This window comes from Neoarius graeffei, chromosome 15 (genome assembly GCF_027579695.1).
Source record: "Neoarius graeffei isolate fNeoGra1 chromosome 15, fNeoGra1.pri, whole genome shotgun sequence".
In the NCBI taxonomy this organism is placed as follows: domain Eukaryota; kingdom Metazoa; phylum Chordata; class Actinopteri; order Siluriformes; family Ariidae; genus Neoarius; species Neoarius graeffei.
Window position 1 is genome coordinate 58,376,592 of NC_083583.1, and position 118,668 is coordinate 58,495,259.

At 41.2% G+C, this 118,668-nt stretch overlaps 2 protein-coding genes across 7 annotated transcripts; both read right to left on the reverse strand.

Moving 5' to 3' along the window:
• Positions 1-19,712: 19,712 nt before the first annotated feature.
• Positions 19,713-33,237, reverse strand: si:ch211-69b7.6 (neuroblast differentiation-associated protein AHNAK). The gene is made up of 5 exons (XM_060941711.1): positions 33,151-33,237; positions 28,942-28,973; positions 28,606-28,705; positions 27,636-27,787; positions 19,713-27,454 (listed from the first exon to the last, which is right to left on the reverse strand). Exons 2-5 carry the CDS (start codon positions 28,942-28,944, stop codon positions 20,111-20,113), a joined length of 7,599 nt encoding a protein of 2,532 aa, XP_060797694.1. The 5' UTR covers positions 28,945-28,973; positions 33,151-33,237; the 3' UTR covers positions 19,713-20,110.
• A 4,380-nt stretch (positions 33,238-37,617) lies between these two features.
• On the reverse strand, positions 37,618-105,178 carry abcc10 (ATP-binding cassette, sub-family C (CFTR/MRP), member 10). 6 transcript variants are annotated; one of them, XM_060941715.1, is made up of 22 exons: positions 104,888-105,097; positions 100,659-101,505; positions 100,270-100,469; positions 89,047-90,394; positions 80,170-80,397; positions 72,962-73,118; positions 67,238-67,386; positions 67,025-67,104; positions 65,539-65,710; positions 65,215-65,313; positions 64,780-64,969; positions 59,193-59,255; positions 58,913-59,101; positions 58,691-58,820; positions 58,367-58,553; positions 52,609-52,952; positions 52,327-52,496; positions 43,242-43,402; positions 42,896-43,149; positions 42,432-42,762; positions 42,211-42,323; positions 37,618-38,593 (listed from the first exon to the last, which is right to left on the reverse strand). In XM_060941715.1, the coding sequence occupies exons 3-22, from the start codon at positions 100,455-100,457 to the stop codon at positions 38,455-38,457; spliced, it is 4,692 nt and encodes a 1,563-aa protein (XP_060797698.1). In that variant the 5' UTR covers positions 100,458-100,469; positions 100,659-101,505; positions 104,888-105,097; the 3' UTR covers positions 37,618-38,454. The 6 variants fall into 6 exon arrangements, with proteins under 6 accessions (XP_060797698.1, XP_060797700.1, XP_060797695.1 ...); XM_060941717.1 differs by having other exon boundaries at positions 42,432-42,529; positions 42,617-42,762; positions 100,270-101,505; XM_060941712.1 differs by lacking the exon at positions 104,888-105,097 and adding an exon at positions 105,151-105,178 and having other exon boundaries at positions 100,270-101,505.
• Between the last annotated feature and the right edge of the window lie 13,490 nt (positions 105,179-118,668).

The following is a 118,668-nucleotide window of genomic DNA, read 5'->3' on the forward strand; positions in this document are numbered from 1 at the left end:
AGATAAAACTTTATTGATCCCTTTGGGAGGATTTCCTCAGGAAAATTAAGATTCCAGCAGCATCATTACAGGATAAACAGAGAATAGAAAATAGAGAAAAAACTTCTAGATAAATTAAATTAAGTATTAGATTAGATTAGATTAGATTAGATTAGATAGAACTTTATTGATCCATTTGGGAGGGTTCTCTCAGGGAAATTAAGATTCCAGCAGTATCATTACAGATAAACAGAGAATAGAAAATAGAGAAAAAAACTTCTAGATAAATTAAATTAAGTATTAGATTAGATTAGATTAGATTAGATTAGATTAGATTAGATAGAATTTTATTGATCCCTTTGGGAGGGTTCCCTCAGGGAAATTAAGATTCCAGGAGCATCATTACAGGATAAACCAAGAATAGAAAATAGAGAAAAAACTTCTAGATAAATTAAATTAAGTATTAGATTAGATAAGATTAGATTAGATAGAACTGTATTTATCCCTTTGGGAGGGTTCCCTCAGGGAAATTAAGATTCCAGCAGCATCATTACAGGATAAACAGAGAATAGAAAATAGAGAAAAAACTTCCAGATAAATTAAGTATTTAATTAGATTAGCTAGAACTTTATTGATCCTTTTGGGAGGGTTCTCTCAGGGAAATTAAGATTCCAGCAGCATCATTACAGATAAACAGAGAATAGAAAATAGAGAAAAAACTTCTAGATAAATTAAATTAAGTATTAGATTAGATTAGATTAGATTAGATTAGATTAGATTAGATTAGATAGATCTGTATTTATCCCTTTGGGAGGGTTCTCTCAGGGAAATTAAGATTCCAGCAGCATCATTACAGATAAACAGAGAATAGAAAATAGACAAAAAACTTCTAGATAAATTAAATTAAGTATTAGATTAGATTAGATTAGATTAGATTAGATTAGATTAGATTAGATTAGATTAGATAGATCTGTATTTATCCCTTTGGGAGGGTTCTCTCAGGGAAATTAAGATTCCAGCAGCATCATTACAGATAAACAGACAATAGAAAATAGAGAAAAAAAAACTTCTAGATAAATTAAAGTAAGTATTAGATTAGATAAGATTAGATTAGATAGAACTGTATTTATCCCTTTGGGAGGGTTCCCTCAGGGAAATTAAGATTCCAGAAGCATCATTACAGGATAAACAGAGAATAGAAAATAGAGAAAAAACTTCCAGATAAATTAAGTATTTAATTAGATTAGATTAGCTAGAACTTTATTGATCCCTTTGGGAGGGTTCTCTCAGGGAAATTAAGATTCCAGCAGCATCATTACAGATAAACAGAGAATAGAAAATAGACAAAAAACTTCTAGATAAATTAAATTAAGTATTAGATTAGATTAGATTAGATTAGATAGATCTGTATTTATCCCTTTGGGAGGGTTCTCTCAGGGAAATTAAGATTCCAGCAGCATCATTACAGATAAACAGACAATAGAAAATAGAGAAAAAAAACTTCTAGATAAATTAAAGTAAGTATTAGATTAGATAAGATTAGATTAGATTAGATAGAACTGTATTTATCCCTTTGGCAGGGTTCCCTCAGGGAAATTAAGATTCCAGCAGCATCATTACAGGATAAACAGAGAATAGAAAATAGAGAAAAAACTTCTAGATAAATTAAATTAAGTATTAGATTAGATTAGATTAGATTAGATTAGATTAGATTAGATTAGATAGAACTGTATTTATCCCTTTGGGAGGGTTCCCTCAGGGAAATTAAGATTCCAGCAGCATCATTACAGATAAACAGAGAATAGAAAATAGAGAAAAAACTTCTAGATAAATTAAATTAAGTATTAGGTAAGATTAGATTAGATAAAACTTTATTGATCCCTTTGGGAGGGCTCCCTCAGGGAAATTAAGATTCCAGCAGCATCATGACAGGATAAACCAAGAATAGAAAATAGAGAAAAAACTTCTAGATAAATTAAATTAAGTATTAGATTAGATTAGATAGAACTTTATTGATCCCTTTGGGAGGGTTCTCTCAGGGAAATTAAGATTACAGCAGCATCATTACAGATAAACAGAGAATAGAAAATAGAGAAAAAACTTCTAGATGAATTAAATTAAGTATTAGATTAGATAGAACTTTATTGATCCATTTGGGAGGGTTCTCTCAGGGAAATTAAGATTCCAGCAGCATCATTACAGGATAAACAGAGAATAGAAAATAGAGAAAAAACTTCTAGATAAATTAAATTAAGTATTAGATTAGATAAGATTAGATTAGATTAGATTAGATAGAACTGCATTTATCCCTTTGGGAGGGTTCCCTCAGGGAAATTAAGATTCCAGCAGCATCATTACAGATAAACAGAGAATAGAAAATAGAGAAAAAACTTCTAGATAAATTAAATTAAGTATTAGATTAGATTAGATTAGATTAGATTAGATTAGATTAGATTAGATAGAACTTTATTGATCCCTTTGGGAGGGTTCTCTCAGGGAAATTAAGATTCCAGCAGTATCATTACAGATAAACAGAGAATAGAAAATAGAGAAAAAAACTTCTAGATAAATTAAATTAAGTATTACATTAGATTAGATAGAATTTTATTGATCCCTTGGATCAATAAAGTTAAATTAAGTATTAGATTAGATAGAACTTTATTGATCCCTTTAGGAGGGTTCTCTGTTGGTTCTCTGTTGGTTCTCTCAGGGAAATTAAGATTCCAGCAGCATCATTACAGGATAAACCAAGAATAGAAAATAGAGAAAAAACTTCTAGATAAATTAAGTATTAGATTAGATAAGATTAGATTAGATAGAACTGTTCTTATCCCTTTGGGAGGGTTCCCTCAGGGAAATTAAGATTCCAGCAGCATCATTACAGGATAAACAGAGAATAGAAAATAGAGAAAAAACTTCTAGATAAATTAAATTAAGTATTAGATTAGATTAGATTAGATTAGATAGAACTTTATTGATCCCTTTGGGAGGGTTCTCTCAGGGAAATTAAGATTCCAGCAGCATCATTACAGATAAACAGAGAATAGAAAATAGAGAAAAAACTTCTAGATAAATTAAGTATTTAATTAGATTAGATTAGATAGAACTGTATTGATCCCTTCGGGAGGGTTCCCTCAGGGAAATTAAGATTCCAGCAGCATCATTACAGATAAACAGAGAATAGAAAATAGAGAAAAAACTTCTAGATAAATTAAATATTTAATTAGATTAGATTAGATTAGATTAGATTAGATAGAACTGTATTTATCCCTTTGGCAGGGTTCCCTCAGGGAAATTAAGATTCCAGCAGCATCATTACAGGATAAACAGAGAATAGAAAATAGAGAAAAAACTTCTAGATAAATTAAATTAAGTATTAGATTAGATTAGATTAGATTAGATTAGATTAGATTAGATTAGATTAGATAGAACTGTATTTATCCCTTTGGGAGGGTTCCCTCAGGGAAATTAAGATTCCAGCAGCATCATTACAGATAAATAGAGAATAGAAAATAGAGAAAAAACTTCTAGATAAATTAAATATTTAATTAGATTAGATTAGATTAGATTAGATTAGATTAGATAGAACTGTATTTATCCCTTTGGGAGGGTTCCCTCAGGGAAATTAAGATTCCAGCAGCATCATTACAGATAAACAGAGGATAGAAAATAGAGAAAAAAACTTTTAGATAAATTAAATTAAGTATTAGATTAGATAAGATTAGATTAGATTAGATAGAACTGCATTTATCCCTTTGGGAGGGTTCCTTCAGGGAAATTAAGATTCCAGCAGCATCATTACAGATAAACAGAGAATAGAAAATAGAGAAAAAACTTCTAGATAAATTAAATTAAGTATTAGATTAGATTAGATAGAATTTTATTGATCCCTTTGGGAGGGTTCCCTCAGGGAAATTAAGATTCCAGCAGCATCATTACAGGATAAACCAAGAATAGAAAATAGAGAAAAAAAACTTCTAGATAAATTAAATTAAGTATTAGATTAGATTAGATTAGATTAGATTAGATTAGATTAGATTAGATAGAACTGTATTGATCCCTTTGGGAGGGTTCCCTCAGGGAAATTAAGATTCCAGCAGCATCATTACAGGATAAACAGAGAATAGAAAATAGAGAAAAAACTTCCAGATAAATTAAGTATTTAATTAGATTAGATTAGATTGAACTTTATTGATCCCTTTGGGAGGGTTCTCTCAGGGAAATTAAGATTCCAGCAGCATCATTACAGATAAACAGAGAATAGAAAATAGAGAAAAAAACTTCTAGATAAATTAAATTAAGTATTAGATTAGATTAGATTAGATTAGATAGAACTTTATTGATCCCTTTGGGAGGGTTCTCTCAGGGAAATTAAGATTCCAGCAGCATCATTACAGATAAACAGAGAATAGAAAATAGAGAAAAAACTTCTAGATAAATTAAATTAAGTATTAGATTAGATTAGATAGATCTGTATTTATCCCTTTGGGAGGGTTCTCTCAGGGAAATTAAGATTCCAGCAGCATCATTACAGATAAACAGAGAATAGAAAATAGAGAAAAAAAACTTCTAGATAAATTAAATATTTAATTAGATTAGATTAGATTAGATTAGATTAGATTAGATTAGATAGAACTGTATTTATCCCTTTGGGAGGGTTCCCTCAGGGAAATTAAGATTCCAGCAGCATCATTACAGGATAAACAGAGAAAAGAAAATAGAGAAAAAAACTTCTAGATAAATTAAATTAAGCATTTAATTAGATTAGATTAGATTAGATTAAATTAGATAGAACTTTATTGATCCCTTTGGGAGGGTTCCCTCAGGGAAATTAAGATTCCAGCAGCATCATTACAGGATAAACCAAGAATAGAAAATAGAGAAAAAAACTTCTAGATAAATTAAATTAAATTAAATTAAGTATTTACATATACAAATATAAAAAGAATAAGATATGGGGAAGAGAGGAAGGGGGGGAAAGGGGCCAGCAGGAGAGAGATTGCACTTTATATTGCACATTATTTTGCACATTGTCCAGTATTGCTTATTGTCAGGCTCGGCTACTGCTCCTTCCCGTCCTCTGTCCTCCTGTTACCCTTCCTCCCCCCCAGAGAGGAGTTGTACAGTCTGATGGCATGAGGGACAAAGGAGTTTTTAAGTCTGTTAGTCCTGCACTTTGAACAGACTTAAAAACAGAAAAGCATCTCAGCATGGAACAGCAAAAGAACACACTGGGTTCCACTCCTGCCAGCCACCTGTTCTTGGCTGCAGGAGTGGGACCCAGTGTGTTCTTTTGCTGTTACATGCTGAGATGCTTTTCTGCTCAGCACGGTTGTAAAAAGTGATTACATCCTCCTGAGAACCAACCCATAGACTTGTGTCCTCTGTAGTTGACATTTGTTTTACGTGCACACCCTCTTACTCTTTCAAGCTATTCACTTGAATCCTGGTGTCTTGTAAACAGGGGCGTAGCTAGGATTTTTCAAACGGGGGGTCACACACTGACTGGCAGCCTGAGTACATACCCGCAGGTTTGTAAATGAAAAAATGCATTGAATAAATGAGAAAATAACGCGGTTTTTGCATCATTCTTTCATCTCATGTTGCGAGCTGTTGAGATGTCGGGCAATGATTAGGCCAAATCAGCTTTATCCGGCAGTGTATGGATAGCGGCTCAACATCTTACCCTCGTCAACCGACGCAGATCTCTTTATTCTTGTTGTCTTACTGCTCATCGGCCAAAATGTTTCTAAGTAAAAGGCGTTGTCGATGACGAATGACAAAGATGTCAACGATCTTGTCAATGTCGATCGCTCTGCCATAGTGTATTCTTCCACGTTTTCTTGATGTTGTGCTCTAGAAACGGCACACTAAAACTTAGCTTCGAAGCCACAAAATACAACTTTTATGGAAAAAATATATATATACACTGAGTGCAGAATTATTAGGCAAGTGAGTATTTTGACCACAACATCCTTTTTTTTTTTTTTTTTTTTTTTAATATTTTTATTAGGATTTTTTTTTTTTCATACAAACAAGAACATTACACAATTCAAAAAAAAAAAAAATAAAAATTGATAACGAGATTCTTTTATGAAATAATTAAAATATTAAAGCTACACAGTACAAATAAAACAAAAAGGGGAAAAAAAAAAAAAAAAAAAAAAAAAAGGGAACGAGAGGGTCCGTCAGTTAGGGGGCAGAGACTGGAGAGAGTGGAAGAATGTAAGAAAGGGAAGCCACTTGTTATAAAATTTAGCAGAGTTACCGTTCACTGAATATCTGATCTTTTCCAACTTTAGAAAAGACATGACGTCACTGAGCCACTGACGACTCGAGGGAGCTTTAGTCGACTTCCAGTGGAGTAGAAGGTGGCGTCTTGCCAGTAAGGAAGTAAAAGCTAAAATATCCAATTGATGAGAGGTAAACCGGTTATGGTCCTCTGGGAGCCCGAATATAGCAACATGGGGGGAGACTTTTATGGTCACTGATAGTATTTTAGACATGGTATCAAAATAATTCAACCAGAAGCAAGAGAGTAGCGGACAAGAGTAGAACATATGGGTTAAATTGCAGGATGAGGCATGACATTTGTCGCATTTGTCAGCAATACTGGGATAGATTTGAGACAATCGAGCTTTGGAAAAATGGACTCTAAACAGTACTTTAAACTGTATAAGTGTGAGACGAGCACAGGATGAGCTTGTGTGAATTTTCTTAAGAGCAGTGTCCCACCAGTCATCCTCCAAGTTTAGATCCAGTTCATCTTCCCAGGCAGTCTTAACTTTAGTAACTGGTGAGCAATCAAAAGAAAGAAGTTCGTTATAAACTTTAGAAATAAATGATTTTTGAAGTGGATCGCGGTTTAAAAACACCTCCCAGTGTAGAGTAGGCGGTAAGGAAGGAAAAACTGGAAACAAAGCTTTAGCGCAGTGTCTAATTTGAAAGTATCGAAAGAGATGAGAAGGTGGGAGATGAAATTCTTTTGAGAGATCTATAAAGCTGCGAAAAATACCATCCTTGTAAAGGTCTTTAAAACATTTCAGGCCTTTATTATGCCATGCAAGAAAGGTTGAATCTGTAAACGGAGGTTGAAATAAATTATTCTTCAGTAAAGGAGCTAATGTAGACGCTGACTTAAATTTGAAGTGCTTCCTAAATTGATACCAAATTTTAAGTGTGGAGAGAACCACTTGATTATTTGTAAAGCCAGAGGGGTTAGATGGAATAGAAGAGGTAAGTAAAGCAGGTAAGGAGGATGAAACACATGACTGTGCCTCCAAGTTGCACCATGGCAGATTGGTAGATTTGAACCAAAATGAAATTTTATGAATATGTGCCGCCCAATAATACAGTTGGAAATTCGGAAGTGTCAATCCACCATTGAATTTACATCTCTGAAGTATGGATTTACGGATCCTGGGAGCCTTTCCACACCATAAGAAATCAGAAATAGTTTGATCAATTGTTTTAAAAAACTGCTTTGGCAGGAAAAGTGGGAGACAATGGAACAAAAATAGAAATTTGGGCAAGATGTTCATTTTAACTGCGTGAATTCTTCCAATTAACGAGAGAGGCAAGCTTCTCCATCTTTGGAAGTCAGATTTAATTTTAGACATTAAAGGTAAAAAATTAGCAGAAAAAAGTGACTTTAACGTTCTAGTAACGCTGATCCCAAGATACCTAAAGCCAGACAGATTCATCTTAAAAGGGATATCTGACTGTGTAAGCTGTGATGCTGAAGCATTAATAGGATAGCATTCACTTTTAGAGATATTCACTTTATAGCCTGAGAATGATCCAAATCTCTGGAAAGCAGATAAAATTGTGGGAATGGAAAGGACAGGATCTGAGACATATAACAATAAATCATCAGCATAAAGTGACAACTTAAATTCTGTGCCCAATCGTGAGATCCCTCTAAAAGTTGAGGAGGACCTCAGAAAGATTGACAAGGGCTCTATAGCTAGTGCGAACAATAGAGGAGATAGGGGACACCCCTGTCTGGTACCACGGGTTAGAGTAAAAAAACTGGATTGGATGCCATTAGTGGAGATGCTTGCTTGTGGAGATGTATAAAGGAGACGTATCCATGAAATGAACCCATTTCCCAGTCCAAATTTCTTTAGTACAGTAAATAAATAGTCCCATTCAACCCTGTCGAAAGCTTTTTCTGCATCAACCGAGATTACTGCTTCGGGTGTTGTTGTGGTAGTTTTAGAATAAATAATATTTAGGAGTGTGCGGACATTAAAAAATAACTGCCGCCCCTTAACAAATCCAGTTTGCTCATGTGAGATAATAGTTGGTACAATGTTTTCCAGGCGACAGGCCAAAGCTTTAGCAAGGATCTTAGCATCTACATTTATTAATGAGAGAGGTCTGTATGAGCTGCAGAGATTTGGATCCTTATCTTTTTTTAAGAGGAGACTTATGGAGGCTTGCCTTAAAGTGGGAGGGAGAGTGCCATGTTCCAGTGATTCTTTATAAACAGCATGCAGTAAAGGGAGCAGTTTTTCCTGAAATCTCTTAAAAAATTCAACTGGGAATCCATCAGGGCCAGGAGCTTTGTTATTTTGCATGCTACTCACAGCGAGAGTGATTTCTTCTACCGTTAATGGGGAGTCAAGTTTTTTAGCAGCATCTAAGCTTAACACAGGAAAATTGAGGCTATCCAGGAATGAATTCACTTCAGTGGTGTCAGGTGAAGATTCAGATGTATATAAAGAGGAGTAAAATGAGTGAAAAACAGAATTAATGGTAATGGGATCCTTATGCAATGAGCCAGATGAATCTTTTATCTGAGGGATCATACGTGAGGCTGCCTGGCGACGTAGTTGATGAGCCAGGAGCCGACTTGCCTTGTCGCCATGTTCATAATATGTGGAGCGTGATCGTAAGAGAAGTCGCTCTGCATCACTAGTGGTAATGAGATCAAATTCAGTCTGTAAATCAACACGTTGTTTAAGTAAACTGGGAGAGGGGCAAGTAGCGAGTTGTTGGTCCAATTTGGCGATATTAATAGAGAGTTCTTGCAATTTGGTTTTACGGGACTTATTCAAGTGGGCAGAGTAGGAAATAATTTGTCCCCGCAAGTATGCTTTTAATGATTCCCACAGCAATGAACAAGAAACAGGTTCCATATCATTCTGATTTATAGAGATATAATCATCAATTTTAGTTGCAATAAATTCTGTGAACTTATCATCTGAGAGAAGTAATGTATTGAACCTCCAAGGTGTTGAGTAACGGGGTTGTGAAGAAAACTGAATATCTAAAGAAAGAGGAGCATGGTCAGAAATAACAATCGGGTGGTAATTGACAGACAGTACTTTGGGAATTAGTTTGGCATCAATAAAATAATAATCAATCCGAGAGAAAGACTGATGCATCTGAGAGAAAAATGAATATTCCTTGGTACAAGGGTTATAAAATCTCCAAGGATCAATGCAACTGTTCTTAGACATAAAATCTGAAAGTGACCTTGACATTAAAGAAGGGATCAGAGTTTGTGGGTTAGAGCGGTCTAGGTTGGGATCAATTACACAGTTCATGTCCCCTCCAATTATAAGAAGGCTGTTGTTCAATGAGGGAAGACATTCAAAAAGTTTATTCATAAAGTGTGGATCATCAAAATTGGGGGCATATATGTTAACTAATAAAACGGGAGTATGGAATAGCGTGCCTGTAACAATTAAGTATCTGCCGTTTTTGTCTGATATCACCTTAGAAGCTGAAAACTGGATTGACTTACCAATTAAAATAGCAACCCCCCTGGCTTTAGAGTTGAAATTAGAGTGAAACACCTCAGAAACCCAGGAACATTTAAGTCTGACCTGATCTTTGACGCGCATGTGGGTTTCCTGCAGAAACACTAGGTCAGCTTTAAGACGTTTCAAATGAGCAAATATCCTTGATCTCTTAATTGGACTCCCCATGCCTTTAATATTCCAGCTCAAAAATCTCACAGAGGACCCAATATGTGGAATATCAGGAGTACGAGCGTTGGTGGACATATGTTAAGTTCCTAGAGATAGAAATAGACTGAAAACGGACCCCCAGGGAAGGAAGGAAAAGAGGGGAAAAACGCAAAAAATAAAAAAAACCCACAAAAAAGAATAAAATAAAAATAAAAAAAAAAAACACCACACTTACAAATTGAACCCCCCACCCCGCCCCATTGCACTTACAACGACCCCATCCCCAAACGATGGAGAACCCAGTGCTAACTCCACAAGGAGTCAGATCCCCAAAACGAAAACTTGCGGCTTTGAGCATGACTATCGAGCTTCGGATTGAGCTCCTGCAGTCCTAGCAACATTTGACAGATCGGTACAACCAATCAAGTCCAAGTGAAAACTGAAAACCACACATTGTGCGTATATGAGAATAATAAAGAGGAAACAAATGAAATAAAGTAATAACTGTCAATATTAACTGACTCTGCTTCCTCAAGGTTGTGTATCATTTCTCGGTTCTCTCACTACTGAGCGATCTGATGAATGCACTGGCCTCTTCTGGTGATTTAAACTCCTTCTCTGCACCGTTATGAGTGACCCGGAGGCGCGCCGGGTACAGCAAACCAAAGCGAATCCCCGGTATTTCGCGGAGCTGGCGTCGGACCTCATTAAAGGAGGCTCGGGCACGGGCCGTCCTCGGAGTGTGGTCGGGGAAGACAGAAAAACTCATGTCTCCAATCTTGATCCGTTGCTGAGCCCTGGCTCGGCGCAGTATGTCCACACAGTCTGTATGGTAGTGCAGACGAGCGATTATGGGGCGCGGGCGCTCTCCGGGCTTCGGTTTCGGCTGGAGAGTACGATGAGCGCGGTCCACGAGAGGCTCCTTCGCGAGGTTAAAGGCCTCCTTGAGCAGAGAGGAAACAGCTGTAGCAGTAAAGGAGGTGGAAAAGTCTTCGGGAATGCCCACTAGCCGTATGTTGTTGCGCCGCGATCTCGCCTCCAAATCCTCGCATTTATTGTCCAATCTCGTCAGTTCAGTTGTCAGATGCTCCACTTTAGCCTGTAAGGTAGTAATGTCGTCGGCGCAGGAGGACAGCGATGTCTCCATTTCACCTACGGTAGTCTTCAGAGTGCACACATCGGACTGGATGTTTGTAATGCTACTGGATAATTCAGTCTTCACTGCCTGTAGCTCAGCCTTGATATTTGACAAGTTTTCGGTCAAGGCAGCCTGAAGCTCAGTTTTAAAAATAGCCGACATCTCAACACGGAGTGACGAGAGCAGCTCGGCCTTAAAGTCGTGGAAAGCAGCGCCGCCTGCGGCTTCAGCCAGACCAGAAGAAGAATCACTACGAGGCGGGGATGTAACGTGCGAAGCAGGCCGCGGTGGCTGCACAGGTACTTTAGGCTTTGGAGGCATTTAGATCGGCAAAAAAAACCAGCGTTAAATTCAAATTATGGTGGTGGAGAACACACACACCGAAAAAAGATACAAAAGGTGTACCTAAAATAGGGTTTTTTAAAGGTTGCTGCAGGAGCTCGGAGAAACGCGTCCTACTCCATTAGTCGCTACACCGGAAGTCCACAACATCCTTTTAATGCATGTTGTCCCACTCCAAGCTGTTTAGGCTTGAAAGCCTACTACCAATTAAGTATATCAGGTGCTGTGCATCTGTGTAATGAGAGGGGGTGTGGTCTAATGACATCAACACCCTATATCAGGTGTGCATAATTATTAGGCAACCTCTTTTCCTCTGGCAAAATGAGTCAGAAGAGAGATCTGACAGACTTTGAAAAGTATAAAATTGTGAGATGTCTTGCAGACGGATGCAGCACTCTTGAAATTGCGAAGATGTTGAAACGTGATCACCGAACAATCAAGCGTTTCATTGCAAATAGTCAACAGGGTCGAAAGAAGCGTGTGGGGAAAAAAAAAGGCGCAAAATAACTGCACATGATCTGCGGAAAATCAAGCGTGAAGCTAACAAGCAGCCATTAGCATCCAGTTCTGCCATATTCCAGAGTTGCAACATTCCTGGAGTGTCAAAGAGTACAAGGTGTGCAATACTGAGGGACATGGCCAAGGTAAGGAAGGCTGAAAAACGACCACCACTGAGTAAGGCACACAAGATAAAACGTTAAGACTGGGCCAAGAAATATCTTAAGACTGATTTTTCTAAGGTGCTGTGGTCTGATGAGATGAGAGTGACTCTTGATGGGCCAGATGAATGGGCCTGTGGCTGGATCAGTAATGGGCACAGAGCTCCACTCCGACTCGGACGCCAGCAAGGTGGAGGTGGAGTACTGCTATGGGCTGGTATCATCAAAGACGAGCTTGTTGGACCTTTTTGAGTTGAGGATGGACTCAAACTCAACTCCCAGACCTACTGCCAGTTCCTGGAAGAAACCTTCAAGCAGTGGTATAGGAAAAAGTCAGCATCTTTCAAGAAGAACATGATTTTCATGCAGGATAACGCTCCATCTCATGCGTCCAAATACTCCACTGCGTGGCTAGCCAGTAAAGGTCTGAAAGGTGAAAAAAATAATGACATGGCCCCCTTGTTCACCTGACCTAAACCCCATAGAGAACCTGTGGTCCATTATAAAACGTGAGGTCTACAAAGAGGGAAAACAGTACACCTCTCTGAACAGCGTCTGGGAGGCCGTGGTTGCTGCTGCACACAATGTTGGTCGTGAACAGATAAAGAAATTGACAGAATCTATGGATGGAAGGCTTTTGAGTGTCCTCATGAAGAAGGGTGGCTATATTGGTCACTGATTTTGTTTTTGTTTTGTGTTTGAATGTCAGATATGTTTATTTGCAAATCTGGAGTTGTCATATCAGTGTACCTGGTGAAAATAAATAAGTGAAATGGCTACACATTTGGTTTTTATTAAGTTGCCTAATAATTCTGCACAGTGAAAGTTACCTGAACACATACATATTCTCCTAAAATGGCCAAAACTAAAAACACCCCACTCTAACTTCCATACATATTCAGCTTTGATATTTATGAGTCTTTTTGTTTGATTGAGAACATAGTTGTTGTTCAATAATAAAACTAATCCTCAAAAATACAACTTGCCTAATAATTCTGCACTCCGTGTATAATAAATTTCTTACCTCTCTTCACGTTGAAAGAAGGAGGAAAGTTTCGCTTGTTTTGACATGGCGAATTATTAACAGGAGGAAATATTCATAATTTGCAACTAAAAAGACTGCAGCTACACTGGCAACTTGACCATGCTTTCTAGGGCGATCGTGTTGCGCTTGCACAGAACTGGGTTTTCGCGACCAAACCACAGGAAGTCCATACAAGGTTATAGAAACCCTAATGAGGCTGAAGGCCTCTGCATGCTCTTGCGACAAGGCTTTCGCAGATAGCTTTTCGCAGACAGTTGTAATTTATCGTTGAGTGGGGAGTAATAGGCGTGCGCTATGTTATTCACCGCCACAACGCAAGGGGGCGCGAAGTCGCGAAATCGCTAGGAGTAGTTGGTGGGTGTGGTTAGTGGAGTGTTTATCCTCCGGTTACTTATAATGACTAGAACTGGAGTCGTATAGATGTACGTACTTCCTCACTTCCTCGATCAACCGCTCTTCGTGCTGCTCCATCTTCGCTCGTGTTTTTAAAAATGGCGGTCGTGAAAACAAAACAAACCGGGAAAGTAGGGAAGCGGAAGTGCGTGTACAGCGGATGTAGAGTGGACCAATCAGAGCCCTCTTGTCTGCGACGCTGTCTGCGAGGCTTCTGCGGTGGTCACAATTTTTGGGAGGTGCGCGCAGAGCGTCTGCAAAGGTGGGGGGGCTACGCAGGCACTGTCTGCGACGCTATCTGCGAGGACTGGGTTGTCAGCATAAATTGACCTTGAGGTGACAATCTAGTTAAAAAAAAAAGTTAGAAAAATTACAGTGGGCGCTTTTCTAATATTCTTATGCGGCTATTGAAAAAATGTATGGTCCGACAAGGGAGGGGGTCACAGGCACCCCAGGACCCCCCCCCCAGCTACGACCCTGGTAAAGAGTACATCCTGGGCTTTCCAATGATATATCATGTGACTAGGATGGTTGCTGGGAAATTCCTAGCAAGGAAATCACAGCAAAAGAGAAATTGAGAGACACGTTTTTTTTTTCTTGGGTCTGTGTGTTAGCCCTGCGATAACCTGGCGACTTGTCCAGGGTGTATGGCCTCTCGCCCATAGCCAGCTGGGATAGGTTCCAGCTTGCCTGCGACCCTGTAGGACAGGATAAGCGGCTACAGATAATGGATGGATGGATGGATGGATGGATGGATTTTTTTCTTGGTTCCCAGGAGGTTACGAGTTCCTATATTCTTCCTGGCAGCTCGAACCAATCTGGTCGTTTTCCTCTGACCTCTCTTATCAACAAGGCATTTGTTTCCACCCACAGAACTGTCGCTCACTCACTGTTTTTTATTTGTTTGTTTGTTTTGCACCATTCTATGTTGTGTGTGTGAAAACCCCAGGAGATCAGCAGTTTCTGAAATGCTCAAACCAGTCCATCTGGCTCAAACCGACACCCATGCCACAGTGAAAGGGGGTCACACTTTGAGATCACAATTTTTCCCATCCTGATGTTTGAAGTGAACATTAACTAAAGCTCTTGATTTGTATCTGCATGATTTGATGCATTGTGCTGCTGTCAAGGGATCGGCTGATGAGGCCTAAATAGTCACCCTTTTATGTAAGGTAAGTTTTGAAGAGTTGATTGTATGTGTCCGGCAGCATGGATTGTGTGAACGATACCTGGCATCATCCTGGTGAAGTGCTGTCCTGAGTTCTGCCCTAGGTGCTCCACTGTCAACAGCGAGGGTTTCATCAGCTTTTTCACAAAGGGATTTATAGTTGTGAATATGAGCGCTTAGTCCAATACAAGCAGCAAAATTGTTTGTGAATTGCCTGAATGTGTCAAGTCATCAGACCTCACCAGAATGACTAGCAAGATGGACAAAGAGGTGAGCATTGTACTGAGCAATCGGTTCCTAGCTAACCTGTAAATAGCTTGGAAGTGATCTGTAATGATTTAAACTCGTTAATCACATTTTATAATGTTTATAATTTCATAATGCTTGTAACAATTTACACTGATCAGCCGTAACATTATGACCACTGACAGGTGAAGTGAATAACATTCAAGTTCAAGTTCAGGTTTATTATAAAGCCCTTTAAAAACAACAACAGTTGACCAAAGTGCTGTACAGTCCATCTAAGATGAGAGTAATTAAATAAATAAATAAAAATAAGTAAGAATGAAGTGAATATACATAAAAATCATATATAAAACCTAAAAGCAGATAAAGGACAGAGACATAAAATCACACATAGACCCTAAAAGCAAATCATGGACAACAGACATGGATCTTCACTATACCAAGTCACACCACTCATAGAGAGTCAAACGCCAGGGAGAAAAAGTGTGTTTTCAGGCGGGACTTGAAGATGGGCACTGAGGGGGCAAGCCTTACATGCAGTGGGAGGTCATTCCATAGTTTGGGGCCTATAACTGCAAAAGCACAATCCCCCCTACTCTTTAGTCTAGAGGGTGGGACAGTTAGCAGTAGTTGGTCAGAGGACCTCAGTGATCTCAGGGGTGTATGATGATGAAGGAGGTCTGCTATGTAGGATGGGGCTAAATGTTTCAGAGACTTAAAAACAAACAACAGAATTTTAAAATGTATCCTAAAACGCACAGGGAGCCAATGGAGAGCCTTCAGAACAGGTGTGATGTGCTCACGCTTGCGTGTTCTGGTCAGGAACCGTGCCGCAGCGTTCTGAACAAGTTGGAGCCTTGACAAGGAAGAGCAGCTAAGACCAGCATACAAAGCATTACAGTAATCAAGGCGGGATGTAATAAAAGCATGTATAGCAGTCTCCAGATTACTAGGAGATAAAAAAGGTTTGACCTTTGATAGGAGTCTTAAATGGAAGAAACTAGATTTGACAACAGTATTTATTTGTTTCTCCATTTTGAATAACATTGATCGATTATCTCATGACAGTGGTACCTGTCAAGGGGTGGGATATATTAGGCAACAAGAGAACAGTCAGTTCTCAAAATTGATGTGTTGGAAGCAGGAAAAATGGGCAAGCGTAAGGATCTGAGCGACTTTGACAAGGACCAAATTGTGATGGCTAGATGACCAAGTCTGAGCATCTCCAAAATGGCACATCTTGTGGGGTGTTCCCGGTATGCAGTGGTTAGTATCTACCAAAAGTGGTCCAAGGAAAGACAACCGGTGAACTGGTGACAGGGTCATGTGTGTCGAAGGCTCATTGATTTGCATGAGGCACGAAGGCTAGCCCATATGGTCCAATCCTACAGAAGAGCTCCTGTAGCACAAAGTGCTGAAAAAGTTAATGCTGGTTAAAACAGAAAGGTGTCAAGATGAACTTATTCAACACTTTGTGCGACAGGAGCTCTTCTGTGGGACTGGACCATATGAGCTCATCTGAAGCAGTGAACATGTACATGCAAGTGACCACACACACACATACCCAGAGCAGTGGGCAGCTATGCGCCTGGGACAGCACCTGGGGAGCAGTTGGGCCTTGCTCAAGGGCACTTCAGCCCAAGGCCGCCCCATGTTAACCCAACCACGTCTTTGAACTGTGGGGGAAACCAGAGCACACAGACACGGGGAGAACATGCAAACTCCACACAGAAAGGCCCTCGTCAGCTGCTGGGCTCAAACCCAGAACCTTCTTGCTGTGAGGCGACAGTGCTAACCACTACACCACCGTGTCACCCATGGCGACAATTACAGTAGAAAATGATAGTTAATGGTAGTTAGTTAACTGTGGTTGTATAAACATGTTTTAGGTTTTAACACAAGCCAGTAGTCACCATGCCAAGCCAAGACCTCCCACAAAGTCATGCCATGACAATAATGTAGTACATACTATCAGTACAGACTTTCCCATCAGGAAGAGATCAGTTCTTATCTAACCTGTAGATAGCATGGGAGTGGTGATTATTATATAGCAAACTAGCAATGAAAACAAACTTAGCAAGTCTTGCTGTGTCTGAAGAAATGATAGGGGATTCAGAGATGATGGAAATCTATCGTTAGCTTTGGAGAACAGTTTACACCTGTAGCTCCAACCCAAGTTACAAGCTGTTTCTCAGATAGCGCCAAGATCATTTCATAAAGATCTGAAATGGTTTGAGGCAAGTAGCATAAAAGGAGCCAAAGTGATGGTGCACTGATGCATAGATACCTTTTTTTCTTCAGTCCTAGTATAAGTACATGAGTTTGGCACTCATGTATACTGATACTGAACCCAAAATGAGTAATCTACTGTATAAGTGCAGCATCAAGACATCATCAGTCAGTCCACAGCAGCGTGCCTCAGCTGGGTTTCAGTACTCAGTAGGCAGGAGAAAGCATAACAGTACACAACGATTTTAATCTGTAACTCCAGTCCTCAGTTATCAATTCTGAGTAGGTGAATTCACATTTCCAGCCTTTTTTGTTTGTTTCGAGAGAGAGAGAGAGATTAACTATTTGTTTAAAAGTAAATGGAATAAGCCTTGTTTGAGAGCTATGAGAATCCCCCACTGAAAATCATGCCCCCTTTCAGGCAAGCCGTGCACAGTTTGCAGTCTGCTTTAATTGACATCATTAATTTAAATATATCGGTCATAGGGCGGCACGGTGGTGTAGTGGTTAGCACTGTCGCCTCACAGCAAGAAGGTCCGGGTTCGAGCCCCGTGGCCGGCGAGGGCCTTTCTGTGTGGAGTTTGCATGTTCTCCCCGTGTCCGCGTGGGTTTCCTCCGGGTGCTCCGGTTTCCCCCACAGTCCAAAGACATGCAGGTTAGGTTAACTGGTGACTCTAAATTGACCGTAGGTGTGAATGTGAGTGTGAATGGTTGTCTGTGTCTGTGTCAGCCCTGTGATGATCTGGCGACTTGTCCAGGGTGTACCCCGCCTTTCGCCCGTAGTCAGCTGGGATAGGCTCCAGCTTGCCTGCGACCCTGTAGAACAGGATAAAGCGGCTACAGATAATGAGATGAGATGAGACATCGGTCATGACATTAAGTGTCATCTGTTCATTAGCATGACAACATACACTAGCATTATGTAACCTGGCATTGGGGCATATTTATGAGTAAATATTGGGTTGATATCGATACCAGTATCAGGACTGATGCATCTCTAGTACTCACAGTAAACATTATATTACTGTAATTGCATGACTGGGAGTTCTCTGGATGGTGTGCATGTGTGCTCGAGGATGTCGACATGTTATAACACTGCCCCTGGAGGTTAGGAGAAGAGAAGAAACCTTTATTTGTCACATGCACACTTCAAGCACAGGGAAATTCATCCTCTGCATTTAACACATCTGAAGCAGTGAACGCACGCGCGCACACACACAGAGCAGTGGGCAGCCACACTAGAACGCCCGGGGAGCAGTCAGGGGTTAGGTACCTTGCTCAAGGGCACCTCAGCCCAAGGCCACCCCACGTTAACCTAACCACATGTCTTTGGACTGTGGAGGAAACCGGAGCACCCGGAGGAAACCCACGCAGACACGGGGAGAACATGCAAACTCCACACAGAAAGGCCCTCGCCGGCCGCTGGGTTTGAACCCGGAACCTTCTTGCTGTGAGGCGACCGTGCTAACCACTTCACCACCGTGCTGCCCCACGGTCGGAGGTTAGCAAGGGTGAAATACACAAAAGGTTAGTAACATTTTTTATAAGTATCCATGCACGGGGCATTTTGAAAATCATTTAACTATAAATATACAGTACTTATATGATTTGAAATAACATTGTTTTTTATTTTGGTACAGTAGTACAGCTTATGCATATACACATCATAAATATGTGTAATATATTACTCATGACAATTTCTCATCTCATCTCATTATCTGTAGCCGCTTTATCCTGTTCTACAGGGTCGCAGGCAAGCTGGAGCCTATCCCAGCTGACTACGGGCGAAAGGCGGGGTACACCCTGGACAAGTCGCCAGGTCATCACAGGGCTGACACATAGACACAGACAACCATTCACACTCACATTCACACCTACGCTCAATTTAGAGCCACCAGTTAACCTAACCTGCATGTCTTTGGACTGTGGGGGAAACCGGAGCACCCGGAGGAAACCCACGCGGACACGGGGAGAACATGCAAACTCCGCACAGAAAGGCCCTCGCCGGCCACGGGGCTCGAACCCGGACCTTCTTGCTGTGAGGCGACAGTGCTAACCACTACACCACCGTGCCGCCCCATTACAATTTTATAACCTTAAAAAAAATTAACCAAAGAATGTCATTTTTCCCAACCTCAAACTGTTTTGGGGTTAGCGTCCTGCTGATACTTATCACAAGCGATTTGATTTCACATGAAGTATGTCGTATTGCTTTTATCAGAAAACGGATGTTGCTAAGGTATACTGCGCAAATTGACATTTTCCCAGCGTACTTGAATTTACACTATTTGGTAGGGTTTTCTTTCTTTTTTATTTTTACAGAAGTACAATAAAATAGGGTTCAACTAACAATTTTATAAACATTTATATTAACAATTTAAACATTTATTTAAAAAAACAAATGCAAATACAAAAGCATGAAACAACTAAAATTATTTATAAAAATAATTAGGAAACTAATGATTTAAAGAATTTACTTTGATACAACAGATACAAAGTCATGACTACGAAAACAATTTCTCAAACAGTTTTAGTCAAATACAACAAATATATAATACATATAATAAAAATAAAGCATAAATTAATAATACATCACTGTCATGTGTTTGATATTAATTTTAGCCATTTACACTGATGAAGGTTTTGAACATTTAAACTTCATTTAACCATGTTAAATATTAATATATTAAATGTCTAAAATATTCAAATGCATTGTAACCATCATTAATATCCCACTCAGTGCAAGAATGTATAAGGATCTGTTTAGTGATACTAAACAAACATACAAAATGTATATACACAAGTTGCAACAAAAGATACTATTATATAATGGTTTCTGTGTATATTCTGTGTATACATGATGTAAAATATTTACATGTGAATATTAATATAACCCTGATACATTTTCACAATGTACATGAAATCAAATATTTTTGAATAACCTGCTTTTCTTTGATAAATAGGACTACCATCAATATGAAAAACCACTGATCATACTAGTGTTAGCAGTTTAAACTTTGACCCCTTTAAGGATTGTTCTGGTACTTCAAGTTCCATGCCTGACGCTAAAGACTCCAAGTCTTTCGTAAATTTCAAACTGCCATATGATGCATTTCTAGTCTTATGATATTTTATGTCAGATTTGTGACGACTGTTTGGGCCACTGCCAGGAAAGTTTACTTTGCCTGATGGCAAGTTGGTGTCTGAAAGTGTAAGGTTTGATTTGAGGCCTTTAAGATTAGTTATTTGTCTCTGACAGTCATATTCAGGACTCCCAAACTCAGAATTCATTGCAGATAAATTCAAATGTGGCCCTTCCAGGTTGTATTTAGCTTTTATATCAGGCTCGTTAAATCCTTGAACATCAAATTTTGATGTCGTGAATTTTGGTAATTTGAGTTTACTTTCTGTACCATTAATGTCAGTTTCAGGAGATTTCATGTCTAGTTTTGGAGCTCTGATATCAGCTTCATGGATGTTCATATTTATGCCTGAGGATTTTGACCCCTTAATGCCAATGTCAGGACAATGAATATGATCTGGCTTAAGAGATGAAAAACTGAAATCTGGCCTTTCCCAGATGCCTTTACAATCAATATCCCTCTCTTTAAAGCCAGGGACATTAAATGTTGATGTTTGAATTTTAGGTGTTTTTAATTTACCTGCTGGACCTTCAACGTCAATATCTGGAGATATCAAATCTAGTTTGGGACTCTTCATCTCAGCTTCAGGAAGAGTTAACTTAATGTCTTGGCCATCAATTGGCCCTTTCAGTTTTGGGCTTTTTGCCACATTACTTGAAAGTCCAAATTTGGGCATGTTCAGGTTTCCTGAGGTCAGATTGTTTGATGGCCAGTCCATGTCTGGAAATTTAAAGTCTGATTTGGGGCCTTTTAAACTAGGTTTCTGTGCATCAATGTCAATATCAGGAGCACAAATTCCTGCATTCAATTTTTTGGATGCCAAGGTCAAATCTGGCCCTTCCAAGTCTTCTTTGATATCTATGTCATGTCCTTTAAAACCTGGAAGGTTAAAATTGTGTGTGTTTACTTTGGGCGTTTTGAATTTCCCTGTAAGACCATCAATATTAACATTAGTGGCAGGATCAGGACCAGTAAAATCTGCAACAAATTTAGAAGACATGTTCAAATCCGGCCCTTTCAGGTCTCCTTTGACATCAAAGTCAGGTTCTTTAAGACCAGAAATATTGAAATTGGATGTTTTCATTTTAGGCATTTTGATTTTTCCTGTGGGACCATCAATGTCAATATCAAGGGGTTTCATATCTAGATTTGGCCCATTCACATTTGCTTCAGGGAAAGCCAAATTCATATCTGGTGGACCGATGTCTGGCTTAATGTTGGGACCTTTGAGATTTGGCATTTTCAGTTTTCTTGAGGGAGCATCCATGTTTAATTCAGGTGCCCTGATATCAACCTTTGGGTCTTTAAGTGTTGGTCCTTTAATTTTACCTGTTGGAACATCAATATGTAACTGTGGGACAGTAAGGTTTGGTGAGTTTAGCTCTCCTTTCATTTTAGGCAGTGAAAGATCCGCCTCAGGTGCCTTGACTTTAGGTCTTGAGAGTCCAAAATCAGGTAAGTTAAGTTCAGGTGTTTTTGTTTTACCTGATGGTAAGTGCACATTTGGAAGGGTCATGCCATTAACGTTAGCTTTGGGTCCAGCAATGTCAGGGTCAGGACCAGTAAAATCTGCAACAAATTTAGGAGAGGACAAGCTCAAATCTGGCCCTTTCAGGTCTCCTTTGACATCAAGATCAGGTCCTTTAAGACCAGAAATATTGAATTTGGGTGTTTTCATTTTAGGCATTTTGATTTTTCCTGTGGGACCATCAATGTCAATATCAGGGGATTTCATATCTAGATTTGGCACATTCACATTTGCTTCAGGGAAAGCCAAATTCATGTCTGGTAAACCGATGTCTCCCTTAATGTTGGGGCCTTTAAGATTTGGCATTTTCAGTTTTCCTGAAGGAGCATCAAAGTCGAACTCGGGTGACCTGATATCAACCTTTGGTTTTTTAAGAGTTGGTCCTTTAATTTTACTTTTTGGAACATCAATACCTAACTCTGGGACTGTGAGGTTTGGTGAGTTTATCTGCCCTTTCATTTTAGGTAGTGAGTGTTCCACCCCAGGTTTCTTGACTGTAGGTCCCGAGAGTTCCAAATCTGGAAACTTAAACTTGGGTGTTTTTGTTTTCCCTGATGGTAAGTGCACATTTGGAAGTGTCATGCTATTAATGTTAGCATTGGGTCCATCAATGTCAAGGTCAGGACTAGTAATATCTGCACCAAAGTTAGGGGAAGACATGCTCAAATCTGGCCCTTTCAGGTCTCCTCTGACAACATCAGGTCTTGTAAAACCTGGAATTATAAATTTAGGTGTTTTCATTTTAGGCATTTTGATTTTTCCTGAAGGACCATCAATATCAGGGGATTTCACGTCTAGTTTTGGCCCTTTCACATTTGCTTTAGGGAAAGCCAAATTCATATCTGGTGAACCGATGTCTCCCTTAAATTTGGGGCCTTTGATATTTGGCATTTTCAGTCTTCCTGAAGGAGCATCACTGTTAAATTCAGGTACCTTGATATCAGCCTTTGCCCCTTTAATTTTTCCTGTTGGGACATTAATATCTAAGTCTGGGACAGTGAAGTCTGGCGAGTTTATCTCTCCTTTCATTTTAGGCATTGAAAGATCCACTTCAGGTCCCTTGACTTCAGGTCCTGAGAGTCCAAAACTAGGCAACTTAAACTTAGGCGCTTTTGTTTTTCCTGATGGTAAGTGCAAATTTGGAAGTGTCATGCCCTTAGCTTTGGGTCCATCAATGTCAATGTCAGGATTGGGAATATTTGCATCAATTTTAGGAGAGGACATGCTCAAATCTGGCCCTTTCAAGTCTCCTTTAACATCAGTGTCAGGTCCTGTAAAACTTGGAATACTAAATTTGGGCATTTTCATTTTAGGCATTTTTAATTTTCCTGTGGGACTATCAATGTCAAAATCAGGGGATTTCACATCAAGTTTTGGCCCATTCATGTCTCCTTCTGGGAAAGCCAAATCCATGTCTGGTAAACGCATGTCTCCCTTAAACTTGGGGCCTTTGATATTTGGCATTTTCAGTTTTCCTGAAGGAGCATCAATATTAAATTCAGGTGCCCTGGTATCAACCTTAGGTCCTTTAAGAGTTGGCCCTTTAATTTTACCTGTTGGGACATTGACATCTAACTCTGGGGCTGAAATGTTTGGTCCTTCCATTTTAGGCATTGAAAGATCCACTTCAGGTGCCTTGACTTTAGGTCCTGAGAGTCCAAAACTAGGCAAATTAAACTTAGGCTTTTTTGTTTTTCCTGATGGTAAGTGCATGTCTGGAAGTGTCATGCCATTAAACTTACCTTTGGGTCCATCAATGTCAGGACCAGGAATATCTGCATCAAATTTAGGAGAGGACATGCTCAAATCTGGCCCTTTCAAGTCTCCTTTAACATCAACATCAGGTCCTGTAAAACCTGGAAGGCTAAATTTGGGTGTTTTCATTTTAGGCATTTTGAATTTTCCTGTGGGACCATCAATGTCAAAATCAGGGGATTTCACATCTAGTTTTGGCCCTTTCACATCTGCTTCAGGGACAGCCAAATTCATATCTGGTGAACCGATGTCTCCCTTAAATTTGGGGCCCTTGATATTTGGCATTTTCAGTTTTCCTGAAGGAGCATCAATGTTAAATTCAGGTACCTTGATATCAGCCTTTGCTCCTTTAATTTTTCCTGTTGGGACATTGACATCCAAGTCTGGGACAGTGAGGTCTGGTGAGTTTATCTCTCCTTTCATTTTAGGAAGTGAGAGATCCATCTCAGGTGCTTGTAATTTAGATCCCGAGAGGCCAAAACTAGGCAACTTAAACTTCGTCTTTTTTGTTTTGCCTGATGGTAGATGCATGTCTGGAAGTGTCATGCTGTTAAATTTAGCTTTGGGTCCATCAATGTTAATGTCAGGATCAGGAATATCTGCATCAAATTTAGGAGAAGACATGCTCAAATCAGGCCTTTCCAAGTCTCCTTTAACATCAATGTCAGGTCCTGTAAAACCTGGAATGCTAAATTTGGGTGTTTTCACTTTAGGCATTTTGAATTTTCCTGTGGGACCATCAATGTCAAAATCAGGGGATTTCAAATCTAGTTTTGGCCCTTTCACACCTCCTTCTGGGAAAGCCAAATTCATGTCTGGTGAATCTATGTCTCCCTTGATGTTGGGACCTTTGAAATTTGGCATTTTCAGTTTCCCTGAAGGAGCATCAATGTTGAATTTAGGTGCCTTGATATCAAACTTTGGTTCTTGAATTGTTGGCCCTTTGATTTTACCTGTTGGGGCATCAAGATCTAACTCTGGGGCTGTGAGAGTTGGTGAGTTTATCGCGCCTTTCATTTTCGGCAGAGACATATCCATCTCAGGTCCCTTTACATTAGGTATTGAGAGTCCAAAATCAGGCATCTTGAATTTGGGCATTTTTGATTTACCAGATGGTAGGTCCACATTTGGAAGTGTCACACCTTTAATATTTGCTTTGGGTCCATCAATGTCAAGATCAGGAACATCAACATCTGCATCAAATTTAGGAGAGGACCAACTCAAATCAGGCCTTTCCAAGTCTCCTTTAACATCAATGTCAGGTCCTGTAAAACCTGGAATGCTAAATTTGGGTGTTTTCACTTTAGGCATTTTGAATTTTCCTGTGGGACCATCAATGTCAAAATCAGGGGATTTCAAATCTAGTTTTGGCCCTTTCACACCTCCTTCTGGGAAAGCCAAATTCATGTCTGGTGAATCTATGTCTCCCTTGATGTTGGGACCTTTGAAATTTGGCATTTTCAGTTTCCCTGAAGGAGCATCAATGTTGAATTTAGGTGCCTTGATATCAAACTTTGGTTCTTGAATTGTTGGCCCTTTGATTTTACCTGTTGGGGCATCAAGATCTAACTCTGGGGCTGTGAGAGTTGGTGAGTTTATCGCTCCTTTCATTTTCGGCAGAGACATATCCATCTCAGGTCCCTTTACATTAGGTATTGAGAGTCCAAAATCAGGCATCTTGAATTTGGGCATTTTTGATTTACCAGATGGTAGGTCCACATTTGGAAGTGTCACACCTTTAATATTTGCTTTGGGTCCATCAATGTCAAGATCAGGAACATCAACATCTGCATCAAATTTAGGAGAGGACCAACTCAAATCAGGCCTTTCCAAGTCTCCTTTAACATCAATGTCAGGTCCTGTAAAACCTGGAATGCTAAATTTGGGTGTTTTCACTTTAGGCATTTTGAATTTTCCTGTGGGACCATCAATGTCAAAATCAGGGGATTTCAAATCTAGTTCTGGCCCTTTCACACCTCCTTCTGGGAAAGCCAAATTCATGTCTGGTGAACCTATGTCTCCCTTGATGTTGGGACCTTTGAAATTTGGCATTTTCAGTTTCCCTGAAGGAGCATCAATGTTGAATTTAGGTGCCTTGATATCAAACTTTGGTTCTTGAATTGTTGGCCCTTTGATTTTACCTGTTGGGGCATCAAGATCTAACTCTGGGGCTGTGAGAGTTGGTGAGTTTATCGCTCCTTTCATTTTCGGCAGAGACATATCCATCTCAGGTTCCTTTACATTAGGTATTGAGAGTCCAAAATCAGGCATCTTGAATTTGGGCATTTTTGATTTACCAGATGGTAGGTCCACATTTGGAAGTGTCACACCTTTAATATTTGCTTTGGGTCCATCAATGTCAAGATCAGGAACATCAACATCTGCATCAAATTTAGGAGAGGACCAACTCAAATCAGGCCTTTCCAAGTCTCCTTTAACATCAATGTCAGGTCCTGTAAAACCTGGAATGCTAAATTTGGGTGTTTTCACTTTAGGCATTTTGAATTTTCCTGTGGGACCATCAATGTCAAAATCAGGGGATTTCAAATCTAGTTCTGGCCCTTTCACACCTCCTTCTGGGAAAGCCAAATTCATGTCTGGTGAACCTATGTCTCCCTTGATGTTGGGACCTTTGAAATTTGGCATTTTCAGTTTCCCTGAAGGAGCATCAATGTTGAATTTAGGTGCCTTGATATCAAACTTTGGTTCTTGAATTGTTGGCCCTTTGATTTTACCTGTTGGGGCATCAAGATCTAACTCTGGGGCTGTGAGAGTTGGTGAGTTTATCGCTCCTTTCATTTTCGGCAGAGACATATCCATCTCAGGTTCCTTTACATTAGGTATTGAGAGTCCAAAATCAGGCATCTTGAATTTGGGCATTTTTGATTTACCAGATGGTAGGTCCACATTTGGAAGTGTCACACCTTTAATATCTGCTTTGGGTCCATCAATGTCAATGTCAGGTGCATCAACATCTGCATTAAATGTATGAGAGGACCAACTCAAATCAGGCCTTTCTAAGTCTCCTTTAACATCAATGTCAGGTCCTGCAAAACCTGGAATACTAAATTTGGGTGTTTTCATTTTAGGCATTTTGAATTTTCCTGTGGGACCATCAATGTCAAAATCAGGGGATTTCACGTCTAGTTCTGGCCCTTTCACATCTCCTTCTGGGAAAGCCAAATTCATGTCTCGGTCATCACCCCCTCCTTTGGGTAAACGATCTGATAAACCAAATTTTGGCATTTTTAATTTTCCTGAGGGAGTGTCAATATTAAAGGCAGGAGCTTTAATGTCATTGCTGAGTCCAGCTGTATCAATATAATCAATATCTGGAACTTCAGTGTTGAAATGTGGCTGTTGGAAATTTGGTAGGTTGATTCTATCTGGAATGTGTGCATTGAGATCTGGGGTTGTGATGTCTGGTAAATGGAATTTTCCCTTAACCTTAGGTTGTGAGAGATCAATGCCAGGTGTCCTTATTTTCTGTGGTGACAGTCCAAAATCGGGCATGTTAAAGCTGGGCACGTTCACGTTGCGTGATGGTAAGTCCACATTTGGACTTGGAAGTCTGGATTTGGGATTAAGGCCATTTGTTTCTCCATCAATATAAGTTTCAGGATGACTATATCTTGTATCCATTTTGGGGGATGACACACTAAACTCTGGCCCTGTGAAGTCGCCTTTACCATCAATATCAGGTCTGATCAAACTTGGAAGGTTAGATTTTTCAGATTTCCAGTCTTGTCTTGAGATTTTCACATCAATGTCTGGGGCTGTAGTCCTCCCCACTCTCAGCTGGCCAGTTCGGGAGTTGCTGACATCTTCTTGGCTTCTTCTTTGTTGGTTTCCTTTAATAAACCTCTTGACCTTCTCATTGAAAAGCTTGTTGTAAGCATCCTTATGTAACTGCAGAAATATTTTGTTAACAGTTAATTTTTTTAAAAATATTACTTCATTTGAAATGTATATCAAACACATTTACCACATATTCATCTGGCACTTTAATTCTGTTTTATAAAATTTCCCAGGGTCTTACTGTATGTTACATATGTAAAATTTAGCAACGTAAATTACAGTTGAAACACACCTCGCCTGGAGCTTTGATCCTATCCAAAGTTTCCATGCTTTTACTGGATCTCATGCCTGGATTTGACACCACTTGTGTCTTGCCATTGTATGGTGCAATTCGTTTCAGTATGTCAATCACGTCATTCTTGATGGCACCAGCAGTTTCATCTCCTGTAATGGCAACAACTTAACACTTGTAGGCATATTAATTAAATAACATTTTTCATAGTAAGTATATCTACATTCTGTATATTAAGAACACCTTCCCTTTTTTATACTTAATATACAGTACAGGTGTACCATGTAGGTATGAAATTAATGTGTAGATCCCGTCTGTTTCTATAAACAATTTGTCATCTCCCTTCTAATACTAGAACCCACCTATAGGACCACGGCTGACTAAATATTATTTGGGTGATGGACTATTCTCATCTCAAAAGTAATACTAATGTGGTAGTATATGTGGTCCTGGTATGAGTGTATGAGGCAAAGCAATGTTGCTGGTATCTTTGAGGACCTAAAGAATTAGAATCCTAGAGTATGATTAACGCAACTGGGCATAAAATACTAGCTATAGTCTCTGACAGTACACTAACAATGTAGGTGTGTCTAAACGGCCAATAAGTGTACACTGTGTTTACAAACCCTAACAGTGCTGTTGCACCTGACACACTTGTATCAGCACCATACCATGCCATTGTCACATCAGTGTCACTGCTGTGTTAAGATTAGCCAAACATTAAAATATATGATCCTAAATGGTCCCTTTCCTTTGACGGATAGGGTATAACGTAACTGACCAATTGTGTATAGCAGCAGTTGGAGGAGAGTGATTTATTAAATACTTACAAAGTGCACCAATATGGTAGGTGTATCTGATAAATTGTCCAGGTGTGTACTTATATGGTAGCTCTAGCTGATAAAAGGTAGTGTGCATTGTACAGATCTCTAAATCTACATAGTTAATTTACTACAATATCTTTATTTACCTTCTAGATGCTCCTCAGAGTTGTTTCCAGAGACATGCACATATCCGTTTTCATTACCCTCAAGCACAAAGCTCTCAGACAGGCTCCTTCGGTGACCAGCCTGAAGAATATAAATACGCATTTACAATGTATTATTATGTAATTTTGATTTGCTTATTTACTAAAACAATAAAAAGCAGTTAACATTTGGGAATTTTCTATTGCTCTAATGTCACAGGGTATACCATCAGTAAGAAATATTTTTAAATGATTAGGCCCATTTGTAAACAATCCCAATCGACCTTGGGATTGTGAAAGGCACTATATAAGTTATTATTATTATTGAAATATACATACCATATTTTTAAAAAGAGAAGTATGGCCTAAGCCTGTAAAGTAGAAAGAGGGAAGAAATCAGTTATTCCAATATTTTAGTACGTTTTTATAAATATATTGCTTTTCAAAAGCTATTTTATTTGAGTTTTCAGTATAGACACTATAAAACACAGCTTCCACTTCGATGAGCAAACCCAGTACAAACAACAAACAAAGGAAGAAAACATAAACAAGCAAACAAACAAACATCCTTCACATAGTACAAAAATTTTTTTATTTAAATGGAAATGAATGTACTGTCTCATTTGAAAATTAGTGCGACCAATTAGTAGTATAGCCATTTATTATTGGCTACATTTAAATTCCTAAATCCATTAATTTAGCTTGTTGTGCCAATCCTCAGGTCTGCTGTTATTTTTAATGTAACGAAATACTTTTGTGTTGCCATTATTAGGAAATGCACATAATTAATTGTATACATGATTAATTAATTAATTTACATGAGTTAGAAAACAATCTCTTCAGAATTGTGCAGGTTAAAAAATTGGTTTGGTCAAAATAAATTATCATTAAATCTGTCTAAAACAAAAATCATGTTATTTAATAATTATAAAATAAGGCAATAAATGTACAGGTAGATGGTGTTGATATTGAAAGAGTTTCTAATAATAAATTTCTTGGGGTAATAATAGATGATAGAATTACTTGGAAATCACATATAAAATACATACTAATTAAACTATCAAGAAGCATATCTGTGTTGAGTAAAGCTAAGCACGTCCTGGACTATAATTCACTCCGCATGCTTTACTGTTCCCTGGTTTTACCGTACTTAAAATTACTGCTCAGTGGTGTGGGGAAATACGTATAAATGTTCACTTCATGCAATAACTATACTTCAAAAAAGAGCTATAAGAATAATTCATAGTGCTGGTTACCGAGATCATACTAATTCATTATTCTTAAATTAAAAATGTTTAAAATTCAGGGATATTATAGAATATAAAACTGCCTTAATAATGTACAAAGTAAGGAATTATAAAGTACCAAGGAATATCCAAACAATGTTCTCGGATAGAGAGGGGGGATATAATTTTAGGGGGAAATTGAAATTTAAAACTCGCAGTGCTAGGACAACGTTAAAAATGTTCAGTATTTCTATTTGTGGAGTAAAGCTATGGAACAGTTTGAATATGGAGCTCATGAAATGTACAACTATAAACCAGTTCAAAAAAAGCTATAAGGAACAGATCTTTATGAGGTATAGGGAGGAGGAATTACAATAACATGCTATTGATAATATAAGTGTATATATGTGGGTATGGGTACGTACGGATATATATATATATTATATAAAATGTATGTATGTGTATATATATGCATATGCGTAATTGTATATAATATATATGCATAATATGCATAATTATGATATGGGTGTCTGTGTACGTATGGATGTGTATAGTTATAGGTATGTGTGTATATATGTACTGTATATATGTACTGTATATGTGTATATATGCATAACATAAGTATCTGTATATATGATTTGGTCGATATTATACCATGTTGGTATGTCATGGTATGTTGGTATGTTTTCTTTTTTGTTTGTTGCTTTTGTATATATATATATATATATACACTCAGCAAAAATAAAAACTTGACACTCATTATTTTTCAAATAGTGTTTAGAAACTTTTCTTGAAAGAGTTCTTGTTGTGATTATGGTTAAATGCATTGTCAAGGGCATTACGTCACACATTCATTCTACTGGTCGGGCCTGCGTAGCACGTGCAAGAGCACTGCACGCTAAAATCACGTTTCCACGTGACACAAGTGACGTGACCTATTGATACATGTGCAATTGATCTCACGGTAGCAGAGTAGAGTGTCATCTCAGAAAAACAAGGTTTTATGGTTAATTATTCGTTAATTTGCAATGCCACGACTGTCAAACATTCAGCGTGAACGTGCCATTGGCATGCTGAATACGGGAACATCCGTCACTGACGTTGCGAGGGTTATGGGATGCAGTCGACAGACCATCCATAATCTCCAGACACGTCTCCATCAAACTGGCACCACAGCCGACCGCCCCCGTCCTGGTCGACCACGTGTGACGTCACACGCAGAAGACCGACAGATTGTCTTACATCATTTGCGTAATCGGTTTGTCACTGCCACATCCACTGGGAATGAATTGGTTGGAGGTCAAGTGACTGCCCAAACCATTCGAAATCGCCTGCACTCTGCTCTGCATTAAGTTGTGACTCACAGTTTTTGATCATGAACATTGTCGTCGCATTTCCGGTGGAACCGATTCCATGACGAACATGATCTGTATGCTATAGCATCTTTAATGACAAGATAATTGAATACAATCGTTATTTCAAACCTATTTTCCAAAATGTTCAAATTATTGACTTTGAAACGAGTGTAAAGTTTTTATTTTTGTTGAGTTTAGTTTATTATGGCGGAAAGTGACGTTTATTAGCGGTGGTATAGAGGGTTAGGATTTGATAAGTTATTTACTTCTTCCTAATCCTTTCCGAACATTTTTATGTTACTGCCTTGTGGCTACGCTATTCTGTTTGTTTATGATGATGTTTTGATTATTGCATTTTTTTTATATCTTCTTTACTGTTCGGAATAAAGCAATCAATCAATCGTGTTGTCGTGATCTAAAATGTTTAACATAAGAAATTTTCAGCTAATTAAATATTCCTCTATTTACAGTCCTGTGTAAAAGTCTTAGGCACATGTAAAGAAATGCTGTCGACCAAAAATGGCTTAAAAAATAATGAAATGAAATGTTTCAACATTAAAAAAATACTATAAACAGTAAGCAGTAAGCCATAATAAATGAAACAAAGTCAATATTTGGTGTGAGACGACCCTTTGCTTTAGTCTCAGGTCCAATGAGTGCAGTTTTATGCGGAAATGAGCTGGAGGTTTTACTGAGCGTCTTACAGAACCAGCCGCGGTTCTTCTGGACACTTTGACTGTCACATTTGCTTTTTAATTTTGCACCAAAACCCAGCAGCCTTCGTTATGTTTTCTTTTTTAATCTGAAAAGTCGTCTCTTATGTAATATGCTGCTCAGATACGTACAAACTTTTTTTTTTCTGTAACATTTAATTTTGTGCTGGAAAACGAACGTTTGGACTCTAAAATGTTTTTGTACTGACTCAATGTAGACGTCGTCATAAAATAGAAATCTGTAACAAAGCTTGTATGGGGAAAAAAATAGGATGCCTAAGACTTTTGCACAGTACTGTATATTTTTATTCTAGTCAATTGGTTGTTATTGTCGAATAGAATCACAGCTATTTAGCTGCTTACTGCTGCACTTTTATATTTGTCCAGATATCATTACGTACATGATAATCATCATTCCAGCGCTGAAACTAATTCGCAGCCAGCTAGAATGTACTGAGAAATATGAGGAGTGGAGTGGATTAACTACAACAGCTCTATGCGGACAATGCAAAAAATAAACAAAGGTAAAAGAACATACGAAAAGATTATATCGGGTCAATTGTTAAAATATTAAACAGTTGAAGAGTTTCTGTGGTTATGTGAATTTCCTTATAGCTCTGAATTCATCACACAGAATGACAGCGAGTAAAACGCAGACCCGAAACCTTAAGGTATTTGTGTTGTGGTTAAGAAAACGGGTTTTACCAGAACAAAGGAACCACACCTTCTGACTTAAAAAAAAACAACCCTGTATGCAGTGAGAAAAGGTGCTGCTGGGATACTCTAAGTACTGACACTCTTGCATATGAGGAGGATTTTATATAAACTTTGCTTTGTCTATATATCTATTAGTTCTAGTATCAATATATGGTAAGATAGTAACAAGCGATCAGTATCTGACACCAAAAGCGTTATTTTTTCACGACATCAAATAAGAAAATTAATTGTTTGCACGTTTTACAAGGCTGCAGTCTACGCAAGCATTAAAACCACAAATAAATGAGAATTTGAATCCGTATCCGTACTAGGTTCCTGGTTGCCTTTTTATCATTTTCCATTTCGATGTTATCTTATGACCATAGATTGCGAAATACTTTCAAGACTACATTTGATCCAGTGTATTCATTTCAATTCCAAAGCGTACACTTTGCTATAATTGGAAATTAACCGTACTTGGCTCCTAGTAATACGACATGATTAATCAACAACTTCTATGCAAGTCATCAGTGGACAAATAAAGTAGTCTTACCCGACCTTGTGTTAAGACTGTGTTGAACTTCGCTTCAGAGCTGGATGTGTCAACTTTCCATGTTGATACGCCACCACCAACAGAGCGGTACGACTATGTTTACCTCCTCTATCCATTGGCTGTATAAGGGAGGCATCTTTAAGGCAGCAGACACCTCAACAGCCAACAAAACAGGTTTAACCTCAATTACACAGCCTCGGACGCCCTGCCAAACCCGCAAATTCCTTCTCATGACATCTTTCCTTCCAGGAAAAAAAAATCTCATAAAATATTTCCAAAAAAAAAAAACATATAATAATAATTGTCCACACCTGTATCGTCCTGTATGACTCACGTGTTCACCTTTCACTAAAACACACCCACTACTGTTCAGTTCAGCAGCATGGATGATCTAGGTGTGGATGAACTTCTCAGAGAGAGAGAAACACCTTCTGGTATGCAGATTAAGTATCTGTGTTGACAACACATAGTAAACACAAATACTGGGCCACTAAGGAGGTCAAATAATTAAAATATTCCAAGATAACAAAAAAAAAAAAAAGACATTATCGGGTCAAGTAAAATACTTTATTAACTCTTGATTTGTGGAAAAAAATGCATTTTTGATTCTCATGATGCAAATAACAGAAATTGTATTCCTGCTTTCACAAAGTTAAAATGCTTCAAAGAAGTAAGTGAACATTTTTCCCCATAAACATTGACCGAGGTAGCTAAAAAAAAAAAGGAAATAAAACACAAAAGAAAACTAGTGCATAAATGCCAGATAGCAACAGGCTCCCTATAAAGGATCCAGACTTAAATCCTGTGGTGTGAAAGGTTCAGTATGGAAGCTTGAGCCCCATATTTGTTTCTGTGTAATATACAGTACCAGTCAAAAGTTTGTACACCCCCACTCATTCTGTATTTTGACTGTTTTCTACATTGTAGAACAATATTGAAGACATCAATGGGATTGAGATGCTGGCCTCTTCTGCCCCTCGGACCTGCTTGATCCATCCTGGTGCCCTGTGTCTGGTCGGAGTTTTATCGCACCGCTCCTGTGAAGGACGGCCCCATGAGGACAGTTGAGGGTTATACCTGGAGGACGCTCTGGACTCTTACAGTAATGCTTTTGTGGCTGAGGACTACAGTTGTCTTGCTAACTTTAGGACTGCAGTTATCATGAACAGTTTTGCACTCAAGTTTCCATCAATGAAGAGTTTATAACATCAATGAAACTGTCCTCATGTTAAAACTGTTAATGTTATAGTCATGCTGTCTGTTGTTGCCCAAATGAGGATGGGTTCCCTTTTGAGTCCGGTTCCTCTCGAGGTTTCTTCCTCATGTCGTCTGAGGGAGTTTTTCCTTGCCACCGTCGCCACAGGCTTGCTCATTGGGGATAGATTAGCTCATGTTTTAAGTCGTTCAAATTCTGTAAAGCTGCTTTGCGACAATGTTTATTGTTAAAAGCGCTATACAAATAAACTTGACTTGACATCAAAACTGTGAAATAACACATGGAACATGTACAGAATTATCTCATCTCATTATCTCTAGCCGCTTTATCTATCCCAGCTGACTACGGGTGAAAGGCGGGGTACACCCTGGACAAGTCGCCAGGTCATCACAGGGCTGACACATAGACACAGACAACCATTCACACCTACGGTCAATTTAGAGTCACCAGTTAACCTAACCTGCATGTCTTTGGACTGTGGGGGAAACCGGAGCACCCGGAGGAAACCCATGCGGACACGGGGAGAACATGCAAACTCCGCACAGAAAGGCCCTCGCCGGCCATGGGGTTCGAACCCGGACCTTCTTGCTGTGAGGCGACAGCGCTAACCACTACACCACCGTGCCGCCCCACAGAATTATCTGGGAAACAAAAATGCATTTAAACACAAACAAGATCAACTGTGAGCTACTGCTCACTTATGTATACCCCGCTAGCAATCGAAGGAATAGGACACTTATTATGAATGTCGACTTCAACAAATAATTAACCCTGAAACAAGTAAAGAGCAGTGTTCTCCCCAGGGATTTCAGATAGCATCCTGATAAACTGTCATTTTGAAAATTAGCATTTTGCTTCTTGAAAATCCACCCGATATGTTTTGTAAATACATTAAGTTGGTAAACAGGAAGTCGATATGGGACAGACCTGAAAACGGTATGCACGGTATAGAACCCCAAGCTGAAGTTTGGTACCAAGTGGCTATGATTTGTGGTTGCTGAGAAAAGGGGGTTTTCGGACGGATGGACAGAGGTAAACCAGTAAACCCCCACCCCTGGAGCGGGGGTATAAAAATACGCTTCATATTTTAGATTCTTCATAGTACCCACTGTTTCCCTTGATGACGCTTTGCACACTATTGGCATTATCTTAACCAGCTTCATGAGGTAGTCACCTGGAATGCTTTTCAATTAACAAGCGTGCTTCATCATAAGTTAATTAGTGCAATTTCTTGCCTTCTTAATGTGTTTGAGATCAAACAGTAAATAGTAAATAATAAAAATACAGTAAATAGCCCTATTCAACACCACAACTGTAGTAATCCATATTATGTCAAGAACCGCTCAAGTAAGGAAAAAGAAATGACATCCATCATTACTTTAAGACACAAAGTGACTTTTAAATAACAAAAATAAAGAAAAAAACATTGAAGTAGAAGGTTTGTCCAAACTTTTGACTGGTACTCTATTTTTTACTTATTTAAAACGGCGTTTTATCATGCATGACAAAATTCTCAAATTCAGAATACACTCTCAGTAAATAAAGTACATTACTGTACCTTTAGGGGTACAATGGCTTGTCACTGGGGCAGTATCCTCTAAGGTATTTATTTGTACCCTTTACATACTGATTGGGAACACACACACACACAAAATATATATACAGTGGGGCAAAAAAGTATTTAGTCAGTCACCAATTGTGCAAGTTCTCCCACTTAAAAAGATGAGAGAGGCCTGTAATTTTCATCATAGGTATACCTCAACTATGAGAGACAGAATGAGAAAAAAAATCCAGGAAATCACATTGTCTGATTTTTAAAGAATTTATTTGCAAATTATGGTGGAAAATAAGTATTTGGTCAATAACAAAAGTTCATCTCAATACTTTGTTATATACCCTTTGTTGGCAATGACAGAGGTCAAACGTTTTCTGTAAGTCTTCACAAGGTTTTCACACACTGTTGCTGGTATTTTGGCCCATTCCTCCATGCAGATCTCCTCTAGAGCAGTGATGTTTTGGGGCTGTCACTGGGCAACACGGACTTTCAACTCCCTCCAAAGATCTATGGGGTTGAGATCTGGAGACTGGCTAGGCCACTCCAGGACCTTGAAATGCTTCTTACGAAGCCACTCCTTCGTTGCCCGGGCGGTGTGTTTGGGATCATTGTCATGCTGAAAGACCCAGCCACGTTTCATCTTCAATGCCCTTGCTGATGGAAGGAGGTTTTCACTCAAAATCTCACGATACATGGCCCCATTCATTCTTTCCTTTACACGGATCAGTCGTCCTGGTCCCTTTGCAGAAAAACAGCCCCAAAGCATGATGTTTCCACCCCCATGCTTCACAGTAGGTATGGTGTTCTTTGGATGCAACTCAGCATTCTTTCTCCTCCAAACACAAGTTGAGTTTTTACCAAAAAGTTCTATTTTGGTTTCATCTGACCATATGACATTCTCCCAGTCCTCTTCTGGATCATCCAAATGCTCTCTAGCAAACTTCAGACGGGCCTGGACATGTACTGGCTTAAGCAGGGGGACACGTCTGGCACTGCAGGATTTGAGTCCCTGGCGGTGTAGTGCGTTACTGATGGTAGCCTTTGTTACTTTGGTCCCAGCTCTCTGCAGGTCATTCACTAGGTCCCCCCGTGTGGCTCTGGGATTTTTGCTCACCGTTCTTGTGATCATTTTGACCCCACAGTGTGAGATCTTGCGTGGAGCCCCAGATCGAGGGAGATTATCAGTGGCCTTGTATGTCTTCCATTTTCTAATAATTGCTCCCACAGTTGATTTCTTCACACCAAGCTGCTTACCTATTGCAGATTCAGTCTTCCCAGCCTGGTGCAGCTCTACAATTTTGTTTCTGGTGTCCTTTGACAGCTCTTTGTTCTTGGCCATAGTGGAGTTTGGAGTGTGACTGTTTGAGGTTGTGGACAGGTGTCTTTTATACTGATAACGAGTTCAAACAGGTGCCATTAATACAGGTAACGAGTGGAGGACAGAGGAGCCTCTTAAAGAAGAAGTTACAGGTCTGCGAGAGCCAGAAATCTTGCTTGTTTGTAGGTGACCAAATACTTATTTTACCGAGGAATTTACCAATTAATTCATTAAAATTCCTTCAATGTGATTTCCTGGATTCTTTCCCCCCATTCTGTCTCTCATAGTTGAAGTGTACCTATGATGAAAATTACAGGCCTCTCTCATCTTTTTAAGTGGGAGAACTTGCACAATTGGTGGCTGACTAAATACTTTTTTGTCCCACTGTATATATATACACACACACACACAGTGCCTTGAAAAAGTATTCATCCCCCTTTGTGTTTGTCCTGTTAGGAATGGACAAAAATCCGAGTGGCTAGACGTGTTAAGCTACTAGAGACATACCCCAAGAGACTTGCAGCTGTAATTGCAGCTCTACAAAGTATTGACTTTGGGGGGTGAATACCGATACACACTCCAGATTTCTGTTTTTTCATCTTAATTATTGTTTGTGTCACAATAAAACAACAATGTGCATCTTTAAAGTGGTAGGCAAGTTGTGTAAATCAAATGGTCCTAACTCTCCAAAAATCCATTTTAATTCCAGCTTGTAATGCGACAAAACAGGACAAACACCAAGGGGGATGAATACTTTTGCAAGGCACGGTGTATGTATATATCTTTTTGACCCTAAAAAGGTATGGTACACAGTTACTCTGAGGTCCAGTAATGAGCTCTAATGGGTACATTAGTATAGACTGTATCTTGGGGGACAGAAGTGGACTCCTACTGTACCCCTAATTCTGACAGTGTACAAATTTCTACTTTCTAGATAAATTATACAGAAATACATATGTGATGAGAGCATAAAACAAGCAGCAGATTTCTCATAAACTGTGGTAACAGATCAGATGGCATTTAATTTACCTCTAAACTGCTATGACACTGTTGTCAAATTCCCAACACAAGTGTGATCATGTAACCATGATGTAAAGAAATCCCAGTCCATTTGAGGTTTTTTAATCAAACTGATACAAAGTCTGTAAAACCACTGAACAACCGCTCAAGATCAGCGCTTCTATTTAAGCTTATTTAGCATTACCATTATTTGGATAAAATCAGTCATTCGTCTCTTCCGTGCAGAAGTTTCTGAAAAACTGAATTTCTTTTTTGCGGAGAGCAGATGGGCTGTCAAACTCCACCACCTTCCCCGCATGCATCACCAGAACTCTGTCAGAGTCCATGATGGTGTTGAGTCTGTTGGATGACAGAGAGAGCACAATGGTGAGGTCACTCTAATTCATGTAGTCTTTTACAAACATCAACATCTCCACATGAATGGATTTCCAAACCGATTTCCATCTGTGGGGTCCAAGCACCTTTGGAAATCAGTGCAGCCAGTTCTCAGTTCTTACCAATAAAGGGACCACTCAGGGTCCCATCTAGGGTGAATGCTAGTCCTCATCCTACCTTGCTGGTAGCCGTTGAGCTAGCTAGTGGGTAGGAAATGGCAAATAATCAAAATTTAGAGAAAATGGTGTCCAACAAGAGACAGTAAATGATAAAAGCAGGAGGACTATATAATATTTTTATTGGCCAAAGGCAGCTGCTGTGTCTTGCTCAGGCTCTTCCGACTGAAGCTAACGTACATGTATATTCAGATTGTTGTTTGGGTTGTTTTGTTAAGCAGACCAAGAAAACAGTACTGCACAGGACATCGCTTGAATAGTTTATTTCCTTCTTTGTAGGTTTTATGTGTCGATGATGCTACAGCCAGCATAGATCCAAAAACAAACAAACAAGTATCCAACCCTCCTAACAAATAGGAAGGAAAGAGGCAAGACTAAATGTGCATTCATATAACGTTATTCATCTGAGTCAGCACATACTCATGTTTTTTTGTTTTTTAAATTGTATCTCGTTGTTACCAGAGGACTAGCCCCCCACTGTAACCCCAGCTATGCAATAGGAGAGAGGCCGAGGGCTACAGAAACGGAGACTGGCGCCGCCTAATGCACCATACGGCAGGGGAAGGACTTTAAACTTTTTATGTCTCCGCCACCGTAAAGTGCAGGAGGCATTATGTTTTCGGGTTGTCCGTCTGTCCGTCCTGAAACCTTGTGAACGCGATATCTCAAAGGCTAATGAAAGGAATTTCACCAAACTTTCACCATTTGTGCACTTTGGGACAAACATGAACTGATTAGATTTTGAGGTCAAAAGGTCTAAGGTCAAGGTCACTGTGAGGTCAAATGTCTGTCCGAGAACCTTGTGAATACAGTATCTCCAAGGCTAATACAAGTAATTTCACCAGGTCAAGATTACTGTGAGGTCAAATGTCCATCCCCAAATCACAACTTAATAAGGCGTGTAGTCTTCCAGGCGGAGGCATCGCCATCAACACCGTTGGCGTCGAGTTCTATCTAGTTTTTAATTATATCTCAGTGTTAACTATAAGAAATGCCTGTTGAAAGCTGATTAGATGATGGTGGCTATATTTTTGAAGTAACCCAGTCATCACTAAAAATTCACTTACTTTTATCATAATGCACTTGAGATCTATCAGATTTAAGTTTCCCAAGAAACATCTATCTAAACTAAGAACCGTCCCATATGAATGACCACACACACCCTTAGCAACCTGCCTCAGAATCTACTCCGAAACGACATTCAAGTTTATTGTGAATCAGCTTGAAATACAGTGCCCTTACAGCCTTACAACCACGAACTTAAAAGTTTTTTTTATTGAGATTTTATGTGATAGACCAACACAGAGTAGCACATAATTGTGAAGTGAAACGAAAATGGTAAATGGTCTTCAAAATTTTAAATAAATAAAAATCTGAAAAATGTGGTGTGCATTAGTATTCAGCCCCCCTGCGTCAATACTTTGTACAGCCACCTTTTGCTGCAATTACAGCTGCAAGTCTTTTGTGGTATGTCTCTACCAGCTTTGCACATCTAGACGCTGAAATTTTTGCCCATTCTTCTTTGCAAAATAGCTCAAGCTCAGCCAGATTGGATGGAGAGCGTCTGTGAACAGCAATTTTCAAGTCTTGCCACAGATGCTCAATGGGATTTAGATCTGGACTTTGACTGGGCCATTCTAACACATGAATATTCTTCGATCTAAACCATTCCATTGTAGCTCTGGCTGTATGTTTAGGGTCATTGTCTTGCTGGAAGGTGAATCTCCTTCCCAGTCTCAAGTCTTTTGCAGCCTCCAACAGGTTTTCTTCCAGGATTGCCCTGTATTTAGCTCCATCCATCTTCCCATCAACTCTGACCAGCTTCCCTGTCCCTGCTGAAGAAAAGCATCCCCATAGCATGATGCTGCCACCACCATGTTTCACAGTGGGGATGGTGTGTGCAGGGTGATGAGCAGTGTTAGTTTTCCACCACACATAGTGCTTTGCATTTAGGCCAAAAAGTTCAACTTTGGTCTCATCTGACCAAAGCACCTTCTTCCACACATTTGCTGTGTCCCCTACATGGCTTCTTATGCCTGTCTTTCAACAATGGCTTTCTTCTCGCCACTCTTCCAAAAAGGCCAGATTTGTGGAGTGTACGACTTATAGTTGTCCTGTGCACAGATTCTCCCACCTGAGCTGTGGATTTCTGCAGCTCCTCCAGAGTGATCATGGGCCTCTTGGCTGCTTCTCTGACCAGTGCTCTCCTTGCTCGCTCTGTCAGTTTAGGTGGACGGCCATGTCTTGGTAGGTTTGCAGTTGTGCCATACTTTTTCCATTTTTGAATGATGGATTGAACAGTGCTTCTTGAGATGTTCAGAGCTTGGGATATTTTTTTATAACCTAACCCTGCTCTAAACTTCTCCAGAACTTTATCCCTGACCTGTCTGGTGAGTTCTTTGGTCTTCATGATGCTGTTTGTTCTTCAGTGTTCTCTAACAAACCACTGAGGCCTTCACAGAACAAGTGTATTTATCTCATCTCATTATCTCTAGCCGCTTTATCCTGTTCTACAGGGTCGCAGGCAAGCTGGAGCCTATCCCAGCTGACTACGGGCGAAAGGCGGGGTACACCCTGGACAAGTCACCAGGTCATCACAGGGCTGACACATAGACACAGACAACCATTCACACTCACATTCACACCTACGGTCAATTTAGAGCCACCAGTTAACCTAACCTGCATGTCTTTAGACTGTGGGGGAAACCGGAGCACCCGGAGGAAACCCACGCGGACACGGGGAGAACATGCAAACTCCACACAGAAAGGCCCTCGCCGGCCACGGGGCTCGAACCCGGACCTTCTTGCTGTGAGGCGACAGCACTAACCACTACACCACCGTGTCGCCTCGTGAGGATAACATAAAAGAGGTAAATGACTGGGCTTCAGTGTGTCACAGCAGACAAGTTTTCACCCAAGAGATTGTGAGATTTGAGTTCGAACCCTGACGAAGCCACAGCCATCCGTGGCCGGGACGCCAAGGCAGTACTTTTGTCTTTTCAAGCAGCAGGTCGAAAAACATACAGCAGCTGGCTTCCTGTGTCTCAGAGGAGGCGAATGCTGGCCCTCACCCTACCTTACTGGTAGCTGTTGAGCTAGCGAGTAGGAAATGGCAAATGATCAAAATATGGAGAAAATAGTATCCAAAAACAAACAAACCAACCCACCCAAAAGCAAATTTAAAAAAAACATAGGAGAGACAGTAAATGATAAAAGCAGGAGGAATATATAATATTTTTATTTATTTAATTGGCGGTTTGAAACTGGGAAATAAGTGTTTCTTTTTTCTTTTTCCACTCTGTAATAAACTTCTGTACTCAGCTATAGTTATATTTTTAACGAAGCCTATCAATGACTTTGGTAAAACACGGTGCTTGTTCAAGTAGAAAATAATATGGCACTTACCTGTGGGCAATGGTGAGCACTGTCTTGTGCTTAAATCTTTCTCGGATAGTTTTCTGTAAAAGCATGTCAGTCTTGTGATCTACGCTGGCTGTAGCTTCGTCGATACATAAAACCTACAAAGAAGGCAATAAACTGTTCAAATGATGTCCTGTTGTCTTGGTCTGCTTAACAACAACAACAAAAAAAAACCCCACCAAGCAACAATCTGAATATACACCTACGTTAGCTTCAGTCAGAAGAGCCCGAGCAAGACACAGCAGCTGCCTTTGGCCAACTGAAAGAGACTTTCCTCTCTCTCCGACTGCAGCATCCAACCCTCCTGACAAACAGCAAGGAAAAAGGCGAGACAAAATATTTTCTGTGCACTCATTCATGCACATAAATAACATAAATATGACGCACACACCTATTCTTCGAACTATGTCTCCTAGGTGACATTGCTCCAAAGCGTCTAGTAGCCGATGTTCGAGCTGACGCCCACAGGGGTCGAGGTTCTCTCTCACCGAGTGAGAGAATAAAAAGGGATCCTGGGGGATGATGGCCAGCTTGGACCTATAAAGGACATCACATGTTTGCGACTTATACAGGGTGAATTTAAAAAAAAAAAAAAAGGGAGAAATGTCGCTTAATGAATTTCAGTCAAATACTCAAAGTGTCATCATGCAGACTACACTGCATGGCTCACCTAAGCTGAGAAAGCCCAACTTGACTGATGTCCTCTCCGTCCAGGAGTATGCATCCTTGCTTCAGTTCCACCATACGAAACAGTGCCAGGAACAGACTAGACTTCCCCGAGCCAGTGCGTCCAATGATACCCACCCTTTCACCTGGCTTCACCATAAAGCTAACGCCATCCAGAGCATTGGGCAATCCAGGCCGATACGCCAAAACAGCTGCGTCAAACTCCACTCGACCATGCTCCGGCCAGGAAGCTGGAAGCTAGTTAGAAATGTACACAATTAGGTTACGTTATAAATATAACACAACTCTCCAATACTCTATGTAGAACTGAGGGTGACTGTTTCTCTCACCGTTGCTTTGCCATGCTGTGGTTCCAGAGGGATGGAGGTGGAATACTCCTCAGTACGCTCCACGCTCACCAGCTGCATCTCAGTCTGGGCGAAGCTAAAGATCAGTCCTGACAGCAGGTTAGTGATGGTCAGAGCATAGGACAGAGCCAGACCCACCATACCTAGACCAAACACAGACACAGCAACTTCAGTATTAAGCACTTGCTCAAACGCCAACAACGTGGCATCAGTTTCAGTTTCCTGGAGCTAAAATGTTTTCAGACTTGTGCACAGTTTGTAAAGCAATTTAAATGTCTATATTATTTCAAAGGCTTCCTAATACTGTCTCCTTCACGTTTTATACTTTCTTCGTCAAATGGCTTCAACAAAGGTAAAAAAAAAAGAAAGGCTGTTGACAGAACGACTGTTTAGAGCTGCTGGAATGGACGCAATAACAGGAACTTGCTTGTTTATTGGTTGTTCCACAACAGAAAACATTAAAGGTGTTTGTAATTAAAATTGATGAGGAGTATTCACCCCTTTCACATATCCCACAATCCACTGCGCGGTTGGGAATTTCCAATGGCCAGGCCCAGGCTGCTGATAACGGTACAAAAACCAGTACTGGCCTATATAATCAGTTTCAATGTTCAAATATTATTACAGTGGTGCTTGAAAGTTTGTGAACCCTTTAGAATTTTCTATATTTCTGCATAAATATGACCTAAAACAACATCAGATTTTCACACAAGTCCTAAAAGTAGATAAAGAGAACCCAGTTAAACAAATGAGACAAAAAAATATTATACTTGGTCATTTATTTATTGAGGAAAATGATCCAATATTACAGATCTGTGAGGGGCAAAAGTATGTGAAACTCTAGGATTAGCAGTTAATCTGAAGGTGAAATTAGAGTCAGGTGTTTTCAGTCAATGGGATGACAATCAGGTGTGAGTGGGCACCCTGTTTTATTTAAAGAACAGAGATCTATCAAAGTCTGATCTTCACAACACATGTTCGTGGAAGTGTATCATGGCACGAACAAAGGAGATTTCTGAGGACCTCAGAAAAAGCGTTGTTGATGCTCATCAGGCTGGAAAAGGTTACAAAACCATCTCTAAAGAGTTTGGACTCCACCAATTCACAATCAGACAGATTGTGTACAAATGGAGGAAACTCAAGACCATTGTTACCCTCCCCAGGAGTGCTCGACCAACAAAGATCACTCCAAGAGCGAGGCGTGTAATAGTCGGCGAGGTCACAAAGGACCCCAGGGTAATTTCTAAGCAACTGAAGGCCTCTCTCACATTGGCTAATGTTAATGTTCATGAGTCCACCATCAGGAAAACACTGAACAACAATAGTGTGCATGGCAAGGTTGCAAGGAGAAAGCCACTGCTCTCCAAAAAGAACATTACTGCTCGTCTGCAGTTTGCTAAAGATCACATGGACAAGCCAGAAGGCTATTGGAAAAATGTTTGTGAACGGATGAGACCAAAATAGAACTTTTTGGTTTCAATGAGAAGCGTTATGTTTGGAGAAAGGAAAACACTGCATTCCAGCATAAGAACCTTATCCCATCTGTGAAACATGGTGGTGGTAGTATCATGGTTTGGGCCTGTTTTGCTGCATCTGGGCCAGGACGGCTTGCCATCCTTGATGGAACAATGAATTCTGAATTATACCAGTGAATTCTAAAGGAAAATGTCAGGACATCTGTCCATGAACTGAATCTCAAGAGAAGGTGGGTCATGCAGCAAGACAACGACCCTAAGCACACAAGTCGTTCTACCAAAGAATGGTTAAAGAAGAATAAAGTTAATGTTTTGGAATGGCCAAGTCAAAGTCCTGACCTTAATCCAATCGAAATGTTGTGGAAGGACCTGAAGCGAGCAGTTCATGTGAGGAAACCCACCAACATCCCAGAGTTGAAGCTGTTCTGTACGGAGGAATGGGCTAAAATTCCTCCAAGCCGGTGTGCAGGACTGATCAACAGTTACCGCAAACGTTTAGTTGCAGTTATTGCTGCACAAGGGGGTCACACCAGATACTGAAAGCAAAGGTTCACATACCCTTACTTTTGCCACTCACAGATATGTAATTTTGGATCATTTTCCTCAATAAATAAATGACCAAGTATAATATTTTTGTCTCATTTGTTTAACTGGGTTCTCTTTATCTACTTTTAGGACTTGTGTGAAAATCTGATGTTGTTTTAGGTCATATTTATGCAGAAATATAGAAAATTCTAAAGGGTTCACAGACTTTCAAGCACCACTGTATGTTCAAATATCGGATGTTAAAATATTATTACAGGGTTACATGGTCTCACAGATTTTTTTTTCAAGATTAACACTGCTCGAAATGATTGCACGTTTACAATTTGTCATCAGTGTAAATGTACACTGTTAATGTTGTTGGCCAGAGTTATAGTGCTGAGTAGTTGGAATGTGCATTTCGTGTAAACAATGCAGAGTGTGAAAGAGGTGTATGGGTGATGAAATAACGATGACTGATTAAAAGCTTCTGCGCCAAAATTGAAAAATACCACGAAGCCAGTAACTAGACATGTAAAAGCAATCTAATAACACCACATTTCAGCTTGCATCCGATATCTGAACACTGAAACTGATTATTTGGCCCAATATTGTTTTTTGTCCTGTTACCAGCAGCCTGGGTCTGGCCACCAGAAGTTCCCAACCACGCAGTGGATTGTGGGATATGTACGTAAAAGGGGCGGATGATGCTTTACACTAGGCCCAATTATCAGCAGTTAATTTTTGCTGAATCATACAGGAACAGGATCCGACACCTCTCGAATTTTATAGTGCCTGCGTTCTGGAACTTATTTATGTAGATCAGGCACCTCGGCAGCTTTTTTCCCTTTTAATAAAATAAAATCCTTTTAATGAATGATCGTTTTTTATGTGTCACCTCCTTTCCAAAAATACAATTGGCTCATTTCCATCCATCCATTATCTGTAGCCGCTTTATCCTGTTCTACAGGGTCGCAGGCAAGCTGGAGCCTATCCCAGCTGACTACGGGCGAAAGGCGGGGTACACCCTGGACAAGTCGCCAGGTCATCACAGGGCTGACACATAGACACAGACAACCATTCACACTCACATTCACACCTACGCTCAATTTAGAGTCACCAGTTAACCTAAACTGCATGTCTTTGGACTGTGGGGGAAACCGGAGCACCCGGAGGAAACCCACGCGGACAACATGCAAACTACACACAGAAAGGCCCTCGCCAGCCGCTGGGCTTGAACCCAGGACCCTCTTGCTGTGAGGCGACAGTGCTAACCACTACACCACCGTGCCGCCCCCGGCTCATTTCCATGACGACCAACTGGTAACCAGTAATCATAAAGTAGCGATATCGGTTACGTGCTCATATTATGGATTTGGTGAAATCTTGTGAATTCAGAAAGAAGTAATAGTCGGGCTGTTAAGGTGAGAAATTGTTCACTTTGTGACAGAAGTATGAAATATGGCACACTAGCTCAAGTTGACACATATAATAAATCCAGAAATAGGGGCGTTTCAAATTCGGCTTCTCAACCCTGGAATACGCATGTGCAAAATCAACCCAACATGAAAACGAGGCTAAACGAATTTTCTTTTGCTTTCAAGGTATTTTTATAAGATTGCTTACAAAAAAATGACACACTGATTGAATGTCTACCTCACAAATAGAGAATTTCTTGTTCTCAAAGACATCAAGTGATTAGTCACATGACATAGGGATACAGTATTAAGTAAATAAAAAGGCTGCCAGAAGAGCATTTTTGCAGTTCAAAGTTTTAGCTGTTAATATGGGGGCAGCACGGTGGTGTAATGGTTAGCGCTGTCGCCTCACAGCAAGAAGGTCCGGGTTCGAGCCCCGTGGCCGGCGAGGGCCTTTCTGTGTGGAGTTTGTATGTTCTCCCCGTGTCCGCGTGGGTTTCCTCCAGGTGCTCCGGTTTCCCCCACAGTCCAAAGACATGCAGGTTAGTAAATGTGTTACGTTCATTATGTCTTCTTCTTAAATCAAAATAATTAGTTTTTCTTTTGTTTCAGACATGTAAAAGCTTTTTTACCTTTACCTGACATGTTTCGACGGTGTAACTTCCGTCTTCATCAGAGGGTCCATCAGAGGGACCCTCTGATGAAGACGGAAGTTACACCGTCGAAACATGTCAGGTAAAGGTAAAAAAGCTTTTACATGTCTGAAACAAAAGAAAAACTAATTATTTTGACATGCAGGTTAGGTTAACTGGTGACTCTAAATTGAGCGTAGGTGTGAATGTGAGTGTGAATGGTTGTCTGTGTCTATGTGTCAGCCCTGTGATGACCTGGCGACTTGTCCAGGGTGTACCCTGCCTTTCGCCCGTAGTCAGCTGGGATAGGCTCCCGCTTGCCTGCGACCCTGTAGAACAGGATAAAGCGGCTAGAGATAATGAGATGAGCTGTTAATATGGATTCATGTGATATCAAAATATTGCAAAAAATACCTCTCTTGTCATTACTGATTACAATCCCTGCCACAGAAGCATAAAGAAAATTCGTTTAGCCTCGTTTTCATGTTGGGTCGATTTTGCACATGCGTATTCCAGGGTTTAGAAGCCTAATTTGAAATGCCCCTATATCTAGAATTATTACGTCAACTTGAGCTAGTGTGCCAAATTTCATGCTTCTATTACAAAACAAACAATTCCTTTTTTTTGCTTAACAGCCGGACTATAAGTGGAAGTGATGAGGCGTTCACAGATTTTACCTCTGTGTCGTATGTGTAGTTTTGGATTTCTAAAGAACAACGAACAGGCGCAGGTGAGCAGAGAAAACTGACACACTTTGGGAGGAGACTCATGTTTGTTGTGAAGTTCAGCGCATACTGTGAAGCTTAAATATAACAAATGTTCAGCTGACTCGTCCAGTCCTGCCACTCAATCACCGAAGCATTTTAATTAGCACTACGTCTAAGACAGCATTCGACACTATTGTCAACGCTTGGAACACTGTTGTGTCTGTATGTCGCGGGACATTTTCCCTCCCTGCCCTTTTGCAGGATCACCTCTCCCTTGGAATTAAGAGCTGCCCATCGATACATCATCATCGTTACATGGTTCAATTTTCCTGATATTTGATCAGGGTCAGACAGAAGGGCATGGTGTCACTGAGTAGTACAGATGGGTTCAGTGTAGGTATAGTTTTATGGCGTATTCACACCTACGTTGTTTGGTCCGGACCAAACAAACCAAATTTCCCTTGGTCCGGACCTTTTGGGTTGGTCTGAATACAAACCACCGAACTCTGGTCCGGACCAAACAAGCGGACCGAGACCGAGCTGCAAGGTCGGACTCGGTCCGGACCAAAGGAACCGTGGTGCGGACCTTTTGGAGGTGTGAAAGCAGACCGGACCTAATCTGACAGTTTTGCTTTTTTGTACCTCGGGAGCTTCCGTCGTTTGTCGAGCATTATGGGAAACAGAGTCTTGACACTCCACTGCAAAGTGCAAACACTGTTTCGGTTGTCAAGGGAACCTTACAACAGTCGTTCAGTCATTCAGCCCAGTGGTAGGCTAGACTACAGAGTACAAAAAATGAGTAGGGGGCAAACGTGGGCCGAGGAAGAAACGCGTACCCTTGTGGATATATGGGCAGATGTCCACATATCTGAGCTTTTGAAGAGAACACACAAAAATGCCGACGTGTTTGCTGTATTCAGTGAGAAAATGAAGGAGAAGGGGTTCACGCGCTCCCCAGAACATTCATTATCTCTAGCCGCTTTATCCTTCTACAGGGTCGCAGGCAAGCTGGAGCCTATCCCAGCTGACTACGGGCGAAAGGCGGGGTACACCCTGGACAAGTCGCCAGGTCATCACAGGGCTGACACATAGACACAGACAACCATTCACACTCGCATTCACACCTACGGTCAATTTAGAGTCACCAGTTAACCTAACCTGCATGTCTTTGGACTGTGGGGGAAACCGGAGCACCCGGAGGAAACCCACGCGGACACGGGGAGAACATGCAAACTCCGCACAGAAAGGCCCTCGCCGGCCATGGGGCTCGAACCCAGGACCTTCTTGCTGTGAGGCGACAGCGCTAACCACTACACCACCGTGCCGCCCTCCCCAGAACAATGTCGGCTAAAAGTGAAGAGACTCCGTCAGACCTGCATTAAAATCAGGGACATTCTTTCAAAAAGTGGCGGTACTAGCGACGCAGAAAAGAAATTCATCTAATGCGTGAAGAGCCAGAACTGTCACAACATGATGTGCGCTCATCAGCGCTATCCTCCGTAGCCGCCTTGCCCTTTGTCGTCGTCGTTGATAAATTACTTGTACAACAGCATAGTAATCGCACAATTGTGAAAACAGTAAAAACTGGAAAAAACATATAGCTTTGATGACATTAAAAAGAATAACAGCACGGAAAGCCTCCATGACTACTTTTGAACTTAACGCTTTGTGCGCGTGTCGTCTCTGACCAATAGCTGAACGACCTCAGGGCACGTGGCTTTGTTGACAGATTTTGGTCCGCTTACTAAAATGTACAGTGTGAAAGCGAACCGCACCAAAATGAAAAAATAAAAAAAACATTTGGTTCGGACCAAAGCAAGTGAACTATCAAACTATCCTGGTCTGAATACACCCTTAGAACTGCAGTCAAAGAACTTTTCTGAAAAATCCTCATATGTAATTTCACGTTAGGTGTCTATCTCGCATATTGTAGTGAAAAATTATGAACATTTTATGAAGATCACGTCGAAATGATGTCAGAAATCCTGTCAGAGTACCTCAAATAGCCAGTAGTGATTCTGGACATTTATTTACACTCACTGGCCACTTTATTAGGAACACCCCTGCTGTTTTATGCAGTTCTCTAATCAGCCGATCCCATGACAGCAGCACGATGCATAAAATCATGCAAATACAGTGGTGCTTGAAAGTTTGTGAACCCTTTAGAAATTTCTATATTTCTGCATAAATATGACCTAAAACAACATCAGATTTTCACACAAGTCCTAAAAGTAGATAAAGAGAACCCAGTTAAACAAATGAGAAAAAAATATTATACTTAGCCATTTATTTATTAAGGAAAATGATCCAATATTATATATCTGTGAGTGGCAAAAGTATGTGAACCTTTGCTTTCAGTATCTGGTGTGACCCCCTTGTGCAGCAATAACTGTAACTAAACGTTTGCGGTAACTGTTGATCAGTCCTGCACACCGGCTTGGAGGAATTTTAGCCCATTCCTCCATACAGAACAGCTTCAACTCTGGGATGTTGGTTGGTTTCTTCACAGGAACTGCTCGCTTCAGGTTCTTCCACAACATTTCCATTGGATTAAGGTCAGGACTTTGACTTGGCCATTCCAAAACATTAACTTTATTCTTCTTTAACCATTCTTTGGTAGAACGACTTGTGTGCTTCGGGTCGTTGTCTTGCTGCATGACTCACCTTCTCTTGAGATTCAGTTCATGGACAGATGTTCTGACGTTTTCCTTTATAATTCGCTGGTGTAATTCAGAATTCATTGTTCCATCAATGATGGCAAGCCGTCCTGGCCCAGATGCGGCAAAACAGGCCCAAACCATGACACTCCCACCACCATGTTTCACAGATGGGATAAGGTTCTTATGCTGGAATGCAGTGTTTTCCTTTCTCCAAACAGAACACTTCTCATTGAAACCAAAAAGTTCTATTTTGGTCTCATCCGTCCACAAAACATTTTTCCAATAGCCTTCTGGCTTGTACACATGATCTTTAGCAAACTGCAGACGAGCAGCAATGTTCTTTTTGGAGAGCAGTGGCTTTCTCCTTGCAACCCTGCCATGCACACCATTGTTGTTCAGTGTTCTCCTGATGGTGGACTCATGAACATTAACATTAGCCAATGTGAGAGAGGCCTTCAGTTGCTTAGAAGTTACCCTGGGGTCCTTTGTGACCTCGCCAACTATTACATGCCTTACTCTTGGAGTGATCTTTGTTGGTAAACCACTCCTGGGGAGGGTAACAATGATCTTGAATTTCCTCCATTTGTACACAATCTGTCTGACTGTGGATTGGTGGAGTCCAAACTCTTTAGAGATGGTTTTGTAACCTTTTCCAGCCTGATGAGCATCAACAACGCTTTTTCTGAGGTCCTCAGAAATCTCCTTTGTTCATGCCATGATACACTTCTACAAACATGTGTTGAGAAGATCAGACTTTGATAGATCCCTGTTCTTTAAATAAAACAGGGTGCCCACTCACACCTGATTGTCATCCCATTGATTGAAAACACCTGACTCTAATTTCACCTTCAAATTAACTGCTAATCCGAGAGGTTCACATACTTTTGCCACTCACAGATATGTAATATTGGATCATTTTCCTGAATAAATAAATTACCAAATATAATATTTTTGTCTCATTTATTTAACTGGGTTCTCTTTATCTACTTTTAGGACTTGTGTGAAAATCTGATGATGTTTTAGGTCATATTTATGCAGAAATATAGAAAATTCTAAAGGGTTCACAAACTTTCAAGCACCACTGTACAAATCAAGAGCTTCAGGTAATGTTCACAATGTTCAAACATCAGAATGGGGAAAATTGTGATCTCAGAGTGCGACTTTCTTTCACTGTGGCACTGTGGGTGTTGGTTTGAGCCAGATGGACTGGTTTGAGTATTTCAGAAACTGCTGATCTCCTGAGGTTTTCACACACAACACAGTGGTGCGGAAAACAAAAAACACAGAGTGGGTGACAGTTCTGTGGGTGGAAACAAACACCTTGTTAAGAGAGGTCAGAGGAAAATAGCCAGATTGGTTCGAGCTGCCATGAAAGATATAGTAACTCATATAATCACTCTTTACAACCGTGGTGAACAGAAAAGCATCTCAGCATGCAACAGCAGAACAGCACACTGGGTTCCGCTCCTGCAGCCAAGAACAGGAATCTTAGAATCAAGAACAAGTTCCTATTAAAGTGGCCAGTGAGCGTATGTAACTTGCGTTCCCAAAATCCTATAAGGTTGGCTAGCTGTTTAGCATTAGCAGTGAAATTCATGAACAATTGTGAATGTTGTGAAAACAAAGTAAGAGTGAGGAAAGCAGAGGACCAACCTGGATCAACGGATCTTATCTGGTGCTGGACCACGGCGATTATACTAATGCCGGTCACTACAGCGACGCCAATCATCTGCAGCCGAATGTCTAGCCACTGCATGGCGGCATTACTGATGAACACACAGCGCTGGTTCTGATCCAACCGCCTCTCATTCTCCTCCTCAAACCTGCATGAGTATAAATTGAGTGCTGACAGTTAAGTCTAGCGTTATAAAACGAAGTTGACTGGAAGACTTAGAGAGGAAACACAGAGGCTGCATTAAGAGACATCACTCTAACCTGGCAGTGTGTCCACTGGCCCGCACTGTTGCCAGGCCACTGAGTGTCTCGGAGAAGTGTGAATAGACTGGTGAAAGTGTGAGGCTGCACAAACGTTTGAGCTCACGGGAGGAATGCCGATAAAACCTCTGAGTTTGGTAGTACAGCACCCCTAGTGGAAAGAGAGGGAGCAGCACCCAGGGGAGCCCATAGCTCATCACCACCAGCATGCCCAACAACCCGAAAACATTGGCTAGAAGGATGTTGAGGACAAAAGGCAGCGAGTCATCTATGCTATAGATGTCAGAGGAGAAGCGATTTAGGATTCGGCCCAGAGGAGTGGTGTCAAAGAACGTCACCGTTGCCTGGAATTAAGAATGAAATATAGCAATATTAGCTGAATGAGAGATGAACAAAAGAAATAAGATCAATGAAAAAATAATAGGAATTAATTTCAAGGCTTTATATCAGACACTGCAATGATTCCTAGTCAATTCTATTATTTTCTTCATATGGGATGCTTGAAAGTTTGTGAACCCTTTAGAATTTTCTATATTTCTGCATAAATATGACCTAAAACATCATCAGATTTTCACACAAGTCCTAAAAGTAAATCAAGAGAACCCAGTTAAACAAATGAGACAAAAATATTATACTTGGTCATTTATTTATTGAGGAAAATGATCCAGTATTACATATCTGTGAGTGGCAAAAGTATGTGAACCTCTAGGATTAGCAGTTAATCTGAAGGTGAGATTCAGGTGTTTTCAATCAATGGGATGACAATCAGGTGTGAGTGGGCACCCTGTTTTATTTAAAGAACAGGGATCTATCAAAGTCTGATCTTCACAACACACGCTTGTGGAAGTGTATCATGGCACGTACAAAGGAGATTTCTGAGGACCTCAGAAAAAGTGTTGTTGATGCTCATCAGGCTGGAAAAGGTTACAAAACCATCTCTAAAGAGTTTGGACTCCACCAATCCACAGTCAGACAGATTGTGTACAAATGGAGGAAATTCAAGACCATTGTTACCCTCCCCAGGAGTGGTCGACCAACAAAGATCACTCCAAGAGCAAGGCGTGTAATAGTCGGTGAGGTCACAAAGAACCCCAGGGTAACTTCTAAGCAACTGAAGGCCCCTCTCACATTGGCTAACGTTAATGTTCATGAGTCCACCATCAGGAAAACACTGAACAACAATGGTGTGCATGGCAAGGTTGCAAGGAGAAAGCCACTGCTCTCCAAAAAGAACATTGCTGCTCGTCTACAGTTTGCTAAAGATCACGTGGACAAGCCAGAAGGCTGTTGGAAAAATGTTTTGTGGATGGATGAGACCAAAATAGAAATTTTTGGTTTCAATGAGAAGTGTTATGTTTGGAAAAAGGAAAACACTGCATTCCAGCATAAGAACCTTATCCCATCTGTGAAACATGGTGGTGGTAGTATTATGGTTTGGGCCTGTTTTGCTGCATCTGGGCCAGGACGGCTTGCCATCATTGATGGAACAATGAATTCTGAATTATACCAGTGAATTCTAAAGGAAAATGTCAGGACATCTGTCCATGAACTGAATCTCAAGAGAAGGTGGGTCATGCAGCAAGACAACGACCCTAACCACACAAGTCGTTCTACCAAAGAATGGTTAAAGAAGAATCAAGTTAATGTTTTGGAATGGCCAAGTCAAAGTCCTGACCTTAATCCAATCGAAATGTTGTGGAAAGACCTGAAGCGAGCAGTTCATGTGAGGAAACCCACCAACATCCCAGAGTTGAAGCTGTTCTGTATGGAGGAATGGGCTAAAATTCCTCCAAGCCGGTGTGCAGGACTGATCAACAGTTACCGCAAACGTTTAGTTGCAGTTATTGCTGCACAAGGGGCTCACACCAGATACTGAAAGCAAAGGTTCACATAGTTTTGCCACTCACAAATATGTAATACTGGATCATTTTCCTCAATAAATAAATGACCAAGTATAATATTTGTGTCTCATTTGTTTAACTGGGTTCTCTTTCTCTACTTTTAGGACTTGTGTGAAAATCTGATGATGTTTTAGGTCATATTTATGCAAAAATGCAGAAAATTCTAAAGGGTTCACAAACTTTCAAGCACCACTGTAAATAATTGCAAAATACAGCCAAAATTTTGAAACCTCCTTTTTTGTCATGCAAGTTCGAGCCTTTGCATTAGCATTATGAACTCCCTTGAATACTTCAAAAAAATCCAGTCTCCCTCAGATTATCTCTTGTAAACTGTTAAGCTTACGGACCTGTCAAGTTAGCTCATCTTAGCTAGCTAGCTAATGTTAGCAGTGAATATTAGGATCATGAATGAATGTGACTTAAATTCCTGTCAGAACATTTGCTTGTTAGCTCATATAGCTATCTAGCTAATATCAGTAGTGAATATTATGATTGTTTATGGAACCCCTGTCAGAATTTTGCCAGGTTAGCTAAATCAGCTAGTGTCCGCTATGAAAATGATAAATAATTATGAATGCCACTGAAACTTTCTCTCAGAAATCCTGTCAGATTGCCAAAGTTATTTAGCTATCTAATGTGAACATTATAAACATATATGAATATGACTTAAAACTTGTGTCATAAATTTTGCAGGTTAGTTCATATGCTTAGCTAGGTAGCTAATGTTATTTGTGGATATTATAAACATTTATGAATATGACTGTCAGACATTTTGCCAGGTTAGCTTATATACCGTAGCCTGCTAGCTCGCATTAGCAGTTAAGTTTATGAACATTCATGAATGTTAACAGAAATCCTGTCAGGTTCGGTTGCTGGCTAATTAAATCTGCAAAACAGATGTATATGCGGATTAATTCCTTTTGCCTACTTGAATATCTGCATATATGAGCTCAAAGACGCATCTTCATTTTTATCTAAGATTTTAATGAAACATCCGCTCCTTATAATCCCCGTTATAATAAGGATGTACATTTTAAAATTTAAATTGCCATCTATTTTCATTCGTTAATTCAATAACCATACATCGATACAATTTAAAATTAAGCACTGCTGTTATACTGTGTTATACTGCAAACACTTTCCATCTGTGGTACTAATACTGTACATCTTCACTTAGACTTGCAGTAATCAAAGAAAAGGTTGAAATTTGGCATAACGTTCCAATATTTGTAAAGATTTGCATAAGCTTGTCTAACTACCTCCGCCAACTTTGTTGTAGGAGGTTATGTTTTCACCTCCGTTTGTCTGTCTCTTTCCAACGTAACTCAAAAAGCAGTGAACGGATTTTGATGAAATTTGGAGGAAGGGTGGACCATGGGCCAAGTAACAAATGATTAGATTTTGACGCAAGTCTAGATATGTATGTGGATCCAGGGTTTTTTTTTTGTTCCCAATGTAACTCAAAAAGTAGTGAACGGATTTGATTAAATTTGGTGGACAGCTTTAGTATTGTCCTAAGTTCAAGTAATTTGATTTTAATGTTAATGATATGCATATTTGCCAACCTTCAAAAAATGGAAAGCGGTAGATCAGATTGGCGATGTAGTCACACCCTTCTAGAGGGGTCTGGAGGCATACCCCCCCTGGAAAATTTTGGAGAAAAAAAAAAGGGTGTAAAATGGTGCATTCTCCTGCATTCTGAGTGCCATATTTGAAGACAACTGATCAGGAAATCGGACTGACATACTTCAAAAAATGCATGCTCCTCACCTTGCCTCGATGCTTTGGTGCTGGATGATCTGATGACTAAGTCGCCTCGAACTTGTTTGGTTTTTACAAATACTGACACGATTAGTTGTAACATGTGAGCTCATTGCCGATTGACTAGAACTATAACGAGAACCAAAGGAACGGCGCGATAGAGCGATACAATTTAGATTCAACATCATTATCGTGATTTTACATACTTGGGGTCAGTAATCAGCACAGAAGATGCCACAAAGAAAGACATCAAGAACAGATGGCAAAGGCAAGAGCAGCATCTCATCAGCTTAAGCTCATTTGGAAGTCCAAGCAGTACAGCCGCAAGACCAAGATCCGCATTTATAACAGCAATGTCAAGGCCATCCTTCTATATGGGAGTGAATTAGAGCCCTGCATTCCCGCGGGAGTCCCGCGGGACCCGACGCAAAGCAGTGCGGCGCGGGACAAATTTTGAAAGCTCATTGTGGGCGCGGGTGGGAGGGGGAGTGCACAATGCGGGCGCGGGCGGGAGAGGTGATAAGCTGCAGTCCCGCTAACTAAAAACATGTTTAAAATAAAATTTATAAATTATTAATTTATGTCTATCATATATAATTTGTGCTGGATATTTTATTTGGCATTAATAAAAACATTTTAAGATGCCTAAATTTGCGGATGTGGTCTAATCTCGCGTACGTTTCCGATTCCTTTCCGCTCTTCCGTGTTTGAGATCTCTGATCATGGCAGAAGAGCAGAGCTCCTCTAGTGAAGCTCACAGTGATTCAGAAGTAAGTGCTGCTTTAAAAAGAGGTACATTTACCGTTAAAAAGTCGAGTATTAGTTCTAAGTATTAAAAAGTATTAACTAGTATTAAAAAGGACTGTGTATCGCACAGATTGTTCAATTTAAAGCTAGAAATAGACAGTGTATAATCTGAAGAGCTGGTTGTGGTTGCGCAGCACTTCATATGAGAGGAGAATGAAATCGCGGTTGGAATCATAACGCCACAGACTCGGAAGTGGGAGTGCGAGTGCACAAAGCGAGAGCTGTCAATCATGAGCGCATGCAGCGCTCAACTTGGAATGTGTCAGCAGAATGTCAGAGTCTAAACAATAAATGAAGGATCGGTCAGTGGAGAGCTCAGCTAAGCTCAGCATGTTTAATTCCCCAAGCCAATGACAAGAACTTTCGTGAGAAATAACGCGAACGTCTGCATCATGCGGGATTTGCGGGCGGGAGCGGGACAAAATATGGCAGGCGCGGGCGGGAGCGGGACTGAAAATCATAATTCTTTGCGGGAGCGGGACTGCACAATGTGGGAGCGGGAGGGCGCGGGACTGAAAATTCTGGCCCGCGCAGACCTCTAGAGTGAATGCTGGAGAGTCACCAAGTCCGACATGGAAACATCGTCCAGTTTCCACCATGGGTGTCTCAGGAGGATAAACAGAATATTTTGGCCAAACAAGATCTCCAACAAAGACCTTCTCCAGCTCAGCCAGACCACATGCATCGTCAGCAAAATACAGCATAGACGACTTCGATGGCTAGGACTTGTGCTGAGGATGCCACAGACAAGTATTGTGAGGGTTGCACTGCGATGGACCCCCCCCCAAGACAAGAGACCAAGGGGCAGGCCAAGGAACACCTGGTTAAAGACAGTTGAAGCAGAACTTAAGCAAACTGAGATCACCTGGAGTGAATCTGAGACCAAGGCAAAAGACCGTGCCATATGGAGGGATCTTGTGGAGACCTTGTGCTCCAGTGGGAGCGAAGAGGATAAGTTAGTAAGTAAAATCATTATCGCGCTGTTCCATTGGCTCTCAGCTTCACTTAATACAACTGTTTGATGCTATATACTTGTATCCCTTGTGCTGAAAACAGCTGAAGCTAGATCAGAAGAGTGAATCCAACAGTGTTCACGGATTATTTTGTAATGCGGTAGTTTTTAGAACTAAAAGTGGTAAGCGGTATTCACCTGTCAGAATCGGTAGACTATTGTGTGAACCGGTAGAGTTGGCAAGTACGAACACGTAGCTTGGCGGAGGTATGCACTCTACCAGGTGCCCTTCTAGTTTGCTTTCTGTTATTAACACACACACAAATCTACAGCTCACCTTAAGCACACTATCCAGCAGTCTTCTGTGGATGACCGTGGCAGCGTGGATTGCTCCATAAGCAAACAGGAAGGCACGAGCAGCAGTGAAGACGGTATTCGCTACAGCTAGAGAACCGTACACAGTCATGTAGAACTTCAGGTCTGAACTCATATTGCCAAATGAGTCTCTGACTGGTAAAGGAAACCTTAAATGAAATGAATAAGTTTCAGAAAAAAAATTCTTAACAACAGTTAGAACAGAAATCAAACTGTTATTTACAGCGTTCCAGAGGATTATACACCATTATTATGAGGGTATTATTAATTTTTAATCCTAACTTACGCAAGTGTGTCTGCAGAGAGAAGCACTAGGGTAGAGAGAGGACTTGCTGTTACAGACACCAGTTGAGACCCATTGGCTTTTAAGTTGGAGATCCAGTGAGACAGCCACCAATCAGACACGTTCTTAGAGCCTGCAGTGAAGGTAATGTCATTAGAGCATAGGTATTAATTACAGGAGTAATTACAAGACAGTCCATCTAACTAGAAGCTCCGTCATTCATACCTTGCATGAGGAGCAGGGATAAAAGGACAGACACAGCCATACACCTGCCAACTGCTTTCCAATAGGACTTATAGACTGTCCAGGCAAGCCCACCCATCTGCTTCTGCTCCTCCCCTATTGTGCGTAGCCCCTCCTCTGAAACTGTCTCATTCGTCAGCTCTTTTTCTTCTTCTTCATCTTCAGTGCCATCTAATTCAGTATTTATTAACGAAAGAAAATCTCAGCTCTGACTGGATTAAAATTTTAATATGAGTAACAGATAATAAAATGCAATAATTACCTTTCTCCTTCATGCTACCCACAGATACATCTTTCACCAGAGATAAGACCTCCTGTGGTGTTCCTTTACAAAGCAAACAAGACCAACAAGAAACCTGACCCAACATTTGAAACATTTCAAACAACATTTTTCAAGTCTCAAGCAACAGCATTGTAAATGACATATATACTCAAGAACTACACTACCGTTCAAAAGTTTGGGGTCACCCAGACAATTTTGTGTTTTCCATGAAAAGTCACACTTTTATTTACCACCATAAGTTGTAAAATGAATAGAAAATCTAGTCAAGCCATTTTTCTGGCCATTTTGAGCATTTAATCAACCCCACAAATGTGATGCTCCAGAAACTCAATCTGCTCAAAGGAAGGTCAGTTTTATAGCTTCTCTAAAGAGCTCAACTGTTTTCAGCTGTGCTAACATGATTGTACAAGGGTTTTCTAATCATCCATTAGCCTTCTGAGGCAATGAGCAAACACATTGTACCATTAGAACACTGGAGTGAGAGTTGCTGGAAATGGGCCTCTATACACCTATGGAGATATTGCACCAAAAACCAGATATTTGCAGCTAGAATAGTCATTTACCACATTAGCAATGTATAGAGTGGATTTCTGATTAGTTTAAAGTGATCTTCATTGAAAAGAACAGTGCTTTTCTTTCAAAAATAAGGACATATCAAAGTGACCCCAAACTTTTGAACAGTAGTGTATATGCACAGTTCTATATACTACTGTATATACACTGGCCGGCCAAAAAGAAAAAAAAAAGTTGCACACACTAATATTTTGTTGGACCGCCTTTAGCTTTGATTACCAGGGCTCTACGTTAACTTTGAGACATGGTTGCCCATTCGGGCAACCATTTGTAGAAATCTGGTTGCCCAAATATTACATATTATTTTTTTATTTACTATTCAACCTTCTCAGACGCTGTCTTTATCAACAAGCATTGACACTAGCGCCCTGTGCGAGTAATGCGGTAATTAGTCATGTAGTGAAGGACATAACAATCCCCAGTCCCCCCAGGACTCCACGGGCCTTTTTTGTGATTGTTGCGGGCTAAAATGTCTGATGTTGCGGGGGTGGGGGGGTGGTGTTCCAAAAAAATTGCAATGAAAGTTGGGGTGTTTTTTAGTTTTTTGTTGCGATTACATTGCGGGAGGCAGTGAAAGTTGCAAGAAATTGTTGCGATTTTCTCTTTTTGTGATTGAAATTGAGTGATATGTTAAATATTAAGTTATTACTGAAAAACTATTGATTAAAAAAAAACAAAGACACTGAGAAATGGTCCTATAAACAACTTTACCAATATAAAAGATTACCAGGACTACAAAAATGCAGAAAAATAGGCTTTACTTATCCAAATGCACCTGTTGGTTCAAAAGTTAAAGTGCAGAGAACCTCACAGCACAACATGAAGTTACCTTCAGATATAATATAAATGCCTCAGCTTTCATGTAAGAAAAAAAACTATTAATACTAGTCCTGTGTGCAGGCAGTCTCTCCTGAAGACTAAATTAAACAATAATTATTAACTAATAAAATAAATGGCTCAGGCTTCATAGAAGAAAAAAACAATTTGAACAGAATCTCACAGTATGATGCCGAAGCTGCCTAAACAATGGAAAATAAAATACCATTTTGGCAAAAATTTTGTCATCCATTAATTTCTTGTATTAAGTAAAAAAATAATATAAAGTGCACACAGTGCTTCACTGTAAACATAATACACTTTCAGTAACAGAATTTAAGCCTATATAAACACTGACTCGCACATGCAGTGTTGCCAGATACTGCTGACGTTTTCCAGCCCAAAATACAACCCCGATTCCAAAAAAGTTGGGACAAAGTACAAATTGTAAATAAAAATGGAATGCAATAATTTACAAATCTCAAAAACTGATATTGTATTCACAATAGAACATAGACAACATATCAAATGTCGAAAGTGAGACATTTTGAAATTTCATGCCAAATATTGGCTCATTTGAAATTTCATGACAGCAACACATCTCAAAAAAGTTGGGACGGGGCAATAAGAGGCTGGAAAAGTTAAAGGTACAAAAAAGGAACAGCTGGAGGACCAAATTGCAACTCATTAGGTCAATTGGCAATAGGTCATTAACATGACTGGGTATAAAAAGAGCATCTTGGAGTGGCAGCGGCTCTCAGAAGTAAAGATGGGAAGAGGATCACCAATCCCCCTAATTCTGCGCCGACACATAGTGGAGCAATATCAGAAAGGAGTTCGACAGTGTAAAATTGCAAAGAGTTTGAACATATCATCATCTACAGTGCATAATATCATCAAAAGATTCAGAGAATCTGGAAGAATCTCTGTGCGTAAGGGTCAAGGCTGGAAAACCATACTGGGTGCCCGTGATCTTCGGGCCCTTAGACAGCACTGCATCACATACAGGCATGTTTCTGTATTGGAAATCACAAAATGGGCTCAGGAATATTTCCAGAGAACATTATCTGTGAACACAGTTCACCGTGCCATCCGCCGTTGCCAGCTAAAACTCTATAGTTCAAAGAAGAAGCCGTATCTAAACATGATCCAGAAGCGCAGACGTCTTCTCTGGGCCAAGGCTCATTTAAAATGGACTGTGGCAAAGTGGAAAACTGTTCTGTGGTCAGACGAATCAAAATTTGAAGTTCTTTATGGAAATCAGGGACGCCGTGTCATTCGGACTAAAGAGGAGAAGGACGACCCAAGTTGTTATCAGCGCTCAGTTCAGAAGCCTGCATCTCTGATGGTATGGGGTTGCATTAGTGTGTGTGGCATGGGCAGCTTACACATCTGGAAAGACACCATCAATGCTGAAAGGTATATCCAGGTTCTAGAGCAACATATGCTCCCATCCAGACGACGTCTCTTTCAGGGAAGACCTTGCATTTTCCAACATGACAATGCCAAACCACATACTGCATCAATTACAGCATCATGGCTGCGTAGAAGAAGGGTCCGGGTACTGAACTGGCCAGCCTGCAGTCCAGATCTTTCACCCATAGAAAACATTTGGCGCATCATAAAACGGAAGATACGACAAAAAAGACCTAAGACAGTTGAGCAACTAGAATCCTACATTAGACAAGAATGGGTTAACATTCCTATCCCTAAACTTGAGCAACTTGTCTCCTCAGTCCCCAGACGTTTACAGACTGTTGTAAAGAGAAAAGGGGATGTCTCACAGTGGTAAACATGGCCTTGTCCCAACTTTTTTGAGATGTGTTGTCGTCATGAAATTTAAAATCACCTAAATGATACATTCACTTTATCATTTATCATAATCACTTTAAATGATACATTTTCTCAGTTTAAATATTTGATATGTCATCTATGTTCTATTGTGAATAAAATATGGAATTTTGAAACTTCCACATCATTGCATTCCATTTTTATTTACAATTTGTACTTTGTCCCAACTTTTTTGGAATCGGGGTTGTATGTTCAAAAACCGCCCAATCTGGCAACACTGCGCGCATGCTGCTTCTCTTGAATGTATACACAGAAGTAAGGCGGAAGGTAGTTTGTCGACGTCACCTCAAGACGACGCCAACGATTGGTCAAATTTGCGGGAAAGTTGCGGTGATTGGATATAATTGCAACACCGCCCTGAATTCGCGGGGATTGGTTGAAGTTGCAAATCGCAACATCGCGAAATCCTGGAGGCTCTGAATAGAACACTGAATATGCACTACGCGATAATTATTAGCAATGGGAAACTGCATTGCGAGCCCGCGATGTGCAAATGTGAATTCCGCTAGGTGTTGAACATCCCGTAATGATAACATGGACGCGGTCTTTCCGAGTCAAACAATCGCAAATCGTGATGGAATTTCATCATTATATGAATGAATAAACATCGTTTTTCACGCAAGTTGACATATTTGGGTAGTTGCCCGATCGGGCAAGCATTTGTGAGAGTCTGGTTGTCTGAATCTTTTGAATGGTTGCCCCGGGCAATTGGGCTGCTGTTAATGTCGAGCCCTGATTACGGTCCGCAATCATCTTGGCATTGCCAACAACCTTATGCAACGTCACAACATTTATTTCCATCCAGAGCTGCATTAATTTTTTTTTTTTTGCTGAGATCTTCTATTGACGATGGGAGAGTTTAAGCACTTGTAAAGTCTTCTCCTGCACATCCCAAAGACTTTCAATGGGGTTAAGGTCAGGACTCTGTGGTGGCCATTTCATGTGTGAAAATGATTCCTCATGCTTCCTGAACCACTCTTTTACAATCTGAGCCCTAATTTTATGCCCGTGCCATCAGAGAAAAAAAATATCAATTGATGTGGTGATAACCTGGTCATTCAGTACATTCAGGCCATCAGCTGACTTCATTTTATTGCCCTATAATGTTATTGGGCCTCAACCTGACCAACTGAAGCAACCCCAGATCATAACACTGCATCCAGACGCTTGTACAGCGGTCACTATGTATGATGGGTGCATCGCCTCATGAGCTTCCCTTCTTACCCTGACACGCCCATCACTCAGGAACAGGGTAAATCCGGACTCAGAGCACATGACCTCTTTCCACTGCTCCAGAGTCCAATCTTTATAGCAAACTGAAGCCTTTATATCCGATTTATACTCCTCAATGACGAGTATTTTTTTATGACCATTCTGACATGACTGTCTAAGAAATGAGAAGCTCCTCATTGCATCACCTAGGGTTAAAATAATTGTTGCCAGCTGAAACATTACTCACTGCAGTAATTATCCAATCAAAGGCTCTTAAAGGAACAGTCCACCGTACTTCCATAATGAAATATGCTCTTATCTGAATTGAGACGAGCTGCTCCGTACCTGTCCGAGCTTTGCGCGACCTCCCAGTCAGTCAGACGCAGTCAGACGCGCTGTCACTCCTGTTAGCAATGTAGCTAGGCTCAGCATGGCCAATGGTATTTTTTTGGGCTGTAGTTAGATGCGACCAAACTCTTCTGCGTTTTTCCTGTTTACATAGGTTTATATGACCAGTGATATGAAACAAGTTCAGTTACACAAATTGAAACGTGGCGATTTTCTATGCTATGGAAAGTGCGCACTATAATGACAGGCGTACTAACACCTTCTGCGCGCTTCGGCAGCGCATTGATATCTGAGCTCCGTATCAATGCGCTGCCAAAGCGCGCAGAAGGTGCTAGTACGCCTGTCATTATAGTGCGGACTTTCCATAGCATAGAAAATCGCTACGTTTCAATTTGTGTAACTGAACTTGTTTCATATCACTGGTCATATAAACCTATGTAAACAGGAAAAACGTGGAAGAGTTTGGTCGCATCTAACTACAGCCCAAAAAAATACCATTGGCCATGCTGAGCCTAGCTACATTGCTAACAGGAGTGACCGCGCGTCTGACTGCGTCTGACTGACTGGGAGGTCGCGCAAAGCTCAGACAGGTACGGAGCAGCTCGTCTCAATTCAGATAAGAGCATATTTCATTATGGAAGTACGGTGGACTGTTCCTTTAAGTATTTGCTTATTTAAATCTAAATGGGGACTTTTATTTTGGAATGGCGGTGTACTATAGCCTGTACATAATACTGGAATAAATAATACTGGTTGTGAATGATACCTGTTTTTACAATTGTCCCACTGTCCATCAGGATCACCATATCAGCTTTCTCTACAAACTCTATTCTGTGAGTGCAAAGGATTCTGGTCTTGGTCCTAAGAATTCCCAAAATGCATTTCTCCATGAGATGATGAGCCACACCAGCATCGACTGCTGCTAAAGGATCATCCAGCAGATAGATATCTTTGTCCTGTCACAGAACACAACAAGGTTTATTAGGTTAAAAGGATAGATACTTTCTACTATGTAAAGGCAAACTGCAGGATCTGCATATTGCGTCGGTGGCAAAAGACAATCCAATAGCAAATAGGTGATGCTATTGGACCATCTTTTGCCACAGACACAATCGGCAGATACTGCAGTTCGCCTTTGCACGGCAGCTTTTCCTGCACAATATTTTTGGATTTGTTCTGAAGTTTCAGTGAACGCTTTTACCATATAAACAGCTCGGGCTAGAGCGAGTCGACTTTTTTGCCCTCCACTGAGTGTCACTCCATTCTCTCCTACTTCTGTCTGATCCCCATTTGGCAAAATCTACAGGAGTATTCAGCATGCAACAGTTAAAGCATCGTCTGCTTAATTTTATGGTTCTGCATATCCACTACAAATGCAGATACAGATCCTGGTACATTTCCCCACTTTTCTGAATCATTATCTGGTTTGGCTTCACAAATTTTAGCTTCATTGGTGAACCATTTTCTTAATTAAAATGAGCCTGTGTTTTTTTTTTTAAATAGTGAAACACATAAATGAGCTTACATTAAGGTCTGCAGTGAGGGCACAAGCCTCAAGCACAGCTTGATAGAAGCCACTGTCAAAGTTCTTTCCAAACAGGATGTTGTCACGCACGGATGCATGCTGGATCCATGGCTCCTGGGTAACCAAGCCAAAGCCCTGTTCTCTGCCTTGGATGTGCACAATGCCTCCAACTCTAAAGAGTTATTTTAAATAAACAGAAATTTTTATTTGAAGCTTTTTTCATAAATGTGCCTTCTATTTATTTGTTTCAATATGTGAGGATAAGCACTTTCTGCTCTGCTTACAGCTCAGTGAAGAATTAAAGATAAACTGCCCTAGCGTAACAAAATCAAACTAGAGCCGACAATTCCCCGGGGGAAATTGTGAGAGTGATGCAGTGCACGTAGCCACGTCTTTAGGTGAAAGCATGCCAGAGCAGCGGATGGCTGAGTATGTGTGTAGTTTTTCAAAAAAATCCCAATTTCCCTAGGTATAGCGCCCCCTAGCGGCCAATTTGTTCCATTTTTTTTGTGGGCCTTTCTGGTGGGGTGCGGCATAACACCACCAAGTTTCGTTAAGAGGCGTAAAAGGGCGGCCGAGATATGAGCACACTTCCTGTTTCGCACCTGCACAGGCAATTTTGATTGGCTGCCACAGCCAAACGCCTATGAAATTCTAAACACCGGTTAAGTTTCTCATGCAGGCTAGTCCAAAGTTGCTATGTACCAAGTTTGGGAGAAATTGGTCAAAAATTGAGGGAGGAGAAGCATTTTAAGTGATTTTCACAAAATTCAAAATTGCGGGAAAACTTTCCTGGGTTGAAAATGACGTCATAGGGTGCGCTGGATGCGGCTTGGCCCAAGGATTCCAGGGAGACCAAGTTTTTGAAAATCGGACCAACGGTTCAAAAGTTACAAGCAGAAATGTACCTGCGACTTTGAGCTGCTAGCACAATTTTGATTGGCTGCCACGGCCAAACGCTTACGCAATTCTGAACACCGGGTAAATTTCTTGTGCAGCTTAGTCCAAAGTTGCTATGTACCAAGTTTGGGAGAAATTGGTCAAAAATTGAGGGAGGAGAAGCATTTTAATTGAATTTCACAAAATTCAAAATGGTGGGAAAACTATCCGGGCGGAAAATGACGTCATAGGGTGCGCTGGAATTGTCTCGGCCCAAGGATTCCAGGGATACCAAGTTTTTGAAAATCGGACCAACGGTTCAAAAGTTACAAGCAGAAATGTACGAATGTACAGAAATGCGACTTTGAGCTGTTGGTGGCGCTAGAGAGCGTAACAAAATCAAACTATTAGTATGACATTTGGAAAGAGCTTTCCCCATGCAGTTCAGAGAGCTTAACTTAAACAGCTCAGTCTAGCTAAAATCCTGTTCGGGTCTGTATTTGGAGTGTGCAGTGTGAATGTGGGTGTCTTGCAGCGTTTAAAAAACAACACAAATCCAATCTGATTTGAAAGTGAGTTTAATATAAATGGCACTATTAAATTGTACCTGTTCAGCTCTCCTGTAATTCCAGCTAATAGTGAGCTTTTCCCACAGCCAACTTTGCCAACCACAACAAACAGAGAGCCCTGAAATTTTCAAAGGAAATAAATAAACGAGGACAAACGTTATGAGGAGCATATTCTTAACAGAAGAATGTCAGATAATAATTCTGTGCCTTAATAGGCGTGTCAGTGCTTTCATTTGTAGAGTGCTACAGACCTTCTTGACAGTTAAGTTGAGATTATGCAGGTACAGACTTCCTGTTGGAGCTGTGTCCTCCACCTCAGGGTTAGACTGTGAATCTGGCTTCGTCCATGAGAAATTGGCTTGAGTCAGCTGAATGGCAGTTAGGGGATCGTCAGGAGATACTGCATGAAACATTTAACATATAAATGACCACTTTAAATAAAACAAAATTTTTCCTTTAACTGTAACTAGCATTTGAACCTTGCGGCTGACTGAGGCCTTTCTGTATGGAGTTTGTATGTTCTCCTTGTGTCTGTGTGGGTTTCCTCCAGGTCTCCGTTTTCCTCCCACAGTCCAAGGACAGGAGGACTAAAAACTGGCTATTCTAATTTTGCCTATAGGTGTGAACGAGTGTTGGTCTCTGTTAGCCCTGGGACAGAATGGCAACCTGTCCAGGGTGAACCCCACCTCTCACCCAAAGGTCAGCTAGGATTGGCTCCAGCTTCCCCCATGACCCAGACGGCTAAAAGGTCTTGATGGATGGATGGATGGATAAACGGTGTAGGATGGATGGATGGATAAACGGTGTAGGATGGATGGATGGATAAACGGATGGATGGATGGATGGATAAACGGACGGACGGACGGACGGACGGATAAACAGTGTTGGATGGATGGATAAACAGTGTTGGATGGATGGACGGTGCTGGATGGATGGATGGATGGATAAATGGTGTTGGATGGATGGATGGATGGTGTTGGGTGGATGGATGGATGGATGGATGGATGGATGAACAGTGTTGATGGAAGGATGGATGGATGGATGGATGGATGGATGGATGGATGGATAAACGGTGTTGATGTATAGATAGATGGATGGACGAACAGTGTTGATGGATGGACGGATGGATGGATAAACGGTGTTGATGGATGGATGGATGGATGGATGGATGGATGGATGGTGTTGGGTGGATGGATGGATGGTGTGGATGGATGGATGGATGGATGGATGGATGGATGGATGAACAGTGTGGATGGATGGATGGATGGATGGATGGATGGATGGATGGATAAACAGTGTTGATGGATGGATGGATAAACAGTGCTGATGGATGGATGGATGGAAGGATGGATGGATGGATAAATGGTGTTGATGGATGGATGGATGGTGTTGATGGATGGATAGATGGATGGATAAACGGTGTTGGATGGATAGATGGATGGATAAATGGTGTTGGATGGATGGATGAACAGTGTTGATGGATGGATGATGGATAAACGGTGTTGATGGATGGATGATGGATAAACGGTGTTGATGGATGGATGGATGGATGGATGGATGGATGGATGGATGGATGGATGGACGGTGTTGATGGATGGATGGATGGATGGATGGAGTTGATGGATGGATGGACGGTGTTGGATGGATGGATGGATGGATAGATAGATAAACGGTGTTGATGGATGGATGGATGGATGGATGGATGGATGGATGGATGGATGGATGGCGTTGGATGGATGGATGGATGGATGGATGGATGGATGGATGGATGGATGGATGGATGGATGGATGGATAAACGGTGTTGATGGATGGATGGATAAATGGTGTTGATGGATGGATGGATAAATGGTGTTGATGGCTGGCTGGATGGATAAATGTGTTGATGGATGGATGGATGGATGGATGGATGGATGGATGGATGGATGGATGGATGGATGGACGGTGTTGATGGATGGATGGATGGATGGATGGATAAACAATGTTGATCGATGGGTGGCTGGATGGATAAATGGTGTTGATGGATGTATGGATGGATAAACAATGTTGATCGATGGGTGGCTGGATGGATAAATGGTGTTGTTGGATGGATGGATGGATGGATGGATGGATGGATGGATGGATGGATAAACAGTGTTGATGGCTGGATGGATAAACGGTGTAGATGGATGGATAAACAGTGTTGATGGCTGGATGGATAAACGGTGTGGATGGATGGATAAACAGTGTTGATGGATGGATGGATAAACAGTGTTGATGGCTGGATGGATAAACGGTGTTAATGGCTGGATGGATAAACAGTGTTGATGGCTGGATGGATAAACAGTGTTGATGGCTGGATGGATTAAACGGTGTTGATGGATGGATGGATAAACAGTGTTGATGGCTGGATGGATAAACAGTGTTGATGGCTGGATGGCTGAACAGTGTTGATGGCTGGATGGATAAACGGTGTTGATGGATGGATGATGGATAAACGGTGTTGATGGATGGATGGATAAACAGTGTTGATGGCTGGATGGATAAACGGTGTTGATGGATGTATGGATGTATGGATGGATAAACAATGTTGATCGATGGGTGGCTGGATGGATAAATGGTGTTGATGGATGTATGGATGGATAAACAATGTTGATCGATGGGTGGCTGGATGGATAAATGGTGTTGTTGGATGGATGGATGGATGGATGGATGGATGGATGGATGGATGGATGGATAAACAGTGTTGATGGCTGGATGGATAAACGGTGTAGATGGATGGATAAACAGTGTTGATGGCTGGATGGATAAACGGTGTGGATGGATGGATAAACAGTGTTGATGGATGGATGGATAAACAGTGTTGATGGCTGGATGGATAAACGGTGTTAATGGCTGGATGGATAAACAGTGTTGATGGCTGGATGGATAAACAGTGTTGATGGCTGGATGGATTAAACGGTGTTGATGGATGGATGGATAAACAGTGTTGATGGCTGGATGGATAAACAGTGTTGATGGCTGGATGGCTGAACAGTGTTGATGGCTGGATGGATAAACGGTGTTGATGGATGGATGATGGATAAACGGTGTTGATGGATGGATGGATAAACAGTGTTGATGGCTGGATGGATAAACGGTGTTGATGGATGGATGGATGGATGGATGGATGGATGGATGGATGGTGTTGATGGCTGGATGGATAAACGGTGTTGATGGCTGGATGGATAAACGGTGTTGATGGCTGGATGGATAAACGGTGTTGATGGCTGGATGGATAAACAGTGTTGATGGCTGGATGGCTGAACAGTGTTGATGGCTGGATGGATAAACGGTGTTGATGGATGGATGGATGGATGGATGGATGGATGGATGGATGGATGGATGGATAAACAGTGTTGATGGCTGGATGGATAAACGGTGTTGATGGCTGGATGGATAAACGGTGTTGATGGCTGGATGGATAAACAGTGTTGATGGCTGGATGGCTGAACAGTGTTGATGGCTGGATGGATAAACGGTGTAGATGGATGGATAAACAGTGTTGATGGCTGGATGGATAAACAGTGTTGATGGCTGGATGGATAAACGGTGTTGATGGATGGATGGATAAACAGTGTTGATGGCTGGATGGATAAACGGTGTTGATGGCTGGATGGATAAACAGTGTTGATGGCTGGATGGATAAACAGTGTTGATGGCTGGATGGATAAACAGTGTTGATGGCTGGATGGATAAACAGTGTTGATGGCTGGATGGATTAAACGGTGTTGATGCCTGGATGGATAAACAGTGTTGATGGCTGGATGGATAAACAGTGTTGATGGCTGGATGGCTGAACAGTGTTGATGGCTGGATGGATAAACGGTGTTGATGGATGGATGATGGATAAACGGTGTTGATGGATGGATGGATAAACAGTGTTGATGGCTGGATGGCTGAACAGTGTTGATGGCTGGATGGATAAACGGTGTAGATGGATGGATAAACAGTGTTGATGGCTGGATGGATAAACGGTGTTGATGGATCGATGGATAAACAGTGTTGATGGCTGGATGGATAAACAGTGTTGATGGCTGGATGGATAAACATTGTTGATGGCTGGATGGATTAAACTGTGTTGATGGCTGGATGGATAAACAGTGTTGATGGCTGGATGGATAAACAGTGTTGATGGCTGGATGGATAAACAGTGTTGATGGCTGGATGGATAAACAGTGTTGATGGCTGGATGGCTGAACAGTGTTGATGGCTGGATGGATAAACGGTGTTGATGGATGGATGATGGATAAACGGTGTTGATGGATGGATGGATAAACAGTGTTGATGGCTGGATGGCTGAACAGTGTTGATGGCTGGATGGATAAACGGTGTTGATGGATGGATGGATGATCTTGCTTCTGTCTAAAATGATTAAGTTTCATATAAACCCATATATTATTTACTGGTATTTTTCTTTTTTAACAAACAGGGTCCAGCTAGTTAAGGTTAATGACACACTTTCTTCTCCCATCACCACCAATGTTGGAGTTCCCCAGGGCTGCATAAGCTCTCCCAGGTTGTTCACTCTGTATACCTCGGACAGCACCACCAATGTGCCAAATCAATATCTTTTTAAATATTCAGATGACTCAACATTAGTCACTCTTTTCACAAAATCAGATGATGACTCTTTGTACCAAAACAATGTGGACTGGTTAATTGAATGGTGTGATATTAATTATCTTATCATTAACACAGTGAAGACAGAGGAGGTCATCTTTGGAAAACCTCCTCTCCAACTTTCCAAAGTTAAAATCCATAACTCAGACATTGCTCAAGTCCCATCCTATAAATACCTTGGTGTCATGATTGACCAGAATCTGACATGGACTGACCATATAGAATTCACATGTAAAAAAATACAACAACGTATATATTTCTTGCGAAGACTAAGATCTTTTGGTGTCAGCGACCAAATAATTTTTTTGTTCTTTACATCTGTGATCCAGAGCGTTATGCTTTACTGTAGTACAGCTTGGTATAACAGCCTCTCTGTCAAGGATAAAGCTAAACTCCAGCATCAAATAAAAATATGCTCTAAGATCATTGGGCAGCCCATAGCACACCTATTTCAGGAAGCTCACAATAAGAGTATGCTCAGACTGGCCACATGCATCTCCACTGATGCTACGCACATCTTACACCAAGAATATCAATTATTACCTTCAAATAGGCGCTTCAGAGTTCCCTTCTTCAACCGCAATAGACTTAAACATTCTTTTATACACCAATCAATTCTTTTACTGAATCTGCAGCATGCACCAGCGAGCGTTTAATCCAATGTATTACACATGGTGAAAATTTCCCTCATGTTATGTATGGCTGTTTTTATGTATGTCTGTATGAAGGTATGTGTCCTCCGTCTTGCCTTTACCCCTGACTATGGTGGTGGGTTATTGTACTGTTACTGTGATGTTATATGTGTGTGTTGTCCTCAAGCGAGTCTTGTTCAGGGATGCAAACCAAATTTCAGTGTAAACTGACAATAAAGTATTATCGTATCGTATCGTATAAACAGTGTTGATGGCTGGATGGATAAACAGTGTTGATGGATGGATGGATGGATGGATGGATGGATGGATGGATGGATGGATAAATGGTGTTGATGGCTGGATGGATAAACAGTGTTGATGGCTGGATGGATAAACGGTGTTGATGGCTGGATGGATAAACAGTGTTGATGGCTGGATGGATAAACAGTGTTGATGGCTGGATGGATAAACAGTGTTGATGGATGGATAAACGGTGTTGATGGATGGATGGATGGATGGATGGATGGATGGATAAACGGTGTTGATGGATGGATGTATTCTGATGACCACTGGTTATAAGGAGCTGTATGTGCTGGAAATCATGGATTGGATAGACAACCAACTGAGTGACTGACTGACTTCTTACTATTTCCATGTTTGTTCCTTCAGGCTGTACAGAACTACCTTTGAAATAATTTTACTACCTTGGCTGTAGTATACACTGAAGTCTTGATCCTGTAGACTGAGGAAGAGCTGAATGCGGTCCAGAGATACTTTGGCTTCCAGTGTGCCATTAAGAACCCAGGGGAAGGCATTGAGTGGAAGAATGAGCATGCCCACTAGAGCCAGAGTAGTGAAAACCTACAGGCAAAACAAGGAAGCAAATTTCAGTGTCAGAATCAATGGGTTTTTGATCTGGTGTGACCTGATTCCAAACATCACGAGTTCTTCTCTCCTATGCGGTTATAGCAAATGTCAAATTCATCATAGTCGCAAAGAAAGATCCTGACAACTGGCTTGACATTCACACTTACACCAGGAACGTATGCAAATCATAGTATGGGAACAGGAACATGCTAAAAAAGACAATTTCAGACAAAAGGATAGCACATGCTTTACATACAAGTAATAATTTCACTTAGGATGTATCTATGGGAAAAGTTTTAGATGCTCTGGGCTCAGTCTGACTCGAATGAATCTGGAGCACTTTTCATGTCTGCTTTGTTACTGCTCTTATTTCAAATACTGTAAAGGCTTTCACCTTTGTCACCAAATATCCTTGCCAAAATAAGAGATAACAGAGAATGCTACAGGAAACTTGAATTAAACATTATAAGTCCAGCAGCCATGCTGTTTCTTAAAAAAAAAACATAGATTCAGTGAGGCTGTAGCTCATACCGACCACTGTTGTGTGCGAGTTTGAAATATCTGATCAATCCTGTAGGAGGAGTAGCAATTTTCGCATAATTGCACGTGACCCCTCTGTCTTTAGAGTCTTCTGGGTGAGTTTCAGTGAAAACGTCCCAGCAGTTTACGAAGAGTGGCATTTAATGTGACGAGTCACCCAAAAATTTGAGACGCCCATAAAATCGTAAATATGACAGGTGGCACCACCATCTTGACACCTTTTATACACACCAGGGTTCTCCACGAGGGGTTTTAGAGGTCCGGGCCTCCCCCCTTTCTGTGATTCCCACACCCGTTTAATTTCTGCCGCCCCTTTACAAAAGGAAGAGACGTCCCTTTGTTTTCTTTGTGACAGATAGCCTTTCTCTGTTGGAGTACTGACAACACCTGAGTGTGAAACTCATTTACCAGCAATTAGTTTAGTCAGTCTGACGATTATAGTCTAAAGCCCTATTCGCACGGGATAAGTATTACCTGTGGACCTCTGGTAATTCGGAATAATTACAGAGAATGTCTGAGTTCTTAGTCCCGTGCGAATGCGCCATGTCCGTAATTTGCCAAGTAATAATTCCGCCGCGAATTACCTACTGTGTTTCGGCAAAACACAGACGTCCAGTGGTAATACAAGTCCCGTGTGAATGCGCATGTCTGTGGTTGTAATTATTAAACGCGCGTCTCTTGTACTTTTCTGGAGTGAATAATGGAGGATACGGGCGAAATTTTGATAAACAGCATTTCAGGGGCAAGTGGTAGTAGGCCTATCCCGTATTTGAACCAGATAAGCATTTTGAACTCCTGTCTACTAGTGTTGTGACGTTCGCGAACGAACCGATTCTTTTGAACGGCTCCTAGGCATGAACGATGAGAACCGAGTCTCGAGCTGGGGGAGCCGTTCTTTCTGTCGTTCTTTTTCTGTACTGTGTTTCAGATGAAAAAGCTTTTGCCCAGGGGGCGTCGTGGCTCGGGTGGATGGGGCGCCGTGCCGTGGATCCGGGGACCCGGGTTCGGTTCCGGCCCGGGGTCGTTTCTCGGTCCCTCCCCGTCTCTCCCTCCCGCTCGTTTCCTGTCTCTACACTGTCCTGTCCAATAAGGGTGCAAAAAGCCCAAAAAAATATCGTTAAAAAAAAATTTAATAAAAAAAAAAAAAGCTTTTGCCCAAGAACAAGAAGTAGGCTAAACAGCATTTGCCTTTTATTTATTCAAGTTTTATCTGTTTGCCTAATAGTTCAAATTGTTTTGTATATAGTTTATAATGTTGTTGTGTGATATTAATGATAATATTGTGGGAAAACTACTTTGCACGGACGTTCATTTAATTTATTCTATCGTCATTTTGTTTGTTCTATTTTTGTGTATTTTATTTATTTATCTGTTTGTCTAGTTGTATCTATTTTTCTAATAATAATAATATATTTTTTGCATTAATAGTTTGTTTTTCCTATTAAGATAATCTTGTGTTCTTGTTATAACTTTATTTATCTGACTGTTTAGTTGTATCTATTTTTGTTACAATTTCAATATTTTTAATATAGAAAGTTTTTTTTTCTATTAAAATGTTCGTGTGATAACTAGTTCTTGTGTTATATTTATTGTAGTTGTATCTATTTTGTATCTCAGACTTAAATATTTTTGTAAAACAAGTGTTTTTCTATAAAATATTCTTGCGTTCTTGATAACTATGTTCTTGAGTGGGTTCTTTTTTTTTTTTTTACAGAAAAGCCGTTCTGCATGGACATTCATTGAAGCCCTCATTGTTTTTTAATGGTTATTTATGAGCGTTTAGGGGTTACAATAATGTAAGTCTAGGTTGCTTTATATAAAAGGTATGTCCAGAAATATTGATGTCACTGTCTAAGCAGAGGGATCTGGCTTCTTTAGACGCTGTCTTCTTAAAACTGAATAAATATTTAAAAAGAGCCAAATGAGCCAGTCTTTTGAACGGCTCTTTTCAAAGAACGGATCACAAAGATGCGGATCCCATCAAAGAGCCATAAATCCCATCTCTACTGTCTACAAGACGAAACAGGATGCTGTGAACTTACGACACATCCGGTCACAATGTCTGTAAATTCAGTGAATTACAGACTTTTGCTTATCCCGTCCGAATGCGCCACACAATAACACAGAGGTGCGGGGGTAATTGCGAATTACCAGAGGTCCATAGGTAATACTTATCCCGTGCGAATCATACTTAAGAAAAACGTTTCACACTTCGGCGTTTTTGACACATTGTTCTTGCGCCGGGAGATAACACGCCTTTATAATAACGTGTGAATCGACACCAAAGTTCGAGATAACTGATTGTTATTGTCGGCAGAGAAATAAAGGATAAAAACAAAAAGTTCAAAGTTGGTGCGGCAAGCGTGATATTGCCTATAAAACCGTGAGGCTGTGAACGTGGTTTTAGTGCCATGAAGCGTGTGAAGACAACACTGCGGAACCGACTATCACAGAAGACTCTGAATTCTTTGCTGCACGTTGCAATCCAGGGGCCTCCACCAGAGGAGTTTGATTTTCACAAAGCTGCAAAACTATGGGCAGGCATTAGGAACAGGAAGATCACCTTCGAAGTGGATGTTTAGGAAAAGAGGAAAGCAGGTAATTTTGAGTTAGTTTCTTTCAAATATCAAAGCATTTTGTGCAACCATATTTTAGAGATCTTGTTAGGCTGTGTAACTATTACAATGCATTTTGCTGGAGTCTGTATGAATGAGTTTAAATTACAATGTCATTTTTCTTTTTTATCTTCTTAGACTGTTAACTGGTGAACATGGATGGAGCAGTGTAAATATAGCCATAGAACAGTGTAAATATAGCCATGGAGCAGTGTAAATATAGCCATGGAGCAGTGTAAATATAGCCATAGAGCAGTGTAAATATAGTTAAAACAACATCTTTTCAATGTACTTTACTCTCTAAAAAAAATTATTTTTTCCAGTGGTGCCTGCAATTACATTTCCATTTCAAACAATGTCAGCTTTTGTGGAGCAGTGTGAATATAGTTAATACAAAAACTTTTCTGTACTTTTCTGTTCTTTTTTTGTAGTTTGCTAAATAAAAAAAAAAATTTTTTTCCAGTTCCATTTCAAACAATGTGTCTGAATATTAGGGCTGTAACAATATGCGTATCGAAATCGCGATACGCAGAGCCACGATCCGTGTCGCGATACAAGAAGGCAGAATCGCGGTACACCCTTTCAAACTTCTCCTCAGCCCAAAAAGAGAGGTGCTTCCAAACTTCAATTTATGAATACTTTACTTTTTATTTAAATTACATTTTAAACTTACTTAAATTACTGTTATTTTTTTATATCTATTAGTAAGTCGTTTTTTTGCCGAGCTGTGACAATCTTCTGTGAGTCACGCAACGTCCACACTCGCCACTGGCAGAGCATTCATTTCTTTTAAGCGGTCGCCATTCTGGTTGCGACGCGGGGAGCGAATCTGTAAACAAGCAGCTCATTGGCTGGCTAGGTGTGCCACAAGCCAATCACAATCACTTGACCGGAAAGGCATGTCTGCTTGGGCGGAAGCCTTCTGCGGCAGTTACATTTTGACACGCGAGCAATGTTTCACCATAAAAATTCCGTAATTTCCATCTGTTTTCCGCGATCACAGAAAATCATTGGCCCTATGAGAGTGAGACAGTAAGAGAGCCACCCCCCCCAAAAAAAATCTTAACGGATTTACACGATTTGGAAAAATGACTTTTTCAGAACCGAAAAAAACAGAGCTTCCGGCTCAACAGTATTATTTTGAGAAATAAAACAGTCTTTGGATATACATTTGTTCATTTTTGCATACATATTACTCATTCTCTGCAGTGGTCTGAATTATTTGTTATTAAATAGTTAATGTAAGTAAGTAAATGTTAATAAGTCAAATTTACTACTTTAAAAATACATTTTAAAAAAATCGTGGGTGTATCGAATCGTGGGTCAAAAATCGCGATACGAATCGAATCGTGAATTGGGTGTATCGTTACAGCCCTACTGAATATGATGTGTGTGTAATGTTTGATGTATGATGTGTTTTGTACCAGTCCAATTGATTCCTCTATTCTAAATGATTACTATTTGAGAGTATTTTATGCAAATTTTATGCAAATGAGATATGTAGATTTATGCAAATATGTTTCAAGGCCATCCGATTGACCCCCACCCCCCTATATTTTCAATCCGTGGAGAACCCTGCACACCCACCTGGGGAACATTGTATGTTAGTTTGATCAAAATCCGATCAATCCTGTCGGAGGAGTAACGATTTTTGTAAATTGTGGACGGACGAGGACAACAGACGACGGACAGATGATGCGTGATCGCATAAGCTCATCCGGCCTGGCCTACGGCCGGATGAGCTAAAATTAAAAAATTAATTAATTAATTAATTAAAAAAAAAGATAATTAAAAAAAAAACAAAAAAAAAACGGGTGTATGGTACCAGATAGGATTTGGCATACTTTCCAGTCTGGCCCTGTGACATTTGTAATGAATATGTGTAACATTAATTATCACAGAACAGATATTACTCATGAACACAGGACATATCTTGTCATATACACTCACTGGCCACTTTATTAGGAACACCCATACCCCTGCTGTTGTATGCAGTTCTCTAATCAGCCAATACGGCAGCACAATGCATCAAATCATGCAGATATCATCATGTCTAGCAAATCATGTCTAGGCTGAAAACATATCTGTTTAGTCAAGCCTTTTGTTAATGGTGTTTATGAGGTAAAGGAGTAGATCTGGAGGGTCCTCAGACATAGAGTGTTTTGGTAAACTGGGATGTAATGGATGCTGTCAGTCCCCACTCGCTTGCTCACTCGAGTTTGTTGACGGTGTAGTGGCTGGCTGCTTTATGTCCCGGGGCTCCCTCATGCCCGTGTTACCTTCTGGCTCTCTCCTTTTAGTTATGCTGTCATAGTTAGTTGCCGGAGTCCCTGCTTGTACTCAGTGCAATATGTATACTGTTCCTACTTATTCAGGTGATATTGGGCATACCTAACAACCTGTGTTTTCTTTCCCTCCCTCCCACCCCAAATCTGTCCCTCTGAGTTACATGGAGTCAACAGGAAATCTTTTGGTGGAGAGGGTGGAGACCTCGACTGGCTATCGTAGCCTGCAGGGAATCGGCCGTCAGACATTCTGTCGCATGTCCCAGACCCGATGAAATGTAGCTGAATTGTCTTGGCCAGGCCTAAGGGTCCCATCTGCATCTCATCATTGCTGAGGAGTGTGCTCCCATCACCCAATCAAGCATCCAGCCAGAGCAGGTCATGATATATTTTTTACCATATTAACATGCCATTGTTGTGTGTTATGCCTGATGTAAAGACTCTCGTCTCTGCGAGCCTATCACACAGATTTAATACTTGACATTTTAGGGCATACCTAACAACGTGTTTTCTTTCTCTCTCCCCCCCCCCCAATCTGTCCCTCTGAGTTACATGTTGATCCTGGGATTGAGATGCTGGCCTCTTCTGCCCCTCGGACCTGCTTGATCCATCCTGGTGCCCTGTGTCTGGTCGGAGTTTTATCGCCCCGCTCCTGTGAAGGACGGCCCCATGAGGACAGTTGAGGGTTATACCTATTAAAACTGTTAATATTATAGTCAGGCTGTCTGTTGTTGCCCAAATGAGGACGGGTTCCCTTTTGAGTCTGGTTCCTCTCGAGGTTTCTTCCTCATGTCGTCTGAGGGAGTTTTTCCTTGCCACCGTCGCCATAGGCTTGCTCATTGGGGATAGATTAGGGATAAAATTAGCTCATGTTTTAAGTCGTTCAAATTCTGTAAAGCTGCTTTGCGACAATGTTTATTGTTAAAAGCGCTATACAAATAAACTTGATTTGATTTGAGATACAAATCAAGAGCTTCAGTTAATATTCACTTCAAACATTAGAACGGGAAAAATTGTGATCTCAAAGTGTGACTTTCACTGTGGTATGGGTGTTAGTTTGAGCCAGATGGACTGGTTTGAGTATTTCAGAAACTGCTGATCTCCTGGGGTTTTCACACACTGAATGAGCGAGCGACAGTTCTGTGGGTGGAAACAAACGCCTCGTTGATAAGAGAGGTCAGAGGAAAACGTCCAGATTGGTTCGAGCTGCCAGGAAAGATATAGCAACTCATAGCAACTCTTTACAACCGTGCTGAGCAGAAAAGCATCTCAGCATGCAACAGCAAAAGACCACATTGGGTTCCACTCCTGCCAGCCAAGAACAGGGATCTTAGAATCAAGAACAAGTTCCTATTAAAGTGGCCGGTGAGTGTATATATATATATATATATATATATATATATATATATATATATATATATATATATCACTGATTTTTCACATAAATAGGTAACAGAATCTTGCAGAGTGACAGCTTGATTACTGTCAGATTATCGGTATCAGATCAGCATCAGCGTACACTGAGCCGTGATATCTGTTTCATATCAAAAACAAAAAAGTAAACAGCTTTGAGAGTTGAGTTCGGCTTCTCTTTATCCTGCTCACCTTAGCTGCAGTAAGACTGTTTCCAAGCAGCACATACGTGATGAAAGTGAGGATTGAGATGACGACAGGAAGAGCTGCCCAGGTATACACACACACTGCGTCCAGATACTTCAAGACCTTCAGGTGACGCAGCTCTTTTTTGCGACTCTGAGTTATCTTCTCTGCAACGTGCTGCTCCCAATTATAGAACTTGAGAACTCGGATTCCAAAAAGGACTTCGGTCATTAACTTTAGAAAGGATGAAAAGCACACAAATAATGTTTGGTTTCATCACTAGCAACTACAGAAACATTGAATTGGATAACCAATATTTGTTGCACTGAAATATACACTGCCAGGCCAATAAAAAGTCACCTTTTGGATTTAAATAAGCAAATACATACAGTAAGAGCCTTTGACTGGATTATTACTGCAGTGATTAATGTTTCAGCTGGCGACAATTCTTTTAACCCGAACTGATGCAGTGAGTAGCTTCTCATTTCTTAAAGTGCATATCACGGGTAAATTCAGGAGCAAGACCAATGTAATTCTCCTATTTTATATTAAACTTTGGTCAAATATCTGTCACATTCTGCATTCTCTGCAATTTTTTTTTTACTTTGCGCAATCTCATCTCATCTCATCATCTCTAGCCGCTTTATCCTGTCCTACAGGGTCGCAGGCAAGCTGGAGCCTATCCCAGCTGACTACGGGCGAAAGGCGGGGTACACCCTGGACAAGTCGCCAGGTCATCACAGGGCTGACACATAGACACAGACAACCATTCACATTCACACCTACGGTCAATTTAGAGTCACCAGTTAACCTAACCTGCATGTCTTTGGACTGTGGGGGAAACCGGAGCACCCAGAGGAAATCCACGCGGACACGGGGAGAACATGCAAACTCCGCACAGAAAGGCCCTTGCCGGCCACGGGGCTCGAACCCGGACCTTCTTGCTGTGAGGCGACAGCGCTAACCACTACACCACAGGGGCTTCAAAGTTTGGGAGAATAGCAGGGTACAAATAATTTACAGCAGGGTGCAAAATGGTAAAATGTCTGCCAGCGGCAGACATAATGCACGCAAAGTGTGCAGGGATGGATGGATGGATGGATGGATGGATGGATGGATGGATGGATGGATGGATGGATGGATGGATGATTGATTGATTGATTGATTGATTGATAGATATGCAAGTACAAATTTTTCATGGGGCGGGATGGTTTGGAACAGGCCATCTAAAAATTGGGATAACATTTACCCGGGATGGGTATTTGAGGCGGGTCGTCTAGCTTAAGCTTGATTAGCGTTGTTACGCACGCCAGTGTTTCCCACAGAAATTTTGGAGACTATGGGGGCAAGCCATGGGGGAGGCGCGGGGGTTGTTTAAAATTGAGTGATATGTTAAATATTAAGTTATTACTGAAAAACTATTGATTAAAAAAACAGACACTGAGAAATGGTCCTATAAACAACTTTACCAATATAAAAGATTACCAAGACTACAAAAATGCAGAAAAATAGGCTTTACTTATCCAAATGCACCTGTTGGTTCAAAAGTTAAAGTGCAGAGAACCACACAGCACAACATGAAGTTACCTTCAAATATAATATAAATGCCTCAGCTTTCATGTAAGAAAAAAAAAAACTATTAATACTAGTCCTGTGTGCAGGCAGTCTCTCCTGAAGACTAAATTAAACAATAATTATAAACTAATAAAATAAATGGCTCAGGCTTCATAGAAGAGAAAAAACAATTTGAACAGAATCTCACAGTATGATGCTGAAGCTGCCTAAACAATGGAAAATAAAATACCATTTTGGCAAAAACGTTGGCATCCATTAATTTCTTGTATTAAGTAAAAAAATATGTTGCCAGATACTGCTGACGTTTTACAGCCCAAAATATGTTCAAAACCCGCCAAAATGCACTTAAAACCGCCCAAATTGGGCGGGAAACCGCCCAATCTGGCAACACAGGTGGCAGTAATGGCTGCACTCATGTCGAGGATGTAAACACAATCTGGCAACACAGGCGGCAGTAATGGCTGCACTCGTGTCGAGGATGTAAACACAGTTGACGCGGCAACGGACATACATGACATAGTGGATGTAATTTACGTTTACAACTTTTTTTGCTGTCAGAAATATTTAATATTAAATTTTGTGACTCGACTGACAATAGCCGGCGGCATAACAAGCTATAGCCGGCGATTTGCCGCCGGTGACCGGCTACTTTTGAAACCGCTGCACCACCGTGCCGCCCCACCTTGCGCAATACTAGAAAAATTCAGTTGAAATCAAGGCATTTGAGGTGAATTGGTCCGCCTCTGAAAAAACTTGGCATTTGGATTTCCCGGCAAACATTGATTTCCGTGACGTCGCGTGCGGGACGCCTCCTTCTGAATCCTACGTCAGCGCTGGTTTGTTTATGAGAAAACGACCTGGTGGTTTTCTGCAAATTTCTTCAACGCTATCGAGTAATTATTAAAATGGTTAACAGATATATCGTAGGAGGGTGTAGCAACACCAATCTTGATGGGATTAGTACTCATCGTTTCCCAAAAGACCGGACAATGAGAGAGAAATGGGAGCGCTTGGTCTACACAGGCTGTGCACTGAAACCGTGCAAGCTCGTGCAGCCTGCTGGCGCTTCTGCAGATAGATAACGTCACGAATCTAGCTCCAGACTCCCTTGGGATTTTTCCAGACGCGTTTTGTTATTTTATTTTTTTCTGCTGTAGACAGATGGCCTTGTGCAAAATTACCCTTCTGGATGAGTGTGTAAAGGGAAATACTTTCATATAAAAAAAAAAGAAATTGGTCCAGAATATGCCCTTTAAACAAACATGTCAGAAGACGTATCCCGTGGTCATGGAAAAGACGCCACTGTGTTCCAGAAGGGGCAAATTATTGGTCGAGCAAAGAAAACAACTAAGGAGATTTGAGCTGAAATGACTGGAATTGGGTTAAGAACTGATCAACACATTATTTAACCCTGGAAGGATAGTGATGAACTGTCAACTTCATGGAAGAAATGTGGTCAGGAAAAAAAAAAAAAAGGTTTTTGACTGACTGTGCTCAGAGATCACTTAAACTCTTGGTGAAGTCGAATCGTTAAAAAAAAAAAATCGACAGTAGAACTCATGGCTATGTTTAATAGTGAAAGTAAGATCATTTACACATGCAGGACTGGGACTATGGTCGTCAGTGAGGCTAATCAGAAGAAAAGGCCTTCAATTTGCTAGAGCGCATAAATGCTGGCCTTCGGAGCGATGGAAAAAGGTCATGTGGTCTGATGAGTCCAGATTTACCCTGTTCCAGAACAATGAGCATGTCAGGGTAAGATAGGAAGCGCGTTTAACAATTATTCCACGAAATCGAGTCGTACATAAGCCAAGAGCTGACAAGGTGTGTAGCACCGAATTGGCTATAAGCCATGTACGACGAGATTGAGTGGAATAACTGTTTTATTCTATCCACATTCACTGGATTTTGAGAAACAGCATTTTTAGTTTTTTGCAAATTCTATAAATAAAAGCTTTATAGAAAACATGTCTGTGAAGATTCTCAGTCATCCAGGTCATAGTAAACTGTGGGTGGTAGAAGAGAGCAACTGGACTTGCTTGAAGATTATTGAAGACGTTTCACCTCTCATTTGAAAGGCTTCTTCAGTTCTGTCTGACTAAAGGCCTCTGCATGCTCTTGCAACAAGGCTTTCGCAGACAGCTTTTCGCAGACAGTTGTAATTTATTGTTGAGCGGGGAGTAATAGGCGTGCGCGATGTTATTCACCGGCACAACGCAAGGGGGCGCGAAGTCGCTAGGAGTAGTTGGTGGGTGTGGTTAGTGGAGTGTTTATCCTCCGGTTACTTATAATGACTAGAACTGGAGTCGTATAGATGTACGTACTTCCTCACTTCCTCAATCAACCGCTCTTCATGCTGCTCCATCTTCGCTCGTATTTTTAAAAATGCCAGTCGTGAAAACAAAACAAACCGGGAAAGTAGGGAAGCGGAAGTGCGTGTACAGCGGATGTAGAGTGGACCAATCAGAGCCCTCTTGTCTGCGACGCTGTCTGCGAGGCTTCTGCGGTGGTCACAATTTTTGGGAGGTGCGCGCAGAGTGTCTGCGAAGGTGGGGGGGCTATGCAGACACTGTCTGCGACGCCATCTGCGAGGACTGGGTTGTCAGCATAAATTGGCCTTAATAGGGAGTATCAGGTATTTATCCTCTCATGGATCATCATAGAATCAGAATTCTGATGGCTGCATAGTAGGTGGCTGATGAATGATGTCTTAGACCCCCACCTCTGTTCAGTGATGGTCGTTCCAGGTTGACAAAAAAGAACGATCCTCTCTGGCCAAAATGTCCGCCAGTTCTCCGGGAGTCCTCTCATACTCCCCCACCAGTCAAAGGGATCTCATCCCAAAGTGCGTAGAAACATGTCTGTGAAGATTCTCAGTCATCCAGATCATAGTAAACTGTGGGTGGTAGAAGAGAGCAACTGGACAGACATGTTTCTACGCATCTATCGTTCTTTTTTGTCAACCTGGAACGGCCATCACTGAACAGAGGTGGGGGTCTAAGACATCATTCATCAGCCACCTACTATGCAGCCATCAGAATTCTGATTCTATTATGATCCATGAGAGGATAAATACCTGATACTCCCTATTAGTCAGACAGAACTGAGGAAGCCTTTCGGATGAGAGGTGAAACGTTTTCAAGAATCTTCAAACAAGTCCAGCTGCTCTCTTCTACCACCCACACTTTATAGAAAACGTCCGACAAAATAATTTCTGCTTAGAATGTAAACAAACCGGCGAAATGACCGGAGCAATTTGTGAAAAATGCTATAATAATAATAATAATAATAATTCTTGAAAAACAAACAAGATATGTTCTTACCATCAAATACTCACCTCATCTCATCTCATCTCATCTCATCATCCCTAGCCGCTTTATCCTTCTACAGGGTCGCAGGCAAGCTGGAGCCTATCCCAGCTGACTACGGGCGAAAGGCGGGGTACACCCTGGACAAGTCGCCAGGTCATCACAGGGCTGACACATAGACACAGACAACCATTCACACTCACATTCACACCTACGGTCAATTTAGAGTCACCAGTTAACCTAACCTGCATGTCTTTGGACTGTGGGGGAAACCGGAGCACCCAGAGGAAACCCACGCGGACACGGGGAGAACATGCAAACTCCACACAGAAAGGCCCTCGCCGGCCCCGGGGCTCGAACCCAGGACCTTCCTGCTGTGAGGCGACAGCGCTAACCACTACACCACCGTGCCGCCCCACCATCAAATACTTTTATTCCATATTTTGTTGCTTTTTTTTGTAATTTTTGGGGTTCTGTTTTCAAGTAGAGTTTTTAATTTCGTCCTCGGTTGGTTCAGCAACATGCTCCGCCATTTTGTTTTTCTCTACTTATGGTATATAAACTGATATCCTTGTCGTAGACTCGCCAATCAGAGCATATCCAGTGAATGTGGATAGAATATAAAGTGATGCACCCGTCATGCATAGTGGCCACTGTTATGATCTGTGGTTGCTTCAGTTGGTCAGGTCAAGGCTCAGCAACGTTATGTGGCAATAAAATGAAGTCAGCTGACGACCTGAATGTACTGAATGACCAGCTTATCATCACATCAATGGAGTTTTTCCTTTCCTGATGGCATGGGCGTAAAATTAGGACTCAGATTGTGAAAGAGTGGTTCAGGGAGCATGAGGAATCATTTTCACACATGAACTGGTCACCAGAGTCCTGAACTCTTTGGGATGTGCTGGAAAAGACTTTCCGAGTGGTCTGACTCTCCCAACACAAGATCTCATCTCATTATCTCTAGCCGCTTTATCCTGTTCTACAGGGTCGCAGGCAAGCTGGAGCCTATCCCAGCTGACTACGGGCGAAAGGCGGGGTACACCCTGGACAAGTCGCCAGGTCATCACAGGGCTGACACATAGACACAGACAACCATTCACACTCACATTCACACCTACGGTCAATTTAGAGTCACCAGTTAACCTAACCTGCACGTCTTTGGACTGCGGGGGAAACCGGAGCACCCGGAGGAAACCCATGCGGACACGGGGAGAACATGCAAACTCTGCACAGAAAGGCCTTCGCCGGCCACGGGGCTCGAAACCGGACCTTCTTGCTGTGAGGCCACAGCACTAACCACTACACCACCGTGCCGCCCCAACACAAGATCTCAGCAAAAAAAATAATACAACTCTGGATGGAAATAAATGTTGTGATGGTGCATAAGGCGGGTTTAAACAATGTCACAGTGGATGTGCCCCTTAATCCAAGCTAACCCTGGTGAAAATCTTTCAAGGATCTTCAAGGATCTGTAAAGTTCTTTGTGAGGGTCTTTGAGGATCCTGTTGAGGATCTCAACAAAGATCCTCAAAAGATCTTCAAGGATCTTTAAAATTATTGGCAAGATCTTCAAGGATCTTCAATTTTCTTGCCAAGATCTTCAAGGATCTACAACGATCTTTTAACATCTTGCCAAGATCTTCAAGGATTTCAAAGTTCTTTTCAAGATCTTAAAGGATCTTCAAAAGGTTTTTCAAGATCTTCAAGGATCTTCAGAATTCTTGTCAAGATCTTTAAAAGTTCTCGACAAGATCTACAAGAATCTTTTTTTTTTTTAAAGATATTTTTTTGGGCTTTTTGCACCTTTATTGGATAGGACAGTGTAGAGACAGGAAATGAGCGGGAGAGAGAGACGGGAAGGGATCGGGAAATGACCTCGGGCCGGAATCGAACCCGGGTCGCCCGCATTCATGGTATGGCGCCTTAACCACCTGAGCCACGACGCCCCCAAGATCTACAAGAATCTTAAAAAACAAAAACCACATTCAATTCCAAACAAAACAATTCTTTATTGATGCTATCATAACATAACATATGAACACACAGTTATGTTGAACATTCAGGAAAAAGCAAACAGATTGACGAGGATATTGTTATTTTCCATCTGTTTGCTTTTTCCTGAATGTTCAACATAACTTTGTGTTCATGACGTTATGTTATGATAGCATCAATAAAGAATTGCTTTGTTTGAAAATGAATGTGGCTTTTGTTTTTTAAGATTCTTGTAGATTTTGTCAAGAATTTCAAAGATCCTGGCAAGAACTGTGAAGATTCCTGTAGATCCTTGAAGAGCTTGGCAAGAAAATTGAAGATCCTTGAAGATCTTGCCAAGAATTCTAAAGATCCTTGAAGATCTTGAAAAAAACTTTGAAGAGCCTTGTGGATCCTTGAAGATCTTGAAAAGAACTTTGAAATCCTTGAAGATCTTGGCAAGACGTTAAAAGATCTTTGTAGATCCTTGAAGATCCTGGCAAGAATTTTAAAGATCCTTGAAGATCTTTTGAGGATCTTTGTTGAAATCCTCAATAGGATCCTCAAAGACCCTCACAAAGAACTTTAAGGATCCTTGAAGATCCTTGAAAGATTTTCACCAGGGAATGGCAGTCCAATAAAATATTAGTGTGTGCGATTTTTTTTTTTTTGGGCTGGGCAGTGTATCATGAATCTGTTTCTTTTATTCTTTTGTTCAATTTCAACGTTTTACTGTTTCACTGATTTGTATTTGATCATTTCTTTCTAATGGTCAGACACAACTACATCTACATTGAATATTGTATATTTAAATATAAAATAACTATTAAAGGAACAGTCCACCGTATTTCCATAATGAAATATGCTTTTATCTGAATTGAGACGAGCTGCTCCGTACCTCTCCGAGCTTTGCGCGACCTCCCAGTCAGTCAGACGCGCTGTCACTCCTGTTAGCAATGTAGCTAGGCTCAGTATGGCCAATGGTATTTTTTGGGGCTGTAGTTAGATGCGACCAAACTCTTTCACGTTTTTCCTGTTTACATAGATTTATATGACCAGTGACATGAAACAAGTTCAGTTACACAAATTGAAACATAGCGATTTTCTATGCTATGGAAAGTCCGCACTATAATGACAGGCATACTAACACCTTCTGCGCGCTTTGGCAGCGCATTGATACGGAGCTCAGATATCAATGCGCTGCCGAAGCGCGCAGAAGGTGTTAGTACGCCTGTCATTATAGTGCCGACTTTCCATAGCATAGAAAATCGCTACGTTTCAATTTGTGTAACTGAACTTGTTTCATGTCACTGGTCATATAAACCTACGTAAACAGGAAAAACGCGGAAGAGTTTGGTCGCACCTAACTACAGCCCCAAAAAATACCATTAGCCATACTGAGCCTAGCTACATTGCTAACAGGAGTGACAGCGCGTCTGACTAACTGGAAGGTCGCGCAAAGCTCAGAGAGGTACGGAGCAGCTCGTCTCAATTCAGATAAGAGCATATTTCATTATGGAAATACGGTGGACTGTTCCTTTAAAAAATAAAAACCCAAAAACTTAAACAATAAAACTAATATAAAATACCAGGCAAAAGTCACAGGCACCGTATTTTAATATAAATTTTATCCTAGATTTCTTTAGGTTTTATATTTAGGCATTTTCCCCATCAGTAGAAATGAGCAAATTTTAGATCTACAAAAATTAATTAAAAAAAAAAAGAGAGAGAGAGAAACTTGAGAGCCAAGTGGATGATTTCCTGATAAAACCACGACAGCAGGTCTAAAAGGCAAAGGGCGGGCCCACCTGATTGAGATTTTCACAGTTTTCTGCTCTTCGTAAAAGTCTTTCATTTCATTTTATAAGCATCTTTGCATTATAGAATCTCTTTACATTCTTTACTGCAAAGCACAATGCAGTAAGATAATCAAACTATGCCAACAACTGAATTTCTGAAAATAAAAATGGTGTAAGCGTACAACAGACTCCTTCACCAGGAAACAAGAACAGTGATGCATTCTTACCTTCACTCTGTTGTCCTTGTGCATCAGCATGTGTTTATTGTTCTCCAGGATGCGGGCTGCCAGCACCCTATTGAGTGGCACAAGCAGAAAAGCCACACCCAGCCCTCCCAGGAAGGTGACGCCCACCTGCAGGTACAGCAGGTATAGGGCCAAGATGAACTGGAAAGGAAGACTCCAAACTTCATGGAAGCTGTTGAAAAAATTGACCAGTCGGTCTGTGTCCGTGCTCATGTAGTTGACCACCTCACCCATAGTGAAACGCGCCAGTTCTGAGCTGCTGACGCGCAGCGCTTTAGCATAGATAGTGGACACCACAGCAGCCCGAGCCTCCAGGGCAATCTTCGATACTTCAAAAACAAAGACGTTGCGGAGGAATGCTGCGAAAAATGTGCTCGAGAAGAGTCCCACAGCACACCACACACCTCTGCTCAGTGGTGCCCCCTGAGTCTCCATGAAACCCACGAGCCAGCTGAGGAGTAGTGGTCCTGCGAACGCTAGCAGACTGGCCATTAACTTCAGCACACCAAGGAGGTAGTAGCGTGGGCCAAAAGCCTTGTGTAGCACCCTGAAGAGCCTTGCCTCATGTTGGCTCATTTCGTCTGAAAGCTCCTCAGGCTGGATCTCACTGTACAAACCATCCTGCTGGTTCCTTCCAAGTGCCCTTGGCACTCTGTTCTTCAGACACTGTACCCAACTCTGACTGAAGCGCTGAGTAACAGCTTTGGTCCGTAGCCTTTGGGGCAGTTGTAAAACATCGCAGGGTCTCTCGAGCTCTCCACGTTGACCTTGCCTCAGTTGAATGTTCAACCACAAGTAGAGAAACCTGGACAGGCAGCTACAGCCATCCTCCGCGACCATTTCTCCCCCAGCAGGCTCTGGAACAAGAAGAGGAGCCCCATCGTCTGTGTTTACAAGCAGAGACTCCCTTTGCGACGCGTAACAAGGAAAGATAAAGGCTACCAAGTACGAAAGGATCAGGGCTGCCCTGGTAACAGACAAGACAAATCTTCCGAGCTGCAAGGGGTGCTCAGAACTGAGATGACTGCCATCCTGAACATAAGTAATAACAGTAAAGACTATGTTAGGAACAGGCAGAATCGCCAAGATCAGAAAAAATGGTGGACCTCGAGTCCTTCTGTAGGCAGATCTTTGCAAGGACAAAACGGCCCCAAAGTGGACCAGCCATGCAATAAGACCACATCCATCAGCCAAGATGTTCAAGTAAAGGTCCTGCTGGTGGAGCACAAGCAGCAATCCCAAATCCGTGATAAAAACAAAAACCAGCAGCAGTGCAGCAACAGACCTGACGATCCAGCCAACAGGCAGTGAAGGCAGAGGGGGACTGAGTCTGCAAAACATTGAAAATGATTGGTTAGCATACGGAGTAGAAATATACAAAAAAAAATAAGAATATTAACCATTATTACAATATTCATTCATTTAACTTAAAACTAGATGGCTTTTCGATTTCCTAAAATGTAGTTCCCTCTGAAATTTGGTCATTGTGATATATGCTTAATTCTGTAATATCTCACAAAATATCAGGCCATTCTGTAGCTGGGAAGTTTTTTAATTTGAGGGGATTCCTGAGCAAATAATGTGCATGAAATCGCTCGCTTTGCGCAGTCAAGCAGACAGAGGAAGTCCGTGTGCGCATGCGCAGGTTTACCTTTGAGCGTGCACTGACAGTTCCATCATTCTGTCGCTAAACGAACAGCTGATCACACCGAGGTGCTCGCTGACCGCCAATATTTATTAGTTTGGTCCTACGTTTCCTTTCCTTCATATAGAACATAACGTCTTTTATTTTTTTCGCGGTCCGGTTTCCATCAAATCCTGCGCTCTGATTGGCTGGCGAGTGGGTCTGTATCCTATGATATGGACCTCAGTTACGGACCCCGGTTATGGACCTCTGGCGACTTGCTCGTTCACAACAACAACAAACATAGTAGCATTTTTTGTCAACATTTATCTTTTTTTTTATAAGATTTATTTATAAGATTATCAAAAATCTTATAAATTTTTGCCAGCATTTCTCAGAAGAATAGCATTAATTTTACAGCATGGATAGCGATAACAGTGTTCACAGCGAAAGCGAGTTTTACTACCCTGAGGAAGAAGAAATAAAAGAAAACATTTCAGGAGAAAGCTAAAAACCTGTAACTGTTGCTAACGCCGAGCAAAACCATGGCTAAATCCTGAATGACTCAATTTTGTATAAACAGGGGACTACATAGGCAGCAAAATGTAGTTTTTTTCCTGCCATGGAAGTGCACTTGTATACTGAGGAGGAAGCCATTTGCATTACAGCCGTGAATGAGGATTCAAAATGGCAGCTCGGCTCGGATTTCCCTTTCGGGTGCTCTTGTTTTCTGTTAGAATTTGGTAAAGAAAAAAATTAATATATTAGTTACCAGCTTGCCCTGTGATGACCTGGCGACTTGTCCAGGGTGTACCCCGCCTTTTGCCCGTAGTCAGCTGGGATAGGCTCCAGCTTGCCTGCGACCCTGTAGAACATAGGTGGCCAACCCGCGGCTCGCGAGCCGCATGCGGCTCTTTGCCTGGTGTCATGCGGCTCTCACCTTCACGTCCAAGTTGGTGTTCGTTTGTGGTTTTATGTGCGTTTTTGCTTCACTGCAGTTAATTACGGTTATTTTATTAAAGGTGCTTCGCTTGGTTTCATTACGGTATTTTCACATCATGACAAATGCGCAGGTGCGTGAGATGATATGCTAAATTCCCCTACAAGTAGCACTTCTGCTGCTGTGTGTGTATGTGTGTGTACATTTGAGTATGTGAATGTGTGCTGATGTGAATTCAGATACACTACAGGCCAAAAGTTTGAACATACCTTCTCATTGAAGTAGCGGGTGACCGTTTGTGATGCTAACTGCGTGTGTGAGTATTGTACTATCCCTGCTGCTGAGGCTTGGGATACGCGCTGGGCGCGCAAGCCTGAGTAGTGGGTGAGTGCTCATTCAGTTTTGATGCCTTGAGTGAGAGTAGAGTATACTGTAAGTGTAAATAGTCATGAGAACACAGAACACATTGAATGAGAAGGTGTGTCCAAACTTTTGGCATGTAGTGTATATACATTATGTATTTGTTCATTTGTTTTCCAGTTATCAATTTGTGTGTGTGCGTGTGTGTTCTTCTTTCAAAAATTTGAGCATTGTATTATATTTTATCTATATTTGCACTTGCACTGATCACTGTTCCCAGTGCCTATGGAGCTTGTACTGTTTGAGGAAATTAAATTAGCACTTTGTAATTTCCATTTTCCGACTGACTGTATTTATTTGAATACTTATTTATTTGAATGCAGGTCTTGTGCAGGTCATGCAATTGAGAATTCAAGCTGAATCAAAATGGCTTTTGCATTTTCGATGTTAAACAGGTAACTCCAAAATGCACTAGAATACAGGAAATTGCATCTAAGAAATCCAAAATTTTTCGGGGGAGGCCCCCCGGAACCCCCCCAATGGGGGGAATCCCCACATGTAAACAATGTCTGCCTTTGTGCCCCACCTACAATTTTCTTCACCAGTCGCCACTGTTGAAAATGACTGGCCTGTGGTCTTGGTACTGCAGTAAATGTATCATCATGTTGGTGTGGGGCATTGGTTAAGTTGGAGTGTGACATCAATGTGGCTGTGTGTGTGTGTGTGTGTGTGTGTGTCCGCGCGCGCAGAAGGAAGGGTAATATTTGTGTGCCCATGTTCATGTGCCGATGTGGCTCTTTGCCGTAACACAGTAAGAATTGTGGCTCTTGGGCTCCGACTGGTTGGCCACCCCTGCTGTAGAAGGATAAAGCGGCTACAGATAATGAGATGAGATGAGATGAGTTACCAGCTTAAGGTCGGTCCATATGGTGAAATACCGTGAGCTTGGCCTTGAATACTGACCTCGGCCCAGAGGGCCTCGCTCAGTACTTTCAAGACCTCGGTCACGGTATTTAACCATACGGACCTCCCAGCTGGTAAATAACATAATTTCTTCTCGCTTTCCGTTACTGTAGTCGGTCTTTCACGTTTCATTCGCACACTCACGTCCTCTATTTTTCTCTCCTGTTTCAAATTTGTATCCCACAACGGCTTGCGCGAATGAGGAAAGCCCACCACGTGATGCATGATGTAGTATCTTGTACTGGGTCATGGTGAAGCAGGAAAAAATAGCGGAGAATTCAGGGCCACATGGCTCTAATTTCATTAATTGTTCTTTTTTTTTTAAACTAATAAAATTGGAAGTCTGTGATTCGAATTCAGTAGCTTTCGGTCCACTAAACAAAAATAATTGGGTGGCGGGGAAAATCCTTTTTATCACCTACACTTGAAAAATCTGAAAGGCAGTACAGCTTTAAGTAACTGCTTTATCTTGGAGAGGGTCACACTGAATATGGTCCCATCCTGGGAAGGCAGGGTGTGAAGCAGAAACACACCCTGGACATCACAGAAGCCTGAAACTTTACCCAAACAAAGAAAAACTTGTGTTCTGTGATATGATCTTTGACATTTTGTCCTCTCAGAGGTTCCAGATACATGGAATACTGGAAGATGTACCAAAGAGGCAAAGCACCAGGTTAGATTGTATTAACTGTCACTTCCAAAATAAAGGCCAGCTAGCAGTTATTATTCTATCCACATTCATTGGATATGAGCACTCACGCGTTCTGATTGGCTACTCTACCACTAGGCTATCAGCTCATATACCGTGAGCAGAGAAAAACAAAATGGCGGAGCGTGTTGCTGAACCAACCAAGGACAAAATAAAAACTCTACTCGAAAACAAAACCCCAAAAATTTTTATCAAGTATTTAAAAGAAACAGAAATAGCTAAAAGAATATAGCTTTTCCCCCCCAATATCTCCTGTTCCACACTCCAGCCCAGTCGGTGGTGGTAATGCACCTTTAAGTTGGTTTGCCAACCACCAAAAAACCTTAAAGAAGAAGAAGAACCCCCCCCCAAAATACAAGAAAAAGCAAGAAAATATGGAATAAAACTATTTGATGGTAAGAACATATCTTTTTTTTCCAAGAATTATTATTAGAGCATTTTTGCTCCCGTCATTTCGCTGGTTTGTTTACATTCTAAGCAGATATAATTTTGTCGGATGTTTTGTATAAAGGTTTTATTTATAGAATTTGCAAAAAATAAAAATGCTCTGTTTCTCAAAATCCAGTGAATCTGGATAGAATAAAAAAAAATTTATTCCACTCAATCTTGTCGTACATGGATTATAGCCGACTCGGTGCTACGTGCCTCGTCAGCTATCAGCTCATGTACGACTCGATTTCGTGGAATAACTGCTAAATGTTAGTTCGAGACCTGATGTAACTATCTAACAATGTTCTGAAACGCCATTCTGTGGAAGTTCCTGTGCATATTCTCCCTGTGTGGGTTTCCTCCATGTTCTTCAGTTTCTTCCCACCAACCAAAAACATGCAGTTAGGAAGACTGGCTCGGCTAAATTGCCTCTAGGTGTGAACGAGTGTGTGAATTTGTGTGTATGATGCCCTGTGACGGACTGGTGTCCTATTCAGGGTGTATTCCTGCCTCCTACCCAGTGTTCCCAGAACAGACTCCGGATCCACCTTGGTCCTGACCAGGATAAAGCAGTTACTGAAGATCTCATCTCATCTCATCATCTCTAGCCGCTTTATCCTTCTACAGGGTCGCAGGCAAGCTGGAGCCTATCCCAGCTGACTACGGGCGAAAGGCGGGGTACACCCTGGACAAGTCGCCAGGTCATCACAGGGCTGACACATAGACACAGACAACCATTCACACTCACATTCACACCTACGCTCAATTTAGAGTCACCAGTTAACCTAACCTGCATGTCTTTGGACTGTGGGGGAAACCGGAGCACCCGGAGGAAACCCACGCGGACACGGGGAGAACATGCAAACTCCGCACAGAAAGGCCCTCGCCGGCCACGGGGCTCGAACCCGGACCTTCTTGCTGTGAGGCGACAGCGCTAACCACTACACCACCGTGCCGCCCTAGTTACTGAAGATAAATTTAAAAAAAAACAAAAAAAAACATAGCCTCAATGAGGCTGTAGCTCATACCGGCCACTGTTGTTGTGTGCAAGTTTGAAATCCGATCAATCCTGTGGGAGTAGTGATTTTTTTGTAAAATTGCATATGACCACTGTGTAGCCACATCCATGGCAGGTGGCGCCACCTGGTGAACAATTCTTGTTGGAATATGTCTTTAGAGTCTTCTGGGTGAGTTTCAGTGAAAACATCCCAGCAGTTTACGAACAGTAGTGTTTGATGTGACGAGTCATCCAAAATTTTCAAACGCCCATAAAATGTTAAATACGACAGGTGGCGCCACCATCTTGACACTTTTATACATACCAACCTGAGGAACATTCCATATGAGTTTGATCAAAATGTGATCACTCCTGTCGGAGAAGTAGCGATTTTCGTGAAACTGCACGTGACCCCTCTGTAGCCTCATCCATGGTAGGTGGCGCCACCTGGTGAACAATTCTTGTTGGAATATGTCTTTAGAGTCTTTTGGGTGGTAGCGTTTAATGTGATGAGCCACCCAAAAATTTCAGAAGCCCATAAAATTGTAAATATGACAGGTGGCGCCATCATTTTGACAACTTTTATGCACACCCACGTGGGGAACATTGTATGTAAGTTTGATTGAAATCTGATCACTCCTGAAGGATGAGCAGCGATTTTTGTAAATTGTGGACGATCGACGATGGACAGACGACACGTGATCGCATAAGTTCATCTGGCTTGGCCTATGACCGGAGGAGCTAATATCAGTTAATCTTTAAATATGACATATTACCAGTTCATCAGTTTGTTTTAATACACTATGTTCAAAAGTTTATGGACACTGAACCATCACACTTCTATGTGCTTTTTGAAAATCCCATTCCAGATTTCGTCCTCTTTGCTGTTCGAATAACCTCCATTCTCCAATAATGCGCTTCCAAATTTGTGGCAACATTTCGGGGAAGAACTACAAACTTTTGGCCATATAGTGCATCAAAGTCCCTTCCCACGCCATGTGGCAGCGCCGATCTCCATTTCCGTAGCCTCTCGCCTATTACATAGCTAGGGTTGCAGTCGGGGGCTAGTCCTCTCGTAACCGCGAGAGTTTGACTCCACACTCGCATCTGTATTGCAGCGTCCCTTGCCAGACGGCAGTAGGTACCATTTTTATGACGGTCTTTGGTACGACCTAACCGTGAATAGAACTCACGATCTCCCGATCGAGAGGCGGACACGCTAACCACTAGACCAACTCGTGGTCAAATAGTGTATTTGTAGTGGCAAAGTTACTCACTCAAAGAGCAATGTAAACAGGAATATCATTACTGTCTATGGTTATTTGCAACTAACAAACAAAAAAATGTTAAAAATAAAAAAAGATAAATCTTTACCTATATCACAGTAGGGGTTAATGCACCGTATAGTGTATTTCAAACACAACGAATCATAGTGCATGAAGAACCATACTAAATTTAACCCGTCAATTACAATCTAATAATAATATTGGTAATGTTTACCTCGCCCAGGACGGAGTCCACCAAGGGGCGAGGTATTGTTTTCGGTCGGGTTTCTTTGTTAACAATATTATAGACTGGTACCAAAATCCAGAATTGTGACACCCAAAGGCATTTTTGAGACAAAGTCGGCAAACAGTCTAATGCCATGTACACACGTAGCCGAGTATTTTTAAAACCGAACATTCCCCCCCCCCTCCGTTTATAAAAATGTTTTATCCACACCACCTCGTCTTCGAAAAAAATCCCTTCCACACATAACCGAACATCTGCGTTTTCAATCACATTCATAAGCATTCCAAACCTGTAGATGGTTATTTCCCCAAATCCTACCCCCTAATCACATCGCCTGTGCTCTTGGAGCAGTAGTTGGGCTTCTAAAATTAAACATGTAAATAGCACCTGCACAATAATTAACACTTTCAAGGCACTACTCCGATCCATTACTCTTTAGCTAGCCGCACACTACGCCGATTTTCAGCGTACCGAGCCAACTGAAGTCAGGCGTAAAGACTAGTTTTCGATGGTCCCGACTCATCTCACAGCCGATTCGAAAAACTAATCGGGAGCCAGACTGATCGGCGAGAGTCGCTAGCAATAGCCAATCATATCTTTCGCATATAACACGTGACATCATTAAACACAATTTCTAGCGCGAGAAATACGTGTTGGTAGCACCTAATGCAGGTATATACTGTAATTCCATAGACTGAAGCTTTATCCATAGACACAGTGGGCTGGAAAGCCACTCTGCTCAAGTTGTGTGGCTGAATTCCAAATCGCTTTAACTCCCCTATATAAGTGCACTATTTAAGGTTGGGAATAATAGCTCATGCAGCCTAGATAGTGCGCTACATATTCCGTGTTGTGTCATTTGTAATTCAGCCTGTATCATCTTCAAGTGTTGGATTTAACAGTAACTATATCCAATAGCCAATCACAAAGCTATTAAGTTGTCACGTGTCGCTTCAATCGCGACTGCACTCGTCAATTTGTTGTCATTTTTTTGGCGCAGATTGTGACGTTCTAAAACGCAAAACTCCGGTTATCTCTGTCTACACGAAAAGGCATACACGGAGTTTTCAAAAATCTTCACTTTGCCCGGAGTTTTTTTAAATATTCGTTTTTGATGTGTTTTCATGTGGACGACAGGCCAAAACGTAGAAAAATATCTTCGATTTAGCAGATACCCGGCTACGTGTGGACGGGGTCTTATTTTGTCAATTTGGGTGTGCCGAATTCAAATCTGCAATATGCCGAGCTCTATCTCACCTCTGTTGACCTCTAGAGGTCATTGAACTTTGGGCCTGTAAACGTCTCAGCTGAACCCAGTTTCTCAGCTTTCTAAGGAATGAAATGTACTAAAATGATTAATGAAGTTAGCAAATGGCCTTGTTTGTTAAATGTTTGGGTGCTGAATTCATTTTTCATTTGTAAAACGACATATGACCTCTGATAACCTCAAGGTCATTAAACTTGGCCTATAGGCCTATGCATTTAACGGCATTTTTAAACTGACTTTACTCCCCCAAAAAGAATATGAACAGACAAAAAACAAATAGAAAGGAACAAATACAACATTAAATGCCAGTCCATGTACATGTGACTTACTTTTCACAATGAGAATGCCTCGGCGATCACCTTGCATAACATTGCATTACATTTAGCGGTTATTGTTTATACAAAGCTACTGAAAAAAGGACAGATTCAGCAGCATACAAAATGTGGGGGCGTACAGGGTATACAGGTTAATCAGGGTTAGTATATATGAGAGTTTTTTTCTTTGTTGTTTGTTTTGTTTTAAACGGGGTAAAGCCTTTACAAAAAACAAACAACAAAGAAAAAAACTGGATGCCCCCACATTTTATATGCTGCTGAATCTGTCCTTTTTTCAGTAGCTTTGTATAAACAATAACCGCTAAATGTAATGCAATGTTATGTAAGGTGATCGCCTAGGCATTCTCATTGTGAAAAGTAAGTCACATGTACATGGACTGGCATTTAATGTTGTATTTGTTCCTTTCTATTTGTTTTTTGTCTGTTCATATTCTTTTTGGCGGAGTAAAGTCAGTTTAAAAATGCAAACAAGGCCATTTGCTAACTTCATTAATCATTTTAGTACATTTCATTCCTTCCCTTATGAAAATCTACCATGGTTTACTATGGTTTTACCATGGTTTTTATGTAGTAACCATGATTCTACCATGGTATCTCATGGTTATTCTAAGTACTATGAACCAACCATAGTATTACTATGGTTTATCCATGGTAGTAACCATGGTTCTACTATGGTATTTCATGGTGATTCTAAGTACTATGAACCAACCATAGTATTACTATGGTTTATCCATAGTACTGCAGTAGCTGTGGTAGCATCATAGTTGTATGTGTAATAGGTCATAGTAACTACGAAATTAGTTTAAAAAGGGATAGTATGGTTTTTAAAAGGATGCACTAACTGTAGTATTACCATGCTTTCGTCCAACAGTCAATGCTGTAGAGAAGGATCTCGATTAACAGCCCAGATACATTAACATTTACTTAGAACCTAAAAATTTAAGTGAACATTGAGGTAAAATGCACCATGGTTTTCATGGTTACCCAAAAAACATGAAAACCATGAATAACTATAAACCATAGTAAAACCATGATTAGTTTTCATAGTAAAACCATGGTTAATTTTCGTAAGGGTTAGAAAGCTGAGAAACTGGGTTCAGCTGAGACGTTTACAGGCCCAAAGTTCAATGACCTCTGGAGGTCAACAGAGGTCAGATAGAGCTCGGCATATTGCAGATTTGAATTCGGCACACCCAAATTGACAAAATAAGACTGTTTGCTGACTTTGTCTCAAAAATGCCTTTAACTCCTTAAATAAGCACTTTTTTGAATTTTGGTACCAGTCTATTACGGGAAAACGGCTGGACTGATCTCCATGAAACTTTCAGGATATATGAGAAATAGAACCTCCAACATTTTGACGGTCATCTAGTCAAGGTCACCAAAAAGGTCAAAATCTTTTTTTTTTTTTGTGGTTACTGCCTCATATAAAGGCGCTAGCCACTACGTCATCGTGCTGTAAGAGTGTAACGATCACACACTGTGCATGCGTTCCGATTAAAATGGCCGGTGAGCGTATACAATTCGGTTCATCATTCGAAATAAATCGCTTTCAGACATGCTTATGCTTATTACAGAGGGAAAGTGCGTTCCACTGAGCTCTAGCGCCAGGCCATTTTCGGGAAATAAGAGTTTGGGTCATGGCGACAGCATGTGTATGTCAGCCTCGGTTCAGAGGTTTCAGTTTCGAAAAGTGTAAGAGGTAAGAGTAGAATAATATAAAGTACAGACACTTGGTATATTTTACTTCTGTGATTTTTAAATTGCTCATTTTTGGATTACGCTTCATTTTTGTGGCTACTGCCTCATAGAGTAAATATATATGCACTATATTTACTGTATGGACATGGGATCAGAAAACAATTTTATTTATAAGCAGTAGCCACATGTACCCATAGGATACCTTTTTTTTTAATGACATCTCCCTTCATATTCATCATAAGTACTACCGGGCGAGGTTTGTTTTGCCTGGCAACGCTTGTTTGAAATGATATACAGACCCCTTCATGCAGTTCTACACTTAAACATGAAAAAACTTTCTGTATCCATCATGTAGGTGTGTATCTTACCTCAGCACGCTCAGGTAACAGGCACTGAGCACTGCAGTAACAGCATGCACAAGAGATCCACATACGATGTGGTTAAAGCAGGGACTGAGGGTGCCATTCTGCCACACAGGAAATGGCCGATCCTCCTCAGTGCCACAGAGTTCTGAGATGATGCTGGAAAGCCTTGAACTGTCCATCTGTCCCTCCATTGCTCTAGACGTCTGAATCACAGTCAGGACATGACGTCTGAGTCAAGGCTGAGTTTATGATTAGGTCTGAATCTTTAAGTAGTCATTATTTCTATTAGACACAACTGAACGGATGACGCAAATCGAATTTCCATCTACGATATGGTGGCAATAAAATGATTTGATTTTATTCTAATAGTGACTGGCATAGTGGTTTCTCACCAAGATCAAGCAGATCTTGATTCTTATTCATCAAGCAGATTCTTCTTATTCATGCGATTATCCAATCGGCCAATTACGTGGCAGCAACACAGCATATAAAATCATGCAGATTCAGGACGAGAGTTTCAGTTCATGTTCACATCACTGATCAGAATGGGGATCTCAGTGACAGTGGCATAATCGCTGCTGCCAGATAGGCTGGTCTGAGTATTTCAAAAACCGCTGATCTCCTGGGAATTTCACAACCAACAGTCTCCAGAGTCTTGATGGCAGACGTGCCTTGTTGATGTGAGAGGTCAGAGGAAAATGGCCAGACAGATTTGAGCTGACAGGAAGACTATGGTAAATCGAATAACTACTCAACGGTGTTGACTTGATGGGAATCTAAGCACGCATCTTGAGCTGGATGGGCTACAAGAGCAGAAGACTACACTGGGTTCTTCTGATGGCCAAGAACAAGCTGACGTGGGAACAAGCTCACCAAATCTGAACAGTCGAAGGCTGGAAAATTATAGCCTGGTCTGAAGAATCTCAATTTCTGCTGAAGCACACAGATGGGAGGGTCAGAATTTGGTACCAAAAGCATGAACTCATGAACCCAGCTTGCCTTGGGGCACCAGTCTAGGCTGGTGGGGGTGGTGTAATGATGCGGGGAATGTTTTCTTGGCACACTTTTGTCCCTTTAATATCAATGGAACATTGTTTGTACGCCACAACCTCTTGAGCATCATTGCTGACCACGCTCATTCCTTTATGCCCAGAATTTACCCATCTTACAACGGCTACTTCCAGCAGAAGTCATCTCAACGAGTTCAGTGTATTTCAGTGGCCTCTCCAGTCACCAAACCTGAATCCAATAGAACATATACTGTCAGTTTCAAGAAGAAGAACTTTTATTCATCACACGTACACTTGTGAAATTCCTCTCTACATTTAACCCATCTGAAGCAGTGAACACACATACCCAGAGTAATGGGCAGCCATGCTAACAGCGCCCAGGAAGCAGTTAGGGGTTAGGTACCTCGCTCAAGGGCACTTCAGCCTAAGGCCACCCCATGTTAACCTCTTTGGACTGTAGGGGAAGCCCATGCAGACACAGAAAGGCCCCCGTAGGCCACTGGACTTGAACCCAGAACCTTCTTGCTGTGAGGCAACAGCACTAACCACTACATCACCGTGTTGCCCAATATAATAAATATAGCTCTGGGATGTGGTAGAACGGTAGATTCACAGCATGAATGCGCAGCTGAGAAGTCTGCACCAATCACGTGATGTGCTCATGTCAACACAGACCAGAATCTCAAAAGGAATGTTTCCAAAAATATTGATGATGTTCTGAAAACAAAGGGAGAGTTCTGGTATGTACGGTGTTCCTAAGAATAAAACTGTCAGCATTTAATGAATTGTAATAAATTCTGTATAATTTTGTTGTTTTTAACACACACACACACACACACACACTTGTGGTCAGAAGTTTATATACAGTGACATGAATGTCATATTGCATATGAATGTTATGGCAATCTTTAGCCTTTCAGTAATTTCTTTGAACTGTTCTTTTTCTGGAGCAGAATGATTGTACAGCATACAGCTTTGATTAAAAACACACTAGAATTTGGTGCACAAGTTTTAATTTTCTTTGGGTTTTCTGAAATCAACACAAGGCCAAAAATATACATGCAGCACAGCTAAAATTTTGGTAAAATGTCTCCTTGCAAGATTCACCTTGACCAAACATTTTTTGTTTACCATGAACAAGCTTCTGGCAGAATTCTGGTTGGATATTTCACGACTCTTCATGGTAGAATTGGTAGAGTTCAGTTAATTTGTTTTTTTTTTCTTGGCATGGACTCGACTTATAAGCACGGTCCATATATTTTCAATAGGGTTGAAGTCAGGACTTGTTTTAAGCTTAATGTTAGCCTGCTTTATCCTCCACAACCAGCTCTGATGCGTGTTTGGGTTCATTGTCCTGTTGTAACTCCCAAGTCACGTTCAAGTTTCTGATGGTTTATGCTGAAGAATTCTGAGGTAGTCCTCCTTCTTCATTATTCCATCCACTTTGTGCAATGAACCAGTTCCACTGGCAGCAAAACAGCTCCAGAGCATGATGATCCTACCACCACCACCAGCTGGTACAGTGTCCCTCTGTACATGGTGGTCATTGTGGCCAAACAACTCGATCTTTGTCTCATCTGACCATACAGCTTTCCTCTAAAAGGCTTTTTTCTTTGTCCGTGTGGTCAGCTTCAAACTTTAGTTAAGCTTGAAGGTGTCAATTTTAGAGCAGGGGGTTATTTCTTACATAGCAGCCCCTTAGTCCATGGTGATCTGAACTGTAGACAGTGATCCATCAGCTTCCAGTTCATGGCAGGGCTGTGCCATGGTGGTTCCCAGGTTGTTCCTAACCATCCAAACCAATTTCCTTTCACCTGAGGATGACAGTTTGGGTTTTCTTGACGCAAAGTGGCTTAGCAAAGTGACTACACCTCACAATAACTTGGAGACAATTGTTTGAACTGATCTTGGGATTTGCAGTTGTTTAGAAATGGCGCCAAGAGACATTCCAGAGATGTGTGTATCTGCAATCCTCTTTCTCAGATCTGCACTGAGCTCCTTGGACTTTCCCATTTTACTGTGTGTTGGTCAATCCAATGAGTGCTGTAAACAAACCCTTTTTATGAAGGCACAGAGAAGCTACCAGCTGTAGTCAATCACGATCAGTAACAGGGAGTTAAGAGACCTCGGCCTTGGCAAGATAAGAGATGTTTTGGAAGTTTCAGCACCTCTGAATTAATAATCTAAGTAAGCGTATGTACATTTTTTGACCCTGTGTTGATTTCAGAAAACCCAAAGAAAATTAAAATTTGTGCACCAAATTCTAGTGTGTTGTTTTTTTTTAATTAAAGATGCATGCTGTATAATCACTCTGCCACAGAAAAAGAACAGTTCAAGCACAAATACTGCCAGGACATTCATATCCAAAATGACATTCATGTCACTGTATGTAAACGTCTGACCACAACTGTGTACACACACACACACATTGATATATATATATATATATATATATCATTCTCATCTCATTATCTCTAGCCGCTTTATCCTTCTACAGGGTCGCAGGCAAGCTGGAGCCTATCCCAGCTGACTACGGCCGAAAGGCGGGGTACACCCTGGACAAGTCGCCAGGTCATCACAGGGCTGACACATAGACACAGACAGCCATTCACACTCACATTCACACCTACGGTCAATTTAGAGTCACCAGTTAACCTAACCTGCATGTCTTTGGACTGTGGGGGAAGCTGGAGCACCCGGAGGAAACCCACGCGGACACGGGGAGAACATGCAAACTCCACACAGAAAGGCCCTCGCCGGCCACGGGGCTCGAACCCAGGACCTTCTTGCTGTGAGGCGACAGCGCTAACCACTACACCACCATGCTGCCCCATATATATATATATATATATATAAAAAAAGTGATTCCACGCTTATGGGTACTGAAATGGGGACATGAACTTATTTTTAAAAATTCACCTAAAACCATTTCTTTTTTTACCATCAGGTCACAAAACATGTAATCTTTAATGAATGATATGTTAAAAGATAACTTTAATTTTCTGAGATGTAATAACATTTATATGCCAAAGTCAGAACGTAACAGAAGTGTTGTGGACATATAGATTCTCAATTTTAACAATGTAGAATTACTTTTTGAAACATAGGAAGGTGATGTTTTAGCAAATAATGAATAAGCATGTGTAGTAGAATAAACATACACATTCTTTCAATAAGATTAACATGGTATAGAGCTAGATTGTAATTAATTTGTAACAGACGCGAGATGGACAATCGTAACAGAAGTCATGGAACAGACATAATTTTGGAACTCATAGGCTTGACTTTGGCATATAAATATGTTTTTATTACATCTCAGAAAATTAAAGTTATCTTTTAACATATCATTCATTAAAGATTACATGTTTTGTGACCTGATGGTAAAAAAAAGAAATGGTTTTAGGTGAATTTTTAAAAATAAGTTCATGTCCCCATTTCAGTACCCATAAGCGTGGAATCACATATATAGACTATTTGCCAGTTTTATTACTGGAACATCATTAGAGACCATCAGATTTCTGACTCCCATTAGAAAAGCACAGAGGTCATGAGCTAAATCATTAGAAGACTTTATATTGTGACCATTTACAAAACTTATTATTAATACTAACCATTATGACTTTAGCTGACTCTATCTGAATGTTTATAAGTTCAAAACAGGTCACTGCAGGTTACAGCCATTCAGTCCTCAGATCATTCAGTTCACAGCCACTGAGAACTTGGCGAATCAGCTGTTTCACATTTTAAACTACACTTTTTAATCGTGCAATAACAACCGGCTCAGTAAGCTGACTGTTTCTGCAGTACTTTAAAAAAAACATTAAAATGTTAAGAAACATTACATTTATTCGGTTTACTCTGTTAGAGTGTGTACCTGTTCTGTATCAGGGCTGTAAACACTGACGCGGAAGTAATAAATTTACACATCACCCTGTCAAAATAAAAGTCCTGAACGTCTTCTGTCGATTTATTGGCGGTTAACAATCGATGTGTATTACCGCCATCTACCGGGCTGAGGTGTGATCTCAAGGGATATTTATTTATTTAGCTTTTGCCATAGGAAGATATATATATATATATATATATATATATATATATATATCATGGCATGGGAAACCACAACACACATCACATTATCTGTAGCCGCTTTATCCTTCTACAGGGTCGCAGGCAAGCTGGAGCCTATCCCAGCTGACTACGGGCGAAAGGCGGGGTACACCCTGGACAAGTCGCCAGGTCATCACAGGGCTGACACATAGACACAGACAACCATTCACATTCACACCTACGGTCAATTTAGAGTCACCAGTTAACCTAACCTGCATGTCTTTGGGGGAAACCAGAGCACCCGGAGGAAACCCACGCGGACACGGGGAGAACATGCAAACTCCACACAGAAAGGCCCTCGCCGGCCCCGGGGCTCGAACCCAGGACCTTCTTGCTGTGAGGCGACAGCGCTAACCACTACACCACCGTGCCGCCGGAAACCACAACAGCTTGTGCCAATTACAGTGGCCCCATTGTACCAAATTTGCATGTCTTTAAACTGTGGGAGGAAACCGGAGCACCCGGAGGAAACCCACGCGGACACGGGGAGAACATGCAAACTCCACACAGAAAGGCCCCTGTCGGCCGTGAGGTTCGAACCCGGAACCTTCTTGCTGTGAGGCGACAGTGCTAACCACTACACCACCGTGCCGCAACGATATTAATCGTTGAGATTAAAATGAGCTAATCAATTCCCGGCGGCACGGTGGTGTAGTGGTTAGTGCTGTCGCCTCACAGCAAGAAGGTCCGGGTTCGAGCCCCGTGGCCGGCGAGGGCCTTTCTGTGCGGAGTTTGCATGTTCTCCCCGTGTCCACGTGGGTTTCCTCCGGGTGCTCCGGTTTCCCCCACAGTCCAAAGACATGCAGGTTAGGTTAACTGGTGACTCTAAATTGACTGTAGGTGTGAATGTGAGTGTGAATGGTTGTCTGTGTCTATATGTCAGCCCTGTGATGACCTGGCGACTTGTCCAGGGTGTACCCCGCCTTTCGCCCGTAGTCAGCTGGGATAGGCTCCAGCTTGCCTGCGACCCTGTAGAACAGGGTAAAGCGGCTAGAGATAATGAGATGAATGAGATAATCAATTCCCACGATGATAAAAGAGCGCATAACATTTACACTTTGTGTTTATGTCACACATTGGAGCTTTGTATTCATTCTGAAGGTTTATTGTTATTAATATTGAATAAAAAGTAACTGGGATATATCATTGTTAATTATCATTCAAATTTTAGGTAAATTATTTTAATTTGCATCTTATAAGGAGTTTATAACAGAAATAAGGATTTTGGAGGTTGGTTATACAGGTTTCATTGACCAAAGGTTGACATGTACAGTATGCACACCAGAAACATAGTTCTGACTGTTCATGTCCAGAGTACTGATTTGCTGTTTCATTATTTTGTGCATATCCAGTAATGCCTTATATAAATGCTGAAACAATTAAAAAAATAAAATATACATTACACAGCTCCTAGAGATTGCAAATGCCTGCACGAGGATAAATCAAAACTGAGCGGCCAAATTGTCTAGAATTTGTGTAGAATGCTAAACCACAGCGATTCATCCAATCCCGTGGGTTTTTCTCGGGGTCTGGGTACCTTAACATAATTTCCCCTCCCATTGGTGACACGAAAGGACAGTCTCGAGATTAATTATTCTGTGTTAACTCATACAGACGTGCGCGCACTAATTCTTCCCGTGGTATTCTCCACAAGGATAAACCAATTCTTCCCGTGACGACCAGTCACGAGGAAAGTCCTGAACGAAGAATGAAATCAAATACCTACTACTACAGTGTTTCTCAACCACTGAGCCGCCAAGCACCATCTAGTGGGCTGCGAATTTTTTTCAAGTTTGAAGGCCCTCATCATCATCTCTAGCCGCTTTATCCTGTTCTACAGGGTCGCAGGCAAGCTGGAGCCTATCCCAGCTGACTACGAGCGATAGGCGGGGTACACCCTGGACAAGTCGCCAGGTCATCACAGGGCTGACACATAGACACAGACAACCATTCACACTCACATTCACACCTACGGTCAATTTAGAGTCACCAGTTAACCTAACCTGCATGTCTTTGGACTGTGGGGGAAACCGGAGCACCCGGAGGAAACCCACGCGGACACGGGGAGAACATGCAAACTCCGCACAGAAAGGCCCTCGCCGGCCACGGGGCTCGAACCCGGACCTTCTTGCTGTGAGGCGACAGCGCTAACTACTACACCACCGTGCCGCCCCACTGCACAAATGTGAGAGCAAAGCCACTGCATACATGCACGCCGCCACTCTTGGGCACTTCAGCCCAAGGCCATCCCATGTTAATCTAACTGCATGTCTTTGGACTGTGGGGAAACCCACGCAGACTCCGCACAGAAAGGCCCCCATCGGCCACTGGGCGCGAACCCAGAACCTTCTTGCTGCAAGGCGACAGTGCTTACCACCTACACCATCTTGCTGCCCATGGTGAAATAGTTCAGAATGTCGTAGTGTCCCAAATCCAGTAGCTGGTTTGCCAGCTACAATATACAGTGGTGCTCGAAAGTTTGTGAACCCTTTAGAATTTTCTATATTTCTGCATAAATATGACCTAAAACATCATCAGATTTTCATACAAATCCTAAAAGTAGATAAAGAGAACCCAGTTAAACAAACGAGACAAAAATATTATACTTGGTCATTTATTTATTGAGGAAAATGATCCAGTATTACATATCTGTGAGTGGCAAAAGTATGTGAACCTTTGCTTTTCAGTATCTGGTGTGACCCCCTTGTGCAGCAATAACTGCAACTAAACGTTTGCGGTAACTGTTGATCAGTCCTGCACACCGGCTTGGAGGAATTTTAGCCCATTCCTCCGTACAGAACAGCTTCAACTCTGGGATGTTGGTGGGTTTCCTCACGTGAACTGCTCGCTTCAGGTCCTTCCACAACATTTCCATTGGATTAAGGTCAGGACTTTGACTTGGCCATTCCAAAACATTAACTTTATTCTTCTTTAACCATTCTTTGGTAGAATGACTTGTGTGCTTAGGGTCGTTGTCTTGCTGCATGACCCACCTTCTCTTGAGATTCAGTTCATGGACAGATGTCCTGACATTTTCCTTCAGAATTCACTGGTATAATTCAGAATTCATTGTTCCATCAATGATGGCAAGCCGTCCTGGCCCAGATGCAGCAAAACAGGCCCAAACCATGATACTACCACCACCATGTTTCACAGATGGGATAAGGTTCTTATGCTGGAATGCAGTGTTTTCCTTTCTCCAAACATAACGCTTCTCATTTAAACCAAAAAGTTCTATTTTGGTCTCATCCATCCACAAAACATTTTTCCAATAGCCTTCTGGCTTGTCCATGTGATCTTTAGCAAACTGCAGACGAGCTGCAATGTTCTTTTTGGAGAGCAGTGGCTTTCTCCTTGCAACCTTGCCATGCACACCATTGTTGTTCAGTGTTCTCCTGATGGTGGACTCATGAACATTAATATTAGCCAATGTGAAAGAGGCCTTCAGTTTCTTAGAAGTTACCCTGGGGTCTTTTGTGACCTCGCCGACTATTACACACCTTGCTCTTGGAGTGATCTTTGTTGGTCGAGCACTCCTGGGGAGGGTAACAATGGTCTTGAATTTCCTCCATTTGTACACAATCTGTCTGACTGTGGATTGGTGGAGTCCAAACTCTTTAGAGATGGTTTTGTAACCTTTTCCAGCCTGATGAGCATCAACACTTTTTCTGAGAAATTTTAACTGCTAATCCTAGAAGTTCACATACTTTTGCCACTCACAGATATGTAATATTGGATCATTTTCCTCAATAAATAAATGACCAAGTATAATATTTTTGTCTCATTTGTTTAACTGCGTTCTCTTTATCTGTTTTTAGGACTTGTGTGAAAATCTGACGATGTCTCATCTCATCTCATTATCTCAAGCCGCTTTATCCTTCTACAGGGTCGCAGGCAAGCTGGAGCCTATCCCAGCTGACTACAGGCGAAAGGCAGGGTACACCCTGGACAAGTCACCAGGTCATCACAGGGCTGACACATAGACACAGACAACCATTCACACTCACATTCACACCTACGGTCAATTTAGAGTCACCAGTTAACCTAACCTGCATGTCTTTGGACTGTGGGGGAAACCGGAGCACCCGGAGGAAACCCACGCGGACACGGAGAGAACATGCAAACTCCACACAGAAAGGCCCTCGCCGGCCCCGGGGCTCAAACCCAGGACCTTCTTGCTGTGAGGCGACAGCGCTAACCACTACACCACCGTGCCGCCAATCTGATGATGTTTTAGGTAAAATTTATGCAGAAATATAGGAAATTCTAAAGGGTTCAAAAACTTTCAAGCACCACTGTATATGGTTCTGTGATGCCTACTGGAAGAGAAGAGCAGGGAGGATCGAGAATCGAGCGGCTGTGGTTTGTTTACACCCAATACTAAAACTTGTAGCTTCCTAGCAACCATCGCAAAGACGTACAAAAGCCCAGAAATTCTTTTTTACCTCGGCAGAAACGACACAGGATTTGTTTTGTCATGTCCTGATCCCCAAATTTTTAACCCAGTCACATGTCAAAAAGTTGCTCTCCTCCTCCATGCTCTTCCAGGTTTCCATAGGTGCGTCCATGTAGAACCTGCGATGACCTGGCGACTTGTCCAGGGTGTACCCCAGCTCTTACCCATAGTCAGCTGGGATAGGCTCCAGCTTGTCTGCAACCCTGTAGAACAGGATAAAGCGGCTAGAGATAATGGATGGATGTAGAACGATGTCTGCAGCACCAGGTAGTTTGAGATGTCAGGGAAATCAATGGATGGATCATTTTCCAACTCATAATGAATGAATAACTTTATTTAAAGATGATAAGTTGATCAGTAGGGGTTGTGCATGTACAGATACAAATAATTACAAATACAAAAGACTAAAAATAAACAGTCATTTAAAAAAACTTAAATCTGTTGATTATCTGTTAATTATCTTCACATTAAGTTAATGGTATGCATAATTATTGTCTTTGTATTTAGTTACGGCTACAATAGGATCAACATTTATTCTACTAATGTCAAATTTAGCAAGTAAATTCTTCTTTCATAGGAAAAATCCTTCTTTGTTAGCATGTAAGGATCTAATCCCATTGAGTGGTTTCTATATCCACTTCTTTTGAGTGTACTTCTTTGTTTTAATAACTTGCTTGTTTGCTGGACACAAACATGGCAATAAGTTCTTGTGTTAATGGACCAGACTCCACTTTTGGATCATTAATCCATTTTGAGTGAGAATGCCCTGCATGCAGGGTTTGACTTCAAACAGTATAAATACCGTGCTTCTCTCAGACTAGTTCAGTACATGCAATCACAATCATGGGGAAGACTGCTGACTTGACAGTTGTCCAGAAGACGATCAACACCACCTTCCATAAGGAGGTTAAGCCACAGTAGGTCGTTGCTGAAAAGGCTGGCTGGAAAAGGTGCACAAGCAACAAGGATGACTGCAGCCTTGAGAGGATTGTCAAGAAAAGTCAAGTCAGGAACTTGGGAGAGCTTCACACAGAGTGGACTGAGGCTGGTATCAGTGCATCAAGGGCCACTGCGCACAGACGGCTTCAGGAAAGGGGCGAAAACTGTCACATTCCTAATATCAAGCCACTCCTGAACCAGAGACAACATCAGAAGCATCTTACCTGGGCTAAGGAGAGAAAGAACTGGACTGTTGCTCAGTGGTCTTGATAAAACACAGTGGACCAACACCAGCAGATGACATGGGACCCCAAATCATTAAGGACTGCGGAAACTTCACAGCAGACTTCAAACACCTTGAATTCTGTGCCTCTCCACTCTTCCTCCAGACTCTAGGATCATGATTTCCAAATGAAATGCAAGATTTACTTTCATCTGAAAAGAGGACTTTGGACCCAAGGGAGTAACTTTGATTTTGACATTGGTGGGGACACAAAAGTGATCCAAGGCAGAGCTTCCGAAAGGTGGGTTTTTTTTTTTCCATTAGCAATCATAATTTTATGTCATGCAGATCTCTTATAGGTTAATGAGGGCAGCCGTGGCCTAATGGTTAGGGAATTGGTCTTTGGATCCCACCCTTACCTCTCTCTACATCTCCATCCATGGCTGAAGTGCCCTTGAGCAAGGCACCTAACCCAACATTGCTCCAGGGACTGTAACCAATACCCTGTACCAAAATAGTAACAGTAAGTTGCTTTGGATAAAAGCGTCAGCTAAATGATGTGAGTCATCCTTAGCTTTGAGTTTCAAAAGTTGAAACAGATTGCCATCTTGTGTATCATGGCCTCTCAGTGCTATGCCCTGCCTAGCAAGGTACTGTATTGATCCCACAATATTTTCCAAGCAGTGCCTAGCATCCTCTTGTCTTTGTGCCCATGCACTTGAGAGTTGCGAAGATATTGGGCTTCTCTCTTGAGCACTAACTGTCATAGCATGATGGTGGGATTTGCTATTTTGATGCCTCTGAAAACTGACAAGTGCATTCTTCCAATTATTGAATCCCTTTGAAGAAAAGGCAGGGTCGGCCTTTTTGGACAGTGCACATTTCTGTATGTTGTATGTTTTTACACAATGAAAACAAAGAACACGCATAATGGATGAGCTATAGTGCAGCCATGGATACTGCTTGTACCAATTCTCTTGGAAATGGAGGACCCTGTTTGATAGCTGCTGACCTGGAATGATTTTTGGGTCAGGTTGGTTGGGTTTGTCCAAAATGTCCTCCTGGTTACTGGCACTCTCCCTGCCACTGTCCCTGCTGCTGCTGCTGCTGCCCTCTCCAAGTTCATCAGTTTCCTTAGGAATAAACCATAATATTAGCCTGGGGTGGGCGGCACGGTGGTGTAGTGGTTAGCGCTGTCGCCTCACAGCAAGAAGGTCCTGGGTTCGAGCCCCGGGGCTGGCGAGGGCCTTTCTGTGCGGAGTTTGCATGTTCTCCCCGTGTCCGCGTGGGTTTCCTCCGGGTGCTCCGGTTTCCCCCACAGTCCAAAGACATGCAGGTTAGGTTAACTGGTGACTCTAAGTTGACCGTAGGTGTGAATGTGAGTGTGAATGGTTGTCTGTGTCTATGTGTCAGCCCTGTGATGACCTGGTGACTTGTCCAGGGTGTACCCCGCCTTTCGCCCGTAGTCAGCTGGGATAGGTTCCAGCTTGCCTGCGACCCTGTAGAAGGATAAAGTGGCTAGAGATAATGAGATGAGATGAGATTAGCCTGGGGTCACCCATATTGCCTGTGATGCTGCACACAATTGTAGTTGCGACAGCCAGGCTACCACAATGTAAATTTATCAACTCTATTGCAACTACTGTAAACACATGCACACTACCAGTAATACATGACGAGGCCTCTTAGAAAACCAGCCTTGACATGAAGCTCTGATTTTAAAGCCACATGGGTGAAGCATTGTTATTCAGATCAACATCACATGAACAAACAGTGGGGCTGAATCTCATGACTGACATATCCATCATTAACCTCACCTGTGAATTTCCAACCTCTCTTTCCGCTTCTCCATCTCCTCCTCTATCTCCTCCAGCTGTGGATTCCCCTCCTCTACCGCCTCCATCCTGTCCTTCAGCCTCTGCTCCTCTTTCTCTTCCTGCCTCTCTTCCTCTACCTTCTCTGCACTGTCTTTCATCTCCTCCAGCCTCTCTGCTGTCTGTCACCTTACAAAAATATGTTGATGCATGACATATGAACAGATTAGGGACAGAATGACTGAAGAGTTTCATGGTAAGGTTGTAGCCTCAGCAAAAAGGGCAAGCCAAAAAGGACAAAATTATTACATAGACTATAATTTATTCCCCACAAAAACATGGATGCATAATATCACATGATCATCTAGAATCTGATGATTTATTACTTTTACACCACACAATTCCTAATTTGTGTTTAAGCAGTCGTTCTGTCTCTTCCACAGAAATGCATGAAAATAAGAATTAAAAACTTGAAGCATTTTTAGCATTAAATATTGTGGGGTTTTTTTAAAATTCAATATCTGTATTGTTTGACTGGGGGGGGGGGGGGGGGTCTCAAAATTCACTGACTGCCTTATTGAGACACTCATAAATAGGTGCTACGGGTGGCATTTTCTATTCTGTAATTAAGCTCAAATTTAGTTTAAATGATATTTGGATATATAATTTAGTGATTGCCTATTATAGCATGATTATGATTACATTAGTATTGCATTTGTAGTATACCCCCCATTTTTTGTCTTTTTGTTGCCCCTCCATTTTCCATATTATGTCTTTTTGTTGCCTGTTTCTGTGTTCGTAACGTGTGTTATGATTTTCACTGCAGATGTGACTTCTTTTATGTTCATGCTGCAGTTATCAATATTCGTCTGTAGGTGGCAGTAAAGGACCATGGATTTGTTGTATCTAGCCTAGCCTAGTAGTAGTAGAAATAGCCCAAGAGCATTAGCTCAAAATTGAGTCCAACCCGGAACAAATTAGTAACAAGCTGAATTTTTCAGAATATGTTCAGAACACCCTTAGGAATAACATACTAAAAGTCCCCGGAAATCCACCTTGTGCTCTCTGAGAAATTCAAGATGGCGTCCAAAATGGCCGCCGATTGGAGATTTTTCAATATCTCAGGGATAAAACATTATATAAATGCAATTAAAATGTTAAATTATATGTTCTCTCATACAAGCAATGCAAATTCACCATTGTCACACTGTTAAAATTAAAATTAACCAAGATTACAAGGTCATTAATGTGGAAATTACATGGAATTTGATGGTTGACATGATTGACAGATTAGCTTAGTAGGCTACCTACATACATGAACATAATGTAAGACAACAATTAGACATCAATTTCCTTAATATTTAGTGCATCTTTAAGCTTTGATAAAATATTAAAGGGAAATTAAATTTGAGAACTCTATCTTCTAAAACTACAATGGCAAGCTGTTTCAGTACACTTCTTCAACATTCCGGCGACTTTCATGACAAAAAGGTCTGCCTCAATAAAAGCTCTTGCTTATAAACAATGAGTAGACTTAAACACTTCTCAGTGCCTCAGTTGTAATGCTTGGACCTTTGTTGTACCATCAATGAAGTAGGGAATTTATTCAAGCTTGTTTAAGGGTGGAAAAAAATTAATCTTTGAGTTTCTAGCGCCAGTCTTTACTACTAGCAATGCCAGTGTGTTCGGACAGAAAATGACTAAACTCAGCATGACCTTTTAAAAATGACTGAACTCAGCATGACCTTTTAACATGCCATTTTTCATTTTACACCACCAATTTACTTTAATTTATATGAATGAAAATAAGTGCTCCAACCCCTAGTAATTGTGTTTGTTGTTTTGTGAACAGAATAGGATGATATGGAGTGAACGAGGAACCAATGGATCCACACTATACACAAATATACTGTTATAATAATGTGTACATTGTTATTATATAATGTTAATACACAATGTAATTAATACACACGTTGGAATTTACTCTCCTACCCTACAAAACATATATTCTGACCTTTTAATTGCATTAATATTTTGTTTTGGGCCTGAGATATGGGCAGATCTCCATTTGGCGGCCATTTTGGACACCATCTTGAATTTCTCAGAGAGCACCAGGGGGATTTCTGGGGACTTTTAGTATGTTATTCCTAAAGGTATTCTGAACATATTCTGAAATTTTCAGCTTGTTACTAATTTGTTCCGGGTATAACCCTATTACTCCTGGGCTAAAAGAGGTCTCTGTAAAACGGTGAACGCAGCAGACTCAGCAGCTGTCATGCTGTTGATTCTGAACTGCAAGTCGCACATCTGCATGGCCATGCAGTAGCCTACATCTGACTACTTACATTCTGTAAAACCATTAGGTCTATAAATTTAACATTCATTCATCGAGGATATTATCTAACACCAAGTTACATTGCTCCAGCATTCCTTTTCTCTGCAGCTATGCAGTAGCCTAGCTCTGATGCGTCCTGTCACGTTGCTAAACCTGCCTAAGGAGCCGCAGCAATACTTTTATGAAGGGTTTCCATACATCAAAAGGATTTTGTTGAGTTTTTAAAGCTCGACGGAAACCCTGCACTTACATTCTTGACTTTGAAGAAGAATGAACGAATGTCTCGTTTCTTGGGAGGGGGGCCGTCATCCATGATACTCGAGTCAGCATGCGAGTCGTAGGGCAAGCATGCATGGACATCAAAGTCCAGCTCAATTTGTAGGCGGAGAGTGGGGGGTGCGTGGGGTAGGTCAGGTGTGTACGTGTGAGATACGGGGGGTTGATGGGCGGGTAGTCACGGCTGCTGTGGGAAGTGTACTGCTTTTACAACAGATGGAGTGACAGCTGGGATAGCCAACCATGTAAGTTAGCGAGAAATAGTCAGAGAATGATATCTACGTTAGAGGGGGGATTATTAGCAGTGTCATACATTTAACCCTTTGTGTGCCATATAATCATTGCTCAGGTTAGGACATCGGTTTTATTGATCGTGATTACACAGTAGCGGCTGAATATTGGTAGGGACACGTCCCTAGCGTCCCTACCCAAAATTACGCCCTAGTTTGGACCACTGAGCAACAGTCCAGTACTCTAATACAGGGGTTCTCAATCTTTTCTACTTTAAGGCCCACCTATTCATACTTGTAACAAGTTGGGGCCCATTATAAAAAGATCCCCAATTATTTTGGCTCATCTATTCTATTAGAATCTAATAGAATACTGTAAAATTTATTAATGGGATGCAACATCACTCCCTGTTACAGATGGGAGCCAAGGAATTAAATAAATACAATAAACACAAACTGTTTTGAATTGTAGGTATTGTATTTAAAACTGTACGGATGTGCCAGAAGCCAAACCCTGCATGCAGGTCATTCTCAGTCAAAAGGGATTAATGATCCAAAAGTGGAGTCTGGGGGCAGCACAGTGGTGTAGTGGTTAGCGCTGTCGCCTCACAGCAAGAAAGTCCGGGTTCGAGCCCCGTGGCCGGCGAGGGCCTTTCTGTGCGGAGTTTGCATGTTCTCCCCGTGTCCGCGTGGGTTTCCTCCGGGTGCTCCGGTTTCCCCCACAGTCCAAAGACATGCAGGTTAGGTTAACTGGTGACTCTAAATTGAGCGTAGGTGTGAATGTGAGTGTGAATGGTTGTCTGTGTCTATGTGTCAGCCCTGTGATGACCTGGCGACTTGTCCAGGGTGTACCCCGCCTTTCGCCCATAGTCAGCTGGGATAGGCTCCAGCTTGCCTGCGACCCTGTAGAACAGGATAAAGTGGCTACAGATAATGAGATGAGATGAGAGATGAAGTGGAGTCTGGTCCATTAACACAAGAACTTATTGCCATGTTTGTGTTCAGCAAACAAGCAAGTTATTAAAACCAAGAAGTACACTCAAAAGAAGTGGATATAGAAACCACTCAATGGGATTAGATCCTTACATGCTAACAAAAAAGGATTTTTCCTATGAAAGAAAAAATTACCACCTAAATTTGACATTAGTAGAATACATTTTTGATCCTACTGTAGCTGTAACTACATACAAAGACTATAGTTATGCATACTATTAAGTAACAATGTGAAGATAATTAACAGATCAACAGATTTGAAGGGTTTTTTTAAAGATTGTGTTTATTTTTAGTCTTTTGTATTTATAATTATTTGTATCTGCACATGCACGACCCTACCACCTCTGCTGATCAACTTATCTTTAAATAAAGTTATTCATTCTTTCATTATGAGTTGGAAAATGAGCCATCTGTTGAGTTCCCCGACATCTCAAACTACCTGGTGCTGCAGACATCGTTCTACACGGACACACAGATGAAAACCTGGAAGAGCATGGAGTAGAACAACTTTTTATATGTGGCTGGGTTAAAGATCTGGGGATCAGGACACGACAAGATAAATCCTGTATCGTTTTTGCCCAGGTAAATAAAGTGTTTCTGGGCTTTTGTACGCATCTTTGTGATGGTTAGTAGGACGCTATAAGTTTTAGTATCGGGTGTAAACAAGCCACAGCCGGTGGATTCCCAATCCTCGCTGCTCTTCTCTTCCTGCAAGCATCACAGAATCATATAATTTACCTACAAACGTATTTATTTATTTATTCAGCCCGCTGTGCTCTCTGTGCACGCCTGTGCAGGATAAATGTGATAAAATAAAGGCTTGTTCTTAATTTATTCCACTTGAAAAGTATACAGCAAACCAGCTACCGGATTTGGGACACTATGACATCCTGAACTATTTAGTATTTGCCTTCAAACTTGAAAAAATTTCACGGTCCAGTGGTTGAGAAACACTGCTCTGACATTGCAGAAGTTTATCAAAACAACGCCACAGTGAATGCATGCTGTAATCAAAGCTAAAGGCGGTCCAACTAAATATTAGTGTCTGCAACTTGTTTTTGGCAGGGCAGCGTATTTACTGCCCATTTTTGTAGAACTACAGTGTTTTGTTTTGGGTTTTTTTTAACTCCTAGTTAAATAACGTAATAAATCAGGTAGGTTTGACCTGTTCTTCATGCAGCTTATGAGTTTTAAACCAAACTTTTCAACCTTCAACTTAGCCCAGGAGTAATACGGTTATACCCGGAACAAATTAGCAACAAGCTGAAAATTTCAGAATATGTTCAGAATACCTTTAGGAATAACATACTAAAAGTCCCCGGAAATCCCCCTTGTGTTCTCTGAGAAATTCAAGATGGCGTCCAAAATGGCCGCCAAATGGAGATCTGCCCATATCTCAGGCCCAAAACAAAATATTAATGCAATTAAAAGGTCAGAATATATGTTTTGTAGGGTAGGAGAGTAAATTCCAACATGTGTGTATTAATTACATTGTGTATTAACATTATATAATAACAATGTACACATTATTATAACAGTATATTTGTGTATAGTGTGGATCCATTGGTTCCTCGTTCACTCCGTATCATCCTATTCTGTTCACAAAACAACAAACACAATTACTAGGGGTTGGAGCACTTATTTTCATTAATATTAATTAAAGTAAATTGGTGGTGTAAAATGAAAAATGGCATGTTAAAAGGTCATGCTGAGTTCAGTCATTTTTAAAAGGTCATGCTGAGTTTAGTCATTTTTTGTCCGAACACACTGGCATTGCTAGTAGTAAAGACTGGCGCTAGAAACCCAAAGATTAATTTTTTTCCACCCTTAAACAAGCTTGAATAAATTCCCTACTTCATTGATGGTACAACAAAGGTCCAAGCATTACAACTGAGGCACTGAGAAGTGTTTAAGTCTACTCATTGTTTATAAGCAAGAGCTTTTATTGAGGCAGACCTTTTTGTCATGAAAGTCGCCGGAATGTTGAAGTGTACTGAAACAGCTTGCCATTGTAGTTTT

Coding starts and splice junctions, on each gene's coding strand:
- si:ch211-69b7.6 (XM_060941711.1), bottom strand. Junction 27,788..28,605: donor CTCTGAGGAGCATCTAGAAG/GTAAATAAAGAT, acceptor TTGCCATTACAG/GAGATGAAACTGCTGGTGCC. Junction 27,455..27,635: donor GGATCAAAGCTCCAGGCGAG/GTGTGTTTCAAC, acceptor ATATTTCTGCAG/TTACATAAGGATGCTTACAA.
- abcc10 (XM_060941712.1), bottom strand. CDS start 100,457: ATGGAGGGACAGATGGACAGTTCAAGGCTTTCCAGCATCATCTCAGAA. Junction 90,395..100,269: donor TGTTACCTGAGCGTGCTGAG/GTAAGATACACA, acceptor AATGTTTTGCAG/ACTCAGTCCCCCTCTGCCTT. Junction 67,387..72,961: donor CAGTGTATACTACAGCCAAG/GTAGTAAAATTA, acceptor TGTTTCATGCAG/TATCTCCTGACGATCCCCTA.